Source organism: Haliotis asinina, chromosome 9 (genome assembly GCF_037392515.1).
Source record: "Haliotis asinina isolate JCU_RB_2024 chromosome 9, JCU_Hal_asi_v2, whole genome shotgun sequence".
In the NCBI taxonomy this organism is placed as follows: domain Eukaryota; kingdom Metazoa; phylum Mollusca; class Gastropoda; order Lepetellida; family Haliotidae; genus Haliotis; species Haliotis asinina.
In genome coordinates this window covers 54812563-54923210 of record NC_090288.1, presented here as the reverse complement: position 1 = coordinate 54923210, position 110648 = coordinate 54812563, and the positions used below count along the sequence as shown (strand labels likewise).

The 110648-nt window shown below is 38.7% G+C and overlaps 3 protein-coding genes across 7 annotated transcripts; 1 reads left to right on the top strand and 2 right to left on the bottom strand.

The window, feature by feature from the left end:
* Window positions 1-11310: 11310 nt before the first annotated feature.
* On the bottom strand, window positions 11311-40909 carry LOC137296119 (ETS domain-containing protein Elk-3-like). 5 transcript variants are annotated; one of them, XM_067827808.1, is made up of 4 exons: window positions 40839-40909; window positions 20673-20732; window positions 19067-19186; window positions 11311-12503 (listed from the first exon to the last, which is right to left on the bottom strand). In XM_067827808.1, exons 1-4 carry the CDS (start codon window positions 40891-40893, stop codon window positions 11449-11451), a joined length of 1290 nt encoding a protein of 429 aa, XP_067683909.1. In that variant the 5' UTR covers window positions 40894-40909; the 3' UTR covers window positions 11311-11448. The 5 variants fall into 5 exon arrangements, with proteins under 5 accessions (XP_067683909.1, XP_067683911.1, XP_067683908.1 ...); XM_067827810.1 differs by lacking the exon at window positions 40839-40909 and adding an exon at window positions 30070-30424; XM_067827807.1 differs by lacking the exon at window positions 40839-40909 and adding an exon at window positions 29726-29901.
* Window positions 40910-62319: 21410 nt separating this feature from the next.
* Window positions 62320-66926, bottom strand: LOC137297330 (E3 ubiquitin-protein ligase TRIM33-like). Its single transcript, XM_067829341.1, has 4 exons — window positions 66797-66926; window positions 64995-66118; window positions 64375-64537; window positions 62320-62527 (listed from the first exon to the last, which is right to left on the bottom strand). The coding sequence occupies exons 2-4, from the start codon at window positions 66115-66117 to the stop codon at window positions 62320-62322; spliced, it is 1494 nt and encodes a 497-aa protein (XP_067685442.1). The 5' UTR covers window position 66118; window positions 66797-66926.
* Window positions 66927-77910: 10984 nt separating this feature from the next.
* Window positions 77911-81547, top strand: LOC137296551 (D(1)-like dopamine receptor). The gene has a single exon (XM_067828356.1). The coding sequence runs from the start codon at window positions 77919-77921 to the stop codon at window positions 79044-79046; it is 1128 nt and encodes a 375-aa protein (XP_067684457.1). The 5' UTR covers window positions 77911-77918; the 3' UTR covers window positions 79047-81547.
* Window positions 81548-110648: the final 29101 nt, after the last annotated feature.

Genomic DNA, 110648 nt, shown 5'->3' with positions numbered 1-110648 from the left:
CTTAGTAACTGATATGATATGAACAGTTTAACCTTATAAACATATGCAGCATGATATGTTTAAAATTATGAACAGATGCCCTACACACACACATGGGAATTATAAGCAGAAGCATTGTGTGGTTACTTTCCAATTAAAAAGAGATTTATATAATTAATAAATAACCCTTCAATTAGGTGTTTTAACCAGACTCTGTGATCAGTGATTAGTGTTAGTTATCTAACGGTAAACCTCAGTGAATCGAGACCAGACTAGTTGTTTTCAAACAATCATCTCCGAAAAAAATGTTCTTACAAACTACCAGCTGTTGAAGCAAGGAATTTCAAACCCAACTTTTTGTTGAAACAAAACACTCCTTAGCAATATTTCATAGCGGGAATTATAAAGGGGAACTCGGTGTCAATGTGATATTTGACGTTGAAGGCACCTAACTGGCCATAGTTTTATCGAAGGATACATGTAATGGTAAAGATGACCCTTTGTGGTGTAAGAATACACATCACTATGACAAGACGCCATCTGTCAACAAAGAAGGTTGAGCTTGTGACCTTCTCAGGCTGTAAAGAGAGCTCATTACTCTCCATTAAACAGCTGTCGCTAATGACAAAAACGTTTAAATCGCTTTCGCGTTTTGCCCAAAAAAGTAAATCTATCGGACAACGTGTGTCATTCTTCACTCATATAAAATATATAATTTTGACATGAGCGACGTCTGAATATGTCGCTACCCACGTAGCCTGCCACTACGTCCAATCCATCCAACGTGGAAACGTTAATGTCTTATCTTTAACTGTTTTATACGTTCAGTTTCCAGGCACGCTGCATTACGATCCTAAAACTCTCCGCCTAGGTCGACTTACTTTCTCACGCGTATGAATTTTAATGATTTAGTTCTCCACAGAACTCAACCCCGCCCAAGGTCAAAGAGTGCGTACAAACTGGGTGCCGTCTCTATATCCCCAGGCTACAACACGTGCAGTGCGCAGCCGGGCGTGTAAGGGCGACCACCGCGATATATGTCAAATGGCAATTTACAATCGTCAGCTGTTTATCGTTGCCTTATCGCGCGGAAAGAATTTCTCTGTAAGTCACAGGCAAAGGTTAAGTGAATATAATTCCCTGCATAACACACATATATATTTAACACAGTCGAAGTGTATGCGAACACATTGTACTTGGAACGAGCTAAGAGTGAGTGAGGGAGTATGGTTTCACGTTTCTTTCAGCAATCTTCCAGCAATATCTTGGCGGGAGACACCAGGGCCCTGTTCCTCGGAGCGATCATAGCGTTACGACAGTCGTAATTAATTGCCTTCATACATTGTACTTTTGTGGGAAATCGCATCTGGGTCTTCAACATAAAGAGCGAACGTTTTAACCACTTATATACCTCACGGCCCCAAACCAGTTAAGAACCTACCCAGCGACAGATTTCTATGAAATAAATATGTTCTTTTTAGGAAATATGCATACATAGAGCATACTAAACGACCTTCCGTGTAATACCATTTTTATGTTTATGTTTATGTTTTTATGCTTTCGCTTGTTTGATACCAAATCTTTAACGAGTTTTATAAAAATGATACTTCACGGAAGCGAGTTTAGTATTCTATTTATTACTCGCCAACATAAATTGACAGAAACTGCCGCGAAAATTCCCTACAGTGTGATCACTCTCAGCTTTCCGCAAGTCAAACAAGGGCTAGTAAAATTGCGACATCTGCATTAGCATTGTGACGTCACAACTTTGAACCATTTTGACGTCATACGTCAAGCGGTATTACACTAGGGTGGGTGTTATCAGTTTTGTACACAAGTACTAAGGGGTCGTCACCACAAGCCATCGTGTCATTGCAAGGATTAAAGATTCTTTTTGAAAATTTAAAAAAAAATTGAGATGACCCCCTACTTGAAATGCTTCACAGTACAATATATCTCGAGAAGACCGGACTTGCCAATGGGTACGCTACCATCGCATGCAATCGGTTAAAACTTCACATAAACATGATCATGGGTGATTGACCTATTGATCACCACTCTTGACACCTATATCAGTTCTTGATTGTTATTTTTACAAGTAGTTATGTTCAATGATTTTTCTAAACATGTGATTTTGTTATAAGAAAAGAGGCATTATCTCATACAGATAACATATTCTTTATGGATTTTTATTGTCTATAGTTGTCATGTGAAAAATTCTACCAAAATAAAGCACCATCAGGATCAAAACAAACAAACAAAACAGAAAAAAACAACCGTAAATAGCATATTCACTTTCGACGAGAAAAATGAAATCTTTAAATCACAAATGAGTCCTTATCAATGCTGATTTGTGGGGAAAAAATTAAGGTCAAGGGTGTTCATAGTGATTTTGTAAACAGCAAAATAGTGGAGAAAAAGTAAGCGGAAATGGATGAATTGTTCAAGAACATCCATTAATGTTCTTACACACTACAAATTTAAAGGGGAAGTGTTAAAGACACTTAGTGGAAAATATGTTTGGATCATATTTGTTGTATAGTTGTATGTGGAGTGAGCTAAAGTACATTTTGATGTTGCAGTCATCAGTGGTTGTCATGATGATACCGTCGTCAATCTGTTTAGAAGAAAGAGCTTTAATTAGGATTTAAGTGGAACTTGTGGGATAGTCATCTTCTGATGATTCTTGTTGTCACATTGATTAAATAATAACCTTAAAACAAGTATCAAATATTTGTGTACAAGTTTGACTCATAAGAAATTAAATGCTGTGGTTGAAGTATTAAGACAGACGGGCCTTGGCTCTTAACAGGCAAAAACTGATATTTTATAAATATTTTTGCATTGGGAATTTCCCATTTCGTTTCATTCACAAATTGTCTCACTTTTCTAGACTTAAAATTTCCAGTCTAAGTAAACTTATCCTCAGTACTTTTCGTTACACTCCACTACTGAGTCTAACAAAACCTTATAGGAGGTCACCTTTGAGACTGACCAATCAGAACACAGCTTACCAAATCGCGAAAGTGTACATACGCACATACCTTTTGAACTTTTTATTTAAAAAACGTTCGTACCCGAACGATTCCGAATGCTATTTAGCGTACGCTCGCTTCCGGGTGATGCACACGGCGTACGTACAACCATGACAACGGTGAGTAAACAGTCGCTGAAAATAATGTTTTGGCAATATTCAAGGATGTTACCTTGCGAAAATATTAGCTAAGGGTAACCATGTCAACAGAAACCCCAAAGCGTATGTACTGCAGGTCGAATAACTGTGTTATATGCGGATTTTTGTTTGTGGAGAGATCTGTGTCAGTGACCTGAATATTTTGACAGACCCTCCGATCCTTAAGTAGTAGCCGTTGTCTGATTGGTTAAATCTATTTAACCGTCTCGCGATTGATTGGACGGTCATTGGTCGCTCAAAGGTTATCTGACGTGACCTTCTACTAGGTTTTGTTAGACCCAGTGGTGGTGTGTAACGACAAAACTCACACAGATTAGCATTAGCAAGGAGGTTTACGTTTCAAAGAGAGGTAACTCTTGAAATTGATGAAAATGCAGACCACATGTCAAAGTCACCCATTTTAAATCTGTTTTACAAATGTCTTTGTCACATGAAAAAAATATCTTAAGGTATGATGTATTAGGTATATACTTTATTCTTTAAGATAAGACAAGTTTCATTAGTGTAATCACTTACTGTTACCAACAAATCATTTTTTCACACATGTATTTCAGCATAACAAAATCATTACACCAAGTCTAGCTCTAAACATAGCTGTTACACCTCTTCCATTTATTATAGTCTGTAGTGCACGTGCTATTTCCCATCTTGGAAGAAGAGATTTGCTTCAAATCAGTCTAAACTGAGGGTACCTTCATGGCCAGGGTTTCAGCACTCACTGACTCAGGTCAGAATGGGTTATCTGCCATTACTTTGGGCATTGCTACTAAGGGTGGAGGTTCCACGACACTAAATCAGAATCACATGCTCTCCAAGCGAGGACCGCAAACAACTCAAACGGACACAGGCCTGTGACAGCTGTGATGGGATGAAATAGTGTAAGACCTTTATGGGTTTTAGATGTTTATGTTTCTGTGTCCAGTAATTAAAACTGACCACAATTTTAAGTATTCAGTGCTGTCATGTTTTATCATCAGTGCTGTCATGTTTTATCACTATGACTTATGCTTATGTGTGCACTGATATTTTCATGTAGATGACATTTGGTGTGGAATGGAGGGTTGGTGTGTTCCGCTTCCTGTGCTTGGAAAAATCGACGGAGAAGTTGGACAGAATTCGTATTTTTATTGTTGTTTAAAGGCCAGACTGTACACCTATGTACATGGAATGGTTGTTGATAGCCTTGACATTTTTTTTAAAAATACAGAGTTACTATAGAAGTCTATGGGAAAACGTTTGGTGGCGTGTAACCTGGGTTGAAAGCCGATTGTGACCCTCGACTAACAGATCTTGACACAAATAGCAGACGATAGCAAGCGTCGACCAATGAGAGAGCTTGCTTTGACCACACACTCTTTATCCGGCCTTATCGTCCTGATTGTCGTCCGTCACTTGTATCAAGATCATTTAGTTTAGGGTGGGTTACACCGAAGGGTCCGGCCTTGTCTGGATATATTGTACTGTGAAGCATTTCAAGTATGGGGGCTTATCTCATTATTTTCATATTTTTAAGAAGAATCTTTGATCCTCGCAATGACACAAGGGCCTGTGGTCGCCACTGGTTTTACATGACATGCAAGGAGGAGGGTGCGGGGTGCGGGGTGCGGGGTGCGGGGTGCGGGGTGCGGAGTGCGGGGTGTGGGGTGTGGGGTGTGGGGTGTGGGGTGTGTGATGCGGGGTGTGGAACTTGGGGTGCGGGGTGTGGGGTGTGGGGTGTGGAACGTGGGGTGCGGGGTGTGGAGTGTGGGATGTGGGGTGTAGGGTGTGGCGTGTGGGGTGTGGAGTGTGGAGTGTGGAGAGTGGGGTGGCACTTATAATGCATTGTACATGCTCCTCACAAAAAAATCATCATCACATCACCTAGTCATAAATTATGAACGGTCCCTATGTTTATCCACTTTTCAGAAATATCACTGAAAATATAATCTCAAATATGGCCGAATGTGGTACTCGCATAACAAATAAACATTACAAATTTCACTAAAGATACAAGTGTGTGCCTCCGGGGTAGGTAGGATGGATGGACGGGTGGGAGATCAGATGATAACCTATTGTGTATCTTTTATTTACATATTCTTATATATAATTGAACACCTGTGCAGGTATATGTAATTTGTATGACGTAGATAGGACACCATGTCTATTTCAACCTAAATGCATTTACATAATGAAATATACATGTCAATGAACGTGATCAGCTGAAAGTGATTGACTGGTGAGCAATATGCTACACAACAAGAATAAATTGTTTATATCTGAAGTGAAACAACCTTCGCAGTTACCATGGCAACGGTATATTTTAGATTGAATATTTCATTTCGTCTCTATCGCAGTTATTTCTGCGAGACGCACGTCATCCGGTCTCCACAGTATTGCAAACAACTCCAAATAGATACATTGCTGACGCAGATATCTCTCTTCATCTGTATCTCATATCCTTGAACTTATCATGTAAACGAAGTTGTTTACTAGCAAAAAAAAAAAAAAAGAAAAAAAAAAAAGATTTATATTTTGATAGACGATTGCTGATGTGTGGCATCCGAGCAGTAGTAATAGAGAATGTAGCACAGGAAGACTAATGCTCAGTCTTCAATATGTGTGATAGTAACAAATATTCCATTTTAACATTGAAAAGGAGCCCCCGTGAAATGTGAGTGTCATACCCGAGGAAATCTAGACTTGCTTCAATGAGCATCGCAGTGAGGGCTGGAGAGAGGCTATACAGACAAGTACAATCACTGCTGGATTCATTATGAAAGATCCCCTCTTTGTGCGTGCGTGCGTGCGTGCGTGCGTGCGTGCGTGCGTGCGTGCGTGCGTGCGTGCGTGCGTGCGTGCGTGCGTGCGTGCGTGCGTGCGTGCGTGCGTGCGTGCGTGCGTGCGTGCGTAACAATAAATTAGCTTGTATTGAAGTTTTTTGTTTTTGTTTTTGCTTTTTTGGGTTATATATTTTATTCCACTTCAGGCTGTATTACAGGCAGAAGAATGACATGTGTAAGCATTTAAATAATCAAATTGTGTACGCATGAGTGGTGTACATATATAAGCAGGTGGAAGCTGGATAGAAATATCATTACTGCGGAGGGCATATTACATGTCATGTATGTCAAACTGTATATGTGCTAAATTAAAGAAAATCAGAGTATCGTATCTAGATGGTGCCATTTCCTAGTAAAACCACTATGATTGTTATTTTACATTGCAATAAACCTTTCCGTATAGCATATGTCCTTCAATAACTTAAGGAATCAGCAAATGGTATGTCCTGCTGTTTAAGGCACTGTTTAAGTGTAGATTAATCTTTTTGCAAGTAGTAAAATGTGATTTGCTATTTGATTGTTCCGGGCAGTCCAAACATAATAATTAATTTAGGCAGTTTCATTTGGTTTCGAGGTTGTTATTTAGGAATTCTTCAACTTTAAGCCAAAAGTTCTGAACAATTTCACAATCGAAGAAGACATGTGGTATATCTTCTGAGACAGTTTTACAAAATGTACATGTATCGTCATCAACTAACTTCATTGTCAATAATCGCTTTCGCTGTCAGTAGTAAACTATTTTGTTTAGAAACCTGTATTGAAAGTCTAAGAGCTCGCAGTCATTTGTACATAGCTAAATACATCTTTCAAGTCAACCTCCTGCTTAAAGACAGTGTTCCAATGTTTTAAAGACTTGGGTGTAGAATCTTTCCTAATTAGTTCATTATAAAATACCCTTGGGCCGTTAGCATTACAGATAATATATTTGTATACATTACTACTTTGTCATTTGTGTTTTTCCATAAAAAGCCATAAAATATTTTATTGTGTTCTTTGATGAAGGTTTCAGGTGGGTTGGACAGTGCTGAGAAAATGTGTACAAGAGTTGAAAGTTTTAGTGACAGTGATTTTTCCAATAATTTCAAAATTTTCAAATTTCTTCTGCGCCAAGTCTGTTGATATGTTCTAAGCGTTTCTTTGTGTTAATCACCCACAGATCATTTAATGAAGCATTCAAAGTAATTCCTAAAATTTCGAAGTTCCCCATGTGCCAGTCAAAGTTCAGGTCATTGGCTAAAGTTACATTACTTTCAGACAGTGAACCTATCCAAATATCTATGTTCACTTTAAGTCCTGAGATTTGTTGAAAATTGTTCAGAGTTTCAATTGCAGCATTTAGACTTTTTCGAATCCATTTAGAAATATCTGAGTATCGCAGCATATCGTCCTAGTTTATGTTCAATATCATTAAGCATTATGCGCTTTATGTCCGGGTTTGTCCTCATCATAATACGTAAGATTTCCACTGCAAGAATGAATAAATATGTAGAGATTGGATCTCCCTGTCTACACCCCCTTTCGAGTCTGAAAAAAAAGATGACAAATGTCCATTTTGTATAGTTGATGCTGTTGTATTTGATGTTAAGATTCTTACCCATTTTATCCAAATTTGTCCAATACTTGAGTCAAAACTGATTTAGAGATAGTATCAAAAGCTTTTTCAAAGTCATTTTAGAGAAGCAGGCCTGGTTTGTTTAATTCTTTTAGTTTTATAATAACCTTGACCTTATAGTAACCTTTTTAGGGTTATATGTGGCCTAGGATAATTATAATACCTAGAATTGTTGTCGGGGAATTAGCTTGGGACCGCACACCTTCAAAATAACCAAGAGAAGCATCAATTAGTGGCCAGTCTTTATTCGGTGCATTTCATGAGTGAAGTACCCCGAATAAAGGCCGTTATATATACCACCGATGCTCTCAGAGTTAGTGATATGGACGCACGTTCAACTGAGTAATCCTTAAACAATACTTACAAATGTTACTAATCTACACTGCTGCCTATCTGAATTTTGAGATTACCAGCGTAGCTTCAAAGACTTGAGAATGCAGAAATGACTAAAATTATCTAATAGTTTTCTCGGCGAGTGTGTTATCATAGCGTAATCTTTACCTTTTCTCTCTGGACATGTATTCTTAACGACTAGGACATAACGTTTATCAAGTAACTTAGTAATTAAAACGAGCGCATATCTCACTGACGGATTAATATACTTGGAACGGACCATGCCTGTAATCTTAAAGCTTAACACACAATGCTTATTATCTTATAACCTGGAAAGTGGAGATCACCAATAACAGATACAGCGTTCAGTATTCTCGTTTTTGAGTAAAAATATACAAACTGGGTTGTTTAGTTCTATTCTATAAACTCAGATATATGTATGTACGACCGAGGAAAATATGGGGTATTTTAGAACTATGATAGTTTCAAAGATAATATGGTATAGCAACCTGGAGTTTTCACCGAGACATCCACCCGGAATGAATCCTGTTTGGTTCTCATGAATAACTGTATTCAAAGTTGTTTTTTTTATCTATTTGCAATACATGAGCTGATTATCTTATATAAAGTATTTAGCAGTGAAATTGGGCGTTTTTGAACAATTTTCTGTCCTTATTTGGTTTGGGGAGACAGATGATAATTCCCCTATTCATAGTAGACGTTAATGGATTGTTGGTGAAAAATTCCTTTATGAATCTGAATATCCATTTGTTTAGGTCCTTCCAGAAGAATTTGAAAAATTCTATAGGATAACCATCAATACCTGGACTCGTATTGTTTTTCATAGAAAATACTGTTTTCTTTATTTCTTCCATTGTCAGGTCCTTCTCCAGGTTGTCATAGTCCATTTTGTTCATTTTTGGTACAATTATATCGCTTAGAAGTTCATGTATTGAAGTTAAAGTTGGAATAAAAGTAATTTGTTCTTTACAGATATTACTAAACTATGATGAAGGATCAGTTGGTTTAGTATTTAGTATTATAATGGTATTGATACGACGTCGTCCTGTAAACTGCATCCAACGTTGAGGTCAACGTCCGTGAACGCCATTTCAGAGGAGTAAGTGTACACCCTTGTTTGAGAGTGATGTATTTGAAACGGTTCTTAGTTGTGTTTGGAACCTTAAGTCGTGATGCTTGAAGATTGTATGCAAATGAGTTTGATAATGGGTGAAATTATTTGTGGAATTCTTTTTAAGAGCATATTTTCCTTCGCTCTGCAATTCTGCTGGGTTATTGCTTGCGGGCAATTTTCATACTGGTGCAAAACACGAGTGAACCTGGAATTTGAAATCATGTTTCCTTATTCCGCTAGCTATGGAGAAAGTGCGATTGGGTATTATTATAAGCGGCTTTCACATCCGGGTTAGAACTGGCCTTCAGAAACTCATGTTTGTCTGCTCGTAAAGATCCGGGTCAGAATTGATCTTCATCAACCCCTGCCTGTCGGAGAAAGGCGACTAACGGGACCGCGTGATCAGATTCGATGACATGACTGACATGTCATCGTATCCAAACTGCGTTTATCGATGTTCATGCTGTTGATCACTTAACTGCCTTTTCCAGACAGGATTTACAGACCGCCGCCATATAGATGGAATATTGCTGAGTGTTGCTGTAGCGGCTTGCAGCAATAGTTCAGCAAACACCGGTCTGGGTATCCAAAATGGGGTTTAGATTCCGGGTGCAAGAATGGAATAAACCTCGTATATTCATTGTAACGAGCGAATACTTCAGCAGTCGGATACATATCCCCCAGAAGTGCTAAACGGGCATAACATTGCTTTAAACACCCTGTTACTGTGTTGTTCCAAGCTCATATTTTGATAGTATAGAGGGCTTGCCCAACCTTTCGTCTCCCAAGTGCACTTATAGAAGGAAGGAGGTACGCGTTCGATTCCCCACACAGATACACTGTGCACCATTTCTTGTGCCACCGACTAAAATTCCAACTCACTCACTCATTTGAGTTCACCTAGACTTGCTGATATACAGAACATCAAAACATCGACGTTTTACTTCACTTTGTTCATAATTAAAGTCATTCTGCCCAATAAACATTAAACATACCCGTGGCCTCGTTTTAATCTGAGGCCCAGAATTTTAAAACATATTCTTGGTACTGAAATAATCAGAATGATAAGCTAGGAATAGTGTTTGATTTTAAAAGGCTTGGACTACCAATCTACACGAGCCTAGCCTTTGCAAGACTTCACAGTGCAGCGTCGATTGTAATGATTCTGTGAAAGATTCGTTTGCTGAATGACGGTTATTGGATTATCGGTCAAACAAACATCGATCACTTAAATCTGATCGAAATACTGTCTCGGTTTCATTCAGGAACAGTTACGTCAGTTGTTGACCATCTCCAAACCCTCAATAACGCAGAAACCTAATCGTAAATTTTACATTATACAACATTCAGATTACACAAAATACATTTATTATCACAATATTTATGATAAAGGTCAAGTGTAGTGATCCGCATAAACGGACGTAAAAATCATCAGAGATAAATAACTTGCATCCGGGTATCTCGGGCTATTGCCTGGGTCGCCGTGACATCGTCTATTCGGTGGCAGGTCAGAACTATCTTCCTCGTGAGAGGAAATATTAATGCGCTTCCTCATGGGAATAGTCGAATCCTGTAATGCTATACACACAATCGTTATTAATCTGTAAGCAAGTTATAGTTGCGAAGAGAGAAATGTATATACAACGATACTTCTGGCACCAGCGGTGCACGTTACAACAGTCTTCACCACTGAACAAATATATCTTTGTCCGGGTCATTCTGAAACTACTGTCCACATTTGCGTCGTCACCGGAATCACAGCAACACATGACCTGGTCATGGCTCACACGAATACGCCATGAGAACGTCGACTACGTCGTTAGATAGTTAACATGTCATCACATTCAATGACTTCGTCATCAAGTTCGTAGTACTACGTCATCAGTTTTGAAGTACTACTTCATTTCCGGTCCGCAGCACCACCTCATCAGTTTTGAGTACTACATAATCAGTTCCGTAGCACTGTCATAAGATCTGCAGCACTACGTCATCATGTTTGCATGATTGCGTCATAGTATAGATATAAACCGATCATTCAATAAGGACTTATAAAAATGGGCATATATATATATATATATATATATATATATATATATATATATATATATATATATATATATATATATATATATATATATATTTATATATATGGCCCCATAGCACTTCAATGCGTTCAGTCTTAATGAGTTAATATGCACTTAAAGAGAGGTGATGATGCACAACTTTTTAACGACGTTCATTTATGCACTTGAAAAGACACGTTTATGCGTTCACGAGTTGCTTTATGCATATAATCACCATCCACACACACACACAGATCCAACTCTTTCTCGCCACAGTGACAATACGAAGTATTCCAGCACGGTATTTACACATTTCATAACACAGGAATTGTCCTTGGGGAGGTGACAAGACCGGGAGTCGAAAGGTTCTCAAGGCCACCGCCGATGCTGCTGAGCGTGACAGGGGAGAAGGGGATGTGCCCGTTGATGTAGCTGGGGAACTGAAAGGCGGTGGCGGCGCCTGCGCTAACACGCGGACTGAGTGTTGCTACAGGACTCAACGAGCTCCAGAAATGTAGAAGCTGAGGAGTCCGAGGCATGGCCATTGGACTCGTGAGGAGCAGGGGTGTGTGGATTCCTGGAAAGGCCGAGGCTAGGGACTTGGCAGACGGGCTGGTGATGGGAACGGTCGTAGCTGGGGTGAGAGTGGTGGTCGCCCCCACGGGAGTCAGGCTGAGGCTGATGGGACAGGGCTTTGGCTTACTGGCCGATGAAGAAGATGAGGATGATGATGAGCGAGATTTCGATGATGAAGATGAGGAGGACGAGCATGGGGAGTGGATCAGTTCCAGCTTCGGCTCTGTCAGATGTTTGACCGCTGTTTCAGATTCCCTGTCCCTTTCGCGATCTCTCTCGCGTTTTTCTCTCTCCTGCAGTCGCTCGTGTTCCCGGTCTCTCTCCCTCTCTCTTTCTCGTTCCCTCTCTCTGTCTCTTTCACTCTGATGAGCGGCTGGGATACTCCATGCTGAAGCTTGTATTGCCGAAGATTTGATGTCCTGGGCATTGTAGGAGGCAAAATGAGGCATAACTCTCTGTCCATATTCATGAGCTAGAGACTCCATCTTGACCTTGAAGGGAATCTTGTTCTCTGTTTTGACAATTTCAGGAAAGGACACAAACTTGTACACAAATTTCTGCCCCATGACCTTCTTAATGATGTTCTTGTCGTAGTAGTACCTAAGAGCTCTGCTCAGTTTGTCATAATTCATATTGTGTTTGTTTTTTCTCAGTCCCCACAACCTTGCCACTTCTTCTGCGTTGATGAGCTTGAACTCGCCGTCGTTATTGGTCCACTGGATGATCTGGTGGTGCTGCTGGTTGACCAACAGCTCCAGAAGGAACTGCCACAGAGTGATGTTCGAGTCCATGGCTGAAATACAACAGCAGATGGTTAGTATTCCGAGTCAGATAAACGAGCAGGCAGAAACACATTATCACTACCCATCATCAATTCGATGAAAATTTTGACTTCACACTTCTTTCTTACGGGTGAAATCCATATACAGAGCCCTGCAAACGTATTACAACACTGAGTGGATCGGTGGACCGTATATCATTTTAGCTCCCTGGGTAGTCTGCCTCACTGTCCCTGTACCACATTATTTTGCCTTCTGCCAAACCGTCTCTGCAGTGCTAAAGCCTTAAAAGAAGCAAGTCTAGATTTCTTCAGGTTCAGAATCTCTGTTTTCCCTGGGGCTGCTTTTCAATTAAATTGGGTTTGTTTGTTACTATCAAAATCATATATATTCAGTGACTAAGCAGTAGTGAATACACCCTTTGCTGCAAATTATACCATATACATCACATTCTCAATTTATCAATGGTTGTCGTACGCGCGGAGTTCACTCTTCTGTTTTTGTAATTCATGCTCTCTGGACCAGGTCTTTGATTTTTCACATTTTCAGTTAAGCAAAGAACGTTACACTATCATTTGTCTGTCTCACAGTCCCAGAACCATGTTGTTTCGCTTACAGTCTAGTCCTCTCTACAGTGGTAAGGCTCTAAATGAAGCAAGTACAGATTTCCCAAGGTTCTGAATCTCTGATGTGCCTTGGTCTCCTTTTGAATTTAAATAGGTCTGTTTGTTACTTTCAAAATTACATATTCTGAGACTGAGCATTAGTCTACACTATCATCAAAACGGGGTGTATCAAGCCTGTCACAAATGTTACAGATAATGTAACCAATGCTAATAATTACGGTTACTATAGGTTACAGGCGTTGTAACAGCAGCATGCGGCAGACAGCGTGATGCGATGTTGTCTGACGTTCACGTCAACATGCATTAATCCCAGAACGCCCTGTCAGCTTGGGGTTAAGCATCTGCCCCAACTTGTCACACCTGGTTAAAGATGTCACATCGCCCTACCTCGTGCGTGTTGTAACTGACTAAACCACAGTCAACGACAAATGGTGTCACCTAGCTGCCTTTGAGTAATCGTGGGAGACTTGATTTGTCACTGCCTGCCCTAACAGTTACCATACCATATGAATACGGCACAAAACAACATTTACTCATATTCACAGATCTAGCTGGGATATTAACGCCGGTTTGGGCAATACTTCAGCAACACCACACCAGAAATCGACTCCACTCATTACATGGCGAGCGAGAGCTTTCACTACTGGGCTACCGCGCCGCCAATATTATGATCTAAAGGCAACAATATAAACCCCGGAGAATCAAATGCGGAAATTGGTGACATGACAGATTAACTATAGAATCATGAAAATGGGTTTTGACATCTACTGGGTGTTTTAAAAACTACCCTAACAAATGTGAACCATAAATGGTTATTTATAAAAATCTAGGGCGGGGAGAAGTTTTTGAACTCTCCAGCCATAACACGGAATAACAGGAACCCCCATGACAAATATCTCCGCCGCAATAAATAACTCAACCTCATAAGAAAAAGAAGAAATACACATCACTGCCGACTGCACACAAAGGCGTGCCGTGAAATTAATAGCGTGGCATTTCGAGTCGTCACCCTTCTACAGCTCCCTGTTCACGACGATAATATAACGAGAACCACGCGTTAGATATCGACGTCTTGTGAAGTGTCAACTGTTCGAGGACGGATTTCAGATCAAGAGGCCAATGAACTCAAGTAAGAGGAGACTGACGGGATCGGGTTATCGGTCTCACTGATTGGGTTGACACACACATATGATCGTATCCTAAATGCGTAGGGGCAGTGCGTTAGCCTAGTGGTTAACGCGTCCGCTCGTCACGCCGAAGACCCAGGTTCGATTCCCAACATCGGCACAGTGTGTGAGGCACACTTCTGGTGTTCTCTGCCGTGATATTGCTAAAAGCAGCTTCACGACACCCTCACTCACTAACTGCGTAGAACAATGCTCAAAACGTTCATCACCGGTCCAGAAACGATTATTAACAGACTGCCGCCATACAGCTGGAGTATTGATGAATGTGATGTAAACCGTCCTCACTCACTAACTGCGTAGATCGACTGTCATAATGTTGATCACTGGATTATCTGGTTCAGAGACGATTGTTAGCAGACCGCCGCCATATACAAGGAATATCCGGAGTTAAACAACACTCAAACAATCAGATCACGATCGGAACAAGGTCACTTCGCATATGCTGTACTTAATGATGTTGGGTGGTTAAATTAGTCCCAGACATAGCTGTTTGATCAGTTGCTTGATAACGTGTGTCTCGTCCTGGTGTGATTACGCCAGGTTCTCAATGATGAAGCTGTGTGTGGTACAACAAAATGTATTAGCATCACTGTACACCTGTACAGACCTCACGCCTCTGTCACACACAGGTAGTGACCCCATGTATGCTCAGGATCTATAAGGCTATTATCGCCATAATTGACATGTACACCTTCTCTACGACAACTTAACACATAGCTGTGTCTTAAAAAGGAGCCGTTTATTTGAAAGTACTTAGTGTCATGATTCTGAAGATTTCGTTACTGAATCGCCGTTGGAACATGTTAGATGTTGAGCCAAGTGACTCATAAGCATATAGGTGAAAATACAGTTCAGTAGATTTCTTTATTGCGCGAGTTTAGTTTTACTACGCGTTTAGGAATATTCCAGCAATACTATGACCGGGAACACAAGAAAAAGGCTTCACACACTGTGCTCATGTGGGGAATCGAACCCGGGTCTTCGGCGTGACCAGCGAAAGCTCTAACCACAAGGCTACCCCGCAACCTACGTTTCGTTATTAAATGTTAGATGCTTAGCCTAGTGACAGATGTTTGTGAGCATATACGTAGAAATACAGTTGTGTAGGTCTTGCTAACGAATTCCATTGGAACATGTTAGACACTGAGTCAAATGACTGATGTTTATAAGTATATACGCAGAAATTGAGTTATGAAGATCTCGTCAGTAAATTCCGTTGGAACATGTTAGAAATTGAGCCAAATGACTGATGTCATGGCATATAAGTAGAAATCAAACAATGAAGATTTCATTATCAAATCCCCGTTGAAACGTGTTTGGTTTTTACGCCTGGTGACAAATCTAAACGTTACTGAGCTGAACAGCTGTGATATAAGCCGGCTTATTACCTAGTTAAGGGCGCATCGCTTAGCTTAATGCACACGCTGTGCACGATATCGCCGTTCCCGCTACACGGGGTTGTTTATAACTAGAGAAATAAGAAACAAATGTTGACCATGAAAAAAAAGACGTTTTCACCGAAGTGCCACTGGTATCCCAGCAGTGCGCCGGATCTCTGGGATATACCCTCCAAACAATATGGTGACCTTGGTGGCAGTGCTAAGACCGCACACATAACCGGCTTGGGTATTTGAGTGGAAACCTACAGGGTATTTGAGTGAAAATCCTTAAATATATTCGTGAATGACTTATCATGAATATACAACTTTTACAAACGAAACACAAAGTATCTCCTCAAGATATTACCTTCACCAATTACATACTGTAGATATGCGGATATATTTATTATTATGAATAATATATAATTTGCTACGATGCTGTTATAACATCGGCATCTTTTTAGCGGCAGTATTGCCATAAATCTGCAAAAACATTAGTTGAAATCCTAATGACTAGATTATTTAATAAACAGCAGTTTCAATAAAACAAATGGTTTGTCTATACTTGCCTAGCATATTGACAATTTTGGAATATACCATATATCCATGCAACTGTATTTCAGTGCAGTCTAGAATGGGGGGCTAGGATTTCTATTGTCGACGTCACGCGATTTTGTCCAATTTCAGGATGCGGCGATGCAGGCGATGCAATACAAAGATAAGGGACAGGGTCTTGTGTAACCATTGCTAGCAGAAAGGTTACAGATGCTGTAACTGTGCCATTAATTACGGTGGTTACAGGATGTTACAAGCGTTGTAACTGCGACATGTGGCGGACTGCTTTCAGGAACAGCTGATGAGATGTTGTCTGACGTTCATGTCACCGTGCATTAATCTCTGAACGCCCTGTTAGCTCGAGGTTAAGCATTTACCCCAACCTGTCTCACACCTGGTTAAAGATGTCACATTGTTGCAATTTTAACATACCTGTAACACACCTAGAAGCCCAGGTGGAACGAGAGAGCTGATAGTCCCTCCACAAGTAATGATCCATTTTCAGTCTCTAGACAATCCACGAGGTGCCACGATCACCATCTGACGTAAACTGAAGTGGCTATTTCCTATGGTACCAGGAAGATGATATCGGCCGCCAATTTAACTAATTGAATCATTCAGTATTTATTATCGATCCTTCATGAAAGAACTCTCTAATTTGAAGAGGCTCAAGTCACGTTGTCACGAGAAGTCTCTGCTTAAATGATAATCTCGAGGATTCTCGCGATGCGCGAAGCGTTTACAATCAAGACTGACTTGCACAGCCAGATTTTTCATCCACAAGGAAGCACAAAAATAATATTTATCTTTGACTCCAGAGTCAAAGCCTAAAGTCTCCAGACAGTTCCAAAAGGCTGTGGCTACAAATGAAATTAATCAGTGAGGCTTCCCCTTAACGGTATTACACTTAACCTAGAGTAAAATGGCAATCAGCGGCTCGGCTCGGGTATAGAAATAAGGCATTCTTAAATCTCAAACAGCCAAAAAGTCATGCTCTTCTAAAGCTGGGGTCCACCATTTGCCCTGGAACGTGACGCAGGGGCCCCGATGTTCTCAAAATCAACACTGACGGATACATTTGGGGAAAGGTATGTTGGATTAACAATGCGGCCACCGTTCAAAAGGCAGAAAGGAGATTCCGACGATATTTTCAATGGCTACAATTGTGGTATGTTTGTGTTTTGGTTTGACGAAGTCGACTCTAGGTAAACGCGGGGACATGCTACTGGTCATCACAGAACGATCACTGACCACTTCTCCCTGGAAACATTACTTCAACACTCATTCCCAAATTACTGCCAATACATACTCTCCGCCCCAAAAATAGCAAATCCTTTCACACGTCTATAAACACATTAAAACACAAATATACTTATGTAGTATTCTTCACAAATGATATACACTCACATCAGACTGTCAAAGAAACTGTTCTCACCAAACAACATGGTTTCTTGGTTCTCCTCTTCATATTTTGAAGGATAACGTCAGTGTTTTGTTCTTTATTGGTGTAATTGAATTCACACTCAAATGCACCAAGGGATTGCCATGCGCCGTTTATGTGCTTTAACTTTTAATTGGTAAAACGTATTTTTTGTTTACAAAAGCAGCACTTAAGCTGTCGCAAATGATTTTGCCACCCACTGTGGCGAGTGTTTCATCGACTGTCACGCCAGTCTGTTGCGCAAACTTATCGCTTACAGTTTGGCCCGATATCAACAGCAAAGATTATCTTAACTGCAACCAAAGAGGAGATTACCGAATTCCGTCTCCGACCTTATTCGAGTGCAGATTTTTTTTCTGACATAGAGTTTTAGTCTATTTTTTGAAAACAAAGACTTTTACATTCTCTATCCAACGATAAAAACGTAACAAATAAACTATAGACAGACAAGCAGAGGACCTGGCATTTATAACAACACACTGTGCAGTGTGAAAGGCCAGATCTTTCAGCGGTTAACACAAAAAGCGTACTATTTTATATGTGCTGCCCATCTGTTTTCAATCAACAAGACTGAAAACGCCTTTCAATAAGCAATTTACTTACAGCTCCTTAATTTTTCACACAGACCCGAAGTATTTTATCAGTAAATACATCATGATACTAATAATTATCTTATCGATTGCAATCAATTATTTTCAAAACATATTCTTATAGTGGAAGGGTTTCACAGCAGTGCAAGGTCTTGGAAGTGAGTCATTCTCTTCTCCATAATGACATGGAGCCGTATGTTTACAGTTGATCATATGCGCTTATCGAGGGAGATTCTTGGAATCGCGTAGCATAACGGCACATGTGAAAGTTGTTAGCGAGGGGGGACGAGGAAATAGCCGGTGTGTAGAGGTTCACTATCGATCGTGACTTATTGGAAACGAAGGACGGGAGATTGTCAGTCGAAGCAGGAAAAACTCAACCCCAATTTCCCTTCCCATTCAGTTCATCATCCGCCTGTGAAAAGCTGAAAACTTTCTCATTTCCTTTGTCCATCACCGACGACTTCAAAGAGGGCCAATTTCCCAATACACCATGAGTTTAAAATCCGGGCACGAAACCTCGTGAACTAAACATGGGTGTATTTGCATATTCTGTGTCGAAGCTCGAGGTTATTTTTTAAACATATTTTCAAATGTAATAGAATGACGTCCTCGATCGATCAATGAGTTCATAACAATAAACAAATTTCTGTGTAGTTCTAAATATTTATAAGCCCGATTGACGGTAAGTTTGAACTGACACCCGAACCTGCTAAGAAGGGGGAGAGTCTTCGTTCGGACCAAACTCTTTCGTCATCGCGAAAGCTTGGAATATTGAGCAAGTAATAATGACACTTACCCTTCACGCTTGGCTTGAAGCTGCTCAGGTACTGGGACTTAGCATGCTGACCAGGAGGATCAGTTTGTTTAGATGTTAAACCATCAGAGACCGTCGGAGATGGGGAACCTCTAGGCAACTCTGCAAATTACAAAACACAACCCGTCCATAACATGCTTCCAAACACTACACCAGTTCCCTCCCTTAGTGAGGTCGTTGAACTGTGTGTTGTGGTATGTGGTAATATATACGTGTCTAACTCAGGCCCGGGTCATCTATCACGTTCGTTTCTAGGCGTTCGCTTCTCAGAATGTCAACAACTCGCATAGCCACTGTCTGTCACGACTGAATTAAAATTACGATTTCTTCCAGCATTTCCATAAGATGCAGTCCCCCTGATTTGACATCTCAACCAGACCCAGATGCTTAGTCGCTTTCACCGCGCTAGCTAGTATATCATTTCGGATCGTTTTTCACACACGTACAGTCGGTTCACGTCAATCGTCCGCCTTCTAAAATTTCCGCGAAATCACGATTTCAAATCTAAACAAAATGCTGAAAATATCTTGCTATACGTTACCGGGCTGGGATGATAAGACAAAGTGCACTCCCCGCATAAGATTCACTTAAAACACAAGCCGGTTCGCAATTCGGAGCGTACAACTTCCTCACAGGCTTTTTTGTCCGAATTTCTTCTTTCGTTCCCGTGGTTATCAGCTTTTGGTGGCAACTGGCATCGTAGTGGATTAGCGCGAGTGACGGCAGAGAGGGTCGCGTTCCTTTAGTGGGACAGCCGCATAGCAGACATTCCTCGCCCTGAGTTGAGTCCGTTACTCGACACGCCAAGAGAAACTCTAAACCCTCGCCCCATGCAGTCTCCCTGAATCACGTAAACGATAACGAGCCCCCCTCTTCCTAGTCTGGCCTGTGTTTCCAGTGGAACATCGCGACGGGACGAACACGACAACTCGTACAACATCGTCTACACAGGACACTTGCCATTCTGGGCTAAATACACACTCCACAATGGGCATTTTCATCTGCGTAAACAAGTTCGTAGTTCGAAATAGACACTTTTAAAAGTGAACTTGGTGTAAACAGTGCGATATGGTGTCAAAATGATAACCCTCTCGGTGTTGATGCTCTTAAAATCACCCAAGCAAACACTGCTCGCTGCAGCGATCTGATGTAAATTATTTACAAATACAATTAAACAAATTGCCGACCAGAGAAAACGTATGTAATAACTAAACAACCAATTCCCAAACATCAAAACTATTCAGAATAACTTCAGTTATTTACTGATTTCGGGAAACAGTGCCCAAACAGTCGCTTTACAGATCATATTTTTCAGATGCGGAGGTATTTTTAATTACGCAATTCGCTGGAAAATACCCTATAGAGATTAGGTACATAAATATTTAACACACATGACTGCAACTAGGCCTTTAAAACGGGCATACAGCTTCCTCGTGTATTGCAAAACAGTTTCATAGATAGAAGGAAAACTTTAAATAAAAATACTTGGAAAAACAAAATATCGGCGGGGTAATTATAAATTGCGTGTAGGGTGCATTAGCGTTACGGCTAAATTTATCAAATCAGAGAATCGTGTAAGTCGACTTACCGCTCATGATGTTGCTGCACCAAGGGTAGAGGGTGGGTAGAGGAAAACTGGGACTCGTTACTGAAACACAATAAATACTGACCATGACACACGGAAACACACGGAAACAACTGCTGTTAGTGTTGCGAAAACTTAACATCAGCTTACGTGGGATTTTCCATAAAATACTTCCCCTTTCCTCCACCAAATTGCCCGGAACAGTCAAATCCTTCCTATTGTCTATGCCAAAACCTAGCTCCGTTCACGATATTCTTCCGGCTCGAAAAGTAAAGTCTCACATTCGTTTTTCTTTTAACGAAGGGAAATTTAATAGTAACAATGATAATAATGCTAATGCTAATAATAATGCTAATAATAATGCTAATAATAACTTGATGGATGCTAGTTTATTTACAACATCCAATGTTGATGAGGACAAATATATTACTGGTATCTTTATTATTGAATATGGCCATTCAAGTGAACCAAATCCAGGTTTATAACGTCAGACTGGATTCAAATTTGTTCTGCGAAACTGGTTTGCACAACCTGGGCGAATATGAATCGATACGCAACCGGTTACATAGGCATGTACTGTGCTGGCAACATCTGACTCCGAGTACAACTGTATACACTGACGTGAACAGATACAGTTGTGTCCACATCACTTACACGGTATCCCAGTCGACGGGTTCGGATGCGACAAATGTCAACTGCGCCACGCAGGTGTACAAAGGAAGCGAAAATTGATGGATTCGTTTGCAAATTTCCGGTTGAACTTTTCAGTAAACTACAATTATTCAGAGAAAGGATGTTGGCGGTTTGAAAATATGCATCAATTTTTTCAAAAAGAACAGCGCTCAGTTCTGATTGCTTTGGGATATATTTTAATATTTTGCATGTCTAGCCTGAGTTTAAGCGTGGTGACGGGCATGCTAAATTATCAAGGCAACGACGAAGCAGATTTCCGTAGTACGTCATTACAATATGTAATATATACATTTATTATGAATGAAATGCCAAAGCAACAGTCCAATTAGACTCGATCATCTGCTTGAATCGATCTTTGGGTCCAAAAGGCAAAATAGCAGGATCACTGAAGAGTACTGTACCTCAGGTTTGGCTAATTTCGGGATATTTCGAAATTCTCTCTCGAAACGGAATGACGCATAAATAATTAAAAAAAATCAGAAAAATATCCAAAATAATTCCAAAAGACAACCACAGCTTTGACTATTTAGATGTCCAAGAAATGGCCGACTATGGTTTTATTGTTGATGAAGATATTTCAGATGCTTCCACTAAACAGGCGATTCTCTCACATGTGCTTTGAATCTACTGTCAGTCTTTTTTCTCTTTTGACTCAACGTCCGCGTCTTGCACAACCGTGATTTATGTGAAACAACACACCAAAAGGTTTTGGCTGACTCTTATGTATGTGGATGCATATGCAGTTAAGGAGAGGATGTATTCACAGCTTGGTCTAACAGGGATCTATGAAGATCCGGCCTTCCGCGACACATTGATTCATGAAGATCCGAGCTTCAGCACCACATGGATTCATGAAGATCCGAGCTTCAGCACCACATGGATTCATGAAACTCCGAGCTTCAGCACCACATGGATTCATGAAGATCTGAGTTGCAACACATGGATCTGTGAAAGATGCGATCTTCATCAGGAACGCATGGATCCATGATGATCCTCTCTTCAGCAGCACGTGGATCTGTGAAGATCCTCTCTTCAGCAACACATGGATTTATGAAGATCCTCTCGTTAAGATCACAGAACTAGTATCGAGCAATCCAGAGATCTGTGAAGATTCAGGTTCTAACTGGTTTCCGGCAACACATGGTGCCATGAAGATCTGGGCTAGAACCAATAATTGTAACGGATTGGAATTTAGAATGAGAATAAATGGACTATATACTCAACTTGAACTGAACTCACCTAACTGACCCAGTGTTGTGCCGACTTTCAAAACATACATTAAAATGAGAGTTTGAGCACTGTGGAAGATAAGGCTAACAGCAGGCACAGGTGTGGTTATAACCTGACTGACAGTCTCTTCACAATTATAATCATTGACATCAGTTATAGTATCCCACCCACCACCGCACGCACGCACATACACACACAAACACACACAAAACACACACACACACACACACACACACACACACACACACACACGCCCATCCCATCATCTCCGCCGCTGAGTAGTGCTATCCACACGAAGTGAAGCAAGTTTGTAGAGCTATCGTGGGTAATGTAAAAATTAACGACATATTCGGTGCTCTGCTGTGTTGTAACCATGAGACGATTGTGCTCACTAAACCCTTTCCTCGTCCAGGTATGTCTGTCCCTGTCTCAGCAATTTTCACATGCTGACGTGCAGGTGTATGCTTAGCGTTGCTTCAAGGCTGTACTGATTGATAAATGCAAGGTGGAATAGTGATTCGATTCCCAAAACACACCAGTCCACAAGTCCCGAAAAACGGACAGTACATGATATTGGCCATCCGTGGGGTCACCTTATTCTCATTATCTACATAACCTAGAAAGTCTGATTGAAACTTAAGTATATACTCCTGAACACATGTGCGATTTTAGCCTGTGGTGGAGTGAGACGCTGACACCCACGTGTGTGGGTGCGGCTGAACCAGACGTTACTAGCCGATAAACGGCCTATCCAACATAACAACTTCGTGATATCCTTAGAAGGCTCAACTGAACAGCAAGTGGTGTGTGTGTGTGTGTGTGTGTGTGTGTGTGTGTGTGTGTGTGTGTGTGTGTGTGTGTGTGTGTGTGTGTGTGTGTTTCGTGTGCGTGCGTGCGTACGCAAGTATTTTGGATTGGGTCAGGGTTGGTCTTTTGGATGGACATTGTCTGCTATGACGACGTGCTGACTGGTTTTGAAAGTATAATTAATCATGATTAATGAAGATTTACATATGTTTATGATTCCTGTGATTTTGGAGAACTCAGTGGCAAATATTAAGGGGCTGTGAGACAGGCTATACGCCGCTATAACCACACTTACATTATACTCTAGCCTTATCTACAACACTCTTAAAACTGTGAATTTAAAAAATGTTTGAAGGTCATACAGGTTAGTTCAGAAAAAGATGAATATAATCTAATTATTTCATATCCAGCTCAGCCGAGCTGCTCAAAGGCGCTTTGATTTTCCTTCCATCATCTATACTGAATCCAATTTCCATTCCAAAATTTCCAATGTAAAATCCATTTCATACTTTACACTCTACCTATCAAAACAAAACACTGATACAAGAACATACAGAAATATCCTTCACAAGTAGCCTTGACTTGGACACAGCAATCATTTATTACAATAATGAAATGCATTACAACTCAGGGTCATTACACACAAGAAAGATTCAGTTCTAACTATATTTACACACATCACACATAAACACCATAGATAATTGCATATCGGTTTAACTGACGGGAGGGGGTCGAAGAGACTTGCACGTGCACGCTAATATTTCTTCTCTGCTTTGCTCCGGGAAACTAACACAGGGGGTTCTCAATTTCTAACTGCTAAAGAACGGTCGAAAAAACGCATGACCCTAACAAGTGAACGACTTCATGCCGTGAAGAGTTGGTTCTGAGAAGCGTTATCAAGTGATATTTAATCAGTCTTCTTCACGTATGCTTATGTTAGCTTATCTCTCTGTGACGGGTCAACTAGTTGAAGTTAAGTTTGACAGTTGTACACTTTCCTCTCGACTCTATTTCTGGCGATTAAAATGTTTACATAGACCTGACGGGTGATTAGAAATGGCGTTACTTTCTAAGGAGTTCTAGCGAATATAACTGTATATATCTGAACATATACACAAGGATAATATTATATCCCCGATTAAACGCGAATGACATTATATTCCCTATTATACAGAGTCTGTTGACTCGTTGAATAAAGAATTATTCGCTCGGGAGTGCACATGTACTTGTAGCTTATTCACGATAACATGAACTTACAAAAACAAGATGTCTTCTTTCAGAAGAAGCAGGAGGTTGTTAATCAAAACCCGACCTCCAAAACACACGATGTCGTGTATAAGCAGCGCTGTATGTCGCCACTGACGAGCCGAGTTCTGATTTCGAGCATCACTCACGCCTCACTTGCGTCATTCGATAAGAAGTCGCGCAAACAACGGTTGTACGGGCGCGCACGTCGAGTACACAGGAAAAGCAGGCCATTCCTTACACCAACTCGCTGAAAATGATTTGCGTCCGTGTAGATGTACAGTGACAATGTTGCCTAACTTGGGTCACAGAGATTAGATTGTTGGAACAGGTATAAATAATACTCCCGGTAAACAATAAACAAGAAACAACTTCTCTTGTTCCCTACGGTTATGTCACGACGACTAGGTACATACTTTAGATTCCCACAACCCTACATATTAAACCTGCACGACATTTTGTGAGGAGAAAACGTGATTTTTATAATTATCACCAACTAGTCAAGCTGAATTAATTTATGCAAGGCCATGGCTAGCGTGCTTTCAGCGCATGTGCAGTAATAGTCTTGGAATTTATGCGTGTTGGAATTTAGCTTTAGGCAAATGGCACGCGCCAGGGGGGACAACTTCTGATCATGGGGGGTAAGAACACACGTGCTGACTTCAAATGTAGAATTCCATGTGAACGCTCCGCTCTTCAATCGATAATTAAAAAATATACTCGACAGCAAAAGAAAAGCAAGATCCGAAAAAGACGACATCTGATTAAACGCATATATGTTTATGTCCATGTCTTCTATTTAGAAACTTGTCAAAAGCCTGAGATGCGTATTTTCTTTAGCTGTTCAGTATACTTACATTGTGCTACTTAGTGTCATGGACATACTACGAACAGTTTCTGCCGGGTGAAACAAATGACAAAAAAAACCCATTATTATTAGGAGAAAACAATGTAAATACACAATTAACAACAATGTAAAACAACAATATTACAAGAATATTACAGCATGGCCGTGAGACAGTGAGTTTGTCAGAGAGTGAGAATGGTTTTACGCCGCTTTTAGTGAGTCACTGAGTTTCGTTTTACGCCGTAGTCAGCAATATTCAAGCTATAAGGCGGTGTGCAAATAATCGAGTCTGGACCAGACACTCCTGTGATCAAAAGCATGAGCATCGATCTGCGCAATATTCCAGCAATATCAGGGAAGAAATGGGCGTTTCACACTGCAGCATGGCCGTGAAAATAACAGTGGCGACAAAATGGGTTGATTCAAACCTCACAACAAAAAACGGGGATAACAGACTACTACGAGTGGATTCGAACCCAGACCACAAAATGACATACTGACCATGTAACGAACCCCTAAGACTGCGGCTATATTGATGATGTGATACCTGTCTTCCTTTGTGATCTTCGGTTGTTCACAATATCATCGATAGCTGCGCGCGGCACACAGTACGCATGCGTACGACTGCAAAAACTAGACTAACAAACGACTCAAATATACCTGTTAACAGGTTAAAAACGAGAACAACGTGGTTGCTAGGAGACGTCTTTTATTCGACTGCTACCATTCTCTTTATCCAGCCAATAGACAGCACGTTTCCATATACTTATAATCGTCATTTCTATCGTTCTCCGTCCTTGACGATAATACGTGTAGTTCGCATAGTTTTATGTTAACTAAAATCTTAACACGATTACTATTTTTCGTACATCGATTTTGCAGCACAAACCTGTTTGATCTTATTCTGTCCAGTTGTGTGTACATCAATCTTGCCAACAGTGTAATCCTTTTCATCTAATAGTAAGAGAGTGAGTTCAGCAATATTCCGCTTATATGGCGGTTCATCTAAGTGAATCAGTTTTACAACGTTTTTAGCAATATTCCAGTACTATAACGGCTGGGAACACCAGAAATGGGCTTCCTACATTGTACCCACGTTGGGAATCGAACCCGGGTCTTTAGCGTGACAAGCGAATGCCTTAACCACCAGGCTACCCCCTACCGCCACGTTTAGTGGAAAAAAAAAACAAGTTTCGTACGAAACGAGGATGTTTGCTGTGACATCCTGTTCATTTAACATGTTAGCGCTGTTTTTAGCAGTGACTAGTCGCAGGAACTATAGAGCATGTAGCTTGAGCGTTTCAATAGATACAGTATTACTGCTGCAATCACCATGATACAATATCTGAGTGTATCTTTCTTCAATCCTGTGGCCTTTTTGATAGGACTAACTCCAAAATATCAGTTTCTCTCACAGAAATAAACCCATAAAGTTGCTGGAATTGGTCCCCACTCAAGTTACCCCACGCTTGTCGTAAGATGCGACTAACGGCATCCCATGGTCAGACCTGCTGACTTGTAGACACATGCCATTGTATTGCAGCTGTTTAGATGAAAACCCATGCTGTTAATCAATGAATTGTTTGGTCCTGACTCGTTCATTTACAAGCGCCACCTCATTGCAAACAAAGAATAGTATTTACCTTGAATTAAATATCTATTTTCCAGTGGAAAAACCCATCCTCTGGTACCAACAACCCGACACACACTTTGTCCTTTACTACTTCGACACCACTCAACTAGAAGCTATCACTGCTACAAAAATGTTCATTTTTTCTCTTTTTTTCCGCCGCTAGCTGTGTGTTTGGTCCAAATCATGCATGAGACAAAATTGGTAAATATCAAGCACGACAGCCAATCACACCACTACAATAACTTACATGAAAGCTTTGGGTTCCACAAATGTAAGTGTTAAACCGGGACCTGGATCCATCTGTCATTCGTGTGCATCTGATGTAATGTTTCACTACAGTCTACGGACAACAAATTCTCGTCCTCGTTTCAAATCCTTGAATTATTATAGATCGCTCATTCTACAACCATTTACACTAGTTTTTCATATTAGACAAGTCACATACACAAAATACTGGAATTTTCCACCAGAATCATAAAACGATAGTGTTGTGAACTAAACACTGCAATCAAACTCCGTGACCAGTGATCGCCTGTGTTGGTTTCACAGGCTACAGCTGAACACTGAACCTGTCTCCCACGATCTAAGAGCAGTGTAGATTCATTAAACACTTAAATCTTCTACCACGATATCAGAACTATATTGTTGTATATAATTCACTAAAGAAGACATCTACCATAAATAAAGGAGTGCATATAATGAAGTTAATCAGGTAAATAAATACTAACACCCCATGTGTCAACTAACATGCACCGTAATGATGACATACCCGAGTGACCTCCCCTTGGTGAACGACCGACTTCAAAAACAGTGATGATTGTGATCAGAAGAACAATCTGCACTTACATTTTCCGGATGACTGGTGCAGGTAAACATCAAAGGGTTGCCGCAATTATCGCTAAGTATCGCATTTAACCTATTGTGTTGACGATGGGCCATAATGCCTATGTGATGTAAAATGTCAATTAACAAACTTCATTACGTCATAGATCACCCCAGGGCGATTTGGGAAATGGGGTGTTGAGGCCGTTTTGTTTTTTATCCCTTGATATGTGCCGACATTTCTTCGTCCCGGGGGACCTACGAGCTGTGGTGTTTGAGTTAAAAACAGGTGTATTTTTAGAGCGAGATAAATTTAAGTTGAGGAATTCTCTGTGCACTGCTGATAACGAATGCTAGCGAATTGTGATCCATAGCATACTCGCTTAATGTGGGTGGTCCTAAAACCCGTCGACTTCTAGAAGCGAAACGAAACGATCCGGAGGAGCTTTGTGTTGAGGAATGTGATGAAACGACGCTCGGAGGGATCGGACCGAGGCGGTAATGCGATTTGGTAATACAGAGAGGAGTAAATTCCAGGGTTAATTTGTCGAGATGGGGATTAAACCAATAACGTTCTGAGCGTGAAACAAATGTTATCGGAACAGGTCGAGTTCCATAAAGAATTGCCCGCAGCGCTATCCCACCTGAGCACCTCAACAACCGCGGTTGAAAATTTTGTTTAAAAAAGTAATTTGTTGATAGGGTTTATATTCGCCTACGTTTTTATTAATTAATGACATTTATCTTTCTATTAACATCTCAAGCGTCTATTTTTTAAATAGAACCAGTGTTTCTTCAACCATAACTGATGAATCTCTTACCTTTATTTCCTCCCGATAGCTTAATTTTTCACAGGAAAAAATATTTACTTTCTGCCGAGGTAAAGGGTATCTATTTTTCTCTGTTTTTAATAAGAAATCCATTTTATTCATAACATCTAAACGAAAGCGTTTATACATGTTGAAAGGATAAAGTAATAAACCGACATATATTTATTGTTTAGCAACCCTGGCAGTCACTAGTACTGAGATATATGTCAGAAATGAAGAGATATTCTGCCCCATAAAACATGAGAGTCAGGGTTGAGTCTAACCAGGATCATTTGTGTGCTGTCGTTTAAGGTTTGTGAAAGGATTTACGGTACATGAAGATTTACAGTACAGTACGGTACAGTAGCCATATAATTAATCCAAATGGAGCCATCAGTCCATCTGAAGGTTCAATAGACAATGTAGTGTCATATCATTTTACTGTTCAGGATTACTGGTAATGTAAGTCCAATGACGTCAACACCGCGTGCTGCTTGACAATAGTTCAAAATATTCTCGTTGGAACTGAACACTAAACGTAGTTAGACAAAACCTGGTTCTCAATTCGCTGCATGAACAGTGTGTGTTTTTCCATATTGTCAATACCCGTGTTTGATCCTGAACATACCTGAACATACAACCATGTACCTTGATATTATCACTACCGACGTGGATATACAATGGTGTACCATGAAACTATCCTCATGATATACAACACTGTACCTGTAATATCGACTAACACAGTTATACAACGGTGTCATTCGATCGAATTTGTATCATCGATCAACACAGATCGCCTAACAGTTCAACAAACACCGACAAACCGCCAATCGATTCCTCCACACAAGTATAAACTATGTAAATCAATATGACGCATGTACGTTACGGCGGTCAATGTCGTTGTATCAATAACCCTATATATACATTCCACATCGATGGCTACACCACTTGGCTGTCAAATATCTCTGACTTACCACTTGACGACAACAGGTGTTTGTTGGGCTTCGGCCGGATGGACTGACTTCCCACATATGCATGAGGTCATATAATATGTTTTAAGTCTAGATATGCTTGAAAGTCCGGTTAGAGCGACATGTTGTAACAAGGGCGAGTGGTAAGATTCGTGAGTCACATCCGGAAGCGTGCGAGTGGGTGGTTCGTGTGTGTTGACTGGGAACATGTGAACGCCAGACCACTATTTAAAACGGATGTGGAATCTACAACGGGGATGTAATAGCCTGTTTGTATCCCGCACGTCGCGGGGACAGACTTCCCCGTTATACCACAAACTGGGATAAATTAATGTGTACTCACCTTGGAATGAAGTCTGGTGTAGGTCTGATATCTTCCCGCTTGGATCCAACTAGCTGAACCTAATTCCGATTGTGGTGTTAGCTTATTATTGATCGCTAGCTCATTCCACAAGTTTCAGTGTTACAATCAAGGCCAGGATTCGTGTCATTCATATATTTATCTGATGTTACCTTTCACTACAATCTGTCGACAACAAATCCTCGTCCTCGTTTCGAATCCTCGAATTACGGGAGCTCACTGACCCGAATCCGAAATCGTTTGAACGCGAGGTCAGTCTTTAGGCTCCGCTCCCGAATACCTCGCATGTCGCGCAGCGTGATTCATGGCTATTGAATATACAATCACCCGGAAGTCTATTATTTACGATGGGAACTCCTTCTGACGTCACTGTGACGTCATTTATCCATAATCGTCCTAATATGGCAAAGAAACAGCCTTTCATTGTACAGGCCAGAACATGTCGTCTGCGGAGTACGACTCTCATGTCCGGTCGATCGTGTTTCGGGAAAAGTGTGTCGTCGAGATTCAAGCCACAGTTAGTGAAACAACCACGGTATTAGAGTAAACAATGTATCATACGACATTTGGTAAGGTAAAGAATACACCCAAATTATGTGATACGACGAAGCTGGTTTGAGGAAATTAAAAAAACCGCAATATTTGAACAGTTTTGGAAAAAAAGTGTTACGCTTTTGCTGTATTAAAAATACATATACGAGAAATTGTGGCATAATGCAAAATCATATTAGATAAACATGAAATAACTAACACTGAATGGCCAAATATCCCATGGAGCCTTCACAGCACCAGTTTACGTTACCATGGAAATGATTTATTTCTGGTTTTTGTTTCTTATAAGCTACCTTTTTCATATATAATATACTTTCTCGGAGAGTTGGTAATATGACGCTACATGTATTTTTGTTTTCTGTCCCGGAATTCTCCCAGATGAATGTGTTTGTATCATGACAAACGCCGCTCTGACTAATATTCCGTCTATGAGACGTCAGTCTGTAAAAAATGTAGTCTGGACTACACAATCCAGTGATTGACATCATGAACACTGATCTACACATTTAGGATGTGGTGACAGGCACTACCCAAGTCAGCACGCCTGAACACATGATGAAGTAGCCTTCTTGTGAAAGGGTTCATCCGTGACACTGAAGACACGGGTTCGATTCCCCCACACGTGTTCAATATGTGAAGCCCATTTCTGCGAAGGAAAATTACTGCCACATTGCTACATGCGTTGTAAAACCATACTCATTTACTTTCGGTGATCTCATGCACCAAGTGTCGGTTGCTGAAGGTCAATTTCAAACCCGGATTTTCACAGGTTTATGGGAGTACTTTTCATTAAAGTTCCTGCATCTACATACGGACATAATTTCATTACATCCATTTCGACATGACACTGCGAAAACCTCGTTTATCAAATCATCTGAGAAAATCAGTTCAAAACACGTCTTCCGCGAGCGTAAACCATCCACACACACGCTAACATACATATGTACATGTATACAAAGGGACATAAATCAACCCTCATGATTCGTCAGTCCGAAAACTTAGATAATCAGGACGATTTCACTGAGAACCGTCCGGTCTAAGGAGATGTCGCTGTTATTCCTGTTCGACTGAAGTCACACCCAGTGCACCCCTATACGTGTTTCAGTTAACGGAACGTGTTCCTGAACCAAGCTGTGTATGTGAAAATAGCATTACTAACGGTACAATCGCCGAGCTTACTGGTGTAAGTAAGGCTTGTTAGATTTCATGTCTGTGTTGACTTGCAGCACATATATAGTGCAATGTTTGTGTAACATTTTAGTTGGTTGGGGTTCAACTCGAGTTACTAACATTGTATGTTTTGTGTACGTGAGAATGTGAAATTGAGTTACTTGCTGTTGTGCAAATCTCCTTCGGCGCAGTTTATGTTATAATTTATTTAATTCTTAAAACCAGTTAATATAAGCTTCGGTTATGGAAAGTTAAGACATAGTAATGTATCATGTACAACGTCGTCAGACATAGTGGTGTATCATTTATAACGTCAGACATAGTGGTGTATAATATATAACGTCAGACATAGTGGTGTATAATATATAACGTCAGACATAGTGGTGTATAATATATAACGTCAGACATAGTGGTGTATCATATATAGCGTTGTCAGACATAGTGGTGTATCATACATAACATCGTCAGACATTGTAGTGTATAATATATAACGTCAGACATAGTGGTGTATCATATATAGCGTTGTCAGACATAGTGGTGTATCATACATAACATCGTCAGACATTGTAGTGTATAATATATAACGTCAGACATAGTGGTGTATCATTTATAACGTCAGACATAGTGGTGTATCATATATAACCTTGTAAACATAGTAGTATATCATATATAACACTGTCAGACAGCAGTATATCATATATAGCGTTGTCAGACATAGTAGTATATTATATATAACACTGTCAGCCATAGTGGTGCATCATATATAACCTTGTAAACATAGTAGTATATCATATATAACACTGTCAGACATAGTGGTGCATCATATATAACCTTGTAAACATAGTAGTATATCATATATAACACTGTCAGACATAGTGGTGTATCATATATAACTTTGTAAACATAGTAGTATATCATATATAACACTGTCAGACATAGTAGTGTATCATATATAACTTTGTAAACATAGTAGTATATCATATATAAAACTGTCAGACATAGTGGTGCATCATATATAACCTTGTAAACATAGTAGTATATCATATATAACACTGTCAGACATAGTGGTGTATTATATATAACTTTGTAAACATAGTAGTATATCATATATAACACTGTCAGACATAGTGGTGTATCATATATAACTTTGTAAACATAGTAGTATATCATATATAACACTGTCAGACATAGTGGTGCATCATATATAACCTTGTAAACATAGTAGTATATCATATATAACACTGTCAGACATAGTGGTGCATCATATATAACCTTGTAAACATAGTAGTATATCATATATAACACTGTCAGACATAGTGGTGTATCATATATAACTTTGTAAACATAGTAGTATATCATATATAACACTGTCAGACATAGTAGTGTATCATATATAACTTTGTAAACATAGTAGTATATCATATATAACACTGTCAGACATAGTGGTGCATCATATATAACCTTGTAAACATAGTAGTATATCATATATAACACTGTCAGACATAGTGGTGTATTATATATAACTTTGTAAACATAGTAGTATATCATATATAACACTGTCAGACATAGTGGTGTATCATATATAACTTTGTAAACATAGTAGTATATCATATATAACACTGTCAGACATAGTAGTGTATCATATATAACTTTGTAAACATAGTAGTATATCATATATAACACTGTCAGACATAGCAGTATATCATGTATAGCGTTGTCAGACATAGTAGTGTATCATTTAACGTTGTCAGACATGGTAGTATATCATACATTTATACATGTTATATAACGTTGTCAGACATAGTGGTGTATTATACATAACGTTGTCAGTCACAGTGAGTAAGTTTAGTTTTACGCCTCACTCAGTAGTAATTTAGTTATATATGTAGAACGTTTAGTTTGGTCCAGATGGTCAATATGGTCAACAACATGAGTGTTGATCTACGTAAGTTATGTACGATGCCACATGTCTAGTCAGCTAGGCATACTACCCGTTTCCGTTCGTCGCCTCTTACGACAATTAAGCATGGGTTGCTGAAGATCAATTATAACCCGGATCTTCACGGATAACCGCTACACTGAACTCTCCGATGTGGACTCATGCATGGACTCAGAGGCTGTGATACTGATAAATTAGAGCACAAACCAATCCATTCACCTGATGGAGAAACAACGTTAACACCATTACTAACTGGATAGGAAAAACACTCATCTAATTATTCGACAAAGGGAAACAACAGCACACTTCAATGACTAGATGAGGAAACAACAGCACACTTCAATGACTAGATGAGGAAACAACAGCACACTTCAATGACTAGATGAGGAAACAACATGCACGGGATTGGGAAGCAAGGTACACACACCTACTCAGTCACTACATGGGGAATCAACATTCAACCACTCATTCACAAGTTGAGGAAACAGCATTAACACAATTGTTTACTGCATGAATAAACAACATTAACACAATTTACTCACTAGAGGAGTTTGAATATGATGTTCCAGTAGTCGACAACAGCGATGAGCTACACCCACTGTACCTATGTAGAGAATCGAACATTGGCCTTCGGCGTTACTAGCGGAAACTTTAACCACTAAGCTACCTGCCTGTAGACAGGGAAACAACATTAACACAATCACTCACTAAATGGATATGATTTTACGCCGCTTTTAGCAATATTCCAGCAGGGGACACCATTTTGAGCTGTACATATTGTGCCCACGTAGGGAATCAGACATGGGCCTTCGGTGTTACGAGCGGATGCTTTGAACAGAATACTACTGTCAAGATGGTTAAACGGCATTAACACAATCACTAGACGGGGAGCAGCATTAACATAATCTCTCACAGGATAGGAATAAAACATGAAATCAATCTTCCTCTAGATGGTAGAACATTAACACAATCTTTCTCTAGATGGTAAAATAACATTAACACAACCTTTAACAAGATGGGGAAACAACATTAACACAATCTTCCTCTAGATGGTTAAACAACATTAACACAATCTTTCACAAGACAGAAAAGCAGCATTAACACAGTCTTTCACTAGATGGGGAAACAACATTAACACAATCACTAGATGAGGAAACAACTTTCCCACTATCACTTAGTGGACGGAGAAACAACCTTTCCCAATCACTCACTAGACGGGGAACAACTTTCGCCCACCAGGTGAGGGAACAAATCCGAAGGTTGTTGGATTCAGGCGAACATCGTTGCCTGCAGCTAATTAAAGTACGCATGTGTCAACCCTGACACGTGATGTATCATTTAAGTGTATATTACCTGTCATATTGACGTGACTTGCAAAATGTTTTGAAATAAACACCAGAACATATTTTGTAAAGAGATATTTATGAATATTATTATGTCAGACTATTTCCGCTAGTGGGTATAGATATCCCCTACAGAGATGACAGAGATAGCGCCTATTCAGAAGGAAATTCTTTGCCCTTAGAATCAGAACATTTGTCCCGGGTTTGAGAGAAGAAAGTGACTTGCAAAATTCTCTTTCCGGAACGAGTTGCGAGGCACAACCGAGTTATTGTTGGTAGATAATAGTCACCTCGTTGTGCCACGCCTGAGTGAGCATCGGAACAACTCGGGTCAACAAGCTCGGTTGACAGTGGATAGGTAGCAATACCGGGGAGGTTTGAAGCGTCGGCAGGGTTTTTGTGCTGTTGTATTTTGCACAGGAACAGTAAAGAATTTTATGGATGTTTTGCATATTTTTTTTTGGAGAATTCAGATAATGTCCACCTGTGATGCCATCGGCGTAGGGGGTATGCATGTGAAGTGCTTTACATCATTTGAATTCATTTGCTGTGTATGCATTGTCCATGCAGCGGAATGTTTGTATTCATGATTATTAAACTTTGGGCCACGCATTTGAATTAAGTGTTTATCTGGGTTTCGAAAAAACCCCCAAAAAACCACAAGATACAGAATGTCCATTTCATATTAGAAATAAACTGGACCCAGTCTAACTACCTTTCGACAACGAAATATTTGATGGCAAGTGGCATTGCTAGAAATGGGGTGAATCAATATTGCAAAGGTCAGGTTTGTTCTGGATTGTTTAATATTCATTTTAGCTCCATAAGTCTTAAGACATAAGATCTATGTATTACGTTACACATATCATTAAGGTGCCATCTAAATAAGATTATATGGTTGTTTCATAGTCTTTACGTCAAACCAAACACAGGTATGTATTGTTTGTTACATGAGATGAAAGTCATGTATTAACTCTTGGTAATAGTTGTCATGCTTAGACCCCTAAACTACCCGTGATTAGTGATTGGATGCCACAGGGATGGATCTGTTACTGTATATCTAAAGAGGTATACACATATGCGTATAAAATATTACAATACCGCTTCAGGAATGTCGTAGGGGAGACTATGCCTGTCTTAAGAGGCGAATAATGGGATGGGGTGGTTTGGTCTTTTGACTTCGTTGATGCATGTCATGGTAATCTGATATCGATACCTATGACGTCAGTTATACTTATAAACACAGACCGCAACCCTTGCTTAAATACAGCTGACTGTCTTGTTAAAAAACAAACAGGCGCTGCACATGGAAAAAACAGTGCCCAAGCCACTGGGTTGCATACTTTGTGTGCTGAGCACCTTTCTGGTTTGGTCACCATATCAATGAATATCACAATATCCACAAAAAGATATAGTTTAATACTATGAATCCTAAAGATTAACTCATTTTTACCTTTGGGTTAATGTGATACAAACTGAAGGTTAATGTAATGCAAGCTTTATGTTAATGTGATACAAGCTATAGAATAACGTGGTACAGGCTATAGGTTAATGTGATAGAAGCAATGGGTTAATGTGATACACGCTTTAGCTCATCAAATGCAAGCTTTAGGTTAATGTAACACAAGTTATAGATTAATGTGAATCCAGCTTTGGGTTAATGTGATACAAGCTGTAGGTTAATGTGGTACAAGCAATAGGTTATATGTGATATAAGCTACTGTAAATCACTAAATGTTTGCGTCATGATATATGTTCATATCATATAAGATACGGGTTAATGTGATACAAGTTTTAGGTTAATGTGATACAACCTTTAGATCAATGCGATACTACTATTGCTATAGATCAATGTGATCCTAGCTATAGATCAATATGATCCTAGCTATAGATCAATGTGATCCTAGGTATAGATCAATGTGATCCTAGCTATAGATCAATGTGATCCTAGGTATAGATCAATGCGATAGTGGCTATAGACCAATGTAATCCTAGCTATAAATCAATACGATACTGGCTACAGATCAATGTGATCCTACCTATAGCGTGATACTACCTTCAGATGATACGAGCTATAGATTTACGTGATACAAGCAATAAATCGATGTGATGCTAGCTAAAGATAAATGTGATACTACCTATAAGTTAATGTTATAATCCTGTAAGCTGATGATATGCTACCTGTGAACGAACATATCTATTCCGCGATAATACAGTGGTATCTACAGGATATAATATCAGATATGAAAAATAGAAACCTATTTCACACCAGTATGATCCTATCTATAGACGAATTAGAAAGCGACAGCGTGTACATCGGGCATAAAAATTTATCCTTACATCACACGTAAATGTCGTTGTCCGATTGGCTGATTGCTCTTCTATTATTTTCAATGTACCCCGGTTACAAGCAAGTAAGATTTCTATGTACCCCGCTTGGAATGTCGAATTCATTTGGTACTTCGTGGTTCCTATCTCAAATAGCATTGAATCATGTATGATGTATGAAAATATCCGATGTTTTGCGAACACAAATTGATGGAAGGGAGATAACTCTAAATCTGTTTTCTTGTCTGCAAAATCTAGCGATGGCAACAAAAAGAGTTATACCCATGCTTCAAACAATTCATAATTAACATTGAGGTGTTCGGTAAGATAGGTTGTTTACTAGTCCCATGGGGTCCAGAGTTGATGTACCCTCGATGTTTGTTTATGTTCCCCCGCCCTTCGAGGTCAGTGAATATAAACAAACGTCCAGGGTACATCAACCGATGTTACCTTCCTGACCATGCAGTGAACAACGTATAATGTATTTCTATCTCTAGAAGAATATGCCGTTACCCAAAACTAGACATGATACTGTATGAATAGGGATGTATTAAAAAGTATGTATTGTTTCTACAGAAATGTATGTATGTAGAGAAGGTAGTCTGCCTCACAGTTCCTGACTACACCCTAACTACCCCTTTGCAATGGAGCTGGAGCAAGTCTAGATTCCGCCAGGTTCCGAATTTCACAACTGACAAGGTCTCCTTTTCAATCTAAATGAATTCATTTACTAATGTTACCAATAAACACATCCAGAGGATAAGTGTTAGTGTAGGTGACGGTGCGGTATTTGTTTTTATTCGTGTATTCTTCGTACTTTTCGGGTACATAGCTGTTGATGCTTCTAGGCGTTACGAAATGCCATGACATTAAGCAGCCTGTCGGAGCGTACATCCAACAAATGATCACCACATCACACAGTGCTTCCAGCACGTCAGATACTGTCAAGGATCACCACCAAAACATCCAAGTACATTATAGTTGTGACGTATTTGTTTCATGATTTGTCAGGTCGTTGAAAGGCTTGCTTTTTTCAGAATTATGGCATTTTGAAACAGTTCCCCTGGGTACAAGGAACAAAATATGTTTAAATGTGAATTTCCGTTCCATATCCGACCTATACGCGATACACATGTATTCTGCTCTTATCCACCAGCTGATTTTGATCTCTGTCACAGTTGGAAAGATTCACAGTTGGTTTCAGTCTTTTGACTCCTGTATCACATATGCATGTCGACACAGGGTATCCAGACATTAATCATTTCAAACTACGGTCGCTGACAACATACTGGACATATTACTTGCCAAAATTGGGTATTTCATGGAACATGAGTTTCTTGTCACTAATGCGGACATAATGTCTAATGTCATTCTTTTTATTGTTTCGTTGATCTAGATTTATAAAGTTTCCGTGTGTTTCATAAATAGACTTTACATCAAGGTATTTGCATTAATCCGCATGGACCCATGAAGGTCCCGGGGTAGAATGGGCCTTCAGCAACCCATGCTTGCCATAAAAGGCAACTAACGGGACCGGGTGGTCAGGCTTGCTGACGTGGTTGACACATGTCATCGGTTCCCAATTGAGCAGATAGATGCTCATGTTGTTGATCACTGGATAGTCTGGTCCAGACTCGATTATTTCCAGACCGCTACCATATAGCTGGAATATTGCTGAGTGAGGCGTAAAACTAAACTCACTCACTCACTAATCTGCATGATGTTAATCCGACAGGCACTCGTTCAGCCCTATTCTGAAGGCATATTGTTACTTGATTGGTGGCTTGTTACAGGGATATTCCTTCTATGATAGAAATGAATTCCAGGACAAAATAAACCAAACATATGAATAGTAATGTAATCATTGTCACATCTAGTGTGTTCGATATGTTGAAGTAGATACATTACAATGTACGTAGCATTCCTTCTCACACGAACACACGTTTGTTTCTTCTCGGTTATGGTTGGTTGAGTTCCATTTCGTCTAAATCACATTTCGCCTTCAATCTATTTTGACTACAGAAAACATGTTGGCGAATAGGAAATAGAAACTGCATCCCTATTCAGAGAATGGACTTGACTTTGTGGACTTAGGGAAGGTAAGTTTCACAATGTATGAGTGAAAGGAAAGTATACCATTGTCCTTAAAGGGTCAGCTTATTATCAGTGTTTAGCTAAGCAGTTGGCATAACGAAATGGGAACATGCCGTCTTTCATGCCAAGTGTTCATCAGAAAGAAATATATCGTCAAAGACTTATTATAGAGAAGGACAGTTAAAGTGAGAAAGTCACAAATTTTGTATCATTAATGTTTGAGCAAATGCTACATGGATCTGACAGCGATTGCTGCCACAATACAATGCAACGAAATCATAGAATTATTTACATTACATATTTATTCGAAGACAGAATTGATGTCAACAGTAAGTGTGACATTCTAACGAGTATGCATCAGTTACCTTAGATTTGCACAAGTCTCTAAGGTAATGATTAATAATTTAAATGGTATTTTCTAAACAAATATAAATAACAGACTGGGCTATTAGACGGTGGGTCTTTCCTCTTTAAAGTATACCATAGATGCATTGGTTAAGTCCTCAATACAACCTTGGAGCAAGTCTAGTGTTACTTTAAGTTTCCACAAAGAAGGACTTGTTATTTTTCTACGTGTACAGACCCATTTCACAATGGCGACACAGCAAATCTGTTTGTGTACTGCAACAACGAGAGGAATGCGCTGATATTTGTCATTTAATTAAAATGATATGTTTCAGTCCTGGCTATTTCATATGAAGTAATACATTTACCATCCACACATCATTGTCTTATTCATAACCACTATTTGTTCAGATGAAAGAATATTTCCATGTTCCAATAACTCTGTGATCAAAGCTATCATTTGTCTCTTGTGGTTGTTAGACTCGTCTTGACGCAGAACACGCCAATCTTCTTGAAGTCTAATTTCATTTTTCTTAATATCAATTCAATCAAAATTTTGGCTTCATGCCCAAACTATCAAAGCTTGTTTTCTTTATCCTATTTTAAATTCTTGTTGAAGACATTAACAGACAGGTAAACATGAACTGAAACTGCTAAAAGTGGAAGCACTTTCGTTTGAAGCTAGGATAATTAAATGAATTGCGGATGTCAGCATATATACTGCATATGCCTGTTGAAAAATTCAAAATAAATTCGTGTCCATTTCAAATGTAAAAATTTGCTAATATCTTAGTATCCTTGTATTAGACAGATAGAAGCATGATTCCGGCCGTAGTTAACTTTAATGTTAGTGTTAGTACTTTAAGAAAACATGAATATTTCCGAATGTACTAGGAAGGGATGGTTTACAGAGCAATATAAATTAAAAGATTTGTTGCTAAATTCTAAAAAAAGAACTTGAGGGTAAATAGATAACTTACAATCGAGGCGTATATTCCGTGGAGTGGTGAAAGCATTGGATTTCCTGCAGGGCATACAAAGCTGAGATGGTGATCTCAGCGAGTTATATATGTATCTTGAACGATGCATTGTTAAGGGATAGACCACCCAAAAGAAGAGACATCTGACTAACTTAAGTATCGTGTGAACGAATATATATATATATAATGATACATATGTCACCCTATGCAAATAGTCCACTCAGTGTCATTTATTGAAAAAGAGGCAAAAACGCTATCACCTGCAACGTGAGCATTGACGCATGCGCGAATGATGTATAGATATACAGAATACATTAGTCGATCAGACGTTGGACGAATGCTGTGTGAGGTGTGAGAACAGGTGTGAAATGCCGGAAGTGGCGCAAGGCACGACATATCACAGTGGTGACAGCGCATGTCACTACCTCCCTACCGTTGCAATACCCGCTATCGTCTTCCGGCCCTTGGACAGAGTTTTCCTCCGGCTTACATACAATTTCCATAATAGGTTCACGATTTGCACTGCGTATTCCGCGATTCCTGCTGGAGTAACTTACCTGATTCCAATGCACCTTTTGATATCTGAACCGTTTCCTGACAGTGTAGGCCTGGATAAGCGATCGTGACCCTGTTTGCACATATTGTATATACAATGGCACTTAAGGTCCACAAATGCCTCAAATTTGTCTATTTCTTAATCTAAAATCAGTAACATGTCAGACCTTGTATTTCGCATGCTTCATCGTACTTCACCTTCTTACAACCAAGAAATGTAAATAAATAAAGAAACTGTTAAAAAGCAATTGTGTACTCTTTAGACTGTTTCGGATTACATAAGCGCATTGAAAACAAACCGCTGTGTAGCTGTTTACTGTTAGGCGTCTGGCTGCTCGGTGCAAGGTCTATGTGAGTTTCCATGTATACAGTGACATTTTCGCAGAGGTGAAATTGTGAAACAAAAGTGGAAAGAGCCTGACAAATCAAATTTCTTCAATGTCTTACGAGAACAGAAAGCCTATGAAAGAAAAGGTCACCTCGTTGAACGAAAGTTTCTCTCTCACACACACGAAAGAATATAGACGTTGACAGACGTATGGCGATAATACTGCTCCATGATGCGCTCATGCGGATTTATTCCACGCACATAGTTATGCAATACAAGACATGACGCCACATTCGACATTTTCATCATTATTAAAAAGTCTTCCCTGATCTCTTATATTTCCGATTTCTGTTATTTATTTATTCTGTTTTATGGGTCTTATTTATTTCATCAAGTGGTAACAGCTGATACAGTTGTGCACTCAACCAGATACGTTGTTGTTTTAACCTGTCTGACTATTGGGACGCCTGACAAATGGGAGGATACGATTTTTGCGACGGTCTGCAAATTGTACAGTGATGAACATCATGAGCATCGATATACGCAATCCAAGTAATACGCAAGTTCAAATACTAATCATGATTAGTACGTATACCCGTGAGTAGGTATTGAAATCCAATACAGACTTTTTTGCGCCTGAAAAGTATCATTTTTTACGTATATATGGAACAGACAAAACAGACCTCAACGTCGTGAGCATCGACCTACGCAACTTGGATACAATGACGTGTGTCTGCAAGTCAGCGACTCTGACCACTGGATCTCGTTAGTCGCACCGTTGAAAAACATATACATGCAGTTGAAGAAAAATTCGAAGCCGAATCTTCACGGGTAGATTTGCTGAAAAACAAAGTTACGTAATACTACTCTCACTCACACACTTGCACAACACAGTTGATGAGTGCTGCCAAACGCCCATCCTCTCGGAAAATAGTTATAGCAGAATAGGACATATACTCGTGGAAACAAATAAAGGAACGCATGAAAGTATAAGTGTTCCTTCACTCTTCTCCCGGCTTCTTTACAAGGTATGTATTGCACTGTCGGTTACATTATGACAATGAATAAAAGAACACACGTACTTTCCTGTGTTCCCCGATTGTATCCTTGAGTATTCATATACATTTGCCTATTCTTAAAGTATTTACTGTATAAGGTGTTTGCTATACTTTCGTGGTATATATAGCCGGTGTTTATATTAGGGTAGGATGTTTGTCATACTATTTGTCGTGTTACAGTTTGGAATAATTAAAGAATATGGGAGTGAACTATAATGGCATTCCTAAAATGTAGGATTTTAAGGGACGACGAATGTGTGAATATTGTTGTCAGGTCACGTTCCCATGGAGATGGTCATGCACAACGTCCGTCATTTACCCTTCTAATATCAAAATGGCCATAATAAAAAATGCCTTCGGGCTCTGCGTGGCTGATTGCCGTGGAAGATGAACAGTCGTCATCGGGTCACGTGACCGGACGGTGTTGATGACACTGTGGCCACCTTGTTATTGTGAACACGTCGTGTCCTTAAAGATTCGCAAGTCTTTTTCTATAGTTTGCCCTGTTTTCTTTATTTAACAGACGTTATGTCCAATACAATCGCCAATAGTGACCAGTGGTGGCTCAGTGGAGATACAATTTACGTTATATATTTGTTAATCAAGACGTAAACCTTAATGAATCTACCTACATTTAAAGCGAAATACATAAATATTTTTATTAAACTTGCACAGTTGTATCGCCTTTCGCCAGACGGAACGCGCTGACGGGTTACTAACCAATACTGTTTATGGTCATTCTGCACATGGGGACAGATGAAACTTGATTACTTTTCTCAAGCTGCTAGATGTATATCTTATTATTAGAAACGAGGTCCTTAAGCAGAAACTCCCCGAGCAGAACTAACTGATTGGCTGTTTCGCTGCCTAAACGCTATCATATATTTAGGAAATGCCGTACGTCACACATAAAACCTCAGTATTAATGCTACGAATTTTGTGCTAATGGTTTTTGAAAATCAAACTCCATATCATTTCAGTGTGTAAATATAGTAGGATTTGGTTACAGATTTTGATATTAATCGTCTCTAATTTAATCACGTGAATCGAAACATTCCACAAGTGCATTGCGGGGCCAAGCTAACAATGCCACGTGAACACACCCGAAGTTTGATTTCGCTGGTCAAAATGACGTGAGGTGTTTTCTGACCAAAAGCTGAGACTTTGTTTCCACTACCAGTGTCAGCAGAAGCCTTGAAGCCACCCTTGACTGCCAAGTCTGGAAATACTGGGCTCAAGATACAGAACACGACGTGAGTTGGCGGCGTGATGTGACGTCGCCTAGGAACGAACACGAGCTAGGAAGGGCAACATCCGGGTTGTTGTTGACTGGAGTGTTTTGCTTAATGCTCTTGGCCGACGAAGATGCATGGTTTTCATTACAAATGCACGTTATTGAGCTTTGAGAGTCTTTATATACATTCAAAAGTCTAAAGTGTATGTACAATCAGCACCATATTTATATATCCAATTAGAATTAAACTGCGTGTGGTTAAACTTGGGAATGTCTAATAGGCAGACAGTACTGCAGTTGTATATAAGAACGAAGACATAAAATACGTTTAGCGCATGTGCTCTGAGGGCAATGACTTGTCCACACAGATAGATTACAAATATCAGGTTTTATGTATTTCACACACCATCACCGGTAGTCATGGAAGTCATTTAGTTTTATTTTCAGGACACGAGTATCTTACTAAGTGCAAGTAGACACAGGTGATGACTCAGATCACTGATGGAAATATCTGGCCAGGGTCCCCATCGCCAAACGTTCGTAGTGCCAGTTAAAGGTACTCCGTTGTAAACGACCAAACAGAGTTACACATAAACTTGGCTCTGTCTTTATAAATCACAGCACAGCTTAAGGCGAGTACCAGACCAAAAGCGAGCAGTTGGACCCCGTTCAGCATCAGTTCTAAAGAAGAGTAAAAACGCCCTTCAGAACAAACAGATCTCCAGGCTTTTCCAGTCGTGCAGCAAATCCTTCACAAGACAAATACTACCATAAAATAAAATAAAATAAAATAAAATAATAAAAAAAATTTATGCAGTTTTATGCAGGTTCTGCATCTCATACGGGTATCACATGCTTTCTTCTGTTTCGTCTGGGTCTTGATCCGAAGCGTTCGTATCGATACGACCTGTCGTATCTCTGTAATTATCATATGCTTACTTATGTAGGGCTACGAACGCTTTGCGGATCGGAACCCTGAACTCAAAGACTGCAGTGAGTGAGTTTGGTTTTACGCCGCACTCAGCAATATTCCAGTCATATGGCAGCGGTCTGTAAACAATCGAGTCTGGACCAGACAATCCAGTGATCAACAGCATGAAAATCGATCTGCGCAATTAGGAACCGATGACATGTGCCAACCAAGTCAGTGAGCCTGACCACCCGATCTTGTCATTCCTTACGTGGCAAGCATGGGTTGCTAAAGATCTATTCTACCCCAAATCTTCACGAGTCCCAAAGTTTGCAGTCTTTCGGCGATTGTTATTTACGCTTACATTTTCCATTTGCCAAATCCAGGTGTATACTTTCTTTCGGACGTCAGTTCACCCTTAACAGTCAGCTTACAGGAACGCGGTAAAAGATGCTGAATCTTTGCTTTGAGAGAGCCTCGTTCAATGTATTTATGCTGGTCATATTTTCTGATCCGTTGACCGAGAAGTCACCATATAAGGTGAGGTGGTACGTTCCACCCAGCACTTTCTCCACTTCTCGGCCACCACTGAGGTGTAACTGAGTGATTGCTGCAATAAAACACGATCAACACGGAACTAACTGCGCCAAGGAGGAAAATATTTTCTTAATCATGATAATAAAATGATAACCACTAAACAGGTGTCTGATGGACGCGTTTATGGAACTGCGTGTGCGGGTCTGGGAAACTCTGGTCGAGAAGCCTGGAATCTAGTCAACACGAACCATTGTAGCACTTTCTCAAAAATACGGAATGTATTTACTCATACACATGCACACGCAAGCGCGCACGCACTCACAGATGCTTACACCATTCACACACACATAAATGTCATCAAAATAATTAAATACGTGACACCAATTATGACTTTAAAATATTAAAGCAATTAGCAACTAAACAAAATACCTTTACAACCAAAATGGCAGTCTAAATATAAGATCTTTTAGAGAGTTTAAATCTTCATTTTAGCCGGTAGCTCAGCACCACTTCGGATGATACCTCATGCAGCTCTGTTGATATCAGTAGTGTTAAAAAGAACATCAATTAGATAAGAAGATGCAATATGATTCGCCTCTCTTGAAATACTACATTTTAGTATTATTTATGTCTCCCAGTGTATCAAACTGCTTAAGCGGTACCAGTGAATAAGTGAATGAGTTTAGTTTTACGCTGCACTCAGCAATATTCCAGCTATATAGCGGCGGTCTGTAAATAATCGAGCCTGGACCAGAAAAGCTAGTGATCAACAGCATGAAAAGCAATCTGCGCAACTGGGAGCCGATGACATGTGTCAACCAAGTCAGCGAGCCTGGCCACCCAATCTCGTTCGTCGCCTTTTACGACAAGCACAGTCGCCTTTTACGGTACGCATAGTTTCCTGAAGGCCTGTCCTACTTCGAACCTTCACGGGTCGGCAGCAATGAAAGCAGTAACACAGTTATTAGTGCAAACCGTATTTTACTAAAACCCTCAACTGCAGAACTCTTTTAAAGGATACCAGGAACACTCCACAGACAGAAACTCTGAAGTCTCTGCTGAAAACCCATCTGTTCACTGCTGCCTTTCTGTAAAATCAATATGAATTATTTCCTTCTCCAATATTAATTTCCACAGCGTCACTGATCATTTCTACGGCGATATTAAGCGTTTTGTGAAAACATTATTGTTGTTATGTTGTTTATTGTCTGTCTTTCAGAGAGTTAATGCTTGTGGCAACATTAAATCATGTTCCCCAGTTCACAGACGGTGGATGTTAGACTTAATTACAGTTTGTTAATTTTTCTGCCTCTTGAAGACTTGCCTCACCTGTAGACCGATACAATGTCTGTAATCGCATATTTGCTCCACAGATGTAATGTTCCAGTAATGCTTCATGCATCCGGCCATTTGCTCACCTAGATGATCGTTGTTCACCTGCAGCCCTCGGTTTACTTTGTAAGTTAGGGTTCGTTCCAAAACTTGATCAGAACAAGTCGTAAAGCCACCATTTGTTTTAGGGTAACACATCTCCAAATTTGACTACCTCTGTCCAGAATGAACAGTTGACCTGCATGTGCACATCCTTAGGGCAGGAACATTTGAGACTGTTTCATGACCTTCTACTTATTTTAAACTCGGAACCTTCCATTGTGTCTGTTTTTTATAGTGGTTTTGTATGGACATTGAGATTGTTTTCACGTTTTCATTTCAAACGCTTACGATATCTTGCGTTTGTGCTGTTTGTGCATTTTATCAGTGGATATCATTTTATCCTTTTTTCCACGTCGCATTAGTCAATTTCTGTAAGTAAAATTTCAATTCAATCAAGGCATGTCCACTTTCCCGACCGTTAAGTCAAAAGAAATGACAAATAGACAACAGCTTAACAATGTGCTGCTGTCACGCCTGGATCTTATATACTCTTCCAAAAAAGTAGGGGAACTGTACTTTCAATGTACGATTGTCGAAAATGGGAGATATATGATACTTAATCAATGTTGATACAGCAATAATGGATGTTTTGAGAATGCATCACCTCATGGATTTCATTCAAAGCAAAGCTTTTCGTTCAGTTTTCCCCCTTGTTTTCCCCCTTTGGAGTATAACACAAAAGTTTCAGGTTTACAATTTTCAGTCAATGGTGTGTGATTTGACCCTGAAAACCCTGACCATGCACAGATGCAAGAAAATTATCGAAAATAATGGTCTACAGTGATTTAACGACCTGCCTGAAAAACGTCAAGATTCATAATGACACCCCATGCTCGTGTAGGAGGCTCCCACATTGTGGACGTGCTTCCCGTGCATTTTGCTTGCGTGTGGTGATAACTTGAAATGATGCTGCATACACAAGATGAATGTCATTGTAACGTTCCTTAATGGGTTTTCTTTCTACCAGACTTCAAAGTTCAGATTTCCCTACTTTTTTGAAAGAAATATATAGAGTGAAATGTATAGAAATAATTGAATGTGTGATCTCAGGTTTGATAAAATGGGTGTTAAGGTTTACCATTTGTTGGCTTTGAGTTCGTCGTCATTAGAAGTAAAATGGTTTTATTGCATATTTTAGTGGGCTGATCCATCGAGCGTCATTTGTAAATCAATGATAAAGTACGACAGGTCGTAATGTTAGAACGCTTTGTGGGTCGGGAAAGTAAGCCTAGCTTTTCGAAGCTCTCTTAGTGCTAAGACAGTCTTAAGTGCCATACATCTTTAATTAACGAACGACGATCTTCGCTCTAACAGAACTTCGAAAATCTAGACCCTAGTCTCATATTAGCTTCACAGGCCCAACCTCCTGTCACATACGTACCGTCGCACCGAATACAGCAGTTACCAGCCATTAGCCAAAAATATTGGTGATTCCCACTGGCACTCAGAATTTACCCAACTAGCAGTTTCAATTAGGATCAACACCTTGTTTCTACGACACGAGTAGATGGTTCTCTTATTTCTGTGCGATGCAGCGTTGTAGCAAAATATTCACATGATTATATTCATATCTGGATTAATTAAAACCTGGAATAAATGAGCTTCAAAATCAGCATGGATGAATCTGGCATAGCGTAGACTATTCTTTAGGGTTTAGACAAGCTCCAGCCTCTGTCATCGCTCATTACATTGAGACAAGCGGTTGTGATTTCACGGATACCCAGCTATGCTGGAAGAAGGGCAGTGCTGTAGCCCAGTAGTTTAAGCATTCGTTCGTCAAGCCAAAGGTCCGGGTTCGTTTCCCGACATAGGTACTATGTGTGGAACTCATTCCTGGCGTACGTGGAATATTGCCAAAAGCGGCGTAAAACTCAACTCACTCATCTAGTCACAAATTCAGAAGAAATGATAAAGTTAGGTAAGTGTTGTTATAACTGACTTTAGAGTTACTACCACTGCTACCATGATATTTCGTGTATTGTACTCAGTCTGTCATTGAATCTTGTACCTCTACTGTATTTTGTACTGCCTTTGTAATTACTTCGCAGTGATTTGTAAACTTACTAGGGTTTTACAATTGTGTTCTAAACCGTTACTCTGTTGTTTATTGGATTACAATGATTTCTGCCTTAGTCTGTTGTTTCAGTTTGTAAGTCGGCACGTGGCACATTCAGTTAATATTCTTGATGACGGATTCATTAAGAAGGTCAGTTAGATTATTTTCGTTTTTTAAATGAATTTTCTCAATTTCAGACTTGAAGCACTCATGAAAACCTGAGTCCACATTAGACTTACAGTATAGTGACAATTCTAAACATGACGAGTTACGTTGTTCCGCAATTCTTCACATGGATGTTGTCATTTGGCATATTATTCTGCTTTCATGTAACATGTAACATCTATTTTGTCGACAATGCTCAACGGAATTTGTTACATCAGCTAAACACATCATCGTATCCCACTTGCGTAAATCGATGCTCATGATGTTGATCACTGGCTTGTCCGGCCCAGACTCAATTATTTATGGACCGCCGCTGAAGCTGAATATTTCTGAGTGTGGCGTTAAGCAACAAACAAACATATTTGGGTTTACCACTTGATTGTCTGGTTCAGACCCCATTTGTTTACAAACAACACAGACAGCTGTAATACTGCAGAAACACATGCATGTCTGCTCATTATATAGTCACACTTGTACAGATTCCTTATGAATGCGGAAAGGGTTTTGTTGCTTCTATTCATAAGACGAGGCTCACGTGTGAATTAACGGCCATTGTACACAAATACAACAACATGCCGAGTTGTATACGTTCATACGCGTCTTGATATCCATATTGACGAATTATTATATGTCTCATTTATCTGTCACGGGGTATTAAACAGACACATCTCGTGGCACTGTAACTGATGAGGACGTTAGTATCTGCCGACGATGCCGACGATGATGTAGAAGCCGTATGTTTAATAGCTCTGTGATGATATTCCCAAACAAAGGCGCCGTTTATCTTTACTAAAATAACAGGTTTCAACTTGGTACCAATGTTGCATAAAAAAGTATACGGATTATATTTGTCCACTGACACAGTGACACATCGATAAACACAAAACGCCAACGCAAGCCAGCCTCTACTATCCAGCGTAGGCGTGGGCGTTCAAGGTTAATTTGTGATGACGTGACTGGAAAAATGAAATCTGTGGTGACTCCATGTTTTCCTCTATCCATCAGCATTTCTCAAACAGCTGGTTGAAAACTTTGTTTTTGTTTGTTTTCAGCACCCCTGTAATACGCCGTCAAATTCCAGGTTAGTACAGGCCTTGACTTCGTTGACACATGTTATTCTAGTCAAGTTGCATCGAACTATCGATGCTCATGCTGTTGACCACTGGATTGTCCAGTACAGACCCGATCGTACGGCGTTAAACAACATGCGAACAAACAAGCAATTAGACAATATAAAATAGTAAGTTACAAATAACAAATCGACTATATCTATATTTTTGCAGAAACTTTGTTATTTCCCGTAACGCCATAAGTGAATTTATGCTCATGTCGACGGAACTCACCAAACTTCTGGTTGAAAACAGAACGAGGATGTCCGTATATAATACACCAGCAATGAAAAAAACCACATGTGTTTGTGTTTTATCCGTACCACCATCAGACACGACCGTAATAAATAAATAAATAAATAAATAAATAAATAAATGCGTCGACTTGACAATTTGTGTAGTCATTTGAAGGGTGGGGAGGGGAATACGACGTTGTTTGACAAACTCTTGCACTGGTTTGTATTAGTACAATGCCGTATTCCCATCAGTGCAATAAATCAAACGTAGAAGTATGTTACCGGCTATGTTACATTTCAGTGTTATAATGAATCAGTGGCAAGGGCATTATCTGTATTTTAATTAAATCCTATAAATATGTATAAACAGTCACCATCCGCACAGTCGTTATTCGGGTATGCAGTCAGGCCATCGCCCGATCCCCATTTCAACCTTTTACAGGAAGCCTTGCATCCCTTCACTGAACTGCATTACAGGAAAGTCAGGACGCATATTGACACATGTGACGATAACTGGTTCGGTGAGATCATCCTTGTGTTCTTTTTCTTCCCGATTCTGCTGACAATCATGCACAGTATCTTTTGTTTCCACACCGTGGCCTATCCTGGCTATCAGATACCCGGATGTGAGGAGCACTGTTATCATTCAGAACCTTCCTCTTCCTTCGTGTCAGCTCGGGTTACACACGCGATTACATCTTGACATTATTACAATTGTTCTAAAGTTGTTCCTTTTTTTAAGTTTGGATTTTACTGTTGAATTTAACTGATAATATTTATGGTTGTAAAATGTAAAAATGTATTTATCTTCTTTAAATAACAGATAACTGGATTTCAAGACAAAATAGGTTGAAAACATTGGTCAGACTCAAGAATTATTGACCTAATCTCATTTCCTGTAGGGGCTGTTGGAGCACGTCTTCGGCGTGACGAGCGAACACTTTAACCACTAGGCTACCCGCCGCGCCAAATTACTTTCACCGCATCTTAAAAAACATTGAAGACCCCGTGACCAGTTATTTCCATCAGTATCACGGCGGTATGAACATTTTGACCCCAGTGCACACAATCCGGCCGGTGGGTTAGCCTAGTGGTCAAAGCGTTCGCTTGTCGCACTGAAGACCCGAGTTCGATTCGCCACAAGAGCAATGTGTGAAGCCCATTACTGGTGTCCCCCGCCGAGATTTTGCCTGGATATCGCTAAAGCGACGTAATACTAAGCTAAATCACTCACTAAGACAACCAACAGCTGCTACATCCGGGTTATGAAGAGGCTACCGGTATCTGGTGATTGACTTTGTTCACACATGCCACTGTATCGTGCTTGGGTAGATCGATGCTCATGTTGTTAATGACTGGATTTTCTGGTTCATACTCGATTATTTACAGGCCTTCGTCGTGTAGCTGAGATATTGCTGAGTGCGGCGTTAAACAATCAACTAAAAACCAGCCAAAGCCTTAAAGAACATGAATACAGATGGCATCAGCAAGCACGACCGCTTTTCACCCAGTACAGTTCTACTGTCCCCTCTGTATGGCTGTCTGTGTATATGGCTGCCGTGTATCCAACGGTGATACCTCGTAGCGTACCCCGGGGTTGGGCATGACTGGACTTCCGGGAGGTGACAGGCTCCATGGAGGGTTACCGTTACGTCAGAACTGACACATGCACGTGTCACACAGACACACACCTGCATCCTCTAAACACCTGCTTAATCAAAGCAGATATAACTTCACGTTAATGTTTCTTTCTTTGTGTTTGTAGAAGTAAATATCTACGGTAAGTCATTTGAACAATACGTTTGGTTTTCTATTGTAGTTACACCCAAAGGATACATCAGTTGAATGTTCGTGACCAAATGAAACAGTAAATACGTTACCGCTCGGTACAAGGGTTACCCATGCAGCTAAACAATTTGAATTCATTGCCAAATGATTTCTGGTATAGCAGCTTATATTTGACAAAACTTGTACTGCAGAAAATAGAGGCTATTGGAGATTACACCATATAACAATTTGTTTGCTGTTATGTGCTGGAACTAGCAATATTTCATCAACTCATATGTGAGGTTGGTCTGCTGGAACTAGCAATATTTCAACATATGACGTCGGTCTGCTGTTTATAGATCTCCCTGGAACCTGAAAAGCTGCTGGTCACGAAACATGTATAAAAGCCGCACTCGGCAATGTTCCAGAGAACCAGTAATTCAGTGAGCAATGTTCCACTCTGTCTTGGTGAGGTTTAGTCAGCAAGTCATGGTGCTTGATTAACCAGTTACTGAGAATCTGCCCTGACCACAGGACAGGCCCAGATTACTGAGAATCTGCCCTGACCACAGGACAGGCCCAGATTACTGAGAATCTGCCCTGACCACAGGACAGGCCCAGATTACTGAGAATCTGTCCTGACCACAGGACAGGCCCAGATTACTGAGAATCTGTCCTGACCACAGGACAGGCCCAGATTACTGAGAATCTGCCCTGACCACAGGACAGGCCCAGATTACTGAGAATCTGTCCTGACCACAGGACAGGCCCAGATTACTGAGAATCTGCCCTGACCACAGGCCCAGATTACTGAGAATCTGCCCTGACCACAGGCCCAGATTACTGAGAATCTGCCCTGACCACAGGCCCAGATTACTGAGAATCTGTCCTGACCACAGGACAGGCCCAGATTACTGAGAATCTGTCCTGACCACAGGACAGGCCCAGATTACTGAGAATCTGCCCTGACCACAGGACAGGCCCAGATTACTGAGAATCTGCCCTGACCACGACGCATGCAAAAGTAAAAATACACACCTATGATATATCAACAACAGTATTAGTATATGGTAGAGTCGAGGCACCAATGGACACTGACTGGAACAAGAACTGGAAGAAATACAGAATAAGTACCGATATTCTTAACACTAATAACGGGAGTAAACGGAGAAGTGCGTCGACAAATAACATGCAGACGATGTTGTAACAATAGTGCTAGAACTAGGTAAAAAAGAAACATCAGACAGTGTCGGTAACACGAATAGAAGACGTATTTTTAGGAAGGAAAAAAGAAATACAAGTAGTCCTAGAAAGCAGGAATGAAGTAAAAGTAACCGACTTCAGTCACACGAACAGAAAACATAAGAAAGAAGAAATGAATTAAAAGTACACGGTGGTAGCAGCACGGACAGAAGAAACACCAGAAAGAGGTAAAAAAGTAAAAGTATACGATGGTAGTGACACGATTAGAAAGCGCTAGAAAGAAGTAAATCGATATATTTCATGTGTCTAGTGATATATGACGCATCTGTCATCGAGAGATGAGAAAAACCTGATATGATGAATATGTGACGTTCTTCACGCCACGAGACGACAGATATTTCATATTTCACTACACACGTGAAATATTCTATTTAATACGCTCCCAGTTTTGTTTGGTTAAGGTAACATATTATTAATACTAGAAATTCCTATTAACGAAATCCAAATTCTTCCAACTGTTATCTAAAGACTGCTCCCTTCTTTGTTCATCCACAGAGACAAAATAAAATATAAACAAAATATTTACTGAGCCAACACATATATCTGTATCGGTTGATATGTTTTTATTTATATCCTGAGTAAGATCAACACTAATAATAATACTCGTCAAATGATCAGTTTGGTCTTAGTGTAAATATGCATGGATTTTTGAAGATCAAGTCAAACCCGGATCTTCACGACCCACCTCTGACGACAAGCGGGGGTTGCTGAAGATCAATTCTAACCCGGTTCTTCACAGACTGAGTGAGACGTAATTCCGATTGGGAAAAATTTGTCAATTATTAAACATCAGATTAATTTGGGATGAAAGCTCGAGCTGATTTAAACGTGAGACGAAATGCAGGTTGTGTTTGTTGATCTAGCACAGGAGGAGCATGTACGAATTATTTTACTGTATAAATGAATACTAAGAACACAGTTAGGGATCATTTATACTTGTCGGGATGGTTTGTTTTTGTTTTTTTGTGTGTAAAAGTGCCAGTTCATGATCCCTAACTTTTACAGTTCAGTATATATGGACTGGGTTCTGTTAAAGTAATTAGTTCACAAGCAAATAATCTGGTGAACAGGTAATTGATGTGAACTCATGCTTTTATTGCAAATATGGGTTGCTGAGGACCTGTTCTGGCACGGATCATCACGGGCCGGGTGGGTTTTGAGTGAGTGAGTGAACAGGTGGCTATTGAGTCAGTGAAAGAGTTAGTAGGTGAGTGCGTGGGGCAGCGAATATGTCGGTGGGTGCTGAGTGAGTGAGTGTGTGTGTTGAGAGAGTGACTCGGTGGGTGGGTGACTGGATGGATGTTGAGTGAGTGAGTAGGTGTTGGGTGGGTGAGTTTAGTTTTACACCGCTTTAAGCAATATTCCACCTAAAACGGGCCTCAAACATTGTACCCGTTGTATCCCCAAACAGGTGGAAACTTTGACCGAAGGAACGCCAACCCTGGCGATGACAGTTTGTAAATTGCTTAGAGGACGAAAATATCAAAACGTGAGCAGACTGTATTCACATGCACTGAGTGACAAAAACATTAGGCATTAACACATCAGGCATCAGAAATTGAGGATTGTCTCGAGTACACGGAAAAAGCTGCTGTTGAATATTTATGTATCCACGGCAACCGGAGTACTTCCGAACAATACAGTTGAAGTACCTGTTTTCTGGAGAATGCCTCCGTAGCTGTCATACAGAAATGATAGGTTTTACAAAGCTGTTTCTGTTATAAGTGCAATACAAGATTAGGACTTAATGTGTTATGCCAAACAATAGGTCTGCCAAATATACCAGTCACATGCGATGAGAACATTAAGGCACTGTGTTCGTATGAAGTGGATATAGTTTATTAATATAAACACAAATATAACAACACGCAAAAATAATAGCACAGCTATACATAGTATACAATTAATTTCCGTGACGCACCCGTTTTTACATAAATGAGGATTTTATATATATTTTCATAGAATTCACGTTCCTACACAAGGGTATAATGTCTGCACGTGGGTTTTCGAAATACGTTTCAGATGTAAGTATATGATATTGAAAGTTTCCTCCTTTCCTTTCCTTTTCTTCAAGATGCGATGGGGGAACCTTGTAGTTTAAACGTTCGCTTTGCAGATCGAAGATGTGGGTTCGAATCCCGACATGTGTACAAAGTCCATTTCTGGTGTTCCCCGCCGTGATGTTGCGGGAATAGTTCTTGAAAACGGTATATATCTAAATTCATTCACACACTGGCTCATTGCGTGGTATCGTAAGCCCGAAGTCGAAGATGAGACGACAGATTATGGTTTAGGGGTGGATGGCAGATATTGCGCTTGACAACAAACACGTAACTTCATATGGTTTGACGCTGCACGCTGTAGTGTGCCACGTACCCTTGAATATCCCGGTTAGAATTGGTCTTCAGCAACCCATGCTTGTCGTAAGCCATCGACAAAATGATCGTGTGGTCAGACTCACTGATTTGGTTGACGCGCGCATGTCATCGCATCCCATCTGCGGACGTCGATCCTTCTGATGTTGATCACTGGATTGTCTGGTACAGACTCGGTTATTTACAGATAATATAGCTGGACTACTACCGAACACGGTGTTAAACAGACAGACAGACAAACAAACAAACAAAAACCCAACAAAACAAACAAACAAACAACGCAAAACAGGACAATCACTATGTCATCGTGTACGAAACCCCTTCTGAAGTGTTAGTCTTTTCTCTTTTCTGGTGTGAAATAATCAGATAAATCAGTTTCTAGCGCCTGAAACAAAACCCAGATTGCTCTTGGAAATTTTACTGTTAATATTACATCAATTCGTTCAAAGACAGACATGAACGTAGTTGAAGCGGTTTTTGTGTGTCAAATCATCTAAAAAATATCTGGAAAGTAATCCAGAGCCTCTAATTTTCATTTGTAAGTGAAGATATTGACACCTGTATGTCTGCTGGTGTTGGGGTTCAAGGAATGTGTGCGTGGGTTCCTCAAATTGAAATATATCCAAACAATACAACACAAGTAATATTTTACGAACGTTTCTCAAATCACAAGTGTGGGAGAAAGTTCAGTTTTACGGGTGACACCAGAAAAGGACTCCACGCGTTGTATCCATATGGGAAAATCGAACCCGGGTTTTCGGCGTGATCCGAATATCGGATGATTCGATACCTATTACGGTAAAACGGGTAACTAAACAGAACCACATATAAAAACCTTTCGAGACCATGACAAGAAACTAGTGACAGAGCATGAGCAAAGATGCCTGTCCAATCCGCAGCCGGCTCATCTTACAAGCATGGGACAGTGCAGACTAACCGTAACAAACCACAAACCATACAAACAAATACTGTATAACACATTCCCCATCCAAACCATACGTGTACACGCAACACGTCCGTGAAGCTTAGGATCTCGAATACTTGGTGAGTTACAGATTATTCAGAAGCGTAGCTACTATTGAGAAAAAAACCCCTGGCTTACACATGATTCTTGCTAAAAATGTTGGGCAAACTTTGATGGAGTGAACAAGTCATCACAAAGCTGTTTTCCGAACAATCATATCATGGAGTTGCGTCCCTTCGATAGCACAACGAATTGAGTACTTGGCTTATTGTTCACCTGAGGACGGTGTATGTGGAGGATATCAGGTATATTAGCTGGTATGTATGGATGGTTTGCACTTCATCTTATACAGCTGACATTCCATTTTAAAGGGATGTTACCCCTCCTGGACAAAACAAAATGAGTATAAAGGCAAGATAAAAATCTAATACAGCAAAATTTGTACATTGATAATATGCTCTATGTGATACTAGACACCTGCATACAAGATGTGTTAAACTGTCCAGAACAAGTTATATGAATAAAAGTTACACTGTTTTAGTAGGCTCATATATATAATTCTAAATAAAGAGTTGTCACAGATATTTACCATATTACCATTAAAAGTCAAGAAATCTGGTAATAAAGCATTGTAAACATAATGTACAAATATGTACAAATAAAGTTTCTTTTTACAGAAAAAGCTGGTTTCAACATTTGGTTTCAACATTTCACTGTGGTTACTGTTTCTGATGAATATTCTGAGGATTCAGATAAATATTATGAACTACATAATATGGAGTATGGCCAATATAGAATCATGTTTCAAGCTAAAAAAGATTCAAGGAAACCTAGTTTGGCAAAGATCTGAAATAGATAACCTACATACATTAAAACGCATGTGATATTTGAAGCATTATGTAAAATTAGGACAAAAATTGAGAGATCCATGCTATTGAACAATTCACCTGTCCACTTTTTCAAAACTGTGCGGTTCTGTTACATATTTATATCACTTCGGCAGTTGCAATCCCAACAAGGAGAAGTGAAATGGATTTTAATGTTTCATTCAAGAGTTTATCACGCCTATTATGCGCCAGATGGAGAGATGAGAGGAACCCTGTTTATCATGTCGGTACCGCAGTGCAGTGAGCGGGTGCATTTGCGTTTGAATATTAGATAATTCTAAAAAAAAATAAAATACAAAAAATAATAATACAATAAAAAACGGGTGAAAGTGGAACCTAATATCAAAAAACCTTTCGAGTCCATGACGAGAAATTAGTGACTGAGAGCATGAGCAAAGACCCACACAATCAGATCCCCACAATCAGCTACCTCACAGAACCTGTCCACCGAATCCCCAGCCAACTCATGTGACAAACATTGAACAGTGTAGGCTGTTTGTATACCAGACTCAATACAAGTTCTGTATAAGATAATCTCCATCCAAAACATACACAGTCATGCAACATGTTCGGAATAACGAGGTACAGGCTAAATAAAATAACTCTGGTTTATTTGTACGTTAATGGAGTGTGAAAAACAAAACAGAAAGAGAGTAGGTTAAATAAGCATGTGGGAGTTGCGTCCCTTTAGTAGCATTCCTAACCAAACCAAAGCACGATACCGGTTCTCGGATTTCAATACTTGAAGCTCTCACAAATGTGGATTGGTACTGACAGCAGTGTAGATGAGACTCCTGAGGCGTTTGAGAAGATATATGTGCGAGATGTAAGTGTGTGGCATGAATGAATGAATGAATGAATGAATGATGGATGAATGAACGTCCATTTTCTCCATATGTTCAAAGATGACTAAAATCATCTATGTAAATATCTAATTAGTGAGTGAGTGAGTGAGTTAAAATTTATCTTCACACCGGCAATATTTCAGCCATACTGTGACGAGAACAATTATTTTCATAGATAACAATACACTTAAATGAACACCTAAATGAAATATATTCATATTGTTAAAATCTGTTAACGAAGGACAGTAAAACAACTAGAATATGACAATTTGAATTAAAACTAGCATGAAAATTTAAAACTAATATCACTATTTAGACAATACAATATAAAAACAGGCTATAGATCGCCAACAACAGAAGGTAGATCACCACACTAGGGACCATGGGGACTTACAGTACCTTTGCTACCTGCATGGACCCCAGCCGGATTTACACCATCCCATCAGCCGCTGGCGAGTGTACAAAATGCTAGCCAAAATTAAAACAACAAGAATACTACGATTAAAATCCTGGTAAGAATGAAGATTTTTATGGATATCAACTTCTTTATGAGAGAACACAACGTTTCGGAGTTAATGCTTACTCCTTCATCAGGTGATTGAGAAAGGGATACAGAGGTGTATTTATATGTACAGGTAAAACAATAACAAAGTAACAAGTGGAATGAGTTAACGAAAGCTAGTATAAACAAGCACTGATAGGAAGCCGATAGTTAAGATAACAATGATGGAAGCCAATGGTAATGCATTACAGTTGATTGGATATGTTTACATAACATGATTGGGGATAAGGATGGAAGCCAATGGTGATACATTACGCATGATAGGATGATGTACATAACACACGATAGGGGGTGAGCATGTTTACATGAGGGTTGGTGATGTACAAACACAAGTATGTACTCGGGTAGATAGGCTATACATGAATTACATAGATAGAATGTACACAGGTAGATGAGATTAATTTATCAATAAGTCCCAGGCACTTGGTAGGTACACTCCTTGGTCGCGGTTGATGGCTGGTTTCTGTCTCCGGATCTCGATGGCCTCTTGCAGTTTCCTTTGGCGCCAGTTGTTGTTGTTGGTAGATAGTATCCTAGTGTCCTCCCATCGAATTGATACTATCTACCAACAACAACAACTGGCGCCAAAGGAAACTGCAAGAGGCCATCGAGATCCGGAGACAGAAACCAGCCATCAACCGCGACCAAGGAGTGTACCTACCAAGTGCCTGGGACTTATTGATAAAATTAATCTCATCTACCTGTGTACATTCTATCTATGTAATTCATGTATAGCCTATCTACCCGAGTACATACTTGTGTTTGTACATCACCAACCCTCATGTAAACATGCTCACCCCCTATCGTGTGTTATGTACATCATCCTATCATGCGTAATGTATCACCATTGGCTTCCATCCTTATCCCCAATCATGTTATGTAAACATATCCAATCAACTGTAATGCATTACCATTGGCTTCCATCATTGTTATCTTAACTATCGGCTTCCTATCAGTGCTTGTTTATACTAGCTTTCGTTAACTCATTCCACTTGTTACTTTGTTATTGTTTTACCTGTACATATAAATACACCTCTGTATCCCTTTCTCAATCACCTGATGAAGGAGTAAGCATTAACTCCGAAACGTTGTGTTCTCTCATAAAGAAGTTGATATCCATAAAAATCTTCATTCTTATGTATTTTCACTTCTAAATGACATTCAAAGACTTAAAATCCTGGTAGACTTAAATTTACAGCGAATGTTTTGGCACCTACGTACCCTCTCAGGAGGACAATTATTTTACAATACTTCAACCCCCGTTGAGGGAACAGGCAAATATCTAATTAAAGCACAGGATAATAACATACTACACAAAATGTGGGAACAATTCCCCTAAACAGCTGGGTGCCCGTGTGCTGAGTGCGGCGTAAGAAAGGATGATTCAGTATAAACGATGTTTTGCTGAAGATACATATGCAGTTACATCGTAACGGGTATAGAATGTCTTGATCCTTCACCAATAATAATTCTGTGAGCAATAAAGATATACTTTAATTCAGAGTGATCTTATCTTATCACCTGATATTGTTGATGGCACTGTACTGCTGCACGGGACAGCGATTCTAGTAAACCAGGTGAAGCCATTCACACAGTCTGCTCACATTCGGTCCTTTGTGGAGAAGCTTTCTGAGAAGGCATAGCATCGTATGTACAGCCGACTCGTTCGCCTGGATGAAGTCGGCGGTTCTCAAATGTGAAACTGAAGGCTTGTTATTTGCTGCTCAGGACCAGTCGCTTCTCTCCAAGTGTGTAATGTATTTACAGAGACTGGCCAACACCTTGTCAATGGATACCCTTCCTTGGCACAAACATCATATCTTACAAGACATGGTGGCATTTTAACGCCTTTTCTCAATTATGCCTCAGCTGTCGTTGTATAAAACATGCATAAATGATATTTGCTATTGAACAAATTATTCACTTTTCTTCACTATTAGCATAATAATGATGCAAAGTACATCTAATGTGTCCATACATGAGTGCAACACAGGCACAACTAATCCATGACAGCACATCTAGTTCACATATTCAAATAACGACATGAGATATTATATGCATGACGATGTTCATGCAAAACACCATATACATGATATTGCCCCTTTCTATTCATAAATAAAACATTTTAGTCATGGCATTAAATATCGTTGTGGTCTTTGTGTCTGTACAGTGGTCATTAACACATTTACTGGTGCAATAAACAATAGCTTGAGTTTTAAGCTTGGCATATTCAGTGGTATATGGCCTGTGTTAATTATCCTTGCCAGGTGCGTTACATCAGTTTGAGCCATGACATGAAGGTTAATTAAAGTGACATTTCAATATTAGTAACTCTTCAAAATGAATGTTTCAGGCAAACATATACAAAATACACACATACAGAAAAATATATGCGGTAAATATATACAAAATACATGCATGCAAAAAATACAAATATGAAGAATACAAACATAAATTGTGCACTGTCACAGTACCCTGGGATGATAACAAGCTTTTGTCCTCAAAAGCAAAACAGATGAGGGTTCAACGTTTTTGAACAAAGAACGTGACAATGAATCAATGGTTGTGCCCTTGTTTGCCCTTCTAACAACTAAAATAACTGTGGTCATTTGTCATCTAAATGTGACTGTCGAAGAATTGTGCAAACCATGATGGGATGATATAAAGATAGTAGCTGAATCGGGGTGTTTTACAATTGCACGAATGCGCCCAGCTTTAAAGCAGTTCAAGCTGGATGCAAAAGGCGCCCGAATAGAATGCATCGAAAGAGGAACAAGAGTCCTGAGAAATAAGCAAATCACAGTTAGATGGGAATAAGTCTTGAGAAATGTAAAACGTCTTCACATACCCCTAGCACTTAATAGACACATATTCACTATGCAGATGGTTGAGGCTTATTCTCATCATTGTGCTAGAAGGGTGGTAGGAAATACAGGAAACTGAAAAGAGGAGAATAAGGTGGAGAACTGAACATTGCTGCATCTGATATAGTGCGTATGAAAATAGTTATTGGGCTGTCTTAAAGAAACATGTCGACTGGAAGAGCTTGTGAATTGAAGAAACGTTTGACTTTGCCTTCCAAGAACATAGGCAGGTACTGTCTCTGTTGTTCTTCATTAAGTTTATGTAATTTAGTTGGAAAGCATGTTTCAGCCTGTCAATGAATAAGTTGACATTGTCCCCACCATCAAACCTGTCAACTCCCAGGTTTCTTGGTTTTGACAGCCATCGTTAGTGGAGCTTTTGGAACAGCTGGTAGAGGAATGGTTGGCCTGATGATTGGGGGTGGTTCTCTATGTGGTGATTGTGGAACCGCTGGTGGAGGAGCAGTGGGCCTGACTTGCCCTTTGCTCTGTGTGGGAGCTGCTCCGTAGGCGTTGAAGGATGGTGTTGTCCCTTTCTGTCTTGACATGTGAGAGGTTTAGGGAAACCCTTTTTCTACCATTTGTTACCCTGTTCGTGTGGGGTACAAGTTTAGATCCTTAAATAGAATGTAGAATTCCTTAAGTCAATGATCAGTCAAGAACATGTTTCAACATTTATTGTGAGGTCAAGTGTGTTGATAGGAAATCACTGACCTCTTTTTATAGCCGAAACATCCCTGATCAATGATGGAATTCTTTTGTGATTGGCCGAAAAGGTACTGTAGGTGCTTTCACTACGATTTTGATTGATTGACCTGGAACAGATATTTTCACTACTGGTTCCTGATTGGACAAGCTGAAATGAATTATTGGAGGGGAAGTCACGTGACCGTGACAGGGTTATTACACCAGCTTAATTACGGAATGTTTTACAACTTCATTCTGGATGTCAATTTACTTCCTACAGCTGATGTCACCTGGCCGCGACAACAGTAGTTGGCTAATTGGCATGGATCTAATTAGACTGGATTTATTTCAGTTGTGGTCTGGATGTCTGTACAGTGGCCATTAACACATTTACTGTTGCAATAGACAATAGCTTGCGTTTTGAGCTTGACATGTTAAGTGGTAATTATCCTTGCCAGGTGTGTTACATCAGTTTGAGCCATGACATGAAAACTAATTAAAGTGACACTTCAAAATTAGCAATATGAATGTTTCAGGAAATATATACAAAATACGTAAAAAATTAGCAATATGAATGTTTCAGGCAAATATATACAAAATACATACATACAGAAAAATATATGCGGCAAATACATACAAAATACATACATGCAAACAAATATACAAATATGAAGAATACAAAGATAAATTGTGCACCGTCACAATTTGCCTTTCATTAGATGTCAACTTAATGTAATATGATGTACAGAACGCTTGGTAATGAGTGAGCCTTCCCGTATGATTCACGTCATATTCAGACAGTTGTTAATCTGTGCACGAATACGTATATCTGCTATCTATTCAACATGTTATCTTGTAAATTATACTTTACACTTTTTTTACCATTTCTTGTCATGTGTCCAAGAGCGTCCGTTGTGTTTGATCTCGGGTGGTAGTTCAGGATGGTGGACAAGAAACAGGGTATACAAGAGTCGACGGTAGAGATGAAGACAGCTGCAGCCATGTTTTATTATTGTTTGGTTGAATGATGGTCGAAATGGTATACACACTGGTAAACATGTGGCAGAACGCACATCGGGACTGAGTGGATGTTCCCGATGTGGGGACCCGCTCTGTCACTTACACACATTCAGAAGTCCGACGGCGATTCTTCATCGTCGATGTAATCGTAGGTGGGGCGACGGCCTTTGCCGCCCCGACTAGGCGCACAGTACGCCCACTTCTCGTTTCCCTAACTGGTCTAGCTTGGTTTGTCTCCCTGGCTGGTCTCTCTGGTTCGTCTCTCTGGTTGGTCTCTCTGGTTGGTCTTGTTGGTTGGTCTCGCTGGGTGCTCTCTCCGACTGACCCTATCAGTCAGTGTTTTATACACAGGGCCATTATGCCATATTGTGCATGGTCACTGGCCCATGCACATGTACTCACGAAAGATTGCCGACATAGGGAGGTGTTAATTGACATGTATTGACAGCGTTTGAGGAGTATGGGTCCTGCCCGGAGGTGGGTTTATGATAAGAGGTTATACAACGACCGTTTGCTGAATTCATTACATAGACAAAGGGGATAGAACTTCGGTGCACTTTGGACATATATTGAAACAAATAGATCGCTTGAAAAAATAAAGTTTTAAAGAAACTTATTGAAATGACTTAGTCTATGACAAACATCCCTGAACGTCGTAGAGCTTTTGTCCTCAAAATCACCTTTTGAAAATAGTGTCTGTCACTCGTGGATAGGGCTTAAAGCGAATATTGGATTTCGGCGCTGAATATCTTTTTTTAATATGCTGAATTAAAACGTCCTCGCTCAGGTATTTTAGGGCAGCATCGCATACTTCATCCAACCACATCAGAAGTTGATTCTTTCCTGATAAATGAAAGATGAATAAATATCCGTTTAATGCAGTTTTCAAGAAGTTAATGGACTTTTCAAGAAAACTGCACTAAAAATACTGCTGAGAACAAGTACCATCTTATAACGTATTTTGATGCGGTTTGCGAGTCAAACACTACTGCTCGCCGATCAGTGTGTACTATTATCACAATACAGTATCATAACGACACCCAGGTTAAATGCATGACATTTGGCTACACACGTTTCACTTGAGGCTATATGGGCTGTAATATTTACACTTTTCACAAAGACATTAACGGTAACTCATCTATGATCAACAACAGGTTTCACTCTTCAGTGAAACATGAGACAGAGGAGTCCATGCACTGGTAAGAACCCGGACAACCCTTTTATCATAAAGACCTATTAAAGTATGTAACCATTAACTAATACGAAGCCACAATTATCTCATTAATGTTGATGTACTCACCTTCCTTGGTGTCAGTACACTCTCTCACATATCCCACTTCTGACAACAGCTTTTCGACAAATTTCTCATTTGAGATACAAAATGCCAATGCAGGTTCTGCTGCTTTTGTTTGTCCTTGATATCGACCTTTACCTTGATTACAAACTGCCGCTTCCATGCTTTTCTTGATATCAGGGTACATCTGCAGCATTTCCACAACATCAGCTTTATCCCTGGCTTGTGTGAAGTATGTTTCAGTTGAGTCCAGAACAGCAAGATTGTGGTCTATCGCCTCTACTTCTTCCTTAGACATAGCCAACTTTGTCTCACTTCTTTGGTCAATGTCTTGGTCCAAACGTGCTTTTCTTTGAGTTAGAATACTTGTAATGTTTTTAAAGTATGTGGTCACATCGGATTTGGCCTTTTCCTGAGCTTGCACAATAGCTGTCTGAATATTTTCTTCACACACGCGCCTCTGACGCAGATGTTGGGCATTTCTGTAGACTGCTTGCATCAATGACTCCAGCTCCACTTGTCGTTCCTTAACCACGTCCTCCAGTTTCCGGAACCCATGACCTTTATGTTCTATAACAGTGCAAGAAATGCAACAGAGTGTATCATCTGTAACACAGAAGAACTCCAGCTGGTGTTTAGGGTGATGAGTGCAGCAGTGACGTTTGCCTAACCTGTTCAAGGGCTGTTTCAGTGCCTCATTCAAGGATATGATCTCATGGTCGTGCGTCAGTTGGTGCCGTTTGTGTACACATGTGCACAGCTTGCACAGATACAAAGAACACTCTTGGCACCTGGAGAAGGCAGAGCTTCCATCAGGACAGTCTGTGCATGGTACCTTCCCATCTTTCTTCATCTGAACAAAATCCACAAGTTTCACCCGGACCGGATCCACGGGTAATGACTTCACCTTCCCTGGGACCTTTTGGACTCGACGACAAAGAGGACATGTGATCTGCCCTTTCCCCTCCTTGGCGAGTAGCTGCTGAAGACACTGTGTACAGAAGGCGTGGAGGCAGGCGATGAGGAGATGAGGACGTCGGTCAGTCTGGTTGAAGTGTTCCACACACACTGGACACTCCAGGAATGTGTCTTTGAGGGCACTCACGTCCACCTTCTGGGCCTCAGCCATTCTGTAATGCAAGCATTACCACCTACTTGTTTGATGAGTGTTACCCCTCTCTCTGACATTACAAAAATCACTAAATGAGTCAATGTAATTCTTCTTTGGCAACTCCGTACTTATTACCTGGGGAGTATCAGAATAAATTGAATCGGGTAACCTGGATCTGGGACAGGTAAGAATGTCATATTATACTCTTTTATGAGAAATAGAATGCATTGCCTTTGAAGATATAGAAATAATTTCACTTCTACTGATTATAATGTATGGTTACGAAACATGGGCGTAACCTGCAAATTTGATGTCAGTATTTAACATAATGATTATACTGATAGGGTAGGGTAATATGGGTAGATATTGGGGTGTGGGTACCCGACCCAGAGTTAACAGGTATCAACGAACTAGTCGTGGACAGTGGGATTAACGTTGAGTGTGGATTATGTGGCATTCATATAATTTTCAAACAGCTAAAGTCGGTTGCTAAAGCTCCATTTAGAAACATAAACGTCTCACAAACTTTTACCAACCCACAAAGCAGCTTTTGATAACAAAATGATGCTTTTCTTCCGGGTCCTACTTTCTGTTTCTCCAAATACCCTCATGATCATGGCCCATGTCTTGTTTGTTATAATAACAGCTTAAGGAGATATTTTAAGTATTTTCCTGATCCGAAACACTTCATACTAACCTCGATACACAGTAACGAAGTGTCGCTGAATACTTGTTGTTCTCACGAAGCCGGTACGCTATTTGTACGGGTATTCTGGGTTCCTACCTGCGCTCTTTCGTGGAACTCATTAATGGATGACGTAAATTTCAGCCAACCTCGCCCTTTTCCGGCTCTTTCCGTAACCACATAGACCGTAGCCGATCATGTTCAGACAGGATCCTGGTATGGGCATTCTGAACGAATGAAGTACATGATGTTCACGGTAGCAGGATAGTGCTGTGTAGGCAGCATTTGGCTCTAATTCGGGAGACGCAAGATCAGGTTATTGCGACAAAAACATATTATTTTGTCTTGTATAAAAATGCAAAGACATGTGGGATTGTGGGACTAACTTCACGTATAACCCGTGTAGACAGTGACAGAGAGCGGGGTCATTGGAGGCTGTCTGTGCAGAGTTGCGTGCCTTGGACGTGCGGGAAACGATAAGAGGATAGACCACAAGGTTTTTGTTTCTTGTATTGTCACTACCATATATGTACTTCCGGCTTAAACCAAAAGGGTATACGTCATCGCACTGACTGAAGAATGTTTTCCTTTACGCCGTCGAAAAACAAAAGTTCAGTTAAAAGAGTGCTAGTCGACACGGGTACATCGCAATTGGATGGATCTTCTATAACAGGCTGTTCTGATCTAGAAAATGGTACAATACGTCGTGGAGTAGCATAAAAATCGGCTCATACATTTATTCCCTCAACACACAAGCTGTCTGAACAGAAGGAATTTGGTATGTTATTTTTCAGTGTTTGTCTGGTGGATTGTGTGGTCGAGACTTTATTTTGTTTTATTTACAGACGGCCCCAATTCAGTGGGAGTAGTGCGGTGTAAAACTAGACTCATTCACTCTTTCATTAAACTAATATATATCCAATATTCCAAACTAACATGTTATCCAGTACGTTCGTGACAGTTTCTTTTCGTAGCCGTGTACATGCACCTTTGTCTGCTGCGGTTATATGTTAACTCTGCCTTTGCATGTGTTTGTGACTGGTGTTAGCGGTGAGGCACAATACGCTCACCTGTCTGTTTGGTATCATCAGCATTTGATGCTGGTTTATAACCACGAACTTTTGTAGTTTTCTGTTGTGTTTGTTTACTGTGCGCACCTGAGGAATATGCATGTGTGCGTGCGTGCGTGCGTGCGTGCGTGCGTGCGTATGTGTTCACAGTATACGCGGGGCCGTGGGGAAGATTAGTGGTTAAAGCGTCACGCCGAAAACCCGGGTTCGATTCCCTACATGGGTACAATGTGTGAATCTCATTTCTGGTGTCAGCCTACCAACCACCCAGCTAGCCAGGTAACGAAGAAGCCAGCCAACCAGCCAACCAGCCAACCAGCCAACCAGCCAACCAGCCAGCCAGCCAACCAGCCAGCCAGCCAGCCTATATTATGCATGTATATAAGACAATAAATAAGCGTCCATTAAACACTCCATATCAAGTTCATTTAAGGTGATATATTGATTTGCCACTGTAACGGGTGTCTACAGTGGGGCAGGAATGTATGTATGTATGTATGTATGTATGTATGTGCGTGCGTGCGTGCGTGCGTGCGTGCGTGCGTGCGTGCGTGCGTGCGTGCGTGCATGCATGCATGCATGCATGCAGGTGGGTATGTATGTAATGTATGTATGTATGTATGTATGTATGTATGTATGTATGGAGAGAGAGAGGGGGAGAGAGGGAGAGAAAACTACAATGTATATGATTTGCACAAGTATCATGGATTGAATTGCTGGCAGACATGTGCAAATATCGTAAGTGTGTGTCACATACCAAAGTAACCACAACAGAAGAATAGTTTGTTTTGCAAAACTTTATTCCTCCCCTTAAGATATAAGTAACCCCAATACCTATACTAAACTAATTCTACAGGTGCAAATACAACTAACTAATCTAATTACCTAACCTAGCTACATATACAGTTCTGTCTACCACTTATATTGCTAAAGTTCTAATAATACTACTACTACTACTAACTACACTAAAATCCTAATACCCTCACTAATATAGATAATGATTACATATAATCCCAATCAGAAACTAAACAATTGAACTAAATAACAATAAAGGAATTAGCCACTCAGAGAGAACACTTTCTCTTTACAATGTAATCAGAATGTCAGTGCACTTTGGTTCCACTTGGTGACGTCATGGTATTTGTGTGGTATCCCTCACACCCAGGCGATGGTTTCCCTCACGGAGTTTAAGGGGCCTGTGTAATGGTTGATGGCTGTGCCATCCACATCTCACATTACTAGGAGATACATGCTCCTTGTACAACAGGGAAGACTCTTGTCTGTCTCCTTACAGGCGGAGATAATACCCCTCTCCTTACTTTAAGGATAACCGGCCAGTTCCGGGACACTACAATACAATATAAGTAACTACAGTTACTCAGTAAGACATGTGTCAATGTCTTATACTTTATGCATGTACTTTACTCCGATTTACATATTTGAAAGTGGAACAGTTTTTGTGGAACGATAACATTCAAATTTTGAATGGCTTTGTGGCTATATAGTGTTACAATATGCACATATATCTAGAAATACTACATCAGTAAAACAATTTCTTGCTACATCTACTCAATCAATAAATACAAAAGTAATAATGATAATAAAAACTTACGCCAGCCAGCGTGAGATGCAATCCCATACAAAAGTTGAACCCATACAGGTGAACACAGTGGTGATTCTGGCTGACTGTGCAGATTACTACCCTTCCTCACTATTTATATTGACCTCCCATACCCAAGCTACTCAACACCTCTCTATTGTTTACAAATTAACACCCCAGCTCTCTGGCCATACCTGGTCACGCTTCCCTGAACATAACCCTGTTCCCATAGTATTACCGAACATAATCTAACAACAACTCCCAACAATATATAACACACTCTAACAATACCATACTACATCTATTTACAGTACCATAAACTAATTATATAAACGAAATCATCTGTGATCTTGACATCACTCCCCTCTTCAAGTAATTGTACACAAGTACAATTATATATTACACTCAAGATCACATTTAAGTTTGTTTTAATGCATAAATATCATAAAACACAATTGTCTAAATGTACAATAGCACAGTAATACATAAGAAATAACTGCTGACAAATAATCTGGATATGCAGAGAGTACATTATTTACACACTGCCATACACATAGTATGACTAGGGTGAACACCGGCTCAAGAGATCAGCCCCAACATTCTCACTTCCTTTGATTGCACGAATTAGAAATCTGTAGGGTTGCAAAGTCAGGGCCCACCTCATCACTCGTCCATTGGTCATTTTTGCCTTGGTCATCCATATTAAGGGCTGAGGGTCAGTCTCCAAAATAAATTCTCTCCCATACAGATATCTTTCTAACTTCTGTATTGCCCACACAATAGCCAAACACTCTTTTTCTATTGTAGAATACGCTCTCTCACGATCTACTAACTTCCGACTCACAAACAATATTGGAAATCGCTCACCTTCCTGTTCTTGTAGCAGTACAGCTCCGATTCCAACGTCAGAAGCGTCTGTTCTTACCAAGAATGGTTTCTTCAAGTCGGGTAGTTTCAAGATAGGAAATCTTGACATATGGGTTCTTAACGTAGTGAAAGCTAATTCCTGGCTTTCTGTCCATATTACCTTGTTTGGCTTTCCTTTCTTTGTGAGATCAGTTAACGGAACTGCTATGGCTGCATAGTTTGGGATAAATTTCCGGTAGTACCCGGTCAGTCCCAACAACGCTATAGGCTCATTACATGTCAGCTTGATCTTATATTCCATACAATCTACCTTCCCTGGTAAATCACTCAGTACATCTTTGAATTCACTTATGAGCTCCTTCACATCATTTTGTTGCTCCTCTGTCAAATCTTCAGAAATGTCTACATCCTGATACGTTTCCTTAGAAACTAAAGAAGGTGAAGCTATGTCTAACATACTCACCTCTTCAGCCTTGACATCCACCAGACCAGCACTGACATGCACAAGTTGAGCTATGCTGACGTCACATACAGCTGTGTCCTTGACCTCCTCTCTCTCAATGTACCTTTTCAGTAGATTGGCATGATAGGTTTTAATCTTGTTACCAACCTGTATTCTGTAATTGCCAATGCCAAAGGTATCCAGTATTTCATATGGCCCTTTCCACTGCAGCAACAGTTTGTTTGAATCAGTGGGCAACAGAATTAATACTTTATCACCAACCTTCATTTTTCTTGGCTTGGACTTCACATCAAAGAACTTTTTGTATTTACATGCTTTCTTTTGAAGTTCTTGCTGTGCTACGTGAATAGTCTCCTCAAGACGGTTTTGAAGATCTAGCACATACTCATATGTGGTTCTTACCTCTGGATTTGGTATATCTCTTGTCCAGATTTCCCTCAGAATCTGTACTGGTCCTCTCACAGTGCGTCCATATAAGAGTTCAAATGGGGCAAAACCCAAACTCTCTTGAGGTACCTCTCGGTAAGCAAATAACAAAGCAGATACATACCTGTCCCAGTCATTTGGTCGTTCTGCACACATCCGTTTCAGCATCGTCTTCAGGGTTCCATTGAACTTCTCTACTAGGCCATTGCACATTGGATGATAAGGGGAAGTAGTAAGCTGATGTATGGACAATAGTCTACTTACCTCCTTCATCACGCCTGACGTGAACTGGGCTCCCATGTCTGTTAATATCTCCTTGGGGATACCAACCCTACTGAATATCTCGAACAGAGCTTCGGCAACATATTCCGTCTCTACTCTGGGTAAAGCTACTGCTTCTGGGTATCGTGTTGCATAATCAACCACCGTCAGTATATACCTATTACCCTTGTCTGTGACAGGATACAATGGACCAATCAAATCAACAGCTACCCTCTCAAATGGCACTTCAATTAATGGCATTTGTCCCAGTGGTATTTTCCTTACCTTTCCCTTCGGCATGGTACGTTGACAAATATCACAAGACTGAACATGTCTCCTGACATCACCAATTACTCCTGGCCAATAAAACTGTGAGATTACCCTATCTAGAGTCTTCTTGATTCCAAGATGTCCACCCATCAGTGCTTCATGACATACTTTCATTACCTGTGTGCGCAATCCAACCGGTACTACTGCCTGTACAACTTGTTTACCATTGTCCATTTTATTGGAAGTATGCTTCCTATACAGCATATCATTCTCCACAAAGTAAGAGGAAGTACTATGTCGGGTCTCCCTAATCTTACCTTCTTCCACTAATTTTCTTATTTTGTTCAGACTTGAATCCTGATGTTGTAGGGATACGAACTCACCTCGACTCAGTGTCAACCCAACAGGTTCCAATGTCTTCAAGGGTTCCATGCCTACTTGGCGTACTCTTCTCTGGCTCCTTGTCTCTACAGCACCTACTGTTTTAATGTCCTGCTTATCCCACATCAAGTCTGGATCTCCTGGCTCTCTAACTCCGGGAATATTGCCTAATATTAAGTCACAGATTGGTGTGTCCATACATGCTGCTCTCACCATACCCGTGTAAAAGGGCGTATTTACAGTAATCCATGCTACCGGAAGTGTCAAGATCCTGCTATCTGCTAATTTACAAGATTGTGTTTCTGAAGTCAAACATGCATCTTTTACCATTGACCTCCTCACTATTACACCGTTACATCCCGTGTCTCTAAGCACATCTACTGGAGTGTCGTTTACCTTTCCCTGATAAAATGGCATGCGGTGATCTTTGGTAAGCACACTCCCTGAGGCTACATCTGCTTTAGTAACCTCCTCTGAAGTTGCTGCATCACCATCTAGAACTTCATGTATGCAGGGCTCTACTTTTGTGTTATCTGGATGTATTAGAGACATGTTTGTGTTGTCTTCACTCACCTGGATACTTGCCACTTTAAACTTGGGTTTCTTGCACTGTGCTGCCAAATGCCCAGTTTGATTGCAGTTGTAACATGTCCTTTCCTTAATAGGAACAAATTGTTTGGAACAAGTACCATGTTTACCTGATGCGCTACCCTCGACTATTTTCCCTTTGGAAACCTGCTTGTCAGTTTGACCTGGAATAACTGGTCTATTGTATCTTCCATGACTCGTACCTCTAGCTTCTATAAATTGCTCTGCTAGTCTAGCCATTTCCATCGCGTCTTTTGGCTTTCTCTCTCTCAAGAATATACCCAGATCCCTTCCAGTCACATTCAAAATCTGTTCACGCAGCAGCAAATCTCTCACACCTTCGAACGTCTTTTGTGTACCACTTAGTTCAATCCATCTGTTGAAATAGTTCTCAATTCTAACTACAAATTGTATGAAAATCTCACCTGTTTCAGTTTTAGCAGTCCTAAATTTCTGATGGAATCCATCCTCAGTCATTTCATAGCGTTTAAGTAATGCAGTTTTAACTGCATTGTAATTTTCAGCCTCAAAGGCATTTAACCGGGAGTATACTTCTAAAGCCTTACCTTTCAGCAGAGTACACAGGTAAGCTGCCCAATGGGACGGGTCCCAGCCTTGCGCTGTAGCTACACGTTCAAACCTTTGCAGATATGCATCAATATTGTCATTGTGGTCGTCAAATGGAGGCATTTTAGGCATCTTGGGAATGGCTGCCGATCTATTCTCTCCTACCTGCCCTTCTTGATTTCCTGCCGCACTCTTTTCTAACTTGGCTAGTTCTATTCTTTCATTTGACTGTATTTTACACTTTTCTTTCTCCAATTCTAATCGTTCTCTCTCTCGTTCCCATTCTAACCTTTCTTTCTCCTTTCTTTCCTCCAGTTCTAACTTTTTAATCTCCCGCTCCCTAGCTCTTTCCTCCCGTTCGAGCCTGTCCTTTTCTTTCTCATTCTCCAACTCCATTTGCTCTTTCACAAACACTCTCAAATCATCTTTCTCATACCCTAAACTCTGACCCAGTTTGATAAGTTTGTCAATGTCCATAATTGTCTGTATGAGGGCAAAGCAGGGTACACAAAAAGTCAAACTGTCTGGAATAAATAGGGATCCTACCAAGAATAAAACCGGAGGTGATTTCCCATATATCCCAATGTTCAAAATGTTCACGACGAACCAATGGCCTTAACTGACCAATAACCACAATACACCCTCCACCCTTGAATTCCAAATCATACACTCAAGGACGCAGAAGTGGTGCCGTATGTTCTAACCCTTCTTTATGGACACAAAGATTCTGCAGCGATATACAATCAACAACGCTACATCAAATGCGCTACAGAACACAACTAGGGTTCCCTTTGATAGTGACAAATAATCTAATTATCCCACCGCTGCCACCAAAATGTCACATACCAAAGTAACCACAACAGAAGAATAGTTTGTTTTGCAAAACTTTATTCCTCCCCTTAAGATATAAGTAACCCCAATACCTATACTAAACTAATTCTACAGGTGCAAATACAACTAACTAATCTAATTACCTAACCTAGCTACATATACAGTTCTGTCTACCACTTATATTGCTAAAGTTCTAATAATACTACTACTACTACTAACTACACTAAAATCCTAATACCCTCACTAATATAGATAATGATTACATATAATCCCAATCAGAAACTAAACAATTGAACTAAATAACAATAAAGGAATTAGCCACTCAGAGAGAACACTTTCTCTTTACAATGTAATCAGAATGTCAGTGCACTTTGGTTCCACTTGGTGACGTCATGGTATTTGTGTGGTATCCCTCACACCCAGGCGATGGTTTCCCTCACGGAGTTTAAGGGGCCTGTGTAATGGTTGATGGCTGTGCCATCCACATCTCACATTACTAGGAGATACATGCTCCTTGTACAACAGGGAAGACTCTTGTCTGTCTCCTTACAGGCGGAGATAATACCCCTCTCCTTACTTTAAGGATAACCGGCCAGTTCCGGGACACTACAATACAATATAAGTAACTACAGTTACTCAGTAAGACATGTGTCAATGTCTTATACTTTATGCATGTACTTTACTCCGATTTACATATTTGAAAGTGGAACAGTTTTTGTGGAACGATAACATTCAAATTTTGAATGGCTTTGTGGCTATATAGTGTTACAATATGCACATATATCTAGAAATACTACATCAGTAAAACAATTTCTTGCTACATCTACTCAATCAATAAATACAAAAGTAATAATGATAATAAAAACTTACGCCAGCCAGCGTGAGATGCAATCCCATACAAAAGTTGAACCCATACAGGTGAACACAGTGGTGATTCTGGCTGACTGTGCAGATTACTACCCTTCCTCACTATTTATATTGACCTCCCATACCCAAGCTACTCAACACCTCTCTATTGTTTACAAATTAACACCCCAGCTCTCTGGCCATACCTGGTCACGCTTCCCTGAACATAACCCTGTTCCCATAGTATTACCGAACATAATCTAACAACAACTCCCAACAATATATAACACACTCTAACAATACCATACTACATCTATTTACAGTACCATAAACTAATTATATAAACGAAATCATCTGTGATCTTGACAGTGTGAACAACGGCGTTTTGGATTACAGTTTTGTGAAGAATTCGCTACTTTTCACTGAGTTTCAAGATAGATTGAACTCGTGACAATAATGTTTTCAATGCTTTACGATACATCAATTCATGTGTAAACAGTACCTTTAACCAGCATCGAATATTTTGCGAAATCTAGCGTAGAACCGGTGACAAAGTAGCTACATTTACTCTAGTGATTTCGATGGGTAGTAAATATATATTAACTGGTATGTATGTAATATATATCACATATAATGCAACTATGCAGCAAGTAAGGTATGTAAAACAATGTATTCAACAGACCATATGTATGCATGTATGGCGATATTACGATAAGGGCAGCGTATTGAAAACTTGACATTCTCAGAAATGCTCCTCCACAGACAGGCGACGAAGTCCGCCTTCAGCAGTCACATTGCTACGTTTCCGACCTCAGTTGATTTAAACTTCCCGGTACAAAGATGACGACATTAGTATTACAAAGATGGAGAAAACACATGTTTTTCCTGCCATATCTCTCCCTCCCACGTCTCTAGGGCATGCCGTGCTGGGATTATTGATTGCAAAACGGGAGAGAACGCTTTTACTGCCTGCCTGCAGGATTCTCATAAAATATGCTGGCTGGTCACGTGATCTGTAGTGTTAGCCATCATGGATTGTTGATTGTGGGAAAGGAAGTGAAATTTGTCTTCTTGTACACCGTCTAGGTGCTAGTGGTATCCCGTGCTTGTGGAAGTCTGGTGTGAGCGAAGTGTCGCGTGCTTTCAACGCTGATTAATATGCAGGTGGGTAAAGGCAGCTGGAGGTCGATACCACCTGTGGTGGCACTCAGACGCCAACTCTGTCATGTAATAAAATATGCGTAGGAAGTGAATGTATATGTGTGATCGTAGTTGTTCAATATGTATCAACAGTTTGACCTAATCTATGTAGACAAGCGTAGGAATGTGTCCCAAACATGTACCGTGGCATGTTTACTTTATATTCATATAAGTATAAACATATAAATATATATTTACCCTGAATGATAAATAGCCACATAGGATCTTCGTTTTTAAAACTTATATTTCATCGTGGTCGGTACTACTGGTAACCATTCGAGGCAAGTTATTTATGACAAAGGTGTCACTGTTCCCACTGGGGGTGTTTGAACAATTCCTCTAAATTTAATCGATTCTGTCTGCCATTTTACATTGTATTATAACCGACAGACCGTTTCTTTATGTCAGAGTTCAGAGGACGCACCCTAGCGCCGACTACTGACACACAGACGACGCAAGACATAAGCTTGTGACTATCTCTGTCCTTGTTAGAGGGTAGTATTGTGATGACCAGTGTGAGCTTGTGACTGTCTCTGTCCTTGTTACAGGGTATTGTTGTAATGACAAACGTGAGCTTGTGACTATCTCTGTCCTTGTTAGAGGGTGGTATTGTAATGACCAATATTAGCTTGTGACTATCGTTATCGTTAGAGGGTAGTGTTGAAATGACCAACATGGGCTCATGACTATCTCTGTCCTTGTTAGAGGGTGGTATTGTGATGACCAGTATTAGCTTGTGACCATCTCTGCCCTCGTTTGGGTGTAGTATTGTAATGATCAATATTAACTTGTTACTATCGTTATCGTTAGAGGGTAGTATTGAAATGACCAACATGGGCTCGTGACTATCTCTATCCTCATTAGAGGGTAGTGTTGTAATCATTACATGGCATTTATTAACTTGCGACTGTTAAGGATAGTGTTGACAACAGCCTGTGACTAGATATCTCTGTTCTTAGCGGATAGTGTCGTAATGCCTGGCATGAGCCTGTGACTAGACATCTGTGTTCTTGTTAGAGGATAGTGTCGTAATGCCTGGCATGAGCCTGTGACTAGACATCTGTGTTCTTGTTAGAGGATAGTGTCGTAATGGCTGACATGAGCATGTGACTAGATAATCGTCAGACAGTTTTTTTTATGTCATAGTTCAGAGGCCGCTCCCTACCGACCACTGACACACAGACGACGCAAGACATAAGCTTGTGACTATCTCTGTACTTGTTCGAGGGTAGTATTGTAATGAACAGCATGAGCTTGTGACTATCTCTGTCCTTGTTAGCGGGCAGTTTTGAAATGACCAACATGGGCTCTTGACTATCTCTATCCTTGTTAGAGGGTAGCGGCTGTGTTGTAATCATTACATGGCATCTATTAACTTGTGACTGTTAAGGATAGTGTTGACATGAGCATGTGACTAAATATCTTGTTAGAGGATGGTGTCGTAATGGTTGACATGAGTCTGTGACTAGATATCTCTCTCCTTGTTAGAGGATAGTGTCGTAATGCCTGGCATGAGCTTGTAACTATCTCTGTCCTTGTTAGAGGGCAGTGTTGTAATCATTACGTGGCATTTATCAACTTGTGACCGTTAAGAGCATACACAAAAACCTAACTAATCTGTCATTATGTTCAGACGGAGTGTTCTGGTGACTGACATTATCCTTGAACTATCTAACAACCTTTGGGGGTGCGAAGTGAAGACTGAAACTCGTGACATGGACTCGCAGTGTTTTTGAGATTATTCAGTGACGTCTTGTGTTGCAGATGACCGGCGAGAGCAGGCTTGAGTGGGCAGAGACCAGCGGTGCCGAGGACATGCGACGCCAGGACAGGTATGGGGGCAACTTCTCCATTCCCGAGTTCAAACCCTGGGGCACCCAAGGTGCTGTCGCCACAGTGTCCATCATATTCACGTTCTGGATCGTGCTGGCGAACGCCTTCCTCATAGCAGTAATCCTGACCAGTCGCTACCTGCGCACCCAGAGACCTACATTGTACGTCGTACAAATAGCAGTAGCAGATCTGGCGGTTGGAGTGTTTTATTGTCCGCTGGCAGCAGACTTCTACCTCCAGCAGGTGTGGACCCATGGTTGTGAGAGTTTGTTTATCTGGAATACGTTTCTTTACTACACGACATTCGTTAGTGTTCATGCCTTGGGATTAATAAATCTAAATCGTCTTGGCGGTCACTGCTGTCGTCTTCAGTTTGGACCAAAAGTGAAGTTAGCCCTAAACTTGACCTTGATTGTTCTGCTGTGGTTCTACCTAGTCCTTTTTGGTCAATCCGTCAGGAATTGTAGAGAAACTGAAGCTGTCATCATCCACCCCAACCTCTTTTGTCATGCTGACATCTCCTACACTGGTGCTATCACCTCAGCTCTAATTGGATTCTTCGTCCCCGGGGTAGTCACTGTCATCTTCCTTATCATAATAATCATCAAGGAAAAGTTCTCCAAATCAACTCACCATGAGCTCAACAGAATAGAAAACAAGGTCTTCAGTCTGAAGGTTCTGTCTGGAGCCAACGCAATCACCCTGTTGATGTCCCTCCCTTGCTTTGTCCTCAACGTGGGGCTGAGTCTAGGAAGTTGTGGATCCTTGGAGTGCATCCATTGGAGCCTGCCCGTCACAACAGTCTTTGAATGGCTTCTGTTCGCCAAATCGGGCATTCAGCCAGCAATATGGCTCATCAACCCGGACTACAAAACCGCCATGCTGCCCGTGGTTCGCTTCATCAGACGACAGCCAGGGATGGATACAACGGAACTTGTGGAAGCTGACGATAATTCAGATGAGGATGAAGCTTCGAACGACGGTCCTGAAGTTCACACTCACAAACCCCAGTGTGCAGACGAAGCACCGACTGACACAGGGTATGGAACCAGTTGCTGACTTCAAAATACTCCAGATTAATTATATGGGATGAGACTATTTTAACACTGACCTGCATGTCTGTGCGTTTGTGGACAGTAACCGACAGAAGGTTCGTGAATAGTCTCACCTTTTAACCTTGGAAAACACGTATTTGAGATGATTGATGCAGTCTGTTCCAAATCGCAATCCAATCGCAAAGCAACCCGGGATTTTGATATTCTCACAAACACCACATGCACTAATTGTCAAATTCATTTCAGATTAATGGTGGTATATCTTGATAACGCACATTTACATAAAATAAATAATATGTTTAGAAACATAGACGTAGATAATTAACGTCACCACCATAGATTAGTCTCCATTATTTTCCATGTATGATGTCATGGGGCTCAGATCGCAAAATGGTATTGAATATGATGAGACTGGTTCACACTAAACAGTAATTAAACCAGGTTTTCGCGAAAACGATATGCATGATACTATGCTTGTACGATGTGATATTTATACGCCCTGTGTCACTTTGACTGGTGCCAGCATTAGGCATACACCCACTTAAGCGTGTTCTTGGGGACACAATTACCGTTACAGCGATCACACCCAACATGACGGTCTCTGTCTGTCACTAAGTCTCAGGTTAGCCTCGTCAAGTTATCAGTGTCCATTCTTCAGCAATGGTATTTTTTTCTGTTGCATCTAAAAGAAGTGTAAATTTTCTTTTGAATTGTAGATGAACGTGTCGCCATCAATATTTTTATTCCTATTATGAAGGTATATGTTATAGGAATATGCATTATTGAATCTCATGCATATGCTGCCTGGTGTTCTTAGAAAGCGAGCTTGCAGTGCACTTCGCTTTGTCGCCTTCGTAACTAATCGTGTCATTCCGGCAAGCCGAATGGCGTCTCGTAGCCATCTCGTGTTTACGACTGGGTCCTGTGTAAGCGCAAACGGGCATGGAGATGGAAATAGTCTAGTACTGTTATCAATTAAAGATAACTCTGAATTTCCAAACATGACTCTTAGAATATATCCTTCATCCCATGGGCAAAATAGCAATGCAATCTCATTCCCTTTGCAAATGTGTCTCGGTGTTGACAGTTGTTCATCCTTTAGCTCAACTGCTTTGAAATGCGTTTTACTACCAGTGTTTTGATTGGTTTGCCACGATTCTTGGCAGTGATGGCGTACGAGGGGGCTACGAGTCTTCTTGTAGGTCACGGAAAGAGACGAGTAGTTACGAATGCGTTTTGCGGAAGATATGTTGGAACTACAAATTAAATTGGTATACTCTGCTTTGTCTATAACACTAACAGTGTCAACAATAACCTTTCAGAGCATGTCGGTTTGTATGAAAAGTTGGAATAAAGGCTACAGGTTTAAGGAACTGATCAAAACATAATTCACATTCAATTTAATCTAAAAGAAAAGTTTGAATGAAAAGGTTGCAGGTTCAAAAGGTGTTTCACTTTCAATTTAATCTAAACTGAACAGTTTAAATAATAAGAAGAGACGAAATTATCTGTTGTGAACAGACTTTCATTTCATCAACGTGTTTGCAGAAAGGAATGGCTTAGCTGACTGCAATAGCCAGAAGCGTATGTAAAATATCTTACATGTTCATCGCTTTACATTGTTTAGCACATAATATCGCTTCTTCAGCATTGATTGTATTTTATGTTAGACATTTCATGTAGTTGTATGTGCCACCATCACAATTACTACTCTCAGTATGTATAAGTTGCACAAGCCACTAGGAACTGAATGAGTGAGTGAGTGAGTTTAGTTTTACGCCGCACTCAGCAATATTCCATCTATATGGCGCCGGTCAGTAAATAATCGAGTCTGGACCAAACAATCCAGTGATCAGCAACATGAGCATCGATCTGCACAATTGGGAACCGATGGCATGTGTCAACCAAGTCAGCAAGCCTGACCACCCGATACCGTTAGTCGCCTCTTACGACAAGCATGGTCGCCTTTTATGGGAAGCATGGGTTGCTCCTACCCCAGGACCCACTAGGAACTGCTGAAGCACACATATTGTCGTTGTATATAGACAATAGTGATGTAATTGGTATGCGTATTACTGGTACGCTTTGGACTATAAGATATTTAATTTGTATTTACAGGTACATAATATTTCAGTTCCAACGTTCGCACACACTTCCAAACCTGATTGTTCGTTCGTGCTCTTACCATTCCGCATGTCAGTATTGTAAAGAGTTACCTCCCTGTATTGTATTTTACCTCTCAATTTATTGCTGCAGTTTTCCACTCGGAAAATGAATATTTGTTAATTGTTTATTCATTGCGGTGTTAAGGAGAGGAGTGCTGTATTTATACCATTTGGTGCATTGTTATTTGTGCTTGTGAATACGGAATACCTTTGATACTCATTGTTATGGGTAAATATTCAGTGGCTGAAGAGGCACGGCACTGTGCGTTGATGGTGCTTTTCATGCCATGCTTGTTTTATCTTGTTAATTGATTTGTTGACTTAAATAAAACCTTTTTTGTTCACATGTTCTGTGTTTTTTGTTCTGTTTATGTTATCACAATATAGACCACCAAATGGGATTTTTTCAAACCAATCTAAAATGGAGACAGTTCTTACGGATATAGAACTATTTATGCAAAGTTTCCACATATAGATTCTAATGTCGTTTTAAAAGCATATCCTCATTCTTCATCCCCTCAGCTTCTAGAATGCCAATCAAAGAAGTCATACTGTTTTTCGTGGAACATCGCATACTAGTGCTACCACTATCTTAAGTCATTGTTAAAGTATTTTAGCAGATTAACGCATAGTTTCTGAACATATATACTTGTGATACGAAGAATAACTACTATGAAATTTGAAAGGAGACCCAAAGAGCTGGACACCCGTGAAGGTCCCGGGGTAGAATAGGCCTTCAGCAACCCATGCTTGCCACAAAAGGCGACTATGCTTGTCGTAAGAGGCGACTAACGGGATCGGGTGGTCAGGCTCGCTGACTTGGTTGACACATGTCATCGGTTCCCAGTTGCGCAGATCGATGCTCATGTTGTTGCTCACTGGATTGTCTGGTCCAGACTCGATTATTTACAGACCGCCGCCATATAGCTGGAACATTGCTGAGTGCGGTGTAAACCTAAACTCACTCACTCACTCTAAAGAGCTGGGAGATTCAGTGGAAGTCTGGATAAGTTTCATCAAGAGCTTTTGCAATACCTAGAGGGTTGAGCGGAAGGGAAACAATGCGGTTTAGGTACTGTTTTACAGACTAGGTTGGAGTTAAGATCTCCCTTTAAGCAGATCATTTCATGGAACTGGGCCTTGGATAGCAGCACCGCAGTAGACCTGAGTCAACATTCTCAAAGGACTTATTTTGCGTTCATTTGTTGTTTAACGTCACACTCAGTAATATTGCAGGTGCATGGTAACGGTCTATAAATAAATAAAACGGACAATCAAGTGATCAACAGAATGAGCATCAATCTACGCAAAAGGGGACCAATGATAGGTCAACCTAATCAGCATTCCTCACCTCCAGATCCCGTTAGTTTCCTCTTACAACAAGCATGCTTTCTGAATCTGACCAATTCTAGCCCAAATTTTCATGGGTCCCTCGAAGCAATGACTAACAGACTTTTAGTCTGTACTGATGACAACTTGTTTGATAAAGATCTGTGCTGATAAACATAGAGGGGATCGATTCTAGGTGTTAATGGAATGGCACTGTTGGCACATATACGAGCAACACTTGCATCTATTCAAAGAGTATCCGAGTTACCTCCCTTCAACTGTTGCGCAGCAAACGAGCGCTCACATACTGCTGGATGTCTGGAGCTCCTGCTATATACACAACTTATTCACGGGTTGCCATGTGCTGTATAAGGCCTGTATTTGAACATATTAATTATGTTCATGGGCGTCAGACAGCAGTATATTCGTGAGCGCTGTGTCAGTTAGGGCGCATTGGTCAAACCAATAGTTTGTTATAGAAACTCATGGCCTGGTGTCTTCTCCCGCAGTTTTAAAGACAGTTTCCTCAGTAGCAATGACGAGTGGTATATATAAGTAGTTTTCACCACTAGTGTATATCAGTAATATTCACCAGCAATGTATATCAGTAGTATTTAATGTATATCAGTAGTATTCACCAGTAGTGTACATCAGTAGTATCCACCAGCAATGTATATCAGTAGTATTTAATGTATATCAGTAGTATTCACCAGTAGTGTATACCAGTAGTATTTACCAGTAGTGTATATCAGTAGTATTTACCAGTAGTGTATATCAGTAGTATTTAACAGTAGTGTATGTCAGTAGTATTTACCAGTTGTGTATATCAGTAGTATTCAACAGTAGTGTATATCAGTGGTATTCACCAGTTACATATACCAGTAGTGTATATCAGTAGCATTCATCAGCAGTGTATATCAGTAGTATTTACCAGTAGTGTATGTCAGTAGTATTTACCAGTTGTGTATATCAGTAGCATTCATCAGCAGTGTATATCAGTAGTATTTACCAGTTGTGTATGTCAGTAGTATTTACCAGTTGTGTATATCAGTAGCATTCATCAGCAGTGTATATCAGTAGTATTCACCAGTAGTGTATGTCAGCAGTATTTACCAGTAGTGTATATCAGTAGTATTTACCAGTAGTGTATATCAGTAGTATTTAACAGTAGTGTATGTCAGTAGTATTTACCAGTTGTGTATATCAGTAGTATTCAACAGTAGTGTATATCAGTGGTATTCACCAGTTACATATACCAGTAGTGTATATCAGTAGCATTCATCAGCAGTGTACATCAGTAGTATTTACCAGTAGTGTATGTCAGTAGTATTTACCAGTTGTGTACATCAGTAGCATTCATCAGCAGTGTATATCAGTAGTATTTACCAGTTGTGTATGTCAGTAGTATTTACCAGTTGTGTATATCAGTAGCATTCATCAGCAGTGTACATCAGTAGTATTTAACAGTTGTGTATATCAGTAGTATTTACCAGTAGTGTATATCAGTAGTATTTAACAGTAGTGTATGTCAGTAGTATTTACCAGTTGTGTATATCAGTAGTATTCAACAGTAGTGTATATCAGTGGTATTCACCAGTTACATATACCAGTAGTGTGTATCAGTAGCATTCATCAGCAGTGTACATCAGTAGTATTTACCAGTAGTGTATGTCAGTAGTATTTACCAGTTGTGTATATCAGTAGCATTCATCAGCAGTGTATATCAGTAGTATTTACCAGTTGTGTATGTCAGTAGTGTTTACCAGTTGTGTATATCAGTAGCATTCATCAGCAGTGTATATCAGTAGTATTTAACAGTTGTGTATATCAGTAGTATTTACCAGTTGTGTATATCAGTAGCATTCATCAGCAGTGTATATCAGTAGTATTTACCAGTAGTGTATGTCAGTAGCATTCATCAGCAGTGTATATCAGTAGTATTTACCAGTAGTGTATATCAGTAGTATTTACCAGTAGTGTATATCAGTAGTATTTACCAGTAGTGTATATCAGTAGTATTTACCAGTAGTGTATATCAGTAGTATTTACCAGTAGTGTATGTCAGTAGTATTCAACAGCAGTGTATATCAGTGGTATTCACCAGTTACATATACCAGTAGTGTATATCAGTGGCATTCATCAGCAGTGTATATCAGTAGTATTTACCAGTAGTGTACATCAGTAGTATTTACCAGGTGTGTATATCAGTAGCATTCATCAGCAGTGTATATCAGTAGTATTTAACAGTTGTGCATATCAGTAGTATTTACCAGTTGTGTATATCAGTAGCATTCATCAGCAGTGTATATCAGTAGTATTTAACAGTTGTGTACATCAGTAGTATTTACCAGTTGTGTATATCAGTAGCATTCATCAGCAGTGTATATCAGTACTATTTACCAGTAGTGTATGTCAGTAGCATTCATCAGCAGTGTATATCAGTAGTATTTACCAGTAGTGTATATCAGTAGTATTTACCAGTAGTGTATATCAGTAGTATTTACCAGTAGTGTATATCAGTATTATTTACCAGTAGTGTATGTCAGTAGTATTCAACACCAGTGTATATCAGTGGTATTCACCAGTTACATATACCAGTTGTGTATATCAGTAGCATTCATCAGCAGTGTATATCAGTAGTATTTACCAGTTGTGTATATCAGTAGCATTCATCAGCAGTGTACATCAGTAGTATTTACCAGTAGTGTATATCAGTAGTATTTACCAGTTGTGTATATCAGTAGCATTCATCAGCAGTGTATGTCAGTAGTATTTACCAGTAGTGTATATCAGTAGTATTTACCAGTTGTGTATATCAGTAGCATTCATCAGCAGCGTACATCAGTAGTATTTACCAGTAGTGTATGTCAGTAGCATTCATCAGCAGTGTATATCAGTAGTATTTACCAGTAGTGTATATCAGTAGTATTCACCAGTAGTGTATATCAGTAGTATTTACCAGTAGTGTATATCAGTAGTATTTACCAGTAGTGTATATCAGTAGTATTTACCAGTAGTGTATGTCAGTAGTATTCAACAGCAGTGTATATCAGTGGTATTCACCAGTTACATATACCAGTAGTGTATATCAGTAGCATTCATCAGCAGTGTATATCAGTAGTATTTAACAGTAGTGTATATCAGTAGTATTTACCAGTAGTGTATGTCAGTAGTATTTAACAGTAGTGTATGTCAGTAGTATTTACCAGTTGTGTATATCAGTAGTATTCAACAGTAGTGTACATCAGTAGTATTTACCAGTAGTGTATATCAGTAGTATTTACCAGTAGTGTACATCAGTAGTATTTACCAGTAGTGTACATCAGTAGTATTTAACAGTAGTGTATGTCAGTAGTATTCAACAGCAGTGTATATCAGTGGTATTCACCAGTTACATATACCAGTAGTGTATGTCAGTAGCATTCATCAGCAGTGTATATCAGTAGTATTAAACAGTAGTGTATATCAGTAGTATTTACCAGTAGTGTATATCAGTAGTATTTAACAGTAGTGTATGTCAGTAGTATTTACCAGTTGTGTATATCAGTAGTATTCAACAGTAGTGTATATCAGTGGTATTCACCAGTTACATATACCAGTAGTGTGTATCAGTAGCATTCATCAGCAGTGTATATCAGTAGTATTTACCAGTAGTGTATGTCGGTAGTATTTACCAGTTGTGTATATCAGTAGCATTCATCAGCAGTGTATATCAGTAGTATTTACCAGTTGTGTATGTCAGTAGTATGTACCAGTTGTGTATATCAGTAGCATTCATCAGCAGTGTATATCAGTAGTATTCACCAGTAGTGTATATCAGTAGTATTTACCAGTAGTGTATATCAGTAGTATTTACCAGTAGTGTATATCAGTAGTATTTAACAGTAGTGTATGTCAGTAGTATTTACCAGTTGTGTATATCAGTAGTATTCAACAGTAGTGTATATCAGTGGTATTCACCAGTTACATATACCAGTAGTGTATATCAGTAGCATTCATCAGCAGTGTACATCAGTAGTATTTACCAGTAGTGTATGTCAGTAGTATTTACCAGTTGTGTATATCAGTAGCATTCATCAGCAGTGTATATCAGTAGTATTTACCAGTTGTGTATGTCAGTAGTATTTACCAGTTGTGTATATCAGTAGCATTCATCAGCAGTGTACATCAGTAGTATTTAACAGTTGTGTATATCAGTAGTATTTACCAGTAGTGTATATCAGTAGTATTTAACAGTAGTGTATGTCAGTAGTATTTACCAGTTGTGTATATCAGTAGTATTCAACAGTAGTGTATATCAGTGGTATTCACCAGCTACATATACCAGTAGTGTGTATAAGTAGCATTCATCAGCAGTGTATATCAGTAGTATTTACCAGTAGTGTATGTCAGTAGTATTTACCAGTTGTGTATATCAGTAGCATTCATCAGCAGTGTATATCAGTAGTATTTACCAGTTGTGTATGTCAGTAGTATTTACCAGTTGTGTATATCAGTAGCATTCATCAGCAGTGTATATCAGTAATATTTAACAGTTGTGTACATCAGTAGTGTTTACCAGTTGTGTACATCAGTAGCATTCATCAGCAGTATATATCAGTAGTATTTACCAGTAGTGTATGTCAGTAGCATTCATCAGCAGTGTATATCAGTAGTATTTACCAGTAGTGTATATCAGTAGTATTTAACAGTAGTGTATGTCAGTAGTATTTACCAGTTGTGTATATCAGTAGTATTCAACAGTAGTGTATATCAGTGGTATTCACCAGTTACATATACCAGTAGTGTATATCAGTAGCATTCATCAGCAGTGTATATCAGTAGTATTTACCAGTAGTGTATGTCGGTAGTATTTACCAGTTGTGTATATCAGTAGCATTCATCAGCAGTGTATATCAGTAGTATTTACCAGTTGTGTATGTCAGTAGTATGTACCAGTTGTGTATATCAGTAGCATTCATCAGCAGTGTATATCAGTAGTATTCACCAGTAGTGTATATCAGTAGTATTTACCAGTAGTGTATATCAGTAGTATTTACCAGTAGTGTATATCAGTAGTATTTAACAGTAGTGTATGTCAGTAGTATTTACCAGTTGTGTATATCAGTAGTATTCAACAGTAGTGTATATCAGTGGTATTCACCAGTTACATATACCAGTAGTGTATATCAGTAGCATTCATCAGCAGTGTACATCAGTAGTATTTACCAGTAGTGTATGTCAGTAGTATTTACCAGTTGTGTATATCAGTAGCATTCATCAGCAGTGTATATCAGTAGTATTTACCAGTTGTGTATGTCAGTAGTATTTACCAGTTGTGTATATCAGTAGCATTCATCAGCAGTGTACATCAGTAGTATTTAACAGTTGTGTATATCAGTAGTATTTACCAGTAGTGTATATCAGTAGTATTTAACAGTAGTGTATGTCAGTAGTATTTACCAGTTGTGTATATCAGTAGTATTCAACAGTAGTGTATATCAGTGGTATTCACCAGCTACATATACCAGTAGTGTGTATCAGTAGCATTCATCAGCAGTGTATATCAGTAGTATTTACCAGTAGTGTATGTCAGTAGTATTTACCAGTTGTGTATATCAGTAGCATTCATCAGCAGTGTACATCAGTAGTATTTACCAGTTGTGTATGTCAGTAGTATTTACCAGTTGTGTATATCAGTAGCATTCATCAGCAGTGTATATCAGTAATATTTAACAGTTGTGTACATCAGTAGTATTTACCAGTTGTGTACATCAGTAGCATTCATCAGCAGTATATATCAGTAGTATTTACCAGTAGTGTATGTCAGTAGCATTCATCAGCAGTGTATATCAGTAGTATTTACCAGTTGTGTATATCAGTAGTATTTACCAGTTGTGTATATCAGTAGTATTTACCAGTAGTGTATATCAGTAGTATTTACCAGTAGTGTATATCACTAGTATTTACCAGTAGTGTATGTCAGTAGTATTCAACAGCAGTGTATATCAGTGGTATTCACCAGTTACATATACCAGTAGTGTATGTCAGTAGCATTCATCAGCAGTGTATATCAGTAGTATTTACCAGTAGTGTATATCAGTAGTATTTACCAGTTGTGTTTATCAGTAGCATTCATCAGCAGTGTATATCAGTAGTATTTAACAGTAGTGTATATCAGTAGTATTTACCAGTTGTGTATGTCAGTAGCATTCATCAGCAGTGTATATCAGTAGTAATTAACAGTTGTGTACATCAGTAGTATTTACCAGTTGTGTATATCAGTAGCATTCATCAGCAGTGTATATCAGTACTATTTACCAGTAGTGTATGTCAGTAGCATTCATCAGCAGTGTATATCAGTAGTATTTACCAGTAGTGTACATCAGTAGTATTTACCAGTAGTGTATATCAGTAGTATTTACCAGTAGTGTATATCAGTAGTATTTACCAGTAGTGTATGTCAGTAGTATTCAACAGGAGTGTATATCAGTGGTATTCATCAGTTACATATACCAGTAGTGTATATCAGTAGCATTCATCAGCAGTGTATATCAGTAGTATTTACCAGTTGTGTACATCAGTAGCATTCATCAGCAGTGTACATCAGTAGTATTTAACAGTAGTGTATATCAGTAGTATTTACCAGTTGTGTATATCAGTAGCATTCATCAGCAGTGTATGTCAGTAGTATTTACCAGTAGTGTGTATCAGTAGTATTTACCAGTTGTGTATATCAGTAGCATTCATCAGCAGTGTACATCAGTAGTATTTACCAGTAGTGTATGTCAGTAGCATTCATCAGCAGTGTATATCAGTAGTGTTTACCAGTAGTGTACATCAGTAGTATTTACCAGTAGTGTATATCAGTAGTATTTACCAGTAGTGTATATCAGTAGTATTTACCAGTAGTGTATATCAGTAGTATTTACCAGTAGTGTATGTCAGTAGTATTCAACAGCAGTGTATATCAGTGGTATTCACCAGTTACATGTACCAGTAGTGTATATCAGTAGCATTCATCAGCAGTGTATATCAGTAGTATTTACCAGTAGTGTATATCAGTAGTATTTACCAGTAGTGTATATCAGTAGTATTTAACAGTAGTGTATGTCAGTAGTATTTACCAGTTGTGTATATCAGTAGTATTCAACAGTAGTGTATATGAGTGGTATTCACCAGTTACATATACCAGTAGTGTATATCAGTAGCATTCATCAGCAGTGTATATCAGTAGTATTTACCAGTAGTGTATGTCGGTAGTATTTACCAGTTGTGTATATCAGTAGCATTCATCAGCAGTGTATATCAGTAGTATTTACCAGTTGTGTATGTCAGTAGTATTTACCAGTTGTGTATATCAGTAGCATTCATCAGCAGTGTACATCAGTAGTATTCACCAGTAGTGTATATCAGTAGTATTTACCAGTAGTGTATATCAGTAGTATTTACCAGTAGTGTATATCAGTAGTATTTAACAGTAGTGTATGTCAGTAGTATTTACCAGTTGTGTATATCAGTAGAATTCAACAGTAGTGTATATCAGTGGTATTCACCAGTTACATATACTAGTAGTGTATATCGGTAGCATTCATCAGCAGTGTACATCAGTAGTATTTACCAGTAGTGTACATCAGTAGTATTTACCAGTAGTGTATATCAGTAGTATTTACCAGTAGTGGATATCAGTAGTATTTACCAGTAGTGTATGTCAGTAGTATTCAACAGCAGTGTATATCAGTGGTATTCACCAGCTACATATACCAGTAGTGTATATCAGTAGCATTCATCAGCAGTGTATATCAGTAGTATTTACCAGTTGTGTATATCAGTAGCATTCATCAGCAGTGTACATCAGTAGTATTTAACAGTAGTGTATATCAGTAGTATTTACCAGTTGTGTATATCAGTAGCATTCATCAGCAGTGTATGTCAGTAGTATTTACCAGTAGTGTATATCAGTAGTTTTTACCAGTTGTGTATATCAGTAGCATTCATCAGCAGTGTACATCAGTAGTATTTACCAGTAGTGTATGTCAGTAGCATTCATCAGCAGTGTATATCAGTAGTATTTACCAGTAGTGTACATCAGTAGTATTTACCAGTAGTGTATATCAGTAGTATTTACCAGTAGTGTATATGAGTAGTATTTACCAGTAGTGTATATCAGTAGTATTTACCAGTAGTGTATGTCAGTAGTATTCAACAGCAGTGTACATCAGTGGTATTCACCAGTTACATATACCAGTAGTGTATATCAGTAGCATTCATCAGCAGTGTATATCAGTAGTATTTAACAGTAGTGTATATCAGTAGTATTTACCAGTAGTGTATATCAGTAGTATTTAACAGTAGTGTATGTCAGTAGTATTTACCAGTTCTGTATATCAGTAGTATTCAACAGTAGTGTATATCAGTGGTATTCACCAGTTACACATACCAGTAGTGTATATCAGTAGCATTCATCAGCAGTGTATATCAGTAGTATTTACCAGTAGTGTATGTCGGTAGTATTTACCAGTTGTGTATATCAGTACCATTCATCAGCAGTGTATATCAGTAGTATTTACCAGTTGTGTATGTCAGTAGTATTTACCAGTTGTGTATATCAGTAGCATTCATCAGCAGGTGTATATCAGTAGTATTCACCAGTAGTGTATATCAGTAGTATTTACCAGTAGTGTATGTCAGTAGTATTTACCAGTAGTGTATATCAGTAGTATTTAACAGTAGTGTATGTCAGTAGTATTTACCAGTTGTGTATATCAGTAGTATTCAACAGTAGTGTATATCAGTGGTATTCACCAGTTACATATACCAGTAGTGTATGTCAGTAGCATTCATCAGCAGTGTACATCAGTAGTATTTACCAGTAGTGTATGTCAGTAGTATTTACCAGTTGTGTATATCAGTAGCATTCATCAGCAGTGTATATCAGTAGTATTTACCAGTTGTGTATGTCAGTAGTATTTACCAGTTGTGTACATCAGTAGCATTCATCAGCAGTATATATCAGTAGTATTTACCAGTAGTGTATGTCAGTAGCATTCATCAGCAGTGTATATCAGTAGTATTTACCAGTAGTGTATATCAGTAGTATTTAACAGTAGTGTATGTCAGTAGTATTTACCAGTTGTGTATATCAGTAGTATTCAACAGTAGTGTATATCAGTGGTATTCACCAGTTACATATACCAGTAGTGTATATCAGTAGCATTCATCAGCAGTGTATATCAGTAGTATTTACCAGTAGTGTATGTCGGTAGTATTTACCAGTTGTGTATATCAGTAGCATTCATCAGCAGTGTATATCAGTAGTATTTACCAGTTGTGTATGTCAGTAGTATGTACCAGTTGTGTATATCAGTAGCATTCATCAGCAGTGTATATCAGTAGTATTCACCAGTAGTGTATATCAGTAGTATTTACCAGTAGTGTATATCAGTAGTATTTACCAGTAGTGTATATCAGTAGTATTTAACAGTAGTGTATGTCAGTAGTATTTACCAGTTGTGTATATCAGTAGTATTCAACAGTAGTGTATATCAGTGGTATTCACCAGTTACATATACCAGTAGTGTATATCAGTAGCATTCATCAGCAGTGTACATCAGTAGTATTTACCAGTAGTGTATGTCAGTAGTATTTACCAGCAGTGTATATCAGTAGCATTCATCAGCAGTGTATATCAGTAGTATTTACCAGTTGTGTATGTCAGTAGTATTTACCAGTTGTGTATATCAGTAGCATTCATCAGCAGTGTACATCAGTAGTATTTAACAGTTGTGTATATCAGTAGTATTTACCAGTAGTGTATATCAGTAGTATTTAACAGTAGTGTATGTCAGTAGTATTTACCAGTTGTGTATATCAGTAGTATTCAACAGTAGTGTATATCAGTGGTATTCACCAGTTACATATACCAGTAGTGTGTATCAGTAGCATTCATCAGCAGTGTATATCAGTAGTATTTACCAGTAGTGTATGTCAGTAGTATTTACCAGTTGTGTATATCAGTAGCATTCATCAGCAGTGTATATCAGTAGTATTTACCAGTTGTGTATGTCAGTAGTATTTACCAGTTGTGTATATCAGTAGCATTCATCAGCAGTGTATATCAGTAATATTTAACAGTTGTGTACATCAGTAGTATTTACCAGTTGTGTACATCAGTAGCATTCATCAGCAGTATATATCAGTAGTATTTACCAGTAGTGTATGTCAGTAGCATTCATCAGCAGTGTATATCAGTAGTATTTACCAGTAGTGTATATCAGTAGTATTTACCAGTTGTGTATATCAGTAGTATTTACCAGTAGTGTATATCAGTAGTATTTACCAGTAGTGTATATCAGTAGTATTTACCAGTAGTGTATGTCAGTAGTATTCAACAGCAGTGTATATCAGTGGTATTCACCAGTTACATATACCAGTAGTGTATGTCAGTAGCATTCATCAGCAGTGTATATCAGTAGTATTTACCAGTAGTGTATATCAGTAGTATTTACCAGTTGTGTTTATCAGTAGCATTCATCAGCAGTGTATATCAGTAGTATTTAACAGTAGTGTATATCAGTAGTATTTACCATTTGTGTATGTTAGTAGCATTCATCAGCAGTGTATATCAGTAGTAATTAACAGTTGTGTATATCAGTAGTATTTACCAGTTGTGTATATCAGTAGCATTCATCAGCAGTGTATATCAGTACTATTTACCAGTAGTCTATGTCAGTAGCATTCATCAGCAGTGTATATCAGTAGTATTTACCAGTAGTGTACATCAGCAGTATTTACCAGTAGTGTATATCAGTAGTATTTACCAGTAGTGTATATCAGTAGTATTTACCAGTAGTGTATGTCAGTAGTATTCAACAGCAGTGTATATCAGTGGTATTCACCAGTTACATATACCAGTAGTGTATATCAGTAGCATTCATCAGCAGTGTATATCAGTAGTATTTACCAGTTGTGTACATCAGTAGCATTCATCAGCAGTGTATATCAGTAGTATTTAACAGTAGTGTATATCAGTAGTATTTACCAGTTGTGTATATCAGTAGCATTCATCAGCAGTGTACATCAGTAGTATTTACCAGTAGTGTATGTCAGTAGCATTCATCAGCAGTGTATATCAGTAGTGTTTACCAGTAGTGTACATCAGTAGTATTTACCAGTAGTGTATATCAGTAGTATTTACCAGTAGTGTATATCAGTAGTATTTACCAGTAGTGTATATCAGTAGTATTTACCAGTAGTGTATGTCAGTAGTATTCAACAGCAGTGTATATCAGTGGTATTCACCAGTTACATGTACCAGTAGTGTATATCAGTAGCATTCATCAGCAGTGTATATCAGTAGTATTTACCAGTAGTGTATATCAGTAGTATTTACCAGTAGTGTATATCAGTAGTATTTAACAGTAGTGTATGTCAGTAGTATTTACCAGTTGTGTATATCAGTAGTATTCAACAGTAGTGTATATCAGTGGTATTCACCAGTTACATATACCAGTAGTGTATATCAGTAGCATTCATCAGCAGTGTATATCAGTAGTATTTACCAGTAGTGTATGTCGGTAGTATTTACCAGTTGTGTATATCAGTAGCATTCATCAGCAGTGTATATCAGTAGTATTTACCAGTTGTGTATGTCAGTAGTATTTACCAGTTGTGTATATCAGTAGCATTCATCAGCAGTGTATATCAGTAGTATTTACCAGTTTTGTATGTCAGTAGTATTTACCAGTTGTGTACATCAGTAGCATTCATCAGCAGTGTATATCAGTAGTATTCACCAGTAGTGTATATCAGTAGTATTTACCAGTAGTGTATATCAGTAGTATTTACCAGTAGTGTATATCAGTAGTATTTAACAGTAGTGTATGTCAGTAGTATTTACCAGTTGTGTATATCAGTAGTATTCAACAGTAGTGTATATCAGTGGTATTCACCAGTTACATATACCAGTAGTGTATATCAGTAGCATTCATCAGCAGTGTACATCAGTAGTATTTACCAGTAGTGCATGTCAGTAGTATTTACCAGTTGTGTATATCAGTAGCATTCATCAGCAGTGTATATCAGTAGTATTTACCAGTTGTGTATGTCAGTAGTATTTACCAGTTGTGTATATCAGTAGCATTCATCAGCAGTGTACATCAGTAGTATTTAACAGTTGTGTATATCAGTAGTATTCAACAGTAGTGTATATCAGTAGTATTTAACAGTAGTGTATGTCAGTAGTATTTACCAGTTGTGTATATCAGTAGTATTCAACAGTAGTGTATATCAGTGGTATTCACCAGTTACATATACCAGTAGTGTGTATCAGTAGCATTCATCAGCAGTGTACATCAGTAGTATTTACCAGTAGTGTATGTCAGTAGTATTTACCAGTTGTGTACATCAGTAGCATTCATCAGCAGTGTATATCAGTAGCATTTACCAGTTGTGTATGTCAGTAGTATTTACCAGTTGTGTATATCAGTAGCATTCATCAGCAGTGTATATCAGTAGTATTTAACAGTTGTGTATATCAGTAGTATTTACCAGTTGTGTATATCAGTAGCATTCATCAGCAGTGTATATCAGTAGTATTTACCAGTAGTGTATGTCAGTAGCATTCATCAGCAGTGTATATCAGTAGTATTTACCAGTAGTGTATATCAGTAGTATTTACCAGTAGTGTATATCAGTAGTATTTACCAGTAGTGTATATCAGTAGTATTTACCAGTAGTGTATATCAGTAGTATTTACCAGTAGTGTATGTCAGTAGTATTCAACAGCAGTGTATATCAGTGGTATTCACCAGTTACATATACCAGTAGTGTACATCAGTAGCATTCATCAGCAGTGTATATCAGTAGTATTTACCAGTAGTGTATGTCAGTAGTATTTACCAGTTGTGTATATCAGTAGCATTCATCAGCAGTGTATATCAGTAGTATTTAACAGTAGTGTACATCAGTAGTATTTACCAGTTGTGTATATCAGTAGCATTCATCAGCAGTGTATATCAGTAGTATTTAACAGTTGTGTATATCAGTAGTATTTACCAGTTGTGTATATCAGTAGGATTCATCAGCAGTGTATATCAGTACTATTCACCAGTAGTGTATGTCAGTAGCATTCATCAGCAGTGTATATCAGTAGTATTTACCAGTAGTGTATATCAGTAGTATTTACCAGTAGTGTATATCAGTAGTATTTACCAGTAGTGTATATCAGTGGTATTTACCAGTAGTGTATGTCAGTAGTATTCAACAGCAGTGTATATCAGTGGTATTCACCAGTTACATATACCAGTAGTGTATATCAGTAGCATTCATCAGCAGTGTATATCAGTAGTATTTACCAGTTGTGTATATCAGTAGCATTCATCAACAGTGTACATCGGTAGTATTTAACAGTAGTGTATATCAGAAGTATTTACCAGTTGTGTATATCAGTAGCATTCTTCAGCAGTGTATGTCAGTAGTATTTACCAGTAGTGTAAATCAGTAGTATTTACCAGTTGTGTATATCAGTAGCATTCATCAGCAGTGTACATCAGTAGTATTTACCAGTAGTGTATGTCAGTAGCATTCATCAGCAGTGTATATCAGTAGTATTTACCAGTAGTGTACATCAGTAGTATTTACCAGTAGTGTATATCAGTAGTATTTACCAGTAGTGTACATCAGTAGTATTTACCAGTAGTGTACATCAGTAGTATTTAACAGTAGTGTATGTCAGTAGTATTCAACAGCAGTGTATATCAGTGGTATTCACCAGTTACATATACCAGTAGTGTATGTCAGTAGCATTCATTAGCAGTGTATATCAGTAGTATTTAACAGTAGTGTATATCAGTAGTATTTACCAGTAGTGTATATCAGTAGTATTTAACAGTAGTGTATGTCAGTAGTATTTACCAGTTGTGTATATCAGTAGTATTCAACAGTAGTGTATATCAGTGGTATTCACCAGTTACATATACCAGTAGTGTGTATCAGTAGCATTCATCAGCAGTGTATATCAGTAGTATTTACCAGTAGTGTATGTCGGTAGTATTTACCAGTTGTGTATATCAGTAGCATTCATCAGCAGTGTATATCAGTAGTATTTACCAGTTGTGTATGTCAGTAGTATGTACTAGTTGTGTATATCAGTAGCATTCATCAGCAGTGTATATCAGTAGTATTCACCAGTAGTGTATATCAGTAGTATTTACCAGTAGTGTATATCAGTAGTATTTACCAGTAGTGTATATCAGTAGTATTTAACAGTAGTGTATGTCAGTAGTATTTACCAGTTGTGTATATCAGTAGTATTCAACAGTAGTGTATATCAGTGGTATTCACCAGTTACATATACCAGTAGTGTACATCAGTAGCATTCATCAGCAGCGTACATCAGTAGTATTTACCAGTAGTGTATGTCAGTAGTATTTACCAGTTGTGTATATCAGTAGCATTCATCAGCAGTGTATATCAGTAGTATTTACCAGTTGTGTATGTCAGTAGTATTTACCAGTTGTGTATATCAGTAGCATTCATCAGCAGTGTACATCAGTAGTATTTAACAGTTGTGTATATCAGTAGTATTTACCAGTAGTGTATATCAGTAGTATTTACCAGTAGTGTATATCAGTAGTATTTACCAGTTGTGTATATCAGTAGTATTCAACAGTAGTGTATATCAGTGGTATTCACCAGTTACATATACCAGTAGTGTGTATCAGTAGCATTCATCAGCAGTGTACATCAGTAGTATTTACCAGTAGTGTATGTCAGTAGTATTTACCAGTTGTGTATATCAGTAGCATTCATCAGCAGTGTATATCAGTAGTATTTACCAGTTGTGTATGTCAGTAGTATTTACCAGTTGTGTATATCAGTAGCATTCATCAGCAGTGTATATCAGTAATATTTAACAGTTGTGTACATCAGTAGTATTTACCAGTTGTGTACATCAGTAGCATTCATCAGCAGTATATATCAGTAGTATTTACCAGTAGTGTATGTCAGTAGCATTCATCAGCAGTGTATATCAGTAGTATTTACCAGTAGTGTATATCAGTAGTATTTAACAGTAGTGTATGTCAGTAGTATTTACCAGTTGTGTATATCAGTAGTATTCAACAGTAGTGTATATCAGTGGTATTCACCAGTTACATATACCAGTAGTGTATATCAGTAGCATTCATCAGCAGTGTATATCAGTAGTATTTACCAGTAGTGTATGTCGGTAGTATTTACCAGTTGTGTATATCAGTAGCATTCATCAGCAGTGTATATCAGTAGTATTTACCAGTTGTGTATGTCAGTAGTATGTACCAGTTGTGTATATCAGTAGCATTCATCAGCAGTGTATATCAGTAGTATTCACCAGTAGTGTATATCAGTAGTATTTACCAGTAGTGTATATCAGTAGTATTTACCAGTAGTGTATATCAGTAGTATTTACCAGTTGTGTACATCAGTAGCATTCATCAGCAGTATATATCAGTAGTATTTACCAGTAGTGTATGTCAGTAGCATTCATCAGCAGTGTATATCAGTAGTATTTACCAGTAGTGTATATCAGTAGTATTTACCAGTTGTGTATATCAGTAGTATTTACCAGTAGTGTATGTCAGTAGTATTTACCAGTAGTGTATATCAGTAGTATTTACCAGTAGTGTATGTCAGTAGTATTCAACAGCAGTGTATATCAGTGGTATTCACCAGTTACATATACCAGTAGTGTATGTCAGTAGCATTCATCAGCAGTGTATATCAGTAGTATTTACCAGTAGTGCATATCAGTAGTATTTACCAGTTGTGTTTATCAGTAGCATTCATCAGCAGTGTATATCAGTAGTATTTAACAGTAGTGTATATCAGTAGCATTTACCAGTTGTGTATGTCAGTAGCATTCATCAGCAGTGTATATCAGTAGTAATTAACAGTTGTGTATATCAGTAGTATTTACCAGTTGTGTACATCAGTAGCATTCATCAGCAGTGTATATCAGTACTATTTACCAGTAGTGTATGTCAGTAGCATTCATCAGCAGTGTATATCAGTAGTATTTACCAGTAGTGTACATCAGTAGTATTTACCAGTAGTGTATATCAGTAGTATTTACCAGTAGTGTATATCAGTAGTATTTACCAGTAGTGTATGTCAGTAGTATTCAACAGCAGTGTATATCAGTGGTATTCACCAGTTACATATACCAGTAGTGTATATCAGTAGCATTCATCAGCAATGTACATCAGTAGTATTTACCAGTTGTGTACATCAGTAGCATTCATCAGCAGTGTACATCATTAGTATTTAACAGTAGTGTATATCAGTAGTATTTACCAGTTGTGTATATCAGTAGCATTCATCAGCAGTGTATGTCAGTAGTATTTACCAGTAGTGTATATCAGTAGTATTTACCAGTTGTGTATATCAGTAGCATTCATCAGCAGTGTACATCAGTAGTATTTACCAGTAGTGTATGTCAGTAGCATTCATCAGCAGTGTATGTCAGTAGTGTTTACCAGTAGTGTACATCAGTAGTATTTACCAGTAGTGTATATCAGTAGTATTTACCAGTAGTGTATATCAGTAGTATTTACCAGTAGTGTATATCAGTAGTATTTACCAGTAGTGTATGTCAGTAGTATTCAACAGCAGTGTATATCAGTGGTATTCACCAGTTACATGTACCAGTAGTGTATATCAGTAGCATTCATCAGCAGTGTATATCAGTAGTATTTACCAGTAGTGTATATCAGTAGTATTTACCAGTAGTGTATATCAGTAGTATTTAACAGTAGTGTATGTCAGTAGTATTTACCAGTTGTGTATATCAGTAGTATTCAACAGTAGTGTATATCAGTGGTATTCACCAGTTACATATACCAGTAGTGTATATCAGTAGCATTCATCAGCAGTGTATATCAGTAGTATTTACCAGTAGTGTATGTCGGTAGTATTTACCAGTTGTGTATATCAGTAGCATTCATCAGCAGTGTATATCAGTAGTATTTACCAGTTGTGTATGTCAGTAGTATTTACCAGTTGTGTATATCAGTAGCATTCATCAGCAGTGTATATCAGTAGTATTCACCAGTAGTGTATATCAGTAGTATTTACCAGTAGTGTATATCAGTAGTATTTACCAGTAGTGTATATCAGTAGTATTTAACAGTAGTGTATGTCAGTAGTATTTACCAGTTGTGTATATCAGTAGAATTCAACAGTAGTGTATATCAGTGGTATTCACCAGTTACATATACCAGTAGTGTATATCGGTAGCATTCATGAGCAGTGTACATCAGTAGTATTTACCAGTAGTGTATATCAGTAGTATTTACCAGTAGTGTATATCAGTAGTATTTACCAGTAGTGTATATCAGTAGTATTTACCAGTAGTGTATGTCAGTAGTATTCAACAGCAGTGTATATCAGTGGTATTCACCAGTTACATGTACCAGTAGTGTATATCAGTAGCATTCATCAGCAGTGTATATCAGTAGTATTTACCAGTAGTGTATATCAGTAGTATTTACCAGTAGTGTATATCAGTAGTATTTACCAGTAGTGTATGTCAGTAGTATTTACCAGTTGTGTATATCAGTAGTATTCAACAGTAGTGTATATCAGTGGTATTCACCAGTTACATATACCAGTAGTGTATATCAGTAGCATTCATCAGCAGTGTATATCAGTAGTATTTACCAGTAGTGTATGTCGGTAGTATTTACCAGTTGTGTATATCAGTAGCATTCATCAGCAGTGTATATCAGTAGTATTTACCAGTTGTGTATGTCAGTAGTATTTACCAGTTGTGTATATCAGTAGCATTCATCAGCAGTGTATATCAGTAGTATTCACCAGTAGTGTATATCAGTAGTATTTACCAGTAGTGTATATCAGTAGTATTTACCAGTAGTGTATATCAGTAGTATTTAACAGTAGTGTATGTCAGTAGTATTTACCAGTTGTGTATATCAGTAGAATTCAACAGTAGTGTATATCAGTGGTATTCACCAGTCACATATACCAGTAGTGTATATCGGTAGCATTCATCAGCAGTGTACATCAGTAGTATTTACCAGTAGTGTATATCAGTAGTATTTACCAGTAGTGTATATCAGTAGTATTTACCAGTAGTGTATATCAGTAGTATTTACCAGTAGTGTATGTCAGTAGTATTCAACAGCAGTGTATATCAGTGGTATTCACCAGTTACATATACCAGTAGTGTATATCAGTAGCATTCATCAGCAGTGTATATCAGTAGTATTTACCAGTTGTGTATATCAGTAGCATTCATCAGCAGTGTACATCAGTAGTATTTAACAGTAGTGTATATCAGTAGTATTTACCAGTTGTGTATATCAGTAGCATTCATCAGCAGTGTATGTCAGTAGTATTTACCAGTTGTGTATATCAGTAGTTTTTACCAGTTGTGTATATCAGTAGCATTAATCAGCAGTGTACATCAGTAGTATTTACCAGTAGTGTATGTCAGTAGCATTCATCAGCAGTGTATCTCAGTAGTATTTACCAGTAGTGTACATCAGTAGTATTTACCAGTAGTGTATATCAGTAGTATTTACCAGTAGTGTATATGAGTAGTGTTTACCAGTAGTGTATATCAGTAGTATTTACCAGTAGTGTATGTCAGTAGTATTCAACAGCAGTGTACATCAGTGGTATTCACCAGTTACATATACCAGTAGTGTATATCAGTAGCATTCATCAGCAGTGTATATCAGTAGTATTTAACAGTAGTGTATATCAGTAGTATCTACCTGTAGTGTATATCAGTAGTATTTAACAGTGGTGTATGTCAGTAGTATTTACCAGTTGTGTATATCAGTAGTATTCAACAGTAGTGTATATCAGTGGTATTCACCAGTTACACATACCAGTAGTGTATATCAGTAGCATTCATCAGCAGTGTATATCAGTAGTATTTACCAGTTGTGTATGTCAGTAGTATTCATCAGCAGTGTATATCAGTAGTATTTACCAGTTGTGTATGTCAGTAGTATTTACCAGTTGTGTATATCAGTAGCATTCATCAGCAGTGTATATCAGTAGTATTCACCAGTTGTGTATATCAGTAGTATTTACCAGTAGTGTATATCAGTAGTATTTACCAGTAGTGTATATCAGTAGTATTTAACAGTAGTGTATGTCAGTAGTATTTACCAGTTGTGTATATCAGTAGTATTCAACAGTAGTGTATATCAGTGGTATTCACCAGTTACATATACCAGTAGTGTATGTCAGTAGCATTCATCAGCAGTGTATATCAGTAGTATTTACCAGTAGTGTATATCAGTAGTATTTACCAGTAGTGTATATCAGTAGTATTTACCAGTAGTGTATGTCAGTAGTATTTACCAGTTGTGTATATCAGTAGTATTCAACAGTAGTGTATATCAGTGGTATTCACCAGTTACATATACCAGTAGTGTATATCAGTAGCATTCATCAGCAGTGTATATCAGTAGTATTTACCAGTAGTGTATGTCGGTAGTATTTACCAGTTGTGTATATCAGTAGCATTCATCAGCAGTGTATATCAGTAGTATTTACCAGTTGTGTATGTCAGTAGTATTTACCAGTTGTGTATATCAGTAGCATTCATCAGCAGTGTATATCAGTAGTATTCACCAGTAGTGTATATCAGTAGTATTTACCAGTAGTGTATATCAGTAGTATTTACCAGTAGTGTATATCAGTAGTATTTAACAGTAGTGTATGTCAGTAGTATTTACCAGTTGTGTATATCAGTAGAATTCAACAGTAGTGTATATCAGTGGTATTCACCAGTCACATATACCAGTAGTGTATATCGGTAGCATTCATCAGCAGTGTACATCAGTAGTATTTACCAGTAGTGTATATCAGTAGTATTTACCAGTAGTGTATATCAGTAGTATTTACCAGTAGTGTATATCAGTAGTATTTACCAGTAGTGTATGTCAGTAGTATTCAACAGCAGTGTATATCAGTGGTATTCACCAGTTACATATACCAGTAGTGTATATCAGTAGCATTCATCAGCAGTGTATATCAGTAGTATTTACCAGTTGTGTATATCAGTAGCATTCATCAGCAGTGTACATCAGTAGTATTTAACAGTAGTGTATATCAGTAGTATTTACCAGTTGTGTATATCAGTAGCATTCATCAGCAGTGTATGTCAGTAGTATTTACCAGTTGTGTATATCAGTAGTTTTTACCAGTTGTGTATATCAGTAGCATTAATCAGCAGTGTACATCAGTAGTATTTACCAGTAGTGTATGTCAGTAGCATTCATCAGCAGTGTATCTCAGTAGTATTTACCAGTAGTGTACATCAGTAGTATTTACCAGTAGTGTATATCAGTAGTATTTACCAGTAGTGTATATGAGTAGTGTTTACCAGTAGTGTATATCAGTAGTATTTACCAGTAGTGTATGTCAGTAGTATTCAACAGCAGTGTACATCAGTGGTATTCACCAGTTACATATACCAGTAGTGTATATCAGTAGCATTCATCAGCAGTGTATATCAGTAGTATTTAACAGTAGTGTATATCAGTAGTATCTACCTGTAGTGTATATCAGTAGTATTTAACAGTGGTGTATGTCAGTAGTATTTACCAGTTGTGTATATCAGTAGTATTCAACAGTAGTGTATATCAGTGGTATTCACCAGTTACACATACCAGTAGTGTATATCAGTAGCATTCATCAGCAGTGTATATCAGTAGTATTTACCAGTTGTGTATGTCAGTAGTATTCATCAGCAGTGTATATCAGTAGTATTTACCAGTTGTGTATGTCAGTAGTATTTACCAGTTGTGTATATCAGTAGCATTCATCAGCAGTGTATATCAGTAGTATTCACCAGTTGTGTATATCAGTAGTATTTACCAGTAGTGTATATCAGTAGTATTTACCAGTAGTGTATATCAGTAGTATTTAACAGTAGTGTATGTCAGTAGTATTTACCAGTTGTGTATATCAGTAGTATTCAACAGTAGTGTATATCAGTGGTATTCACCAGTTACATATACCAGTAGTGTATGTCAGTAGCATTCATCAGCAGTGTACATCAGTAGTATTTACCAGTAGTGTATGTCAGTAGTATTTACCAGTTGTGTATATCAGTAGCATTCATCAGCAGTGTATATCAGTAGTATTTACCAGTTGTGTATGTCAGTAGTATTTACCAGTTGTGTACATCAGTAGCATTCATCAGCAGTATACATCAGTAGTATTTACCAGTAGTGTATGTCAGTAGCATTCATCAGCAGTGTATATCAGTAGTATTTACCAGTAGTGTATATCAGTAGTATTTAACAGTAGTGTATGTCAGTAGTATTTACCAGTTGTGTATATCAGTAGTATTCAACAGTAGTGTATATCAGTGGTATTCACCAGTTACATATACCAGTAGTGTATATCAGTAGCATTCATCAGCAGTGTATATCAGTAGTATTTACCAGTAGTGTATGTCGGTAGTATTTACCAGTTGTGTATATCAGTAGCATTCATCAGCAGTGTATATCAGTAGTATTTACCAGTTGTGTATGTCAGTAGTATGTACCAGATGTGTATATCAGTAGCATTCATCAGCAGTGTATATCAGTAGTATTCACCAGTAGTGTATATCAGTAGTATTTACCAGTAGTGTATATCAGTAGTTTTTACCAGTAGTGTATATCAGTAGTATTTAACAGTAGTGTATGTCAGTAGTATTTACCAGTTGTGTATATCAGTAGTATTCAACAGTAGTGTATATCAGTGGTATTCACCAGTTACATATACCAGTAGTGTATATCAGTAGCATTCATCAGCAGTGTACATCAGTAGTATTTACCAGTAGTGTATGTCAGTAGTATTTACCAGTTGTGTATATCAGTAGCATTCATCAGCAGTGTATATCAGTAGTATTTACCAGTTGTGTATGTCAGTAGTATTTACCAGTTGTGTATATCAGTAGCATTCATCAGCAGTGTACATCAGTAGTATTTAACAGTTGTGTATATCAGTAGTATTTACCAGTAGTGTACATCAGTAGTATTTAACAGTAGTGTATGTCAGTATTATTTACCAGTTGTGTATATCAGTAGTATTCAACAGTAGTGTATATCAGTAGTATTTACCAGTTGTGTATGTCAGTAGTATTTACCAGTTGTGTATATCAGTAGCATTCATCAGCAGTGTATATCAGTAATATTTAACAGTTGTGTACATCAGTAGTATTTACCAGTTGTGTACATCAGTAGCATTCATCAGCAGTATATATCAGTAGTATTTACCAGTAGTGTATGTCAGTAGCATTCATCAGCAGTGTATATCAGTAGTATTTACCAGTAGTGTATATCAGTAGTATTTACCAGTTGTGTATATCAGTAGTATTTACCAGTAGTGTATATCAGTAGTATTTACCAGTAGTGTATATCAGTAGTATTTACCAGTAGTGTATGTCAGTAGTATTCAACAGCAGTGTATATCAGTGGTATTCACCAGTTACATATACCAGTAGTGTATGTCAGTAGCATTCATCAGCAGTGTATATCAGTAGTTTTTACCAGTAGTGTATATGAGTAGTATTTACCCGTTGTGTTTATCAGTAGCATTCATCAGCAGTGTATATCAGTAGTATTCAACAGTAGTGTATATCAGTAGTATTTACCAGTTGTGTATGTCAGTAGCATTCATCAGCAGTGTATATCAGTAGTAATTAACAGTTGTGTATATCAGTAGTATTTACCAGTTGTGTATATCAGTAGCATTCATCAGCAGTGTATATCAGTACTATTTACCAGTAGTGTATGTCAGTAGTATTCATCATCAGTGTATATCAGTAGTATTTACCAGTAGTGTACATCAGTAGTATTTACCAGTAGTGTATATCAGTAGTATTTACCAGTAGTGTATATCAGTAGTATTTACCAGTAGTGTATGTCAGTAGTATTCAACAGCAGTGTATATCAGTGGTATTCACCAGTTACATATACCAGTAGTGTATATCAGTAGCATTCATCAGCAGTGTATATCAGTAGTATTTACCAGTAGTGTACATCAGTAGCATTCATCAGCAGTGTACATCAGTAGTATTTAACAGTAGTGTACATCAGTAGTATTTACCAGTTGTGTATATCATTAGCATTCATCAGCAGTGTATGTCAGTAGTATTTACCAGTAGTGTATATCAGTAGTATTTACCAGTTCTGTATATCAGTAGCATTCATCAGCAGTGCACATCAGTAGTATTTACCAGTTGTGTATATCAGTAGCATTCATCAGCAGTGTATATCAGTAGTGTTTACCAGTAGTGTACATCAGTAGTATTTACCAGTAGTGTATATCAGTAGTATTTACCAGTAGTGTATATCAGTAGTATTTACCAGTAGTGTATATCAGTAGTATTTACCAGTAGTGTATGTCAGTAGTATTCAACAGCAGTGTATATCAGTGGTATTCACCAGTTACATATACCAGTAGTGTATATCAGTAGCATTCATCAGCAGTGTATATCAGTAGTGTTTACCAGTAGTGTACATCAGTAGTATTTACCAGTAGTGTATATCAGTAGTATTTACCAGTAGTGTATATCAGTAGTATTTACCAGTAGTGTATATCAGTAGTATTTAACAGTAGTGTATGTCAGTAGTATTTACCAGTTGTGTATATCAGTAGTATTCAACAGTAGTGTATATCAGTGGTATTCACCAGTTACATATACCAGTAGTGTATATCAGTAGCATTCATCAGCAGTGTATATCAGTAGTATTTACCAGTAGTGTATGTCGGTAGTATTTACCAGTTGTGTATATCAGTAGCATTCATCAGCAGTGTATATCAGTAGTATTTACCAGTTGTGTATGTCAGTAGTATTTACCAGTTGTGTATATCAGTAGCATTCATCAGCAGTGTATATCAGTAGTATTCACCAGTAGTGTATATCAGTAGTATTTACCAGTAGTGTATATCAGTAGTATTTACCAGTAGTGTATATCAGTAGTATTTAACAGTAGTGTATGTCAGTAGTATTTACCAGTTGTGTATATCAGTAGTATTCAACAGTAGTGTATATCAGTGGTATTCACCAGTTACATATACCAGTAGTGTATATCAGTAGCATTCATCAGCAGTGTATATCAGTAGTATTTACCAGTAGTGTATGTCGGTAGTATTTACCAGTTGTGTATATCAGTAGCATTCATCAGCAGTGTATATCAGTAGTATTTACCAGTTGTGTATATCAGTAGTATTTACCAGTAGTGTATATCAGTAGTATTTAACAGTAGTGTATGTCAGTAGTATTTACCAGTTGTGTATATCAGTAGAATTCAACAGTAGTGTATATCAGTGGTATTCACCAGTTACATATACCAGTAGTGTATATCGGTAGCATTCATCAGCAGTGTACATCAGTAGTATTTACCAGTAGTGTATATCAGTAGTATTTACCAGTAGTGTATATCAGTAGTATTTACCAGTAGTGTATATCAGTAGTATTTACCAGTAGTGTATGTCAGTAGTATTCAACAGCAGTGTATATCAGTGGTATTCACCAGTTACATATACCAGTAGTGTATATCGGTAGCATTCATCAGCAGTGTATATCAGTAGTGTTTACCAGTAGTGTATATCAGTAGTATTTACCAGTAGTGTATATCAGTAGTATTTACCAGTAGTGTATATCAGTAGTATTTACCAGTTGTGTATATCAGTAGAATTCAACAGTAGTGTATATCAGTGGTATTCACCAGTTACATATACCAGTAGTGTATATCGGTAGCATTCATCAGCAGTGTATATCAGTAGTGTTTACCAGTAGTGTACATCAGTAGTATTTACCAGTAGTGTATATCAGTAGTATTTACCAGTAGTGTATATCAGTAGTATTTACCAGTAGTGTATATCAGTAGTATTTAACAGTAGTGTATGTCAGTAGTATTTACCAGTTGTGTATATCAGTAGTATTCAACAGTAGTGTATATCAGTGGTATTCACCAGTTACATATACCAGTAGTGTATATCAGTAGCATTCATCAGCAGTGTATATCAGTAGTGTTTACCAGTAGTGTACATCAGTAGTATTTACCAGTAGTGTATATCAGTAGTATTTACCAGTAGTGTATATCAGTAGTATTTACCAGTAGTGTATATCAGTAGTATTTAACAGTAGTGTATGTCAGTAGTATTTACCAGTTGTGTATATCAGTAGTATTCAACAGTAGTGTATATCAGTGGTATTCACCAGTTACATATACCAGTAGTGTGTATCAGTAGCATTCATCAGCAGTGTATATCAGTAGTATTTACCAGTAGTGTATGTCAGTAGTATTTACCAGTTGTGTATATCAGTAGCATTCATCAGCAGTGTATATCAGTAGTATTTACCAGTTGTGTATGTCAGTAGTATTTACCAGTTGTGTATATCAGTAGCATTCATCAGCAGTGTACATCAGTAATATTTAACAGTTGTGTACATCAGTAGTATTTACCAGTTGTGTACATCAGTAGCATTCATCAGCAGTATATATCAGTAGTATTTACCAGTAGTGTATGTCAGTAGCATTCATCAGCAGTGTATATCAGTAGTATTTACCAGTAGTGTATATCAGTAGTATTTACCAGTTGTGTATATCAGTAGTATTTACCAGTAGTGTATATCAGTAGTATTTACCAGTAGTGTATATCAGTAGTATTTACCAGTAGTGTATATCAGTAGTATTTACCAGTAGTGTATGTCAGTAGTATTCAACAGCAGTGTATATCAGTGGTATTCACCAGTTACATATACCAGTAGTGTATATCAGTAGCATTCATCAGCAGTGTATATCAGCAGTGTTTACCAGTAGTGTACATCAGTAGTATTTACCAGTAGTGTATATCAGTAGTATTTACCAGTAGTGTATATCAGTAGTATTTACCAGTAGTGTATATCAGTAGTATTTAACAGTAGTGTATGTCAGTAGTATTTACCAGTTGTGTATATCAGTAGTATTCAACAGTAGTGTATATCAGTGGTATTCACCAGTTACATATACCAGTAGTGTATATCAGTACCATTCATCAGCAGTGTATATCAGTAGTATTTACCAGTAGTGTATGTCGGTAGTATTTACCAGTTGTGTATATCAGTAGCATTCATCAGCAGTGTATATCAGCAGTATTTACCAGTTGTGTATGTCAGTAGTATTTACCAGTTGTGTATATCAGTAGCATTCATCAGCAGTGTATATCAGTAGTATTCACCAGTAGTGTATATCAGTAGTATTTACCAGTAGTGTATATCAGTAGTGTTTACCAGTAGTGTATATCAGTAGTATTTACCAGTAGTGTATATCAGTAGTATTTACCAGTAGTGTATGTCAGTAGTATTCAACAGCAGTGTATATCAGTGGTATTCACCAGTTACATATACCAGTAGTGTACATCAGTAGCATTCATCAGCAGTGTATATCAGTAGTATTTACCAGTTGTGTATATCAGTAGCATTCATCAGCAGTGTACATCAGTAGTATTTAACAGTAGTGTATATCAGTAGTATTTACCAGTTGTGTATATCAGTAGCATTCATCAGCAGTGTATGTCAGTAGTATTTACCAGTAGTGTATATCAGTAGTTTTTACCAGTTGTGTATATCAGTAGCATTCATCAGCAGTGTACATCAGTAGTATTTACCAGTAGTGTATGTCAGTAGCATTCATCAGCAGTGTATTTCAGTAGTATTTACCAGTAGTGTACATCAGTAGTATTTACCAGTAGTGTATATCAGTAGTATTTACCAGTAGTGTATGTGAGTAGTATTTACCAGTAGTGTATATCAGTAGTATTTACCAGTAGTGTATGTCAGTAGTATTCAACAGCAGTGTACATCAGTGGTATTCACCAGTTACATATACCAGTAGTGTATATCAGTAGCATTCATCAGCAGTGTATATCAGTAGTATTTAACAGTAGTGTATATCAGTAGTATTTACCAGTAGTGTATATCAGTAGTATTTAACAGTAGTGTATGTCAGTAGTATTTACCAGTTGTGTATATCAGTAGTATTCAACAGTAGTGTATATCAGTGGTATTCACCAGTTACATATACCAGTAGTGTATATCAGTAGCATTCATCAGCAGTGTATATCAGTAGTATTTACCAGTAGTGTATGTCGGTAGTATTTACCAGTTGTGTATATCAGTAGCATTCATCAGCAGTGTATATCAGTAGTATTTACCAGTTGTGTATGTCAGTAGTATTTACCAGTTGTGTATATCAGTAGCATTCATCAGCAGTGTATATCAGTAGTATTCACCAGTAGTGTATATCAGTAGTATTTACCAGTAGTGTATGTCAGTAGTATTTACCAGTAGTGTATATCAGTAGTATTTAACAGTAGTGTATGTCAGTAGTATTTACCAGTTGTGTATATCAGTAGTATTCAACAGTAGTGTATATCAGTGGTATTCACCAGTTACATATACCAGTAGTGTATATCAGTAGCATTCATCAGCAGTGTATATCAGTAGTATTTACCAGTAGTGTATGTCGGTAGTATTTACCAGTTGTGTATATCAGTAGCATTCATCAGCAGTGTATATCAGTAGTATTTACCAGTTGTGTATGTCAGTAGTATTTACCAGTTGTGTATATCAGTAGCATTCATCAGCAGTGTATATCAGTAGTATTCACCAGTAGTGTATATCAGTAGTATTTACCAGTAGTGTATATCAGTAGTATTTACCAGTAGTGTATATCAGTAGTATTTAACAGTAGTGTATGTCAGTAGTATTTACCAGTTGTGTATATCAGTAGAATTCAACAGTAGTGTATATCAGTGGTATTCACCAGTTACATATACCAGTAGTGTATATCGGTAGCATTCATCAGCAGTGTACATCAGTAGTATTTACCAGTAGTGTATATCAGTAGTATTTACCAGTAGTGTATATCAGTAGTATTTACCAGTAGTGTATATCAGTAGTATTTACCAGTAGTGTATGTCAGTAGTATTCAACAGCAGTGTATATCAGTGGTATTCACCAGTTACATATACCAGTAGTGTATATCGGTAGCATTCATCAGCAGTGTATATCAGTAGTGTTTACCAGTAGTGTATATCAGTAGTATTTACCAGTAGTGTATATCAGTAGTATT

Coding starts and splice junctions, on each gene's coding strand:
- LOC137296119 (XM_067827807.1), bottom strand. CDS start 29,792: ATGCATATGTGGGAAGTCAGTCCATCCGGCCGAAGCCCAACAAACACC. Junction 20,733..29,725: donor CTGTTGTCGTCAAGTGGTAA/GTCAGAGATATT, acceptor ATTGTGTTTCAG/TAACGAGTCCCAGTTTTCCT. Junction 12,504..19,066: donor CTTCAAGCCAAGCGTGAAGG/GTAAGTGTCATT, acceptor GTTGTATTTCAG/CCATGGACTCGAACATCACT.
- LOC137297330 (XM_067829341.1), bottom strand. CDS start 66,117: ATGGCTGAGGCCCAGAAGGTGGACGTGAGTGCCCTCAAAGACACATTC. Junction 64,538..64,994: donor GTGTACTGACACCAAGGAAG/GTGAGTACATCA, acceptor TTCATTTATCAG/GAAAGAATCAACTTCTGATG. Junction 62,528..64,374: donor ACAGACACTATTTTCAAAAG/GTGATTTTGAGG, acceptor TCACATGTCAAG/ACAGAAAGGGACAACACCAT.
- LOC137296551 (XM_067828356.1), top strand. CDS start 77,919: ATGACCGGCGAGAGCAGGCTTGAGTGGGCAGAGACCAGCGGTGCCGAG.